General features: G+C 45.5%; 1 protein-coding gene across 1 annotated transcript; it reads left to right on the top strand.

Moving 5' to 3' along the window:
* Nucleotides 1-40553: 40553 nt before the first annotated feature.
* SUCLG1 (succinate-CoA ligase GDP/ADP-forming subunit alpha) lies at nucleotides 40554-93591 on the top strand. The gene is made up of 9 exons (XM_066572942.1): nucleotides 40554-40711; nucleotides 51526-51629; nucleotides 54951-55067; nucleotides 60033-60245; nucleotides 60583-60640; nucleotides 74893-74976; nucleotides 78648-78799; nucleotides 86660-86848; nucleotides 93341-93591. Exons 1-9 carry the CDS (start codon nucleotides 40678-40680, stop codon nucleotides 93365-93367), a joined length of 978 nt encoding a protein of 325 aa, XP_066429039.1. The 5' UTR covers nucleotides 40554-40677; the 3' UTR covers nucleotides 93368-93591.
* The last annotated feature ends 50588 nt before the right edge of the window (nucleotides 93592-144179 follow it).

Here is a 144179-nt window from a genome sequence, read left to right as displayed (position 1 = left end):
TTTTTTATGCGGCTAACATAAACAAGCGATTGTGCCTTTTTATACAGATACTAATTGGGCATCAGCGCTGAATCTTGTTAGTTAATGTTTCATGATAGCACTTGTCACTACAGTGGTCCATCAACGTAATATACCAATAGGATCTGGAATAATCATTGTATGTTGAAAATGTTGTATTATGAAACCATAACTCTTTGCAAAACTAGTAATAGGTTCCAGTGGACTGAAAATGCCCAAAATGCTAGCCAAAAGTAATACAAATTGAAAATGCTGGAGGGTGTAAATCCCTTTTTGTATGTGTGAGGAATGAGACTTCTTCATGGTCCTGTACAGCACAAAGTGCACGAGAAAAATAAATGGAGTCACCCTAACCTGGTGTCCAAAGCATCAGCTCATCTTGAAGTAAAGAACAGTACAGAACAAGTAGTACTATGCAGTACTGTAGAGAAGGGCTACTAGATGGCTAATCACTGCATGAGCTGCAGTAATACTGGTTTTTCATAAGTAATATACCCATGCTGACAGTCTGGACTTGCCAGTTAAAAAATGTTAACTAGGCTAGCTGGACCTTGGTATGTGAACATAATTTAAGCCTTCGACCTACAATAACAGAGCCAGTGGTGGCAATGTGTGTTTTCAGGCGTGATCTATACTCCATCTTGCAACATGTATAGAGTTAAGAACATTGAAGTAGGTTAACCACTTGTGGTCAAACTCACATCATGTGTATAGAAGGCCCAAATCATGACAAATTGGTGGCAGTGGTGGGATTTGCTGCCAGGCTCTTTGATAATTTATTGACAGTGGTGGGATCCGCTACACACACTAATTGTAAATAGAGATGAGCACACGTGCTAGAATAGGACAATTACTCGAACGAGCATCGCCTTTTTCAAGTAACTGCCTACTCGGGCAAAAAGATTCGGGGGCGACGGGAGTCGGGGAGTGGCAAGGTGGAGCCGGGGTTAGCAGGGGGGAACAGGGGGGAGCTCCCCCCCCCCCCACTCCCCGCGGCAACCCCACACTCACCCCCGGCGCCCCCCGAATCTTTTCGCCCGATTAGGCAGTTACTCGAAAAAAGTGATGCTCGATCGAGTAATTGCTCTAAACTAGCATGTTCGCTCATCTCTGATTGTAATCAAGAAATATATTTTTTTTATTATTCCCATCAGGTAAAAATGACATAATATGGCAGAAAGCAACAACCACAAAAACAAAAGGCGCTGACTTGGTTTCCCAATATGTTAACAATTAGAATATGAAAATGTCAACAGAAGCATGTATCTGAATAAATTAAAAGTTACACTAAATGATTAAAATCTTTTACGGCATATTGTCATCATACTGCTGTACCCTATTACAATACAAATCATATTGAATTTGCGGTGTTGCATAATTAAAATACTGATTCAAAGTATGGCCTGAATTTGGTGATACCAATTATGTGCAGCTTTTTATTTTTTATTTTTTTTATATCTAAAGCCTTGTAAATAAAAGAAAACGTTTTTAAAAATGTCTATAAAAATGTATAGATGCAGTAGCCTTCATCTATTCATTATTTTTCTGGAAAAAATAACCCATAAGTGACAATGAAAGAATAAATGTTTCCTGATTGATGAGGGGGGAAATAAGTATGGGGTGGAGAACATGAAGAGAAGCCCATATTGGGTAACAGGAAGGAAAATCTTAAATCTTTTATGCTGTCTGCTCATCCCCCAGCTGAAGATTTAGTAATATGACCCCCCAATGTATGTTTTGTACTTCTACTGACATGATTTAGCATTTTTTGTAACTTTTTTTTACATGTTAAGGCTACATTCATACGGGCGAGAATCTTGTGCGACTTTTGTGTGTTGAATGAAGATTTTTATGCATAGTTTGCTGCAGATTATGAGATACATTCACACCAAAATCTGCCAGAAATGCGGCACTTGCTTGTTTTTTGTCATTGAAACTTTTTAAAGGTATTTTCAATATCACATCTTTTGTTGAAACACTTCCCTTTTTTTGTAAAGGATACTACTGATGTTATTAAAAGAATACAGGATATTACCATTGAGGACCACTTCCTTTTGGTAAGCCTTGATGTGGAGGCATTATATTCATCTATTCCTCATGCTGTTGGTAAACGGGATGTGGAGCATATTCTAAATAGTGAGCCTCGTGTGGTGCAGTGAACACTATGTGCCACACGAGGCTCACTATCGCTCACGACCTGAAGGTTGCAAGTTCAATCCTCGCTTGGTTGAGGTAGCTGGCTCAAGGTCAACTCAGCCTTCCATCTTTCCAAGGTTGGTAAAATGAGTACCCAGCTCAGGTACCTTAAAGCACTGCGGAATAAGATGGCGCTATACAAATAACAAGATTTGTTTTTTTATTTTATTTTAAATACTAGAAGCATTGAACTTGCCAAACATAACTCCTTGATTAAACTAATTTTATCCTTGAACACAGAGTGTTCCATCAAATTAATGGTTTGGCGATGGTTACTTTCTGCGTGCCTGCATACACAAATCTAATTTTAAGTTGGTGGGAGGAGTCTGTTGTGTTTAGTGAATGCTATGAAAACTGGGCAGATGATAACCTACTATTAATTAGGTATTATGGGAAGGCTGTGCACAGAATGGCCTGCAGGGGACTGTGTACTGAAAGTGTGCAATCAGCGAGGACAGCAGTGCTGGTGTATTTGAAGGACCTAAAAACTCCAGACTTATTGAATTTCTTGCTGAAAGCTACATCAGAAAAACAAGCCAGAGAAGCAAGCCATAGCAGCGCTGCTGTTGAAAACCAGAGTCAGGCTCAGAGAGCTGGAGGTGCGCCCTCAGAGGAGAAGTAAAGCCTGCTGTCTGTAGGAGACCAGATTGTGGTACGGCCACGAGTCTCACAAGGAAGGACGGTGCCAGACTCCCAATAAATCTGTAAATATGGATGCCGCCATGTTTCTGAGCACGTCTAGCGCATAGGATTAGGGGAGTCTTTGATCCTAATGTTTTGTCTCCTATTTTCTTGATCTTCTATCAGGACCAACACTCTGTCAATTTGGTCTCTTTGTCTTATCATATGGTCTGATAAATGTTTTGTTTGAGTGACAATATCCGAATATGTATTCTCCAAATCCTCCACCCTTGCCAATATGCTGAATTTCCGTTTTTATCTCATTGAGCTCTGAAAGGACAGGCTGTATAACTTGTGTCAGAGCCTTTTTCAGGAATTATTTAGATATGTTTGCTCTCTGGGTATTGCTTTGCTTCACCTCGTTGACATTCTCTATGTCTGAGGAAAATAAATAAAGTCTTGGCAGCATCCATAGTGGTAAAATTAAGTCTTCTTTATTTCTCCATAAAAGTACAGTAACTAGCAACGTTTCGACCATTTACAGAAAGAAATACGGTCTTTGTCAAGCTCAATTAACTGTGATAAAACTCACATTTAAATATACAACAGAAAAACAAAGCACAGGTACAATACATCACCTAATTAATCAAGTGAATTAACCCCTTCATGTCTTCTTGATGCCAAGTCACCAATCTCAGTTGAATATCTACTAATTTATTATTCACCAGGTAGGTCATGGTTAACAGAAGTTAATAGAGGGCATGTCAGCCAATCAATCTTACCTACATCCCACACTGACTAATGGACTCAATGAGCCCTTGTGACCCCTGTTAGGGATATTCCAGGGACCCCTATGATATGTTGCCAGGCTCCCAATTAATAGTGAATGTATCAGTCCTGGAGAATTCAAATCGAAAACACAAACATTCAGGTTCTGTATTCCAAAAGAATTTTGCCATGTATTCTACAACCTTAGAGTTTTATGGAGAGAGAAAAAGAGTAGCTTTTTGCCAAAGCTTAGAAAATGTTTCTCACAGATAGCAAGTATAGTCATGAGAAATAGATATTCAATTGAAAAACAGAAAAACAATACATTTTCTCAGTAAACCTAAGACATAGCAATTAGATATGTTTCATTAGAATCGCTGCACTAGTGATGCTGGCTGCATGCTCAGAAAATTCATATCTCAATTTTTAAAAGAGAATTAGGCTAAAGATGCTGACAGGAGACAATATTTCAGTTTGCAAAGAGAATTAAGCTAAAGCTTATAAGAAGGCTGACTGGGGACAAGATGGACAGTTAAAACCAGGATCTTAACATTTCCTCCATTTTAAAACAGTTCATCTGAAGATTCTTGGTGACGTTGCATTAAAGATACATTCAAGGGTTCTACTCAACCCCTGCTGGGCTTGTCCTTTTACTTTTCTTCTGTTTTTCTGCCAGATTCCCACCATCACAGACTCTTCTGTGCCTGTTTTATGTACAGGTAGGCATCCTGAAGTCTCCTTGCTTTCCTCCGTACTTAGAAAAAGGTCCAGATGTTTATCAGACATAAGATGGAAGCAGAATAGACAAACAGTATTACTATCAAGCTTATTATTACTAACAGTATACAAGAAAACTAAATTACCACAGGGTAAAATAACAGATTGCATCATTTTTACTTCTATTTATCACATGGTTAGGCAAAGGGTTTCATCGAGACTATTCCTGGCATGCCCAAAATATGCCATACATAGAGATATTAGAGAAGGTATACATTGTATGCAGCAACACAACAATATACAAATGACCACCACCCCACATACTCTGCCGATCAACCGCCGAAGCCAAGAGAGGCTGAACTAGTATCCAAACAACCAATCAAACCAACCCTGATCCTTATCTTGTTTTATTGATTGCACTATGCTTTGTATCCCATGTATCTTTTTATGTATGGATTCTGCATTGTTAGTCAAATTAAAAAAGCTCATTCCCCCAAACTCCTCACACTGGTGATTTAAGGCCAGCAGCATTTAGTCAATTGTGGCCCTATTCTGTAGGGTAGCTTTACGCACCCCTTGTACATCCAAAAGCAACAAGTCGAGGGCTTGAGGGGTACTATTCAGAGCCTTGGCCATGTCACATGCTATGCAATTTATTTTTTATTATAAATTCTTTATTTTTATTTTCAAAACATTTTCAATTAAACATAGATGCGTTTCTGAAAACTGATGCCAATATTTGTTAGTAGCAAAACAGAATCTAATCCTAACGTTAATTCCGTTAAATAATAAGGATTCTTTGTTCTTCTGGATGGCTTCATTTGCTACTAGGTCTTATAAACATCTTGGCGATATAGGGCTGTCCGTTTTTTAGGTGATGTGCCGGTTTCTCAGGGCCTATGGCCTATCTCCAGCAGCTGCGTTCTCGGTTTCTTATTGTTAACAAGCTTAACATTTATAACCGCAAACATGTTCAACATTTATACTTTAACTACATGGAAAAGGAAGAACAATAGGTTTCAGACACGAGGGGGGGGGGGTGTTCTGTGACCTTTATCTGCTGGTGTTTAGAAGCATCCGATATTCCGCTGATCTTTGGAATTCCAGCCAGTGGTACCATGTCTTCATAAACTTTTCTTGGGTTCCTCTGAGTGTCGCCATAAGGTCCTCCATCTCCATCAACCCCTGTACTGTGTTGAGCCACTGCAGCACCGTAGGAGGGGAGGATTGCCGCCAGAGTCTCGGGATACAAGACCTCGCTGCCCCGACCAAGTGTCGTGTTACTGATTTCTTGTATACCAAGAGAGGGACCGTGTTGTGGTGTAGAAGGAAGAAGGCTGGAGATTTAGGAATTGGATATTGTGTGAATTTAGAAGTGATCCTACAAACCTCTGCCCAGAAGCCCGCCAGCATCGGACAGTCCCAAAAGACGTGTAGGAAAGTTCCCTGTTCAGATCCGCATCTCCAGTAGAGAGGCAAGACCGATGGGTATATCTTGTGTAAGTGGGAGGGCACCCTGTACCAGCGTGAGAGTAGTTTGTAACCGGATTCTTGTATCCAACTAGAGATCGATGTGGAGTGTGCCAGAGTGAAAATTTTCTCTCTTTCCGGAGGGGAGAGACTGATTCCCAGGTCCTCTTCCCATCTCTGCATGAAGTTTGGGGTTTGTGGCCTGGAGTTGTAGTTGAGGATATAGGCGTGACAGTGTGTGCCTGCAGGGTCCTTCTAAGCTGCAGATTGATTCAAATTGTGTTTTTGTATGGGAAAATGTGCTGGGGTGATGGAGAGACCTGAGAAAGTGCCTTAGTTGTACTGTCTCCCAGAATGGGATTGGGGCGGGCTCTGTTAGTCTAGCTAGGGTGTCCATCGATAACCACTGTCCTTCTATTAGGAAGTGATATGCTCTATACTTATCCCTCTGAAAGCATATGCGAAAGGCCCTACTCTCTGTGCCCGGTGGAAATGCTGGGTTCCCTAGGATCGGAAACATTGGGGAAGGCTTGGGAGCAATGTCTGATCTAGCGAGTACTTTGGATGCTATTGTCAGAGTGGGTCCAATGGTGGGGTGCTGCGCTAGGTCTGGCATGTTTTGTCTCTGAATCCAGGGGAGTACTTGTAGTGGTATGGAAGTGGCTGCCTGTTCTGTGGTTACCCATTGTTTGAGGGAGCTATGTCTGTGCCAGTCAACTATGCGTGTCAGGTGGACTGCTTGATGGTATCGTGGGAAGCTCAGGAGGCCCAATCCCCCTTCTGTTTCGGTCTCGTCAGGGTGTTACGTACTACGTGTTGGTTTGTCCGCCCATACGAATTTGGTCATCAGAGAGAGCAGATGTTGAAAGAATTGTCTAGGGACATGGATCGGGAGTGCTTGGAGCATGTAGAGAACTCTGGGTAGGATATTCATTTTGAATATCGCACATCTCCCGAACCACGAGAGGAGACCCTTTGTCCACGAGTTCAAGTCTGTCCTGATTTTACTCAGTAGTGAGGGGTAGTTGGCTGCATATAGGTCATTAGGGTCCGATGTGAGATTGGTGCCCAGGTATTGAATGTGGTGTCCCGCCCAAGCGAAGGGAATGAGTTTTTTAGTTCATCCACCAGAAGCGGGGGGAGGGATGTATTGAGGGCTGCCGTTTGATCTCGACTAGCAGATTAGATAGTGAGATTCTTGGGTTAGTAATAAAGAACAGCAGGTCATCTGCGTATGCTGCAATTTTGTGTTCTGAGTTGCCTAGATTAATCCCTGACACGTTCGGATTGTTTCGTATGTGATCGAGCAGGGGTTCTAAGCAGAGGATGAAGATTAGCAGAGATAGTGGACACCCTTGTCTTGTGCCGTTCGATATGTTAAAGGGAGATGAGATTTGCCCATCTACACTGACCGAGGCCGTGGGAAACGAGTAGAGGCTAGTGAGCCATTGCAGCATTTTAGGGCCTATTCCTAAGTGTGACATAGTGGCAAACAGGAAGTCCCATCCCACTCTGTCGATCGCTTTATCTGCGTCCGTAGAGAGCAGGCAGGAGGGAAGGGCTAGTTTCTTGGCCTAATAAATCAGGTTTATGGCTTTTGTGGTGTTATCCCTTGCCTCTCTGAGTGGAACAAATCCGACCTGGTCCCCGTGGATTGTATTCTGCAGCAGGGGGGAGACGCCGTTTGCCAGTATTTAAGCGAATAGCTTCAGATCTACGTTTAGCAAAGAAATAGGGCGATAGCTTTGGCATTGTGAGGGGTCCTTCCCTTCCTTCGGGATTACGGTTATGTGGGCATTGAGGGTGTCTCTTGGTATTTCTTTTCCCGTGCTAAGGGAGTTGAAGGCACTTAGGAAATGGACAGGGTCTCTGCATATTTTTTATAGTATGCAAGAGTAAACCCGCCTGGGCCCAGTGATTTTCCTGATTTAGAGTCCGCTATGGCAGCTGCCAGTTCGATCTGCATGATTGGGGCCTCTAATGCCTCTACTGCCTCTGGTGGGAACCTAGGGAGGTTGGATTGTTGTATGTATTCCTTTATTTTAGCTATGTGGTTTGGCTTATCTTGTTGTCTTGCTGTGGGGGGCAGGTTATAGAGAGCTTGGTAATATTCACGGAACGCCTCTGTAATCTGTTGAGGTAGGTGTCGGGTCTGACCGGGGGAGGAGGTAATGTGGGGGACATATGTTTTAGCTCTGGTTGTCCTGAGGGCTCGTGCTAGAGTACGGCTAGGTTTATTGCCGAACTCGTAAAAGTGGCGTTTGCATTTTGTTAGGGATCCCTTTGCCTGTGCCAAGCATATTGTGCGTACTTGGTTTCTTAACTGTGTCAGTTCAGCTCCTAGGGTGCTGTCTTGGTTGAATTTGTGTCGGATTTCTAATGTCTGGATTTGATTTAGTAGTCCGTGTAGCAGCGCACACCTTTCTTTTTTGATGCGGGACCCTAGCCCTATGCAGATTCCTTGTATAACACATTTGTGGGCTTCCCAGATTGCCGTGGGGTCGGCCTCTGGTGTGTGATTGTTCCTGAAGTATTCATCTAGGGCTCTTTGGATGTCCCTAGATGTCTCCGGGCTTTGGATAAGGGACTCGTTAAGGCGCCAATGCCAATGTCTGTCAAAAATAGTTGGAAGTGAGAGTGAGAGGGTGATGAGGGCATGGTCCGAAATTGTGATACTGTCTATATCCGTTGAGGTCAGTAGCGGAAGGGATGAATGATGTAAGAGGAAGTAGTCTATTCTAGAATAGGTGTCATGGGGTGGAGAATAATGTATATAGTCTTTGACCTCGGGATGAAAGACCCTCCAGGCATCTATTAGTTGATGTTTATGGAGTGTTTTCTTGACTCTGCGATGTGCTGCTGCTGTGATGTTACTTGTTCCTTTAGAAGTGTCTATGCGAGGGTCCAGTGACATGTTAAAGTCCCCTCCTAGTATCAGGGTGCCCTCTTTGAACTCCTCCAAGTCCTTCAGGGCTCTTTCGAGAAAGGTCCCCTGGTTGGAGTTGGGGAGGTACATGGTGGCTCAGGTGACTAGGGTGCTGGCGAGCTTACCTTTGACGAAAAGGCATCTTCCTTCTGAGTCGTATCTCGTAGCTGAGTGCTCCCAAGGTATTGAGCTGGCAATCAGGATCGATACCCCTTTAGTCTTGGCTTCCGGGTTCGTGCCATGGTAAGTGTGGGGGAACCTGGCATCCGAGAATCCGGGGGCCGCTCTTGTGCAGAAATGGGTTTCCTGTATAATGGCCACCCGGGCTCATTTCTTCCAGAGGAGACGGAGGATGGAGGCCCTTTTTCAGGGACATTAAGGCCCTGTGCATTAAGAGAAACAACGATGAGGTTTGACAGATCTGAGGGCATTTTAGGAGGGGGGGGGTTGGATTTGTTAACACCGAGCTTTTTCCAGTGGTGGAGTCGGATGAAGAATTGGGAAGGAAAAGAAGGGAGGGGGAGACTGAGAAACAAAGGATTATGTTCACAATGGGGTAGACAAAACTCTGGGTCCTAGAGCAGAGGGGTATAGGCAAGCCCTGGTTTCAAATCTGGGGCTTGGTTTCTCTGCGTTGAAGTTCCGGATTAATAACCGTCAGGTCCAAGTCCAGTATTGCCTCTGGTCCTCCTCGCCGTGACTTGCACGTCATGGTCTCGGGGGTTAAGTTGGTCTGGTGTGAGGAGAGGCAATGGGTTAACTTTGGGTCTCCAGGTGGGACAATGTGAGAGTCCGTCCTGTATGTGATGGGGCTCTGTTAGCGAAAGGGCCAGAACAATAATTCCTGTGTCAAGGTCTCGAAGGGAGAATAAGATTAGTCTCGGATGTGTCCTGGGGTTTGTAGAAAGCACTGATGCATTGGTCATATCTAGATTCTGTAGTGTTTCATGGTTTAGTCTGCTGTGTGGGATTGTCTTCCGGGGGCAGGGTTCAGTCTGGAACCAGGATCTGTGGTAGGCCCAGAAAGTTGAATGCCCCTTCTAGGTCCGACGAGGTCCGAACTGTGAATAGGCGGCCTCGTTTTTGGAGGATCAAGTGGAAGGGGTCACCTCATCTGTAGGTCGCTTCTGCTTTCCGTGCTGCGTCTAATAGAGAGCGGATCATTCTCCGGCTGTTGAGGGTCAGTCTTGACACATCTGGAAGTATGGTTATTTCTGCACTGTTATATTTGATCGGGCCATGTTCCCACGCCATTCGCTGAATTTCTTCTGTCTGTAGAAGTGTACTCGGCAGATCACGTCTAGTGGAAGGTTTGGGTTTCGGGTTCTTCCACCTTGCAGTCGGTGGACTGTCCATCTCAATGGCCTTATTGTCGGGGCGTTGCAGCAGTTTGCTGAAGATGGTGGTCACGTGATCTCTATGCAATTTATTACTCGTCCATTGTGTATTGCCAAGGACCATAGTCCTACTAAGGAGGCTCCTAGGGATATTACTTCAGAGTTACTGAGAAGGGTTGGGGATCCCTTGCAATTCTCATCCAACCCCTTTTATCTCCCTATTTCTTTGTAGTGGTTCTGGTATCTGATACATGAATATGATTAGACGGGATAGAGTACATGGTCTTCCTGTGATATTTGCAGGAATGTAAGTGTAAGTGATGTTCCCACAAGAAAAAACTCAGCCTGTTGGTAACTTAACATGTCTAATGTGACTAGGACTTTTTACAGTGTTGTTACAACTCATACTGTTATCATGGACTGGCATTTTGTCTGGTTACACAGAATATTTGAGTCATTTGTCGGTTTTGTCTGATTGAGAGTTATCTGGGCACATTTCCCTGTTTCAGATTTATTACAGGTAAAATGGTAGCAGGCTGCTGCTTCTGCCACCTGTCTGACTTGAAACTTGGTCATGTTTGCCCATCGGGTGTGTTCTACTTGTTGGCACCCTGGACAGTATTCGAAGATATTTACAAAATGATGTATGTCATTGTCCTCTACCTCGGTGTCATTATGAATTACTGAGAATACACTTTTTAGTACTAAAGTTGAGGTAGGTACTGTCAACAGGCAGGTACGCAGTATGTCATCACCGCTCTTAAGGTTGGCCATACACATATTAGTAATATTTAATACACCAGGTATTCCCACCTGTTGGCATGCCCTTCTGCCAATTGCACCAACCTCTTTACATGCCTTAGCTGCTCTATTTCCTTAGCTGGTGGGAAGCAAAAGAGGAAAAATGCAAAGACCATGACAGTTATATCGCAAGCCATGAGGGATACAAGCCTTATTGCCCATGGGGTTTGGTTGTCTTTTTGCAGTGTGAGGGGTGGATGCAATTTGGTTTTCCCTCCAACTTGACTGAAGTGCTTGTGATCAGTAGAACCTGGTAGGGACCAGCAAATCTGGATTCCAGCACTCTCCTCACATTTCTTCAGATGATAACCCAATCTCTGGGCTGCAGGTCATGTGTACCTTCAAAAGAATTAGGATATGGAATAGAAGAGAATACTTGGTTATGCATTACTTTCAGGCATTTGCTTAGACTGTACATACTAAGTCAGTTTCCCAAAGTGTGCCTGCAGTTGTTGAGGAAAATATAGGTCCAGTCTTGGCACATTGCCAAACAAAATTTCATAGGGAGACAATCCTGTCTTCCTAATAGGTATCTACCTAACTGAGAAAAGGGCTAATGGAAGGCACTCAGTCCAAGGTTTGCCCATTTACCTCATTGCCTTTTGTATTTTAATTTCAGGGTACAGTTAATCCTTTCTACTTTCCCACTACTCTGTGGATGGTAGGGTGTGTGAAAGGCCTGGGATATACCCAGAGCAGACATGATGTGCTGCATTATTTAACATCTGAAGTGTGTACCTCTGTCTGACTCAATCACTTCCGGTACCACGTACCTGCAGATTACCTCATTCAGGAGCTTTGCGGCTATTTGAAAGGATGCCTTGGTAATAGGGTAGGCCTCAACCCAACCTGAGAAGACATCAACAACAACAACAAGCACATATTCATACTTCCCAACAGGTAGGAGCTGAATGTAGTCAATTTGCAATCTCTGAGATGGGTAGAGTGGCCTAGGCAAGTGTTTTTGTGGCACCTTTACTTCTGTCCTGGGTTGCTTACGGCACAGATCATGCAAGATTGGACAAATGATGCAGCAGCTACAGATAATCCAGGGGCCACCCATCCTTTCTCAAGCGTCAACATTATTGTTGCTTTCAACTGGAGCATCTTTCTGTGCATCTGCTGGGCCATCATGGGGTACAGGGACCATGGTAGGCAAGTTCTGTTGACTGTTCGCCATATGCCATCCTGTTTTGCTGATCCCATTTTAGTCCATTTATCTTTTTTTTCCTTGCTGGCTTGTTACTGTAAAGTCCTTAGTATATCATTGTCCAAATTTTTATCAATGTCCAAATTTTTGTCTTGGACATGTGCTGTCAGTATCTTCTTTTCTTCTTTCTACCTTGAGGCTTGAGGGCCACTGTCTTTGCTGTACTGTCAGTGAGAGTGTTGCCTCTTGCTACTCTGGTGTCAGTTCTGGACTGTGCTTTTACCTAAAGGGCTGCTACTTTTTCAGGTTGGAGTAGGGCCTCCATAAGACTCTGCACTGCTGCACCATTTTTGTCCAACTCAGGTAAGAAACTTTCTGGCCTTCCATATTGGGCTGTAATCAGAAGCTATGCCAAATGCATACCAGGAATCAGTGTAAATGTTTGCCGTCTTACCTTCTGCCACTCTATACATTTCAGAGAGGGCCTTACGTTCTTGTGCTGAGACATGCGAAGGCAGAGCTTCTGCTTTTAGGACATCATGTTGTGTAACCACTGCATATCTGGTATGGAATCGTCCATCCTCACCCTGGTACCTGGAACCATATACAAAAAGCTCAAAATATGCATTGGCAAGAAGGGTTGCATCAATGCCAGACAATCATGCTGATGTTCTACTTTAAATAGATCATAATCTTGTTGCAAAGAATTTAAAAATAACTGATCTGCAATACCTAGATCTTCCCCTCCCACATTTGAAACAGGGTACTCGATTGGAAGAAAAGTAGCTGGGTTCAGAGTAGTGCACCGCTGAAAACAGATATTAGGAGGCATGAGAAGGGCACATTGTAGCTGGATTTGACATGCCAAGGACAAATACTTAGGTTAAACTTGTATGACTATGCTCAAGATGTTATGAGGGGTGAGGGCCACTAGGGGGTAGTCCAAAACCATCTCAAAGGATTTGTTAACCATTGCTAGTACTGCTGCCACTGCACAGACACATGAGGGAGTTCCTCGAGCCACTGGATCCAATCGCATAGAGTAGTATCCAAGTGGTCATGGTTGCCCTCCGTGTTTCTGTGTCAGCACTGCTGTTGTGTGACCAGAAAGTTCAGTGCGGTAGAGGGTGAAGGGTAAGGTGTAGTTAGGAATTGCCAAGGCTGGGGAGCTGTGGATAGAGAGTTTTAAAATCTAAAAGTTGTCAATTGCCTCAGAGGTCAGAGACAAAGTGGTAGAGAGGCAGTCGAAGAGTGGTTGCATGAGAGATGAAGCAGAGCAGATCCATGGATGACAGTATGAGGCAAGACCAAGAAGGTGCAGAGTTTGGACAACAGCCTTCCATCCCTCTGTTAAGTGCCTAGTTCGTTGAGTCAGGCAATGACTGAAGAAAACAACTTTTGCTTTGCAGAACTGAAGATTTTCCTTTGAAGCTTTGCAGTCATTTTCTGCAAGGAAAATCAACAGTGAAAGTGTGGCCTGTTGGTAGGCTTCCAAGTCAGGCGCACATACCAAAAGATCATCCCAGGTGGGAGGGGTCAACCTTGCAATACTGACTGGAGTGCCTGCGTGTACATTGTTGGTGAATTTTGAACTCACTGTGGGAGAACCGTCCATGCATACTGTTTACCTTTAAAGGTGAAGGCAAAAAGGTACTAGCAGTCTGGGTGGAGGGGCACACTGAAATAGGCATTTGTGAGATCCAACACTGTGAAGTATATGGCAGTAGGTGATACCTGTGTTAGAAGGTGTGGGGCTTGGGCACTAAAGGAGTGTCCAAAACCGTAACCTTGTTCACCTCTGGACCATGTGGTAGGTGTCTAGCTTACCTTTTTGTGTCTTTTTCTTGACCGGAAAAAGAGTTTTTATGCTGGAGAGCGTGTCTCACGCAAAGCCCTCATTTGAACCAAGTCTCCAACTTGTCCCCAAATTGCATCTTCTTATGGGAAACTAAGGGGATACGATTTGACCCAGGGGGTGTTTATCCTGGTTTCAGATATACCATCAAAAGGGGTACATTCAATTTCCCTATGTCTGTCTTGGAGCTGGCCCACAATTTGTCAGGAACCGCGGAAAGCTGAGTTTCTTCAGTGGCAAACACATGACTCAGATCCACCAAGAGAGCAGTTAGTTTGCAAAAGTTAGTTTGAGGTCCCAACTTGTATCAATCCATCTGGTGAGAATTTGATGGATGCGGATAGAGCTTGCAAGATGTCAGTGCCAATAACAGAAATGGGAATGTCATCGCTGACCAGCCGTTTAGCCATTACCGTTTGACCCCTAAATTTGGGTGGAAGGAGTTTGGTTTCTTGTAATGCAAGTCTTCCCTCCTAATCCCACTACTGATTGTATACTCTGCTGTCTATGAGGTGGATGTTATGATAGGTCTATGATATGTTTACGATATGTTTTAGGGCTCAAAATTAATAATGAATGTATCAAGCCTGAAGAATTCAAATTAAAAATACAGACATGCACGTTGCTGTACTCCAAAATAATTCTACTGTTTATTCTGCAAACATAGAGTTTTATGGAAAGAGAAAAAGAGTGGCTATTTGCCAAAGCTTAGAAAAGGTTATTTCTCACAGATAGCAAGTGGAGTCATAAGAAATAGATATTTAAATGAAAAACAGACAAACAATACATTTTCTCACTAAACCTAAGACATAACAATTAGATATGTTTCATGAGAATTGTTGCACTAGCAATGCTGGCTGCCCGCCCAGAAAATTCATATCTCTATTTGTAAAAGAGAATTAGGTCAATCTGACTGAATATTTCAGTTTGCAAAAAGAATTAAGCTGTAGCTTAAAAGATGACTGACTGGAGACAAGATGGACAGTTCAAACCAGGATCTTAACACCCCCTATGTTATTAAACTTCCTGGTGTCATACAATCGTGAAATTTGGCACAAGAATTCTATAGGTCCTAAATATGAAAAAGTAAAGGGGTCACAACTAAGGATGAGCGAGTATACTCGCTAAGGCACTACTCGTTCGAGTAATGTGCCTTAGACGAGTATCTCCCTGCTCGTCCATAAAGATTCGGGGACCGCTACGGCTGACAGGTGAGTCGCGGCGGGGAGCAGGGGAGAGCGGGCGGGAGAGAGGGAGAGAGAGATCTCCCCTCCGTTCCTCCCCGCTCTCCCCCGCAGCTCCCCGCCCCGCGGCGGCCCCTGAATCTTTAAGGACGAGCAGGGAGATACTCGTCTAAGGCACATTACTCGAACGAGTAGTGCCTTAGCGAGTATACTCGCTCATCCTTAGTCACAACTTGATTATGCAAAGTTAAGAGCAAAAATAGGTACAGTCCTATGTAATGTAACTAATAACAAACGTTAAATTTGGCAGGACTATTGTATAGGTCCTAAATTGGAAATTATAAGGGGGTCGCAAATTACCTAATCTAATTCACTTACTTCCCAGTGTCACACAAACTTGAAATTTGGCACAACCTTTGTTTAGGTCCTATTTAGGAAAAGTGAAGAGGTCTTTACTTGATTATTCAATTCTAAGTGCAAAAGTAAGTGACCCTCTATGCAATGTAACTAACAGCTCACATCTGTATTGCACAAACGTAAAATTTGGCACAACCATTCTTTAGGTCATATATAGGAAAAGTAAAGGGGTTGCAATTTGATTATTCAATTCTATTTTTTTAATCAAATCTTTATTTATGATTTTAATAATAGAACAGTACATAAAAGAATAAATACTGTATGTCCGGAAAAAATCCCCAATAAGATCAGAATACTTTTCTGATCAGAAAACTCAGAATATTAAACATCAGTATTTTCGAACAGTAGGTACAGCAAGTACATAGAATATGCTAAGTAGATAACAAAAAGCACCAATCTGGAGAGATACATGTGCAGCCAAGATTTGTCAGGTGGGACAAACCAAATATTTAAACAATCAACATTTAGTAAACATTTAGTACATGGATGAGCTGTTGAATACTCCGAAGAGGCATTAGGATGCATCCTTGCAATTCTGGAGGAAGGAAGGTACCCTCTAGAGACAATCTTAAAGGAGTTTTATTGTATTACGATGCTTCAAGATGTACCATGGGATCATCTCAGAATCTGTCTTGTGTCTTCTGGGGAGAATTTAATATGTAAGTCCCTTTCCCATTAACCCATAAAATATGGTTTGATATTTGCAGTGGGGACAATTAGTTTATTGGATAATATAGAAATTTGGCGATTTGGCTTAGTGAAGGAGGACATCAGTGTTTCATACCAAGAGGCCTGCCCGTCTGCCAAAGAAAACTGTAGCAATTGTTGGCAATGTATATGGAAATGTGAATAGATCATACTTGTGGAGATATCAATGTCAAATCTGTCTTTTAATTCTTGTCGGGTCGGTATAACTCCATTTGGGAAAATATGTTGGATTTGAAAACTGTTGAGTCTCCACTACAGATCGAAGGGGTCCCTAAAGTCATTATTAGTCAGGGTTAGGATTAAAGAGGCAGGAGTCGCAGGGTAGATCACAATTGCCAAAGAAGTTTCAACATTAACCCCAGCCATTTCTGGGACACACCATCTAGCGTACAAGTATAATAGACTGGGAGATGCAGTGTCTTCATTGGTTGGTGCCATAGAATGGCTCTTTCCATATTTTCTAAACAAGCTATGCCCACTTGCACTTGTTGCATGTCTGTTGTGGGAGCTAGAAGTTTTCCAATCAGGCATAATTGCATAGCTTTATAGTAGGTTTATAGGTCATACAAATCAATGCCCCCAAGTCGCTTTGGCAGTTTGAGGATATCGCAAAATAGCCTAGGTCTGTTCGACCTCCACACAAACCACATAAAGAGGCGACAGACAGTAGTAAAAATAAGATTGGGGAGTTTGATGAATAGGGCCTGTACAAGGTAAAGTAGTTTAGGCATTATGTAGTACTGAATAAGGTTCTTGCGTCTGAACCAAGAGATCAGTGGGATGCTTAGATTTGTTAACTGGGCCCTGATCTTATGTATCAAGCGTGTGTAGTTAAGACAGTACAGTTCTGCATCAGGTTCAGAAATTTGTATGCCTAAGTAAGTTAGGGAGGATTTTTGCCGCTTAAAGAAGAACCAGTGTGAACGATCCTAAAATCGAAACAAGGGGATACCCACACCCAGAGCCTCACATTTTAAAAAATTGATTTTAAAATTTGATAATTCATTAGAGATGAGCGACCACACTCGTCCAAGCTTGATGCTCGTTCGAGCATTAGGGTACTCGAGATGCTCGTTACTCGAAGCGAACACTACGAGTCAATTGCATTTCCTTCCCCGCATGTTTAGAGCCATTTTCTAGCCAATAGACATGTGGGAAGGCATTACTACTTCCTGCTGTGACGTGCCAGCCCTCTCTTCCCCCACAGTAGTGAGTGGCTGGCGAGATCAGGTGACCACCGAGTACATAAACTGGTCCCGCCCGCGGCTCGTCTCAGACGCATGCTGGCAGGGGTTAGGGAAAGTGCTGCTGCTGATATAGGGAAAGTGTTAGAGTAGGATCCTGTCTTCAAGAACCCCAACGCTCCTTCTTAGGGCGACGTCTGACCGTGTGTATTATAGTTGTGGCTGGCTGGGAGTAGTAGTGCATCAATTTTAGTATTACACATCTAGGCATATTCGCAGCCTTTCATTAATAGCGTTCTCAGCCTGCATTGCCATACAACCAGCTCTCACCATGAAATTGCTCTCTAATATTTCCTAGCCAACTGCAAACAACTTCATTTATACCGTTCTGTGTCTGCAGTGCAAAACACAGAGTGTAGGGACACAGCCACTTCTATAGGGAAAGTTATATACACTATACAGTCCTCCTGATTCTCTGTGCAAGAACCCCAACGCTCCTTCTTAGGGCTACATCTAGCCATGTGTATTATAGTTGTTGCTGGCTGGGAGAAGTAGTGCATCAATTTTAGTATTACGCATCAAGGCCTGTTCCCAGCCTTTCAGTAATAACGTTCTCAGCCTGCAGTGCCGTACAACTGGCTCTCACCATGAAATTGCTCTCGAAAATATTCTCTAGCCTACTGCAAACGACTTCAGTTATACCATTCTGTGTTTGCAGTGCATTAGACAGAGGTCTCACCGCTAAACAGTACTGTAATATTTCCTGAGACCGCTCACATCCTACCCACACCCAGAATAGCGGGTCCTACCTCGGTGCTGGTATCTGCGGCGTTTTATGCCACCTCCTCCAACCCTCCCCCTCCTCCTCCTCTGCCACCTCTACCTCTCAATTAAGAAGTGTGAGCATGTCGCCAGCAGTCGGTAATGCACGGCGCAGCGGCACAGCAGTCAGCAAGCGCCAGCAAGCCATGCTGAAACTAATCAGCTTAGATGACAAGAGGCACATGGCCCCCGAGCTGCTGCAGGGTCTGACGGAGCAGACCGACCTCTGGCTTTCGCTGCTGAGCCTCCAAACGGGCATGGTCGTGTGTGACAACGGCCGTACCCTGGTGGCTGCTCTGCAGCTTGGCAGCCTCACACATGTGCCATGCCTGGCCCATGTCTTCAATCTGGTGGTTCAGCGGTTTCTGAAAAACTACCACCACTTGTCTGACCTGCTCGACAAGGTGCGCCGCATCTGCACACATTTCTGCAAGTCCACCACGGATGCTGCTACCCTTAGGACACTGCAACATTGGTTTCATCTGCTAGAGCATTGACTGCTGTGCGACGTGCCCACGTGCTGGAATTCTATGCTGCACATGTTGGCTAGGCTTTATGAGCAGCGTAGAGCAATTGTGGAATACCAGCTGCAACATGGCCGGCAGGGTGGCAGTCAGCCCCCCACAGTTCTTCACAGAGGAGTGGGCATGGATGGCAGACCTCTGCCACGTCCCAGGAAACTTTGAGGAGTCTACCCAAACGGTGAGCGGTGATACGTCCATCGTTAGCATTACGATCCCGCTGCTTTGCCTGCTGAGACGTTTGCTGCTAAGTATAAAGGCTGACGCTTTGCGGTTAGAGCAGGAGACGGGGGATGACAGTATGTCGCTTGATAGCCAGACCACCCTCACGTCTATATCTCAGCGCGTATACATAGCCGATCGTACCACTATCCTCCACGATGCCTCTGCTCAATACAACTATTGGGTGTAGAAGCTGGACACATGGCATGAACTTGCGCTGTACGCCCTGGAGGTGCTGGCCTGCCCTGCCGCTAGCATCTTGTCAGAGAGGGTGTTTAGTGCAGCTGGGGGGATCATCACGGATAAGCATACCCGCCTGTCAACTGCCAACGCCGACATGCTTACACTCATCAAGATAAACAAAGGCTGGATTTCTCCAGACTTCTCTTCTCCACCAGTCAAAAGCAGCGGATCCTAAAGATTCTTTTAGGTGCAACAGGAGAAATATGCATCTTTTATCACCCCCAAAAAAGGAGAGAAGTAGCTTGGTCTATCCCTCTCGGATATTACTCCTCCTTCTCCTCAAACAGCATGTCATCCCGCTGAACTGCCAATTTTTCTGCAGCCCAAAAGGCTCTGTTAAAACCAATGTTTTCGGAGGGCTGCCTTCAGGCTCTGTTACAAATTAAGCAACAACGAGCTGTATCTTTAAAAAATGTTTACTGGTATCACCTGCCCTCTCGGTTAAGCAATGTTTCAGATGTACACTTGTACTCCTGGTACACCAATTTTTCAGGCCCTGGCCTATACTCTTAGCCAACTAATTTTTCCAGGCGTCGCCTATACTCTTGGTAAACAGATTTTTCAGGTGTTCTCCTATACTCTTGCTACAGAAATGTTTCAGGGGTCCACCTATACACTTGCTACTGAAAAGTTTGATGGGTTCGCCTACACTCTTGCTGCAGAAATGTTTCAGCGGTCCGCCTATACTCTTTGCTACAGAAATGTTTCAGGGGTCCGCCTATACACTTGCTATTGAAAGGTTTGAGGGGTTTGCCTATACTCTTGTTACAGGAAGATTTGAGGGGTCCGCCTATACACTTGCTACAGAAATGTTTCAGGGGTCTGTCTATACTCGTGCTACTGAAAGGTTTGAGGAGTTTGCCTACACTCTTGCTACAGAACTGTTTCAGGGGTTCGCCTACACTCTTGCCACAGAACTGTTTCAGGGGTCCACCTATACTCTTGCTACAGAAATGTTTCAGGGGTCCACCTATACTCTTGCTACAGAAATGTTTCAGGGGTCCACCTATACACTTGCTACTAAAAGGTTTGATGGGTTCGCCTACACTCTTGCTACAGAAATGTTTCAGGGGTCCGCCTATACTCTTTGCTACAGAAATTTTTCAGGGGTCCGCCTATACTCTTGCTACAGAAATGTTTCAGGGGTCCACCTATACACTTGCTATTGAAAGGTTTGAGGGGTTCACCTATACTCTTGCTACAGAAAGATTTGAGGGGTCCGCCTATACACTTGCTACAGAAATGTTTCAGGGGTCTGTCTATACTCGTGCTACAGAAATGCTTCAGGGGTCCTTCTATACACTTGCTACTGAAAGGTTTGAGGGGTTCACCTATACTGTGGGTGCACCGAGGTCCTGGGCGGGGTGAAACTCTGCCATGTTCGGGCACTCTCATTTCTTCCTGTGTAATACTGTCTTTGGGTTTCATGGGTTTGCCTATGCTGCGGGTCCACAAAGGTTTTCCATAGCGGTGTTCAGCTATCTGGCACAAATACACTAAATGACTTGGGCAGAAGTGTGGGCCAAGACCGAGGTCCTGGGTGGGGTGAAACTCTGCCATGTTTGGGCACTCTCATTTCTTCCTGTGTAATACTGTCTTTGGGTTTCATGGGCTCGCCTATGCTGTGGGTGCACAAAGGTTTCCAAGCGTGGTGTTTAGCTATCTGGCACAAATACACTGAATGAATTGTGTGGGGACACATGGATTTCCCATTGCTATGTAACTCACGGCACCTTGGGTCACACAAGGTGGAGGCTGGGACCGAGCCTGACCCTGGGCCTGCTCACGTGCTTCCCACACAGAGTATTGCGGGTCCTACCTTGGTCACAGTTTCTCTGGCTTATTATGCCACCTCCTCCTCCTCTTTGGGGTCTGGGGAACAGTGCTGGTCGCCATGTATTATCTCTCGTTTTACCACAGTTACCCGAGATACTGGATTGGAGCATTCACAGTAAGCGTAACTGATTGAATAAGACGTTCAGAGGGTCAATGTAGACCTGTAGTGGCTACTTTTGCGACACCTCTGGCTTCAAACCAATCTTTGGTGTTAGTATGTGCTGCTGCATTGTGGAGTCTGTAGAAGTGCTGGCACCTAAGTCTCCTTTATGCCCACTTTTGCGGCTCCTGACAATTTTGTGACGGAGGTGGCACGGGATTGGAATTATGATCGTACGTCAATTTATCATCAATTCTCTTCAGCATTGTGGGCTATCGGCCACACTTTCAAAAAGGGTCGCTGCCAGGCCCTGCCAACTCTGTGCAGTGTGTGTCTCCAGTTCCTCCTCATCCAGTACACACTTATAAATAGACATGAGGGTGGTGTGGCTATCAAGCGAGCGTGTGGCATGAGACCAGCTGAACGCTGCACAGGGAAACTTTTGTGTGCGCTGTGGATGCAGGGTCATGCGGGGGGGGGGGGGGGGGTTGGACAGCAATACCAGCATGTAATCCAGGAGAAGAGGCAGTGGTGTCACCCGCTGGCGGTGATTGTCCTTAGTTGCAGCTAGTGTAGTGCTTAGCTAAAATGTGCCAGCGCATGTGCCGTGCTGCTTATGGTCTGTTCCAAGTAAATTGTTAGTGGGGTGACCGGCAGGCTCTTGCCCCCAATTTGGCTTAATAGTGGGACCTGGGAGCCTCAGATGCACCCATGCATGCTGCCCCTGCCGTCCCCTATTCGTTTCTGTGGTGTTTCCATGACTTTCTGATGTTTTCAGGTGTTTCACACAACCTCCCCCATGCGGAGCATCTGTCAGCTTGAAAAATGCTTGAGTCCCCCATTGACTTCAATGGGGTTCGTTACTCGAAACGAGCTCTCGAGCATTACGAAAAGTTCGACTTGAGTAACGAGCACCCAAGCATTTTGGTGCTCGCTCGCTAGGTATCGATTGAAATAAAGAACACATGTTTTGTTTCTAAGCCAAAGTAAGCAGCTGGATGCAGCGGTATATTTAGACACACTAAAGTCATGTATTGGAGATCTCTATGGAGAATGGTTATTTTCTCCTGTACAAATCTAAGTTGTTAATTGACTTTTACAAAACTTTGCACACAAAATAAAAAGCTTCTCACATATCACACGTAAAGTGAAAAAATAGGAACCTATAATTACCGTCTGACTTTGTCTTTGAGTTTTCTAAAAGAGATGAAGGAGGGACAGGAGGTGTGAAGGAGGAGGGAATGTATAGGGAATTGTGGCATCTCTTGTGATTCATTACATCATGTCTCCAGGAACAGTCAGTCAGATATTGTAAAAGAAAAGTCTGCTGTGGTTTCTGCAGCAATTGTCAGAGTTCAGTTACACACACTTTGAACAAAGACTTTATACAGAGGATCAATCCGAATACTGAGAGAGAAGTAAAGGACAGGAGGGTAAACACTGTAAACGATCTATAATAAACTCAAAACCCGCCAAAATCTTCATGAGTATACAAAATAATAATAAAAACGATCATAAAAAATAATAAAAATAGTGATTATAAAAACAGTAATAAATCATTAGATCAAAAAAAATAATATAAAATAGTTATAATACTATTACAAATTGTCACCATCCTAAACAAACAAGCGCACAAAACTGAAAAAAAATAGCAAAAATACACAAAAAATAGTTATGAATTTATGAAAACAGTAACACAAATAATAAAACAATCATGCAAAATAAAAAAAAATCAATAACATAAAAACTGAAAATTTAAAAAAATATAAAACTGAACATTAAAAATAGGCAACCTTTTCATGAAAACAGAAATACAAAAATCTAATATAAATAATCCTACAAGCTTTTTCCTGCACCACACTTTGACCTCTTTGTCTGACCATTGGTGGATGATTTTGGTGTCATTAGATTAGTGACACCCTCATCACCACCACCGTAAAATCCTAAAATTGGAGTTTTGTACAGCGAGTGACCTGTGAGTGCAGCCCAAAGTTCCTATGTTGTGCATGGGCATGTGCCTGGGAACAGTGAAGCATTACTAAGCAAGCGTGAGGGAGCGGTAACGAAAAGAGCAGCCAGTACTGAAGGGCAGCAGGTGTTACTGAACAAGAGTGGGCAGTATTAAAAGGCAGCAGGCGATACTGAACAGGAGTGGCCGGTACTGAAGTAGAGTGGCCAGTACTGAATGACAGTGGCTGGTGCTGACAGGGAGTGCCCGCTACTGAAGGACAGCAGGTGGTGCTGAAGGACAGCATGGCCATGCTGAAGGACAGCATTGCGCTGCTGAAGAAGAGTGGGGTGGCTCTAAAGGAGAGCGGCACAGTGCTGAAGGACTGCAGCAGCGCTGAAGGAGAGGGATCGGTGCTGAAGGGCAGTGGGGCGGCGCTGAAAGAGAGCGGGCAGTGCTACATGGAAGCAAGCAGTGCTGAAGGGGAGTGTGGGGTGGCTGTGATTGGTTCATCCTTCCAATGCAGCGCTGGATAACCAATCACAGCAGTCGTGTCGTGGAAACGGCATTTATGAATTGGCTAAGCCGCACTCATAAATCCCGCTCACCCAGTGCTGCTCATTCGCGGCTCCTCAGAACAGAGGCAGCTCCCGGGACAAAAGCGTAGAAGGGGGTGTGGCGGCCCTGGCCATCATCGGCTGATACATGCCCTTTGGGCCATCAATCACAGCCAAAGGCAGAAGACAAAGAGAGAGCAAACAGAAATGACAAGCAGAGAAAAGGCATATGTAGACACAGTGAGACACACGGAGGCAAGCACAGCCAGAGATATAGGCACAGAAACAGAGAAGAGAGGCAGAGAAAGAGAGACACAGGCAGAGACAGAAAAATAGGCCATGAAACAAAAAAAAACATTCTTCCAACCTTTTATGTTCGCGTAGCGAATATCGGGTCAGTCTAGTAACATAAAAATCATGAACAACAAATGTCATCATGAAAAACAATAGAAAAAAAAAGATTAACAAAGTAATACCTGTTACAAACAATACTAAAAGGATTAATTACTAAAAAGGATAAAAGAAAAAATTAATCAATAAAACATAATGTTTATAAGAAAAAGATGATAAAAAAATAATATGATAATTCTGTCATATACGTAAGTTGAGCTTGCTGCGTAGTGACTATAAAACAGCTGCAAGAGCTGAGATTGGAAATAACTCTGATCCTGACTGTTAGCCCCACATATGCCATGGTCGGTAGCAGAAGGCGCCAAAGCATTGACATTAACCCCTTAACGCCACAGGACGTAAGTTTACGTCCTGGCTGCGAGGTTCTTAAACGCAATAGAATGTAAACGTATATCATGTTGATGGATCAGAAGCTGAGTCTGTGCCATCCTGCAGTGGAAGTCAGAAGTTACTAATAGCCGGCCTCCCACTGCAACAGTGGGGTGCATAAGAACAGCCATCTCTGCTGTTAACCTCTTACATGCCATGATTTCTGTAGATCGTGGCACGTAAAGGGTTCACAGAGGGAGCGGAGGGCCAAAGGTTTGCCTTTAGAACAGGACGTGAGATACTTAAATTTCTATTTTAAGTCATAAAGCATTGAAGTACAGAAGTCTTGCAATGCATAATCATAGCGATCATAGCTGTTATGGTTCAAGTTCCCCACAGGGATATAAAAAAATGTAATAAAATAAATAAAAATAGTGGAATAAAATCTAAAAATAAACAAAAATTTTTTTTTGCACACTTTTCTCTATTTAAATAAATAAAAAAAATCCTACATATTTGATATAATTGTATTCATAACGACCTGCACAATAAATTGAACATCCTATGTATCCTGCATGGCAATAACTGTAAAAAAAAAAAAAAAAAACGAGGCAAAATGCTTATTTTCTTTAGATTGCCTTCCAAAAAATGCAATAAAAGTAATCGAAAAAGCAGCATATTCCCCAAAAATGGTACCAATAAAAATTGCAGCTCGTCACACAAAAATCAAACCCTCATATAAAACTGTCCATTAAAAAAATAAAAATGTTATGGGACTTTAAATGCAGTGATGTAGAAAAAAATAATAAAAAAAGGGGGGGTTTATTGTGAAAAAGTCCTAAAAAACTATATTTTTGGTATTGTAATCATACCTTCATGCAGAAAAAATGTATCATGTCATTCAGGGCCTATTCAGATGATCGTATATCGGTCAGGTTTTCATGCCTGACTGATATACTCTGCTCATCTCTGCAAGGGGAGGAGGCGGGACGGGAGCCAGTGCACTGAGCTCTCAACCCCTCTCCACTGTTTGCAATAAGAGGGGCAGGACAGGGGCAGAGCTAAGTTCTGCCCCTCCCATTGCAAACAGTAGCAAGGGGCGGAGAGGTAGTGTGTAGAGATGAGCGAGCATATTCGCTAAGGTCAATTGCTCGATCGAGCATTGTCCTTAGCGAGTATCTCCCCACTCGGTAGAGAAGGTTCGGGTGCCGGCGCGGGTGACAGGTGAGTTGCGGCAGTGAGCAGGAGGGAGCGGGGGGGGGGGGGGGGAGGGAGAGGGAGAGATCTCCCTTCCGTTCCTCCCCGCTCTCCCACGCCTCTCCCCGCCCGCTTCCAGCGGCCGAATCTTTGCTCCCGAGTGGGCAGGTACTCGCTAAGGACAATGCTCGATCGAGCAATTGCCCTTAGCGAGTATGCTCGCTCCTCTCTAGTAGTGTGAGCTCCTTAATGATAGATACTTACAGGAACTCTACCCTACCTTCCAGAAGATCATACCTCTAGTGAAAGGTGTCGGACCATTAGTGTTAGTAGTCAGTTTGGGTCAAGGGTTACTACAAGTTTATTATCGTACTATGTAGGCGACGGCTAAAAAAAATAGGAGGTGGTTGGATATTTAGCATTGATCACAAGCCACTCCGAAATATTTTTCCTTCTAAAGTTACATCCAGACGGGTGAGCATGATATTACTTACCCCAGCTTCATTCATAGTACTCACATCCTCATATGGGGAAGAGAGATTTATGGGCCCCCTAAGGCTCCAGGGCCCGGGTACAACCACACCGTTTGCATAGTTACCACAAGTCCTGGTAATGCTGTCATGTCACCCACTGTACATGATGTAAATGATCTAGGGCAGGTGCAGCTCTGGTAATGTAGGGGTTAATGTTGCCATTGCTGATTGTGGATCCAGACAAACACCTAAGATGGGCTTCACATGGGCATAAGTGTATTTAATCGCGCATTTGTGCAATGAGCATTTCGTTTTTGTGTGCGTATTTTATTGTATTCTTGTGCACGTAAAAAAAAAAGCAAGCACGCCCCCATCGATTTCAATGGGCAATTAAGCTTAATTATTTTAATATGTGCTATTTTTTTCGCAATATGCATGGAAATAGAACGTGCTGCATTTTTTTTAATGAACTAAATGCGCGTGAAAAGTACACTCATGTTAATGAACCCATTAAAATCAATGGGTTCTATTCACTACAGATTGAGTGCGCAATTTCCGTACGCATAATACGCAGCACGAATGTGTGAATAAGCACTTCCACTGCCTAAGGTGTAATGTGGCTGGAGATGGAGGTGCTGTATGTTACATCACACAGCACTGAAGTGGGGAACAGGCAGCTGCTGCGCTACGGGCTCCTTCACACTGGGAATCGTGATTTTGCCGCTAGAAAATCGGAGCAAAATCGCATCTTTGTTCCGGAGGTTTTTACATGTCAGCGATGCTTTTTCTCACAAAAAACATTGCTGCCACATGCGATTTTGCCATGATTTTTTAGGGCAAAAATCAATAAGACTTTCTAATGTTAAAAACGCATCACACTAAATCCGCAAGTTCGTGCTTTGCGATGCGATAAAAAGGAGGCTCCATAGGGAAACATGGGAGATTTAAAAAATGCAAAACGCAGAAAGATAGGACATACCGAAATTTTTTTCGCACAACATCGCATAAGTGAAAACATTGTAAATGTGAAGGAAACCACTTAAAATCATTGGTTTCATAATTGAGCTTTTTCACTCACTCTTGAATTGCGCGATTTTATCGCAAGTGTGAAAACATCCTTATGTGAGCAAAGGTGGTTTTTAGAGATGAGCGAGCATACTCGCTAAGGACAATTGCTCGATCGAGTATTGTCCTTAGCGAGTATCTCCCTGCTCGGAAGAAAAGGTTCGGCTGCCGGCGCAGGTGACAGGTGAGCTGCGGCCATGAGCAGAGGGGAGTGGGGGGGGGAGAGAGATCTCCCCTTAGTTCCCCCCCCCCCCCCCCGCTTTCCCCAGCCGCTTCCCGCCCTCGCTCATCTCTAGTGGTTTTATAAATAGTGTGCAACACTGCCATCTGCGGGCCATTTCTAGATACTGCATTGCATTAAAAAACATAGGCAATCAATATGTGAATGAGTGTTCTGTGACACATAAGGCTGCTTTAACACAGGCGACAAAATTGTGCAATTTTGTTATAATGCGATAGTTCAAGAAAATGCACGTATGTGAAGCTTATACTTTCCAATGGGTTCCCAATCATTGATTTAAAGATTTCGTAAAAAGGCATACTTTGATTTGAAGGAATGCTGCCATCCAATAGGTGGCGCTGCTGAGGTATTGTTTCATCTTCCTTATGTGCAGGTATGGAGGAGACATAACAAACAGGCCTGTCACCTCCTATCAAGAATGCGGAGATCATAAACTGTCACATTCCTTGCCAGCGGACTGATTAAAGGGGTTCTGACATGAATAATGTTTTTATGCTTTAGCAGCCATTGTTCCCTGGTCTGCCTAATGGACCCAGGGAACCCATGGGTTAATGGCTGCTAAAGCATAAAAATCTTATGCTTACCTGTTCTCCTGTTGTTGTTGACATCGGGGGGTCATCTCCCGGCAGCATATTAGCACTTTCTGCTTAGGTTAAGCAGCCTGACTAGAGCCACCTGATTGGTGCACGCTGTGCAGTCACGTGGTGCCGAAGAGCCAATCAGGTGGCTCTAATCAGCAGCGCTGCTTAACCTAAGCAGAAAGTGCTAGTATGCCTCCCGGCAGGCAGTCTTCTTCCTCCAGCAGCCGCGCCGCTCCGGGATCGCGCGCATGCGCAGTGGAGAGGTGCCCTCTGACAGGAGTCAGGACGGGCTGCGTCTCCACTGCGCATGCGCAGCACTCCGGAGTTCAGCCGGACGGACGGGCCGCCCACAGCAAGCACTGCTTGTGACGTGCTTGCTGTGGCGGTCCGTCCGTTGACCTCGGAAGTGCCTGACGGACGGACCAGAACAGGAAGCGGTCTTTTTGACCGCTCCTGCTCTGCTTTAAAGGCACAGAAGAAGATGCCGGCTGGAGGGGACATGCCTGGCGATCGGGCCAGGCCAGGCAAGGTGAGTACAATTTTTTTTTTTTCATGTCAGAACCCCTTTAAGTATTTCCTTTTCTGCTCATCTTGTCTGGTATTGTTTAAAGTACAAATTAGTCTCCAATTTCTGTGCCTTTTCATGCGTGTACATTTGTATTTATATACGTCCCATCCAAATCTATTTCATTATGCCTGAGGAAGTATTCTGAGAGGTCTGAAAGCTTGCTGTAACATCATGTATTTTTGTTAGCCATTAAAAGCTATCATATCTACAAGATTACTTGGTTTTGCTTACTGAGAAAAATCACATTCTGAATAATTAAAGCGTACCTAACTTTTCAGAAAAAGCTGTCGCGGTAAGTAAAATAATATATTGTTGTGGCACGTCACCTGCAATCAAGAAGTGGAACCAGAGTGGTGTCTCTACCTCAGCCACATGATTGTGCCTTGTGTGCTGTTGAATGCCTCTTTCCTTCCCCTGCAGAAGATCCTATAGATGTCGTCTGTTGGAAACTCTTCTGAGTCTCCTGTCATTGCAGAGGTTACCTTAGGAGATGTTTGTTGGGAATCCCTAGGTGTATCCTGCAAAAGTTCCTCTTTTGTTTCCAACTTCAATATCTCCTGTGTTGTAAACTGATTGGTCCATAGGGAGGTAATGTAGTAACAAAGTATGTTAGGTAGAAAGTAGACAAATATCCATCCAGTTCAGCCTGTTTTCACCCCCTTTGTTGATCCAGAGGAAGGCAAAAAAAACCCTAACGCGGCAGAAGCCAATTTGGCCCATTTTTTGGGGGGGTCGGGGAATGGTGGTGGGGGGGGGGGATTCCTTCCTGATTCTATAATGACAGTCAGAATAATCCTTGGATCAATGTTTTGAAAGTTCCTACCTGCCTCTAAGACCTGGATCGACAACCCTGCTGGTCACCTTATGTGTAGATTCTGTAATATTATAGAGATTTAAAAAGACATCTAGACCCCTCTTAAAACCCTTTATTGATTTTGCCATCACCACGTCCTCAGGTAGAGAGTTCCACAGTCTCACTGCTCTTACAGTAAAGAACCCCTTTCTATATTGGTGATGAAACCTTCTTTCCTCTAACTGTAGCGGATGCCCTCTTGTTACCATCACAGCACTGGGTATAAACAGATCATGGGAGAGATCCTTGTATTCTCCCTTAAAGGGGTGGTCTCGCGAAACCAAGTGGGGGTATACACTTCCGTATGGCCATATTAATGCACTTTGTAATATACATCGTGCATTAAATATGAGCCATACAGAAGTTATTCCACTTACCTGCTCCGTTGCTAGCGTCCTCGTCTCCATGGTTCCGTCTAAATTCGCTGGCAGCTTGCTTTTTTAGACGCGCTTGCGCAGTCCGGTCTTCTCCTTTCAGCACGAGCCGCTTCAGTGTGCTCCCCGCTACAGCTCTTCTGCGCATGCGCAGACGAGCTGTCACTGCTCGGGAGCGCGCTGGAGCGGCCATTCTGTACCTTCCTCTGTTAGAGGAAGGTGCAGAAACTGGAGCTGCCGTCCGGAGAAGCCGCCCAGCTGTCCTGCCGTCCAGCTGTCCTGCCGTCCAGCTGTCCTGCCGTCCAGGTAAGTGATGGGCCGGGGGGGGGGCTGTCATCGCTGTCGCCGCTGTCGCTGTGATGCGCCGGGGGGGGGGCTGCCGCTGCGATGGGGGGGCTGTCGCTGCGATGGGGGGGCTGTCGCTAGGCCGGGGGGGGCTGTCGCTGCGATGGGGGGGCTGTCGCTAGGCCGGGGGGGGGCTGTCGCTGCGATGGGGGGGCTGTCGCTAGGCCGGGGGGGGGGCTGTCGCTGCGATGGGGGGGCTGTCGCTAGGCCGGGGGGAACTAGCGCTGGGCCAGGGGGGTAAGTGATGGGTCAGGGGTGATGTTCACTGACAGGTGAAGGCCCCGGAGCCCAGCGCTGGGCTCCGGGGCCTTCACCTGGGCTGAGGGTCTAGCGCTGGGGAGCCGGGAGCGTAGCGCTGGGGAGCCGGGGGCTAGCGCCGGTTACCTGCTGCCTGGCGGTGGGTGACTGGTCGGCGGCTGCTGGGCGTCTGGTCGGCGGCTGCAGGGCGTCCGGTTGCCATGGAGACACAGCTGGCAGCGTCTCGGGAGCGCGCACGTCGGGCTGCAGCGAGCGACGGGGAAAGAGCCGGCGGCCATCTTGGGGAAACTTTTATAAGTTGCTGAAACGCTGGAACGGTAAGTACAAACCAGCTAGAAAAGTCATTTACAGGGGTAATTAGTAATGTATGTTTAATTAGGGGGATTGGGCAAAAAAAAAAAAATCACTGCTTCCTCGAGACATCTCCTTTAATGTATTTATACATAGCTATTTGGTCGCTCCTTAACTGTCTTTTTTCCAGCATGAGTAATCCCAATTCTGATTCTCTCTGGGTATCCCAGTCCTCCTATTGTTTATTAGTTTAGTTGCCCGTCTTTGTACCCCCTCCAGCACTGTAACATCTTTCCTGAGCACCGGTATCCAGAACTGTACACAGTATTCCATGTGAGGCTGGCCCACACCTCTTTTAATGCACCCCAAAATTTTATTTGCTTTTGCAGCAGCTGACTGGCATTGACTGCTACAGTAAAGGCCTCTTCCACACAGAGCTATTTCCTTGCATTGCGAGACTGCGAGAAATTGCTTGTTTGTATAGCCCATTTTTTCTATGGGTTCTTCCAGACATGCGTTGTTTTGTAGCATACGAGATAACGAGGTTACAAAATCGTGGCATGCTCTATACTGCCGCAATTTTTTTTGCAGCCCATGTTCGCCTATGGAGTCTGCGATTTTCTAGCATTGTATAGCAGCCACTAGCGACACACATGCCATGCTATGTGAGAAAACTCTGCTTGCTATTGAGATCTATGCAAATTCTCCAGGGTGAGTTTCTTTGGGCCTCTCAGAAGGGAAGGGTGGTTTCCCAGCAGCGTGGGGGAAGGTTCTGGAGAACAAAGCAAGAACTGTGAGGAGTTACAGCAGCCATCTTGAGGAAATCTCAAGGAGCCAATGGGCCATTTTCATGGTTCTGAAAGACATTTCCCACACGAGTCAATGTGCCACATTGAAAGATGCTCCCACACTGCAAAAGATTCCATACCGACACACCCAAAGGTTAGTGACTTAAATGAGAATTGTAAGTGGTCCGGGTCAGACAGTTTACGTCACACCTTCCTAATAATTAATTGTCCTGCGCTATAAAATCGTTAGAGAAAATGGGGACCCCATGCCATGGAATATTGGAATTTTTGCAAGATTTTCTCACAACCAAATCGCTATCGTCCGTGTGGAAGAGGCCTTACTAGTACCTCCAGGTCTGTTTCCATATCACTTTTCCCTAGCAGTACCCCATTTAGTGTATATTGGTGACATCCGTTTCTCCTGCCCATGTGCATAACCTTACATTTATCCACATTGAACTTCATTTGCCATTTTTCTGCCCAAGCCCCCAGCTTATCTAGGTCCTTTTACAGCCATACATTATCAGTTGTATTAATTACCTTGTATAATTTTGTATCATCTGCAAATATCAATATTTTACTGTGCAGTCGTTTTAGCAGATCGTTGATAAATATAGTGAACAGAATGGGGCCTAATACTGAACCTTGTGGCACCCCACTAGTGACTGTGGTCCAATCAGAGTGTGAACCATTTATTACCACCCTCTGCTTTCTATCTCTGAGCCAGTTCTTTACCCAATTACACACGTTTTCACCCAATCCGAGCTGTCTCATTTTATATATCAGCCTATTATGCGGCACAGTGTCAAATGCTTTAGAGAAGTCCAGATATACGAGATCAATAGACTCTCCCAGGTCCAGCCTAGAACTTACTTCATCGTGGAAGCTGATCAGATTGGTCTGACATGATCGACCCTTCATGAACCCATGCTGATGAGGAGTTATTCTGTTGTTCTCCTTGAGGTATTCTTCGATGACATCTCTCAGAAACCCCTCAAATATTTTTCCAATTATTGAAGTGAGACTTACCGGCCTGTAGTTACCAGGCTCTCTTTTAGACCCTTTTTTTGTATATTAGAACAATATTGGCAATGTGCCAATCCAATGGTACAACCCCGGTCTCAATAGTATCCCTAAATATAAGAAATAGCAGTCTATCTAGCCAGGCAATCAGCTATAACTAGTATTTATTCTGGCCTCACCCCTGCACGGGTGCTGGTTATTCTGATGAGCAGTACTTTTTTCTGTTTGTCTGGTGGTATCTGTGTTTGGTCTAAGTCCTGTCCTCTTTGAGACAATGATGGTTGGATGTCTGAGTGTAGTTCTGTCCGTTTCCTCCATCTGGTGGTGGTCAGATGTCTGCTGTATACGTCCTATTTGTTGTGTATGGTGTACCTGTATCCTGTCCATCCTTTGAGGTGCAGAAGCCTGAATCCTTTCTGTCCGTTGGTGTGTGGATGTCTGAACCTTGTCCTGTTTGTTTTGTCTGTTATGTGCTTATTCCAAACTCTGTTGGCATTACCATCTGCTATTTATCCTTCCAAACGCTCAATCTAGGAACGGCTTGGGTTGCTTAGATACAATACGTGGGACCATCCTTTTGGGGGGATAATAGCCGTGCTTTTAGGCAGGGTCCTCCAAGCCAGAATAGTGTTCTCTTTCCTGTCTTTTGATGTTTCTCTTGGTCAGGTGATGTTATACATGCATTTATTGGTCTATTACAGATATTATCATGTCATGGTATGACATGTTAGTGACATTTGTGGAGGGCATCATAGTTGCACCTTGCACAAATGTAACATATATATTAATCAAAACTACCCACCTCCCCCGATTCTGAACAAACTAAGATGACTGTGCAGCTTCTCCGACTACCTACCTAATGCACACTGCACATTGGTAGTTTAATACCCTACACTCTACCCCAATTGACCAGCAGTGTTCACATGGGCTGCACTGGCCAATCAGAACAACATGTAGACTACCAGTCCACAAAATAAGTAAAATACATTTCCCATACTTGGTGTCACCACACTCATAACAATTAGACTTATTTAGGTATTTCAATATGAAAAAAAAATATATATAATACATATATTAAATGCTAGCCTCCCCAAAATGAGATGTACATCACTTGGTTCTTAAGGGGTTAAAGGACACCTGGCAGCTAATTTCTGCCTATTATCCTCCTTATACAGACACATGAGCAGCAGAATGATAGGTGCAACAGCATCATTACCTCCGTGCTCTCATCTCTAGATAAAGCTGCAGAAAGACTTTCAGTGATGTATGTTAATTAGCATCGGACCGTCCTATGGGCGGTTCACACCTGCCAACGGTTCGGGCGCTCCTCCTCCCTCTTTTCCTGAAAGCACCCCCTTTTATGTTGATGGACGTCTCCAGCTCCTGAAGACACAGTGCTCCACATACGGCCCGCCCGCGCTGCACCGAGGATGGAGAATGCATGTGACGTCATTTCTGCCGAGGAGTCACGGTGCATGCGCCTGAAGCCTCAGTGCTGCGCAGGCCCACCGTACATGGAATGCATGCCGTCTTAATAGCTGGAAACGTCTATCAACATAGAAGGGGGGGGTAACAGAAGAGGGAGGGAGAGTGACAAACCCCATCACTTGTACTCACCCACACTATCATAGACATGCCAGGATCCGGCAGGGGAAATGGTATCTCCACTTTAGGATATATATATATATATATATATATATATATATATATATACATACAGGTGAGGATTTCATTCAAATTGTGTGCGTTTGCGAGACGCACAAATATCAACTCCATTCTTTTGGATGGACTTATTCACATGAGCATTAAAAAAAAATCCCCTCCCCCCAGAACAATGCTTTGAGTTTAAAAGTTGCAGCATGTTCTGTCTTTGAGCGTTCCCCCAGAACCTCTCATCCATTGTTTCCAGGGGGACCTTAAAAGTCATCATATGGCACTCGCATGCCATGTGATGTGATGTTTCTCATTGAAATCAATAGGAAACACTTGCCGATCCTTTACAGCGTGTAGAACACGCGCCTGAGGACGGCAATTTCACTAAGTAGTGGGAGGTGTTTTAGAATGAAATATGCACGTTGGCAAGCAATATTGAGCCGGGTCCTTCTGGCCGATATCGCGCTCACCTGTGTGAATCCAGGACCTAGGCTAGTTTCACATGGGCGATTGCAATTTTGCCATGAGAAAATTGTGGCAAAATCACGTCTTTGTTCCTGTTTTCAGTGTCAGCGATGCTTTTTCTTGAGAATGATCTTGCATCGCATTGCTGCCGCCTGCGATAAAATTACCCATTTTTTTTATTGTGAAAGTCAATGGGACTTTCTAATGTTAAAAACACATAAATAAAAATAATAAAAACCGCAGGTTTGTGCAATGCGATGCGATAACAAGGACGCTCCATAGCTAAACAAGGGAGATTAAAAAAAAAATCGCAGTAAGATCGCATCAGTGAAAATATCACTAATGTGAAGGGAATAGAGATGAGCGAACGCGTTCGTCCGAGCTTGCTATTCGTGCGAATATTAGGGTGTTCGGGATGTTCGTTATTCGTAACGAACACCATGCGGTGTTCTGGTAAATTAAACTTTCTTCCCTGAGACGTTAGCGCTTTTTTTTGGCCAATATAAAGACAGGGAAGGCATTACAACTTCCCCCTGCAACGTTTAAGCCCTATACCACCCCCCTGCTGTGAGTGGCTGGGGAGATAAGGTGTCACCCGAGTATTGAAATCTGCCCCTCCCGCTGCTCGCTATGGATGCATTCTATATGCGCTCAATGGGGCCAGCGGCAGCAGCGCTGACCCCATTGAGAACATATAGAAGACAAATCCTTCTTCTCTGGCACAGCTGTAACAGCTGTAGCAGAGAAGAACGATGTTTGCCCATTGAATTCAATGGAACCGGCAATACAGCCGACTCCACTGAATGCAATGGGCTGCCGGCGATCGCAGGATGAATGGTCGGAAAGGGGTTAAATATATAACCCCTTTCCTGCAATTCATCCAGAAATGTGTTACACTAAAAATATATACCGGCGTATAAGGCGACGGGGCGTATAAGACGACCCCCCAACTGTCACCTTATACGCCGGTAATACAGTGGAGCAAAGAATAAAAAGCATTACTTACGTTTTTAGATGATCTGCGGCGCTCCTGCAGGCTGTCACTCCCTCCTGGTCCACGGCAGACAAGCTTTCTCCACGAAAGACTTTAAATCCCTGCCTCCAGAAGCACATGTGCCTTCAGCCAATCACAGCCAATGACAATGATGTCATTGAATGGCTGTGATTGGCTGTGTTTCTGGAGGCGGGGATTTCAAGGCTTGAAATCCCCGCCTCCAGAAACACAGCCAATCACAGCCATTCAATGACATCATTGTCATTGGCTGTGATTGGCTGAAGGCACATGTGCTTCTGGAGGCAGGGATTTAAAGTCTTTCGTGGAGAAAGCTTGTCTGCCGTGGACCAGGAGGGAGTGACAGCCTGCAGGAGCGGCGCAGATCATCTAAAAACGTAAGTAATGCTTTTTATTCTTTGCTCCACTGTATTACCGGCGTATAAGGTGACAGTTGGGGGGTCGTCTTATACGCCCTGTCGCCTTATACGCCGGTATATATTTTTAGTGTAACACATTTCTGGATGAATTGCAGGAAAGGGGTTATATATTTAACCCCTTTCCGACCATTCATCCTGCGATCGCCGGCAGCCCATTGCATTCAGTGGAGTCGGCTGTATTGCCGGTTCCATTGAATTCAATGGGCAAACATCGTTCTTCTCTGCTACAGCTGTTACAGCTGTGCCAGAGGAGGACGATCTTTATGCTGACAGTGGGGGGGGGGGGGGGGGGCACTCTTGCCGCTATTGTGGCTTAATAGTGGGACCTGTGAACTTGAGATGCAGCCCACCATGTAGCCCCTCGCCTGCCCTATCCGTCACTGTGTCATTCCCATCACTTTCCTGGATTGCCCAGATTTTCACACATGAAAACCTTAGCGAGCATCGGCGAAATACAAAAATGTTCCGGTCGCCCATTGACTTCAATGGGGTTCGTTGTTCGAAACGAACCCTCGAGCATCACGGGAAGTTCGTTACGAATAACGAACACCCGAACATTTTGGTGTTCGCTCATCTCTAGAAGGGAACCATTGGTTTCATAATTCTGCTTTTCTACTCACTCTCGCGTCGCATGAAAATCGCACATTTTTTTCACTTGTGTGAATCCAGCCTCAGGGTGTATTTACATGGGTGACGTTCTCACACAATTTCTGAGATATACAGAAATCACAGCTGAAAAGACCCCAATATTTTAAATGGCTGCATTTTCATGGGTGATTTTTCTTGCAGCATATTCTATTTTTGGGCGATATTGCCCATTTTTTTTCATGGAACCTAAAAAAGTGCACACCGCCCGCATGCCATACGATGTATATGTGACTGTGGTGTGATTTTTTTTTTTTTTTTTTTACCGTGGACGCAACAGGCAATTTTCATGCTTGTGAAAATCACATGTGCAGTGATGAATATTACAAAATGCATCGTATGCGCATGAAAAATAGCAGGTGTGCAAGTGCAATAACAGTCTGAATTTCTTGGACCAATTTCACGCTCAGCAGTGTAAATCCAGCCTACGTTTTATTGTCAATCTACAAAACGGCCACTAGATGGCAGCACAGTATCAGGTTAGAGAACACAACCCAGCAGAACAAAGTCCAGGTAAAGCAGTAGCATGTGCAGAATATCACAGTAGTGCAACCAGGACACGGAAACTGAACTAGTCACATCCTGCGACTGAACCAGCGCGTGAGCTGAAGTTATGAACGTCCTGCAAATAGTGATTTAGTAAATTCATTCTAAGTGACGCCACAACTGAAGCTCGCTATGGGGGATTGTACTGTGAGCAGTTGTCTAATCTCTGACCCCAATGACCTTTCTGCGTGGGCGACATTGCGGGTTGGGATGGCTACACTGGGGGGGTCACTGAAGTCACTGCAGGTAGACGCAGCCGTATCCCACGGATCGCAAAGATCAAACTTCGCTGGTTGTCTTGTGATCTGGGAGTCGCGGTCGTTCTCAGCACGCCGTGCTATTTCATCCGAGATTTCATGGCAGATCTGCGCTAAGAGGTTTTTTTCCTGCCGCTCGGTACAATTACGCCGATACCAATTTTTGTTTTAGGTTTTTCCACTTTTACACAATAGAAACCTTTTTTATGAACTTTTTATTGTTAGTTTTTTTTTTCTAAATTGCTTCAAAGTCCCATTATTTTTTATTTTTCCCATTGGCAGAAACCTGAGGGCTTGTTTTGGGCGTGACGAGCTGTAGTTTTCTTTGGTGCCATGTTGTGGTACATATATGTTTTTCTAACCCTAGACAACCCCTTTAACCCTTTAGTGACCGCCCTATAGCGTTTTTACGTCCTGCTGTTACAGGACGTGTATGGAGGGAGATCAGGCTGCCATATCCCTCCATACATTGCGGGCATCGGCTGTTTATTATAGCTGATACCCGCAGGTAAGAACTCCAAGCCGCGTGGCCGATCGGGGCTGTTAAGACTTTAAATGCTGCTACCAATTCTAACAGTGGCATTTAAATCTCCCGACTGATGTTTGGGGGTCCTATACGCCCCCCAGCGATGAGATATCAGAGAGCTGGGTAAGTGTCATGGCAGCTGGGAAGGCCCCAGGGCTGTCATGGTAGAATGCCTATCAAGCCGTCCCCGTGGGGTGGCCTGATTGACTGCGTGCCAGATTGCAGTATGATGTAATGCTATGGCATCACATCATACTGCAGGAGTGGATCAAAGCATCGAAAGTTATGGTCCCCCAGGGGGGCTTTAAAAAAAGTAAAAATAGGATCAATAGTTTAAATAATTATAAAAAAAATAATAAAAGTTTAAAAACACTTTTGCCATATTTATAAGTTTTTACGTTCTCTTTCTGCTTCTTGTTGTTCTTGCCCAGAGCAGGGCAGACAAGTGCGGTGCTCAGTTGTCTTGCACTGCTGGAGTTGTAGGCTCACATCTGACAACAACTGGGTGGAGTTTTTATGTTCTGTTTGTGTTTTTTCTTCCTGTTCTCCTCCACCTCTACAGCAGATGTGGTGCTCAGCTGTCAGCACTGCTGACCCGCTCCAATCTGGCTAAGGACAACAACCGGATGGTGTTCCATGTTCTCTTTGCGCTCCTTCTTGTTCTCGCCTGGAGCAGCGCAGCCTGTGGTGGAGGCTCAGTCGTCGGCAGCGCTGATGCTGCTTGTTCTGATCTGACCGCACGTCTCGCTCTCAAACAATTTTCTGTCGTTTTTTTTTTCTAAAGAGATCGGGTCGGGATTACCCCATTCGATTTTGCAAAAAAATCAGGTTGGTTTTATCGGCCAGCTGATCAGGGTGTGCGCCACTGTTCATGAGCGCCTCCCTCTCTCCGTGTACAGAGCACCGCCATCATATATACACCTCCCCGGTAATCTAACGAGACTGGCAGCTGCTGTGACTTATGGCTGGAAGCAGGAGCCCGCTCTGGGCGAGATCACTATAACTATGGGAGAAAAAAAATATATAAAAATCCATAGATAAATAGGAAAAGCTAATGGGTCCCACCTCGATTATTCAATTCTAGCGCAAAAGAATTAGCGTCCAAATTTTACGTACGGAATCTAATTTTCTCACTTTCCGGTGTCAGAAACGTGAAATTTGGCACGAGCATTTATTATGTCTAGAGATGAGCGAACGTACTCGTTAAGGGCGATTTCGCAATTGAGCATCGCTATTTTTGAGTACCTGACTACTCGAGTGAAAATATTCGGGGGACGCAGGGGGTGAGCAGGGGGGTTGCAGAGGGGAGTGGGGGGAAGAGAGCTCCCCCCTGTTCCCCACTGCTACCCCCCGCTCCACCACGCCGCCCCCCGAATCTTTTCACCCGAGTAGTCAGGTAATTGAAAATAGCGATGCTCGATTGCGAAATCGCCCTTAACGAGTACGTTCGCTCATCTCTAGACATAATGTCTCTCTAATTATGTCATAAATAGGAAACGCTAATGGGTCCCAATTCGATTATTCAATTCTATGCGCAAAAGAATTAGCGTCCAAATTTTACGTACATAATCTAAATCTCTCACTTCCCAATGTCATAGAAACGTGAAATTTGGCACGGGCATTGAATATGTCATAAATAGGAAAAGTTAATGGGTCCCAACTCAATTATTCAATTCTAAGCGCAAAAGAATGTGTCCAAATTTTACGTACGGAATCTAATTCTCTCACTTCCTGATGTCATTTTATATGAAGGAAACGTCGCATGGTTACCTCCACGTGGTGTTTTCTGGGTAACGCAGAGAACCTTGCAAAATGGTGAACATATGTTTTTCTGGTATCTCTAAAGTAACCACGACTTCATAAGATTTTCCGTGTGAACACCAGATAAACACCAATACCAAATTAACTCGGGCAAAGCTGGGTATATCAGCTAGTCTATATATATATATACCGGTCCAAGACCTCAGACAACAGCACACTCACCGTGTGAATACCGTCTCACACAGGAAAGGGGCAAAGTGCGCGACTAGCAGAGGGGCTCCATGCCGTCTGCTCTGATACACGACTCTCCCCAGCGCCCGCCTGCCTACTGGCTCCCACTAGCCAGCTACTAACTGCCCGCCTACTCCACCGGCCTTACTGCTTACACAGCCTAGAGAGCGGTTACACTGACCCCCTCCCTCACACCTCACGTCCCTTCCCACCGCACATTCATTCCAGCCCTGTGAATAATTCCTTTCGCTCAGGCATTTCCTTGGTCAGCTCCGGGGTCCTGATATCTTCCTCCACACTTATGCAACTATCACAACCTGATTGGCTGTTTGGGTTACCTTCCAGCAACGTGATTGGTTGTTTTCACAATTCCAGCAACCTGATTGGTCGTTGTTGCAGAAGTGCGGAGGAAGATGTTAATATGCTACCTCACATGAAATGACACTATTAATCAGGCAGTATATTGAACACCTCTTGGGTCCTGACCAGTTTAGGACTCTACGTAGTAAATGTACACAGGCAGTGATAAGGACAGCCCCGAGGACCTCACCGATAGGACCCTCATTTTCCTTGCAATCAGGCAGTATTTGGGCACCTCTCCTTCTACCGGCGAGTTATTATATGCGATGAGGACGGGCAGCCCGTACGGGTAATCCGCTGGGACCCCGCGAACTTGTCCGGCAGTAATCAGGACAGCCCGCTTCCGGCGCGCTAGGCCCCGCCTCTTCCTGCCTGCCTGCATTGCAACCCGGGCCCCGGCTGTCATTGGTGAAGGACCCGCACCATGTTGCAGGGAAGGCTCCTCGCCCGCTGGCTAGGTAGGGTCTCCGGGTGCGCGTTGTTAACCCCTTGTCCCCCGGGCTGCAGCGGGGATCCTCAGCTGTCGGGGGGGAGGGTCTTGTATCTGGGGTCTCCATGAGTCATGTCTGTACGGCGGTAGGAGAACTCTCCTGTTGTCATGGTAACTGCCAGCCCTGCATACTTCTAGTTGTTCTCTGACTGCCCCGTAACGCTTGTGTGATGCATTCTGTGTCAGTCTATACTGCTGCTTTCATTCTACTCCCATTGGCCTTTGATGCCTATATTGCGCAGTTTCTCCAAGGTCGCCGCTGGCTGACGCCTTCTTCTTGTCCGTCGGGGCGGCAGTTGCTCATTAGTCTATTTTCCAGTTGCTCCATAGTAAGCGCTGCACAGCGGATGTCAGTCCATTCATTTCTATTGGGGAGTTAAAGTTGCAGGACGGTGCAAAGGTTTAGTTCCGGTGAAGTATCTGTAGGCCGCTGAGCGCTCATTGAGCACAAACATTGGCGCAGTCAGCAGCAGTGTGCCGCCCAGATGGCGAGTGAAGTGTACTGTACTATGCCCACTGGGTAACGGGTAGTGTCACACGGCCCACGTCTGCATTGTACTTATAGGTCATCCCATGGAAGTAACCGTCCGACCGCTGGGCCCCCCGCTGATCACGTGAACGGGGGTCCCGGATAAATAGAGTACGTGTCATACATGCGCACTGTTATGCCAATCACCTTGTCCTCCGTCTCCAGCAGTACCATAGAAGTAAATGGCGCTGCAGTACCCATGTGTGACCACCGCTCCAACAGGGGGCACTCAGGACCCCCAGTCCCATGACTGTGGGGGGTGCCAGTCGCTGCACCCCCAGACATTTATGGGGAGGTGAAGAGTTGTAGGTTTTTCCTAAAACCCCCATTTGCAGTGAAATAACCCACATATAGTCGCCTCTACCCGCTGCGTCCTGCGCTGCCGGTCTCCCTTCTGATGTCACCGTTACAGGCTGCCCCCTCTGCGTCCTGCGCTGCCGGGTCTCCCTTCTGATGTCACGGTTACAGGCTGCCCCCACTGCGTCCTGCGCTGCCGGTCTGCCTTCTGATGTCACGGTTACAGGCTGGCCCCGCTGCGTCCTGCGCTGCCGGGTCTGCCTTCTGACGTCACGGTTACAGGCTGCCCCCTCTGCGTCCTGCGCTGCCGGTCTGCCTTCTGATGTCACGGTTACAGGCTGCCCCCACTGCGTCCTGCGCTGCCGGTCTGCCTTCTGATGTCACTTTTACAGGCTGCCCCCGCTGCATCCTGTGCTGCCGGCTCTGCCTTCTGATGTCAGTTACAGGCTGCCCCCGCTGTGTCCTGCGCTGCCGGGTCTGCCTTCTGATGTCACGGTTACAGGCTGCCCCCTCTGCGTCCTGCGCGGCCGGGTCTCCATTCTGATGTCACGGTTGCAGTCTGCCCCCTCTGCGTCCTGCGCTGCCGAGTCTCCCTTCTGATGTCACGGTTACAGGCTGCCCCCTCTGCGTCCTGCGCTGCCGGGTCTCCCTGCTGATGTCACGGTTACAGTCTGCCCCCTCTGCGTCCTGCGCTGCCGGTCTCCCTTCTGATGTCACGGTTACAGGCTGCCCCCTATGCGTTCTGCGCTGCCGGGTCTGCCTTCTGATGTCACGGTTACAGTCTGCCCCCTCTGCGTCCTGCGCTGCCGGGTCTGCCTTCTGATGTCACGGTTACAGGCTAGCCCCTCTGCGTTCTGCGCTGCCGGGTCTGCCTTCTGATGTCACGGTTACAGGCTGGCCCCTCTGCGTCCTGCGCTGCCGGGTCTGCCTTCTGATGTCACGGTTACAGGCTGGCCCCTCTGCGTCCTGCGCTGCCGGGTCTGCCTTCTGATGTCACGGTTACAGGCTGCCCCCTCTGCGTCCTGCGCTGCCGGGTCTCCCTTCTGACGTCACGGTTACAGTCTGCCTCCTCTGCGTCTTGCGCTGCCGGGTCTTCCTTCGGATGTCACGGTTACAGGCTGCCCCCGCTGCGTCCTGCACTGCGGGGTCTCCCTTCTGATGTCCCGGTTACAGGCTGCCCCCGCCGCGTCCTGCGCTGCCGGGTCTCCCTTCTGATGTCACAGTCACAGGCTGCCCCCGCTGCGCCTGCGCTGCCGGGTCTCCCTTCTGATGTCACGGTTACAGGCTGGCCCCTCTGCGTCCTGCGCTGCCGGGTCTCCCTTCTGATGTCACGGTTACAGGCTGCCCCCTCTGCGTCCTGCGCTGCCGGGTCTGCCTTCTGATGTCACGGTTACAGGCTGCCCCCTATGCGTTCTGCGCTGCTGGGTCTGCCTTCTGATGTCACGGTTACAGGCTGGCCCCTCTGCGTCCTGCGCTGCCGGGTCTGCCTTCTGATGTCACGGTTACAGGCTGGCCCCTCTGCGTCCTGCGCTGCCGGGTCTGCCTTCTGATGTCACGGTTACAGTCTGCCCCCTCTGCGTCCTGCGCTGCCAAGTCTGCCTTCTGATGTCACGGTTACAGGCTGGCCCCTCTGCGTTCTGCGCTGCCGGGTCTGCCTTCTGATGTCACGGTTACAGGCTGGCCCCTCTGCGTCCTGCGCTGCCGGGTCTGCCTTCTGATGTCACGGTTACAGTCTGCCCCCTCTGCGACCTGCGCTGCCGGGTCTGCCTTCTGATGTCACAGTCACAGGCTGCCCCCGCTGCGTCCTGCGCTGCCGGGTCTCCCTTCTGATGTCACGGTTACCGTCTGCCCCCTCTGCGTCCTGCGCTGCCGGGTCTCCCTGCTGATGTCACGGTTACCGTCTGCCCCCTCTGCGTCCTGCGCTGCCGGGTCTCCCTGCTGATGTCACGGTTACCGTCTGCCCCTGCTGCGTCCTGCGCTGCCGGGTCTGCCTTCTGATGTCACGGTTACAGGCTGCCCCCTCTGCGTCCTGCGCTGCCGGGTCTCCCTGCTGATGTCACGGTTACAGGCTGCCCCCTCTGCGTCCTGCGCTGCCGGGTCCCCCTGCTGATGTCACGGTTACAGGCTGCCCCCTCTGCGTCCTGCGCTGCCGGGTCTCCCTTCTGATGTCACGGTTACAGGCTGCCCCCGCTGCGTCCTGCGCTGCCGGGTCTCCCTGCTGAAGTCACGGTTACAGGCTGCCCCCGCTGCTTCCTGCGCTACCGGGTCTGTCTTCTGATGTCACGGTTACAGGCTGCCCCCGCTGCATCCTGCGCTGCCGGGTCTCCCTTCTGATGTCACGGTTACAGGCTGCCCCCGCTGCGTCCTGCGCTGCCGGGTCTGCCTTCTGATGTCACGGTTACAGGTTGCCCCCGCTGTGTCCTGCGCTGCCGGGTCTGCCTTCTGATGTCACGGTTACAGGTTGCCCCCGCTGTGTCCTGCGCTGCCGGGTCTCCCTGCTGATGTCACGGTTACAGGCTGCCCCCGCTGCGTCCTGCGCTGCCGGGTCTGTCTTCTGATGTCACGGTTACAGGCTGCCCCCGCTGCGTCCTGCGCTGCCGGGTCTCCCTGCTGATGTCACGGTTACAGGCTGCCCCCGCTGCGTCCTGCTCTGCCGGGTCTCCCTTCTGATGTCACGGTTACAGGCTGCCCCCGCTGCGTCCTGCGCTGCCGGGTCTGCCTTCTGATGTCACGGTTACAGGTTGCCCCCGCTGTGTCCTGCGCTGCCGGGTCTGCCTTCTGATGTCACGGTTACAGGTTGCCCCCGCTGTGTCCTGCGCTGCCGGGTCTCCCTGCTGATGTCACGGTTACAGGCTGCCCCCGCTGCGTCCTGCGCTGCCGGGTCTGTCTTCTGATGTCACGGTTACAGGCTGCCCCCACTGCGTCCTGCGCTGCCGGGTCTCCCTGCTGATGTCACGGTTACAGGCTGCCCCCTCTGCTGTGGCCAACGCTGTCTTGCATCCTAATTCTGGCCGTGTAAAAGGTCCCTAAGCGGGGTGGGACGGCAGCCTGTAACAGCCTGCAGACAGAGCAGCGGGGAGCGTCCTCTGGCCTATTTGCTGCAGGGGAACGAGGAGTCCTACTAGCCGGACGGCCCCTCCAAGGAGTCCTTGTGGAGCAGCTGCTTGTAAGACGGCTCTGATGCACTCTGGGATCCAATTCCTCCCAGTTCTTGAAGGGTTATTTTCATAGCCAGGATGGGACACCGCTGTTGTAGTCACTGACCGCTAACTAGGAGTACAGCACTAATTCCGTAGCTCTGACTGAAGTGATTGGGGGCCGCAGCGTGGGGTGCGCTACGCTGTTTCTGGGGGGCCGTTCCCTTCCACAAGAGCAATGATGAAGCACTTGGCTGTTACTGACGGCTGGCTGGAAACGGGGGGCCGGATTATCCTGTCTGACAAGCTGAGATGGAGATGCCCCTTTAAAGGGGTTGTCTACCCTTTATCTCACCGATAACCTATCCGCTGGATCTTCCACCACTTGGGACCCCCATCCATCAGCTGATGGTCCAGCCCGCTGCGCAGTGCAGCAGTCCGGCTGTTGTCATCAACGTAGTACGCACCGGCTTCACTCCCACTAAGATCATAGGAGAGGTGTGCTGCTGCGGCACCTCCTGCTCCTCTCCTGGGCAGGACTGGATGCAGCAGCGCCTCCTATGATCTCAGTGGAAGTGAAGCCTGCGGTGACCGCTGATAACAGCCGGCCTGCTGCACTGCGCAGCGGCCGGACCATCAGCTGATGTGAGATCAAAAGGATAGGTCATCAATGAAAAGATAAGGGCAGACGACCGCTGTAGGATTTCTGCTTGCTGTCACAGAATGGAAACGCGCCTCAGGCCTTGTTCACACAGTGCTTTAAGCGTCGGGCCCTGGCTGGGTATCTCCACATGGATCTGATTCTTTAGTATGCGGTAGACCGCTCAGCTGTAGAGCATTACTGCGGATTTAGCCCCAGTTAATGGGACAAATCCAAGTCTGGCCGCCCGATGCGGAAATTGTCAACAATCTCCTCCCCCCACACACAGAGACACAGTGTATTTCCAAATCTGCGCTGAACGATGATGCAGGTTTGTGTAGCGGTCAGTAAAACATTAGATGTTCTCTGGAGGGGCTCACAGACAGGTCACTTGAAACCATAAAACAAGGGTGCTTACCTCCTCGGTCCCGGAAGTCAGGTGACTCCCAGCTGCCAATCAGAAGTCGCACCATCACCAGTCTGAACTCCCAGGATATGAACGCTGATACCAGGAGAATTAGTAGTGACTCTGTGGCCTCTGATTGGCAGCTGGCGGTCACCTGACTTCCTTTGGGTGGTAATCGCCCTGTGTGAAGCTACGTTTAGTCCTTGTTAATGGGACCGCTTGCCTGCGGTGTTCCCTGTGTAGACTCATGTCACTTTTGGTCTTTGCACAGATTTGAAAGCGAACCTAAACTTTGAGTAAACTTAGCAGAAATGAATAGTCCGGTATATCCCCTCCAGGGCCGTGGCGTCGGGCGGAGGTGTGGTTTACCACATGTGACCACCACAAGTGTGTGCTGTAAGGCCATCAGGGGGTGTTACCTCGTTAGTCATTTCATGCCCCTTCCTACACCTTCACTAGAAAATGTGGAGTGTACGAGCTGCTCCAGAGATGGCTGCTAGATGAAGACGTCTTCGAGGCCGACTACAATCCTTGTAATACTTTTCAAGTTGTGTCGCTTTTCTAAGGGTTAGAGGCGGAATGTTCTGGTTTCATCCGGATTTTATTGGTGGCATTGAGAGTTTGTCGTTCTCGAGTTTGTGTGCCAAGAGTCTCTGGTTTATTAGCAATCCTCTGTATGCGGGTCCTGCCGACCTACCCTGCGGGAGGACGGCCCAGTCCTCTGTGTGCGGGTCCTGCCGACCTACCCTGCGGGAGGACGGCCCAGTCCTCTGTGTGCGGGTCCTGCCGACCTACCCTGCGGGAGGACGGCCCAGTCCTCTGTGTGCGGGTCCTGCCGACCTACCCTGCGGGAGGACGGCCCAGTCCTCTGTGTGCGGGTCCTGCCGACCTACCCTGCGGGAGGACGGCCCAGTCCTCTGTGTGCGGGTCCTGCCGACCTACCCTGCGGGAGGACGGCCCAGTCCTCTGTGTGCGGGTCCTGCCGACCTACCCTGCGGGAGGACGGCCCAGTCCTCTGTGTGCGGGTCCTGCCGACCTACCCTGCGGGAGGACGGCCCAGTCCTCTGTGTGCGGGTCCTGCCGACCTACCCTGCGGGAGGACGGCCCAGTCCTCTGTGTGCGGGTCCTGCCGACCTACCCTGCGGGAGGACGGCCCAGTCCTCTGTGTGCGGGTCCTGCCGACCTACCCTGCGGGAGGACGGCCCAGTCCTCTGTGTGCGGGTCCTGCCGACCTACCCTGCGGGAGGACGGCCCAGTCCTCTGTGTGCGGGTCCTGCCGACCTACCCTGCGGGAGGACGGCCCAGTCCTCTGTGTGCGGGTCCTGCCGACCTACCCTGCGGGAGGACGGCCCAGTCCTCTGTGTGCGGGTCCTGCCGACCTACCCTGCGGGAGGACGGCCCAGTCCTCTGTGTGCGGGTCCTGCCGACCTACCCTGCGGGAGGACGGCCCAGTCCTCTGTGTGCGGGTCCTGCCGACCTACCCTGCGGGAGGACGGCCCAGTCCTCTGTGTGCGGGTCCTGCCGACCTACCCTGCGGGAGGACGGCCCAGTCCTCTGTGTGCGGGTCCTGCCGACCTACCCTGCGGGAGGACGGCCCAGTCCTCTGTGTGCGGGTCCTGCCGACCTACCCTGCGGGAGGACGGCCCAGTCCTCTGTGTGCGGGTCCTGCCGACCTACCCTGCGGGAGGACGGCCCAGTCCTCTGTGTGCGGGTCCTGCCGACCTACCCTGCGGGAGGACGGCCCAGTCCTCTGTGTGCGGGTCCTGCCGACCTACCCTGCGGGAGGACGGCCCAGTCCTCTGTGTGCGGGTCCTGCCGACCTACCCTGCGGGAGGACGGCCCAGTCCTCTGTGTGCGGGTCCTGCCGACCTACCCTGCGGGAGGACGGCCCAGTCCTCTGTGTGCGGGTCCTGCCGACCTACCCTGCGGGAGGACGGCCCAGTCCTCTGTGTGCGGGTCCTGCCGACCTACCCTGCGGGAGGACGGCCCAGTCCTCTGTGTGCGGGTCCTGCCGACCTACCCTGCGGGAGGACGGCCCAGTCCTCTGTGTGCGGGTCCTGCCGACCTACCCTGGGGGAGGACGGCCCAGTCCTCTGTGTGCGGGTCCTGCCGACCTACCCTGGGGGATGACTGCCTATAGAAATCAATGGACTATTGGCATTGCATGTTGCAATGGCAACGTACAATGACTTTCCGCTCGTGTCAGAGAGGCCTTGGCTTATACACTGGCAAAACTGCTCTGACTCCTCCAGTTTAGTATGTTCCGTTGGTGTCCAGCCGGCCGGTTATGTCTCAGATTCTCCATTGGATTGAGGTCGTGGCTTAGCCAATCAGAGCCGGAGCTTGATGAACCAATCGCAGCCATTCATTGAATGGCTGCGATTGGCTCATCGAGGGCCTGCTGTGACTGGCTAAGCCACGGTGCTCGTGAACCAATCACAGCCAGCCCTTCCTGAAGGCGGAGATTTTGATCCTCCAGCCCAGGAAGAGCAGGCAGAAGACTTCAAGCAAGTGTCAGGGTGCTTCAGGAGAGAAGATCCACCGAAGATGACGGCTCCTCTTAGGTGATGTAGTAGTATCTTTCTTTTTCTGATGCAGCTAGGTCTTAGTTTAGAGCTTTGCAGTAGGATTTCCTACTATAAAAGCTGCATTTGCACCGTAGAAAACTGTGTTTTCATGCGATGCAACACATAGGAAGGCTCCATAGGGAAACATGGGCTACAGAAAAATCGCAAATCATGGTTGCGTAGAGCATGCCGTGATTTTGTAGTCTTGAGAGGTCGCAGGTTACAAAACCTCACTCGTGTGGAAGAACCCATAGGAAAGCACAGGCTGTACACGCGTGTGATTTGTAGCACTGTCGCATTGCGACATAATCACCCCAGTGGAAGCGGCCTAGCGGTGTTCCCCAGGACATTTACTATTAATGACGTATCCTTTGGATGCCCCCAATCAGCTGATTCCTGGCTCTGCTGTACTATGGACAGCGCCGGAAGCAGATCTCCACATTGCAGTGGCCAGGTTTGGTACTGCAGGCGTAGCTCCTATTGAATTTCAAATTTGAACACAATTGCAATGTCTCTGCATCCATTGCTGACCACACTGACAGTAGGCGCGAGGTGCCCGAGCGGTGGACCTTCACTGATCAGCGGTGGACCTTCACTGATCAGCGGTGGACCTTCACTGATCAGCGGTGGACCTTCACTGATCAGCGGTGGACCTTCACTGATCAGCGGTGGACCTTCACCGGCTGTAAGGCTGGGGAAGCCTGTAAATGTGACGTCAGAGAAAAGGGATGAGGCGGGTAGAAGCCCATTTGTTTTATGGCGGGCAGCTGGGTTTCACGTAAACGATATAACCTTTTAAGACCACGTTCACTCATGAATTTTTTAAATATGGTTTTGTGCTGTTTGTGGACCGCAGGAAAAAAGGCATTAAAAAAAAAAGGGAAAAAAAACAAACTCCTGCAACATCTAAAAGTTGTTGGATAAATAAGAGTAAAAACTTTTTTGAAAGTGCGGAGGAAAAACCGATGATGAACAAAAAAAAGGTGGTGTCCTCCGGGGGTTAAACGGGAGGCGTCCGGCCGCGCCTGTGATCTCCTTCTTCACTCTGGTGAATATATAACTCGTCCCCCTGTGAAGTCGCGGTAAGAATCCAGCAGGTTGTGGAGCAAAGTGCGAGGAGCCGTATAACCGCCATATAACCGCCGCTCTCTGAACTTTGCTCCAATCCTCGGCTCCGGGTTACAGCCGGATTCTTCTGACCCCTCACATATTACAGCAGATCCTATACCTTTAACCCCATAGTTCCCGGCTGGCAGAAGCTTGTAGGGTTCTCATGGTATTCTCCAAGTAGCTCTCGTCTGCCAGGCGTAGTTGGGGCTGGTCTTCTGATGCGGGCCCCCAAAATATGCTGCACAGGTCGGCACCAAAATGCATCTCAAAATTGGTGCGTAATGTAGATTTTGTTGCAGCGATGGCCGGGCGCAGATCTTCCACAGTAGCGGATCCGTCTTGTGTGAACAGACACGTAATGTTGTGTTTGTCCGCATTAAATCCACCGGATGTCAATTATTAGGTCGGGCGATCGCGATATCGCGGCATTATCGTAATTTTGCTCTCGCTATGTCTGAGCGTCGGTACTGCTGTTTCTCGCAAAAACATGGCTGCCGCTTGCAGGACTTCATAATGTTAAAATCGCATCGCATGAAAATCACGAGTTCATGCGATGCGATAAAACGAAGGTCCGTAGGGAAACATGGGCGATTTTAGGAAAAAAAAGAGCAAACCGCAGAAAGGACATGACGCAATTTTTTTTCCCAATGAAACATAGCCTGAGTGAAAACATTGTAAATGTGAAGGAAGTCGATGAAAAGCGTGGGCTTCATAATTCTGCGTTTTCGCGTGTTCTCACATCACGCGATTTTATCGCCTGCATAAAACCGGCCTTAAAGGGAACCCGTCCCCAGATGTAAATCTGCGTAACGCCCCAACACCGCCCCTCTCTCTGCAAGCATCGTGGAGACATAGCGCGGGCTAGGTCTCGCATCCGCTCCGATACCGGCGCATGCACAGTTGGGAGGGAGGGATGTGTCCACCACAGGGACAGATGTACTGCGCATGCGCTGGTCTCGGAGGTCATGGCGCACACAGAACTCAGATCTTGGTTTGTGAGAACCACATGTAGTTATTTTATTGCGTTTTTTTAATTGCGGTTGAGAACCATAGCAAAAAATGCCACGTGGGAACGTAGTCGATGGAGGCCACGCGGGCAGCAGGTGGTCCTATTATATCTGTATTTGTATAGTGATTAACCCCTTCACACAGTCCCATGCTGATTAACATCAGACATCCTTGCGTTAAAAGAGAGGGACACGAGCTGAGCCCACCCCATGCATGGCTGATGCCAGTGCTGAATAACAGCTGCCACCCACCCGCTAACCCTTTAAATGCCGAGGTCGATGCTGCCAGGAAAGGGGCTTCCTCTCTCCTCCTGGGGCCTGGTGGATATTACTTTGGTCACCTAATCTCCTAAACAAATATTGAATTAAAAAAGTATCAAAAAATCTTAGACTCCAATATGTCACCAATAGAAACTACAGGTATTAGTGTATCTTGACTCCACCAGCAATAGCAATAGCTGGTGGAGTCAAGATTAACAAGGGGGTGGCGCCCCCTGTAACTGGACCTTGCAGCCTTGACCCTATCAGGAGCTAGGGGTGTGAGCGGGGCGCTCCTCCTGTCAACCCACTAGCTTCCGATGGTATCACTAACACCGAAACTACAGTGCAGGTTTTTTTTCAAGCAGGGCAACATCTAACTATATAGATTTGTATCCCTGGTATCATACTGACCGTAGAATACATGAAAATTGCATTTTTTTATGCACTGTGAACGCTGTAAAATCAACCCTACCCAGAAATGACATGTTTTTATAGGACATCCCATTTAGAAATGATAGGAATTTGTTCTTTAAAAGCATATTTTATATTGTCTTAAAATAACATTCATCCCGCAAACAACAATAAGCCCCCCCCCCCCCCCCCCCCCCATGTGCGGATGACAAAAAAAACAAAAATGTAAACCTAAATATTTTCTAGTCTTGAAAGGGTTAAACTATGTATATGAATTGGGCCGACTCAGCAAATGCCTGCTGTTATCTATGGGGATTGTGAGGACAGATTGCTGCAGCAAGGTGACACTCGGTGCCATCTAGTGGTCATTATGTAGTATGACATGACTGAACTGTGATTTGTGCTTTGTTCTTGTAGTGCAGCAGCATGGAGTGAGGCATTGCTCCTACACCGCCTCCCGAAACAACCTGTGCATAAATAAGGACACCAAAGTCATTTGCCAGGGGTTCACCGGAAAGCAGGTACGTCCTGATCAAAACTCTGTTTATTTGTGTGTTCACACCTAGCGAAAAAAATCTGCAGCAAATCCGCACCAAAAATTTGCGACACAATCCACACGATTCAGATGTTGATTTTGGTACCGATTTCACCCCTTCAATTGAACGGGTAAAATCTGCAGCGGATCTGCGCAGAAATCCACGAAATGTGCGCCAAATGATGCCGAGTATTTTATTTAATCATTTTTACTGCGTGCAGCAGATCCGCTACATGTGACAATATTTGTGGTTTGTTTGCTGATGAGATGATGCGCAGACATGACGGCTGTGAGGGGTTTCCTGCAATAAGCGCGGCATCAGGGGCTTCTGCAGCGTCCATCTCCTGATCAGATGGCCTACTTGTCGGGGACTGCAGTGGATGCAGGGCTCCTCCTCCCCAGTGCCCCCCCCCCATGACCTCCCCCCCCCATCTTTGGTCATTTGGCTCCTGAACTAAAATTTAGAATCTAAATGAAATATTTAACTGCCAGATGTAAATATCCGTATAATTAGTGTAATAATAGGATTTGCTGTACGGCACCTCCAGCGAGCCGCCCACCCGGTGTACTCCGATCACCCACAGCTCTCCTCCAAGTAATCATGCATATAGGCGTACGTATTTTCATTATTACGCATGTATTTTTTTACACACGTAATATGAACAGAATAAATCCCGTTGAGTTGTACTGATGTGTTCAGACGAGCGCATGTCCTCTATTTGGCCGTAATTTCTACGGATCGCTTAAACTCGTAGCAAATACACAGTTGCATGCATATTCGCTGCAGTTTTACGTATGTCGGCAGGAGACTGTGTTCTGTTTTGTGTTTTGTTTTTTTTTTTCTTTTTTTTAAGACATTAATTGGACCTTGCAATTTTTAATTATTTTTTTTTTTGCACGCATGACAAAACGCAGTGAACACATGTGCAACCCCCTCCCCATGTACACCAAATACGCACACGTACATGCAGTAAGAGTACTGCATATGTTACAGACTGAAATACGCTTCTGCCGATTGTGAATGAGCCCTACTTATAGCCAGATGACCCACTAAGTAGTCCTCATTCTATTTCTGTAACCGGAGGACTGCTTACGGTAGCAGAACTGCTCAGTGTGTTGAGCGGTGGCTTTCAGCACTCACACCGAGGAACAATGGGGGAAGTAGAACACTTACAGCTGCGGACTGAGCAGGTTGCCTACTTTCATCCTGTAAGCTTATCTTATAGAGCTAAAAGCAGGTGAGTGTGTGTTAAAGTACAGGGTCCACGCACGTGGTACTCATCCTTCAGGGCAGCCCACATCACCAGTCACACAGTACAACGGAGGACCTTATTACAAATGGCATGCAGTTTGTGGGGTCGCCATCTGCTGCCTTGAAGCAAACTAGGGGTGCTAGGCTATTGAGATTGCTAAAAGGGCTATAGCCCCCGGTCACTGCTCACACTCAATACCAACCCTTCACTAGATACCACTGTAGCCCGACTGGACTTATGGCAGGTACCATAACCACATGGTAATGATGAGTGTGTATATAGAGCTCCTACCTACATCCCTCTCTATGGGATAGTTCCATGATGGGGAGGAAGATGATGTGCGGATGGGATTGCTGCCCTGTTCTCCCCATCATATAGCTGGTTCAGAAACCTCCACCCCTGTTAGGGTAATAGGAGGGGGTGTCCCGGCCAGCCACATCATGCATTGCAGGCACAAGCCATTGTTTTCAAGCCCCTTGCTAGATGTAGATGTGCATGTAGGGAGATACCATGTTTGCACTACAGAAACAATGTGGCCATGATCCCGTCTAGACAATGTAAACGTAGGGGCCATTTAGACATGATGATCATCGCTCAAAATTGGTTATAACGATCAAAAGTGAGCGATGGTTTTGCTTTTAAAGACGGGCGTTTTAACCTAATGAAAATCGTTGGAAAATGGACGAAACGGCATTTCAGTGGTCAGTTTATCGTTGTGTAGCGTTTGCTTTAAACGCTAATTGAGCGATAGTTTATTTGAAAGGCGCCTGCATTTAGTGAAGGGACAGAGCTGTTTTCTATCGGCTGTGAAGATCGGGGCTGCGCTTATCTGGTCTTTAATAAAAAACGAGCTGAAAGAAACGAGATGTCTTTAATGTAAAGTAAAGAAGCTGCCCACTACAGGCGATTTACACGAAGGAGTCATATATGAAACAAACTAGCTGGGACAAACAATGGGATTTATGTCATTGGAATGTAAGTAATCTCTCGGTCATCCGTGACAAAATACATGGAGTTTTGTGTATTGACCTATTAGTGACCTAAAATCCAGTAACGGAATCTGCACCAGCCTAGATAAAATAATCGGTGAATCCGAGACCTTCGCACGTGCGTTTACAAATGGTCTTGGTTGCTGCTTGCAGGGTACATCACAACGGCCAATGGGGGAGCTCTAGGTGGGCCTGTTAATATCGAAGCTTTGTCCTCCCCACACCCAATCGCTCTGCCCTTAGCCGGCTGACTGTATCCCGCCAAACGATTACACACTCAAATCGCTGAATGAATGTCCTTTAAACCAAACGAAAAGCGGTCTGCTGAACGATGGATTTTAAGCGGACTGAAAGACAATGAATAATGCAGACGGGCGCTCGTTTACACACACAGATTATCACTCAAGAGACGGCTTTGAGCAAATCTTGAGCGATATAGTTGTCTTCCCCGTGGCTCCTTCCTCCTCCCCAGGTAGCAGATCCACATCACGATCTGTCCAAGTCTTCCCAAGGACTATTAATCATGTGCTTTCCCAGAGGAGCGATCGTCGTGGAGCGCGCTGGGCGTCTCTCCCAGCCTCCCGTCACAGTGAACAGGCAGGGGCTGCCTCTTCACACAGAAGTCGCTGACTAGTCGTGTTTCACTGAGCTGAAACGGAGTGATCAGCAGTTAATGAGCGATTCCTCGTTCAGCACCTTAACGGGTCCTGCATTTATACAGGACAACTATGGCTTAAAAATTGCTCATTTTGAGGTGTTTTGTTTTTTTTCTTGTAACCAATACCTGGCCCATGTGTATAGACTGTGGCCATAAATTACTAACTGCTCTGACCTTCATGGCCTCATTTATCAAAGCTTTCTAACAGTAAGACGGTCCTCACTGCCCGGGACAACCAATCGCAGCTCAGCTTCTCAAAACGCTCTGGATAAATAAAAGCTGAGCTCTGATTGGCTGGTAAGGACCGTTTTGAGGCCCAATATGATTGTAGATTCAGGTCTTGATGGACTGTATGGAGTTGTCTCTTCAGGCCCCGTGTGACTTACGTACTTTGTCTTTTACTGCAGGGAACGTTTCATAGCCAACAGGCTTTGGAATACGGAACGCGGTTAGTGGGAGGAGTTTCACCTGGCAAGGGGGGCAGTTCACACCTTGGTCTACCAGTCTTCAACTCTGTGGCAGAGGTAAGTGCCATCATAAAAAGGAATGCCCCAGCATACTAAAACTGCCCATACCCCTTCACCAGGTGTCGGAAGAACGGACAGCGGTTTCGCAAGTGTAAATTGCAATCGCAGTCTGCTCATATGAACGGACATAGCGAATGTTCTATTTCCTGAATTCATGTGGATCGCCCATGCCGGCGACTATCGTGGAGTCTGCACTGCAAATCCGGTCATGTGACTGCCTGTCACTAGGATATGCCATCACTCACTGATCAGTGGGGTCCAGCTGACAACTGATTGAGATCAGCAGGCGGCTGGAGTGTCAGATACTTGACATTAGACTCATTTGTAAGAGGCTGTATACTGCAGGTTCCTTAACTGTGGATAACGGGTGACCAGTGATCAGTAGAAGTAGCGGTGGTCAGACGTCTACCGATCCTGACCTTTGAACTGTGCAAAAGTTTTAGGCAATTGTGAAAAAAATGCTGTAAAATGGGAATGCCTTCAAAAATAGAAGTGCTAATAGTTTTTTTGTCAATCAACAAAGTGGATGAACAAAAGAGAAATCTAAATCAAATCCGTATTTGGTGTGAGCGCTCTTTGCCTTCAAAACGGCATCAATTCTTCCAGGTACACTTGCACGCAGTTTTTGAAGGAACTCTGCAGAGAGGTTGCTCCAAACATCTTGGAGAACTGAACACAGATCTTCTGTATATTTAGTTTGCTCAAATCCTTCTGTCTCTTCATGCAATCCCAGACAGATGATACAGCTATATCAGCACTTCCAGGACTCCTTGTTCTTCTCTACTATGAAGATGGTTGTTAATTAGAGATGAGCGACCGTACTCGGTAAGGACAGATACTTGAGCGAGTATCGTCCTTACCGAGTACCTGCCTGCTCGCCCGCAAAGATTCCTGCTCACCCCCGCAACACAGCACTCACCCCCCGCCGGCACACGAATCTTTGCGGGCGAGCATGCAGGTACTCGGTAAGGACAATACTCGCTCAAGTATCTGTCCTTACCGAGTACGCTCGCTCATCTCTATTGTTAATGACATTGGCTTCATGTTTGGCGTTTTCTGTCCTGCCGCAGAATAAATTTGGAGCCAATCAGATGCCTCCTTAATGGTACTGCATGATGGGTAAGTATCTGCCTGTATTCCTTTCCTCAGCATTGGGGACACCATTAATCCTGCTCAAAACCCCAACTCAATTTGCTGAAATGCAGCTTCAAACTTGCAAGGAACCTCCATAATGCTTCACTGCTGCCTGTAGACACTCATTATTGTACCGTTCTTCACCATGCTGCACTGCTGCCTGCAGACACTCATTATTGTACTGTTCTCCATCATGCTTCACTGCTGCCTGCAGACACTCATTATTGTACTGTCCTCTACCATGCTGCCTGCAGACACTCATTATTGTACTCCTCGCCCCATGCTTCACTGCTGCCTGCAGACACTCATTATTGTACTGCTCTCCGCCATGCTTCACTGCTGCCTGCAGATACTCATTGTTGTACTGCTCTCCACCATGCTTCACTGCTCCCTGCAGACACTCATTATTGTACTGCTCTCCGCCATGCTTCACTGCTGCCTGCAGATACTCATTGTTGTACTGCTCTCCACCATGCTTCACTGCTCCCTGCAGACACTCATTGTACTGCTCTCCACCATGCTTCACTGCTGCCTGCAGACACTCGTTGTACTGCTCTCCACCATGCTTCACTGCTGTTTGCAGACACTCATTGTTTTACTGCTCTCCACCATGCTTCACTGCTGCCTGCAGACACTCATTGTTTTACTGCTCTCCACCATGCTTCACTGCTGCCTGCAGACACTCATTGTTGTACTGCTCTCCACCATGCTTCACTGCTGCCTGCAGACACTCATTGTTGTACTGCTCTCCACCATGCTTCACTGCTGCCTGCAGACACTCATTATTGTACTCCTCCCCCATGCTGCACTGCTGCCTGCAGGCACATTATTGTACCGCTCCTCACCATGCTTCACTGCTGCCTGCAGACACTCATTATTGTACCATACCCTACTATGCTGCACTGCTGCCTGCAGACACTCATTATTGTAATCCTCCCCCATGCTTCACTGCTGCCTGCAGACACTCATTATTGTACCGCTCTCCACCATGCTTCACTGTTGTCTGCAGAAACATTATTGTACCGCTCTCCACCATGCTTCACTGTTGCCTCCAGACACTCATTGTTGTACTGCTCTCCACCATGCTTCACTGCTGCCTGCAGACATTCATTATTGTAATCCTCCCCCCATGCTTCACTGCTTCATGCAGACATTCATTATTGTACCGCTCTCCACCATGCTTCACTGCTGCCTGCAGACATTCATTATTGTACCGCTCTCCACCATGCTTCACTGCTGCCTGCAGACACTCATTGTTGTACCGCTCTCCACCATGCTTCACCGCTGCCTGCAGACACTCATTGTTGTACCGCTCTCCACCATGCTTCACTGCTCCCTGCAGACACTCATTGTTGTACCGCTCTCCACCATGCTTCACTGCTGCCTGCAGACACTCATTGTTGTACTGCTCTCCACCATGCTTCACTGCTGCCTGCAGACACTCGTTGTTGTACTGCTCTTCACCATGCTTCACTGCTGCCTGCAGACACTCATTGTTGTACTGCTCTCCACCATGCTTCACTGCTGCCTGCAGACACTCATTGTTGTACCGTTCTCAAGCCCTGTGGCAAACAAACTGTCTTCTGATAAGCCCAAATATTTCACATTTTGACTCATCAGTCAAGAAAACTTGCTGACCTTTTTCTGGACCCAGTTACTGTGTTTTTGAGCATTTGGCCTTGTTTCTTGGCCGAGTCACTTGACCTAGTTTCTACTTCAAAGGAATGGCTTTTGGCTGTAATTCTTCCATGAAGACGACTTCTGGCCAGGCTTCTACAAACCCTAGATGGGTGTACTGGTCCCACTGGTTTCTGCCAGATCTGAGCTGATGGCACTTGGTTAATGATACACTTGGATATAATCCTACAAATCCTCTGGCTTTGTGAAGGATACCTAAAGGAACTGATGCCTGAGGGCCAAGGTCGGTCGCAGCAAAGATTGATGGAATTTACATTTGTCTTTCATTCATTCACTTTACATTTTGTTGATTGAGAAAAATAAACTATAAACATTTCTTCTATTTCTGAAAGTATTCTTATTTGGGAGCGTTTTTTGCACAGTACTGTATGTAACCTCGTTAGGCAGTAATACCCATTAATAAAGCCTTAGGGCAGCAGGATTAACCCTAAGGATCTGACATGGAATTCCCACCAACTGTGAATCAAACCCGCAGCAAAACCCGGTAGTGATGGCCAATACGCCTTTACTGACCTCACTAATGGGCTTCTAAACCTGCACATACATCTTCTTAAAGGAGCCAGGCTCCTGCTCTAACTACCGGGTGCAGAGAAACCTCAGATCCTGGCAATTTTACCCCTTACATGCCGCAATCAATAACATATGAGAGGTAGATGGGGCTCCATCTGTCACCCATCGGTATCCTGCAGTGTGATTGGAAGGTAACACTAGGCTCTCATGGTCGATGGAAGCCTGACAAAAGCGTCCATGTCTGCCATGTAACTCTGCCTATTAGGCCCTGCCTCCAGCAGAGTCTAATAGGCTGCTGTCATAGGCTTAGTAGAATGCACTACATGAGTAATTTAGTGTACTATCCTAGCGATCAAACTATCACAACTTCAAGTCTCCCCAAGGGACTAAAAAATGGTGTCAAAGTTCAATAAAGCTTTGATTAAAGGTTAAAAAAAATCCAGTTTAAAAGAAATATGCATCCCCCCCCCCTCCCCGCCCCCATTAAAAACCCTGGATAAATAAAATAAAGTTTTTAAAAATCAGCCTAAAATGGGTATTGCCGCATTTGTAACAACCCAGATAATGAAAATAGTTTAGTTTATTTATCGCACATGGTGAACGCCATGAAAATAATAAAAAAAAAAAAACGGCAGAATTGCTATTTTTTTTTCCTTCGTCTCTCAAATTACACAATGAAAAGCAATCCGAAAGTCACATGTACCCCAAAATGATACCAATAAAAACTACATCTCTTCCCGCAAAAAAAAAAAAAAAAAAGCCCCAAGAAAAAACAATGCTATCGATGCGGCAATGCAGATTTATTTTGTTTTTCTTTAAAAATGTGATTTTTGTGAAAAAGTAGTAAACAATAAAAAAAAAATCTCCATCAACTTGGTATTGCAGTAATCGTGCTGATCCAGATAGGAAAGTTTTCTCATGATATTTTTACTGAATCGTGAACGCAGTAAGAACAAAACCCGGAAACGAGGGAGGAATTTCTGTGGGGTTTTTTCATCTCTTTAAAAATGTAATAAGTTGTACAATATGCGTCCCCCACAGCGGTGCCAATAACAGGTCCCCCAAAAAACAAGCCCTCATACGGCTATGTCAACAAGTCACAACTCTTGCAATGCGACGATGACAATCACCTGGTCCTTAAAGCAAAAAATCTGTTCATCACTAAGGGGTAGACTACAGCGCAGCTTTTAGCCGTGCGCAAATTCCAAATTCGTGTGCGGGGCTTAAGTTATGCTTTGTGATGATGGCTCCGTTGAAAGGGGCTGATGTGAGGATTTCTCACAAGGCCATGTGCAAATCTGCCCATAGTATTCCCATTTACTGTCCATATTATGAGCTGGATTGGCTTTGGGTATTTCCAGCGTAGATCCCACCATCTGTACGTCGCCCCAGAGTACAGGAGGGCGCTCACAGTTTTGGGTTGGAGGCTTCCAGAAACTGGATATTTCCTTGTGAAGTTTCTTCTCCTCTTCCATTCACTCTTCATGCAGGTACTATATTTTTTGGTATTGTTAATTGATGAAAGCATCAGTATTTAGCATTTGTTCCAAGCACCCTTTTCTCATACAACGATACTACCTCACGTATGATACTATAATATACTGTTATTTTTTGCGTCAGGCCAAGGCAGCAACGGGCGCCTCCGCCTCTGTTATTTATGTGCCACCACCCTTTGCTGCTGCTGCAATCCATGAAGCTATCGATGCTGAGGTGCCACTGGTAGTATGTATCACTGAAGGAATCCCCCAGCAAGACATGGTACGGATCAAACACCGACTCCTCCGGCAGTCCACCACCAGGCTTATTGGACCCAACTGTCCTGGAGTCATCAATGTGAGTTATTCAAGGGTCTCCATTCTAAAGTCTGTCTCGATAAACTTATATTCACAATAACTGTATACGTCTTAGATGGCAAAGGTCATGTCTGTGTAGAAAGGGTTAACGGAGTAGTCTGTGCCCCTAGTTAATGATGAAGTGCTGGTGCCCCCGGGGGTTGTGGGTGATTTACACTCTGCATTAGATGAATGGTCAGTCGGTCCCTGCAGGGTAGTTGGAGATCCACTACATAGTAATGAACTAATCTCCTGGTTATACCTATATGTTGTCCTCTGGGACCTCGTCTTCTTGTTTGCTTTATATTATAAATCTTGCTTTTTATTTATGTTTCAAGCCTGGAGAATGTAAAATAGGTATCATGCCGGGACATATCCACAAGAAAGGAAGAATCGGTAAGTAAATGAGAAGTTCACTATAACTTTATCATAGCTGTCATTCTCTCATTTACAGGATGTCCTGCATGTAATAACTTGGTATATTGTATGGCCTGCACCAAGTGCTTGTGTTATGTTTATTCATAATTAACCTGATAGGTGAGCAACCCACTTTCATCATGCCCCCTGATTGCCATAGCAACAGATCAGCATCCTTCGACCATGTCAAGTAGTTGCCGATTAGGTGGCAGAAGGGGCCTACTGTTTCGATTCACTTACTGAAGTGCCAAAACTCCTGGGACAGTAGTACATTAATTGATGACGTAGTTGCGTTACCTTAGGTGACCAGTTGGGAGCGCCGCCATCTGTATAAGTTGTGAGTTGTTGTTTTATGAGTGAGGTTGTCCACTGGCCAGCATGCTCATGGCAAGGCGACATAAATGATTGTATTTCTAATCAGGCATGACAGTGGGTGCCAGACGGATGGAGTATTCTTTTTACGAAGTTGTGCAGGTATTTAACGTTCCCCAATCCACGGTGTTGCATGATTCCCGGGAAAACCCTCATAGAAGGCATTACCGCCCACAGTGGGCAGCGTAGTGACCCCCCACATGTGCTTAATGGTTGTAACCGATGGCATCTGGCTGGAATTGTCAGTGCGAACAGACAAGCGACTCCGGGCAGGAATTGCATCCACGCTGCATGCAGGAGCCACACGTATATCCCGCAGGTCAGTGCAGCATTCTTTAGCTTCCAAGGTGTTCCAACCATTAGTGAGCTAACCCCACCGCACAGAGCCAGCACTCAAGCCATTGCCGGTCAACCTCATTTAATACTACTTTAGATTCTTATTGCTTCACTGTTTTATGCTAGGACTATCTGCATTACATAATCATCCCTTCTTTCTCTGAAAGTCTGTTCTGCGGACTACTATCTTTGATCCTTGTCAGTGCTACTGCCACCCATAGCAACCTGTCCCCTCAGTGCGGACACTTGTCTTAAGGAGACCATACATATTCCTCTATGACTAAATATCCCATAGTATCATACTGACCATATCTTATAGCACACACCTTAAGATAGACATCATAGCAAGGCACAGAGGACACAGGATGGCGGGTTCTGAATATTCCTATGCAATTCCGAGAAGGCACTCATCATTGGCGTTGTGCACTAGTACCAGTACAAGCATTGGGATGCTAGGTAAAAGTTACATCTATGGGAGGTGTGAAACCAGACTGTCTGCTATGGAGCTAAGATGGCGCTTGGGCGGTGACCAAAGGTATTGTTACAGCAGATTCTAAAATCGCTGCAGGCCACGACTGGCACTTAAATGGCCACCAGGGTGGTGGTCTGACTAAGTGCACTATCAAGCCAGGGAAGCATCTCGCCATGCCTTATTTCTTTGTGTGCAATGGCAACAAGTCCATCCAGGGGGCTTGTATGGGGCTGAGGCCGGCACAATAGGAGCAAGCGCATCATGTGCTGCTTCTCATCAGAGGGGGCAGCGTTGCCATTTGACTTCCCATCATCCACAAGGAAGAAGCCACCTCCTTCTCCAAGACACAACTATACATGAATCCACCATTTTCATTTCAATGTCCTTTCTTTCTTTTTTTTCTCATCACATTCTTCAAGAAAGGCCCACTTAGCCTACCTGCTGAGTTACATTCTGCAATCAGCATTAACCTTTTTCGAGTTGCTCACATTCTGTTTCTCTTGTATATGTAGTACCATCTGCGGTGCTTTGTAACATTTTTCAACATCGATCCACTTGCTGCCTACCTTATTCATTTTTCATATGATCTATATATGCCACACAGCTATTACTGTATTAATGTATTACTGTAAAATTGCGCTACTCCTAGATCACCTGTCATTCAACAGGGGCGCGTACCTTTGCTTGGAATAACTATTTTATAAAAACCTTTGAGACTACGATCAGGATACCATCAGGGTCTCGTCAAATACTGGAAAACCCAGATAAACTGCAAACAAAGGCAGCACCCAGCCAGTACAATGAAACCCATCAGGGTTCTTTTTTGCTAAGGGAGATGAGCTATAAATTATACAAAGAACCTATATTCGGATTCAACTTACCCGACCAAAGCTCTTAAGACACAGAACAATATGTGGAGCAAAGTTTTATAGTACATATGAATCATATGACTCGCCTCACCACTACAGTTTCTCCGATTGTTCTATCGTCTGATCCTCGAACTTAAAGGGGTGGTCTCGCGAAACCAAGTGGGGTTATACACTTCCGTATGGCCATATTAATGCACTTTGTAATGTACATTGTGCATTAAATATGAGCCATACAGAAGTTATTCCACTTACCTGCTCCGTTGCTAGCGTCCTCGTCTCCATGGTTCCGTCTAAATTCGCTGGCAGCTTGCTTTTTTAGACGCGCTTGTGCAGTCCGTTCTTCTCCTTTCAGCACGAGCCGCTTCAGTGTGCTCCCCGCTACAGCTCTTCTGCGCATGCGCAGACGAGCTGTCACTGCTCGGGAGCGCGCTGGAGCGGCCATTCTGCACCATCCTCTGTTAGAGGAAGGTGCAGAAACTGGAGCTGCCCAGCGGAGAAGCCCAGCCGCCCCGAGAAGCCTCCCAGGTAAGTGATGGGTCGGGGGGGGCTGCCGCTGCGCCGGGGGGGCTGTCGCTGTGCCGGGGGGGGGCTGCTGCTGCGCCGGGGGGGGCTGCCGCTGCGATGGGGGGGCTGTCGCTAGGCCGGGGGGGCTGTCGCTGCGATGGGGGGGGCTGTCGCTAGGCCGGGGGGGGGCTGCCGCTGCAATGGGGGGGCTGTCGCTAGGCCGGGGGGGCTGTCGCTAGGCCGGGGGGGCTGTCGCTAGGCCGGGGGGGCTGTCGCTAGGCCGGGGGGGCTGTCGCTAGGCCGGGGGGGCTGTCGCTAGGCCGGGGGGGCTGTCGCTGCGCCGGGGGGGGCTGCCGCTGTGATGGGGGAACTAGCGCTAGGCCGGGGGGGCTGTCGCTGCGATGGGGGGGCTGTCGCTAGGCCGGGGGGGGGCTGTCGCTAGGCCGGGGGGGGCTGCCGCTAGGCCGGGGGAACTAGCGCTGGGCTCCGGAACCTAGCGCTGGGCTCCGGGGCCTTCACCTGGGCTGAGGGTCTAGCGCTGGGGAGCCGGGGGCTAGCGTCGGTTACCTGCTGCCTGGCGGTGGGCGTCTGGTCGGCGGCTGCGGGGCGTCCGGTTGCCATGGAGACACAGCTGGCGGCGTCTCGGGAGCGCGCACGTCGGGCTGCAGCGAGCGACGGGGAAAGAGCCGGCGGCCATCTTGAGGAAACTTTTATAAGTTGCTGAAACGCTGGAACGGTAAGTACGAACCAGCTAGAAATGTCATTTACAGGGGGGCTTAGTAATGTATGTTTAATGGGGGGGACTGGGCAAAAAAAAAAAATTAACTGCTTCCTCGAGACATCTCCTTTAAGCAGTTGGACAAATAAAGCCTTCTCTCTTGTCCCTGTGAGCGGGCGGCAGTGTGTTAGGGAAATCCTCAGAGATTCCTTAGTGTGTTTCATTGCCTGGCCCGAATTATATGAGAAGTTGTGTGCACAAATCTCTGGCGCATGACAGTCTGTATCATCTGGCAATGAAGCTCTTGAGGCTTTAATACAAAATAGATTGTGTGTGTGTGTGTGTGTGTGTGTGTGTGTGTGTGTGTGTGTGTGTGTGTGTGTGTGTGTATAATATAATTATATATATAATCTACAATCTACTTTGTATTAAAGCCTGAAGAGCTTCATTGCCAGATGATAGACTGTCATGTGCCAGCAATTTGTGCACACAACTTCTCATATAATTATTATATATATATTAGTTCCCTTATGTATGATCAGAAATACATGGCCCCCTGTAATCATAAGAACTCATGATTGACTAGGTGCTAATGGCTTAACATATGTTAACACCTTGAGGTGTGTTAGTACTAATTACGCAATTCCTAGAAACCTGAAACTTAAGGAAAATAGGCTCATTCTATATTCGTTCTAACTGCTCCTCCTCTATCTCTGCACATTCCTAAGCCAGGAAAGGATATGTGGAAGTATGAGCCTGCATCTAATACATACCAGTGTACAACATGAACGGAGTTAGCCATTTTAGATGCTGGTTATCCACTAGGAAGGAAGATATACATACATATATACAAAGTGATGTGGGAAAGATGGCCCACCCAAGTGCCCCTGTTGCCACCAGAAGAAAGGAAGCATGGAGTGGTTCTTGATAAGGATGTAGTCCGAGCAATGAAAGTAGTTTTTGTAGAATATTTAATGCTGCCAATTTAAATACTATTGTCCTAGCTAACTGGGTATCAATCCTGAACCCGCCAATTCTTTTTTTCTGGAGTACAGAAGAAGCTTATGTAGCAACATTCTTTAAAAAATCGGGTCAATCCCTTTGTCTGAATGTGCTTTATACCATAAGGGTTTTGCCTACGGTCTATTATTTTGTTTCCTTCACGGTTATTCTGCTATCACCAGGACACCGTACAAAGTGCTTTGTCTGGGCTCATGAGTTCACTAGCTGAACCCCAGGGGGCATGAGGTGTGGTCTAATCAGTAATGGTACCAATTGTTTCAGGCTGATGGTGAGGTTTATGGGTAGTATGGACCCCAGTTGTCAACATGGCACTGTGCAGGCTGGTGCCAGTTTCATACCGGTGTGGTTTGCCTAAACATGTCATTGACTAGCACCTGCTTGGTGACCATTTTCAGCCCTTCATGGACTTCAGGTAGCCCAGCAATGATGGAATATTCAAGTAGGATAATGCCCTGTGCCGTTGCGTCTAAGTTGACCAGAATCGTTGACCTCCATCAGTGTGTTTGCTTACAGTCTTTATTGACTATAACTTCTAAGGAGGTAGATGGCCAGGATCAGAGTACACCAAGGGGTTGAAAATAAATACTAAATAAATAAAAGAAAATATTTACAAACTTATTCAACATTCAAGTGCCTTCAATGTGGAAAATTGTAATTTTGCGAGGCTGGTAGATTCCCCTTTAAATGTAATATGGAAATGTCCGTCCTGCTTTAGAAGAGCCTGGGTAATATTTATAGCCTTCAGAGAAGGTTTCTTAATGCACTGAAGCTCTTCATCTGGAGGGAAGGAACTTTTTATGGGAATATTGTGTCCACTCGCAGGAGCCATCTCTTCTCCTCGCTCCGTTTTTTAATTTCACTATACAATGGGGATAAACAAGAGGGATAGCGGTCATTTATAGAGGACGGTATTTACTGTGCGGCCGGGCTCGCCTCTTCAGACATCCATTATCGCCTTAATATATATTCTGTATTCCGTACAAGTCCACGCAGTAAAAAGATGAATTAGACAAGACTCATGGGCCTCTCACAGCAATATTACAGCACAGATACATTTTCTAGATGCTCAAACAGGGGGATACATATGCTCGGAGATGCTGCAAAGCATGCTGGGTACCTGCTGTCTGCTTTCTTCTAGGAAGATAAAAATGAAGAACTAGGGATTTGTTTGTCTTGTTCAATAAAATCCAACTTCTGGCGACCCGCACTTTCTTTGAAAGGGTGTAGGCATCTAGTACATTTATGGTATGCTCACAGGAAGGAGGGCATCCCCTAACTCCCATTACTACAGGAGAGGTGCCAACATGAGAATAGATGGCACTCTTGTCTGTCTACAGAAGATGCAGTTACCTCAGCTTATAGAGTAGGAGTCAGGGGACTCCTGTGCTCCAAAACGTTGTGCACCCTCTTAGGGAAGTCTGAGTTGTTAGGTTAGCCCTCCATACAACATCCTCCTCTCTTGACCATAGCCAGGATCAGCTATAAAACACATCTCTTGCTCTGGAGGACTTGTCTTGTCCTGCCATTACATAGATAACCCTGTGATTTTGAATGTGTGTGTTGTAATACCTTATTTCCCCTGTGGAGGTGCTGCAGGAATATTTCACACATAGGATCCTTTTCCATGGCCAGATAAATTAGAATGAGCGTAAGACTAGCGGTGATGTAGCTATTACATATTGTTCACTTGGCATGCATTTACACTGGGGCATCCGCATCTGAATTAAACCCTGTGCATTTGACCTTTTAGGTGCTTGGCGGATGCCCCGCGCAGATCTAAAATTGTAGCGTGCTCTATTTTATCATGGATGTGGGTCAATTCATCTCTATGTGAGATGAAAACACACAATACACGATCACCCACGAGCCATTAAAAAAAATCATATTTAAGATGATCCGCAGTGCATCTGCTGCGGATATCCGCAATGAAAATCCGCACTTGCCGTGGACATTGGGCCTCACTGCTAGATTTCTGCACAGATCTCGGGAGGTCCCATGAAAGGGCAATTTGTAATCTGCCTATTGTCAAGTGACCATTCTAACAAATGGTATGTCCTACTGGATAACACCTTTTAAAGGGGTATTCCGGTCCTTTTTTAACTGATGACCCATACCCTGAATAGGGCATCAGTAGTTGACGCATTGGGGTCCGCCAGTCAGGATTCCTGTCCATCAGCTTATCCTCCGGCATACCGTCGGTGGAGTGGGTTGGACGTCGTCACCAATGGTTAGAGGAAGCAGGAGGAGCACTGGCTTCACTGCTATTAAAATCATTGGGTTCGCCATGCTGTCCCTATACTTCCTTCTCAGGAGAGGATGTCGCCTCCTGACCGTAAGAGGAGCAGGAAGCAGCGTGGGGCTCTTAATGATTTCAATGGGAGTGAAGCTGGCGCTCTCCTGGCTTCCTCTGAACCTGGGTGACTATGTCTGGCCCGCTGCAGTGACAGTGTGTTGGGCGATCAACTGATGGATGGGGATCCTCAGTCCAGAGGATAGGTCATCAGTTAAGGACTGTAATACCCGGTCATACGTTTACTGCGTTGGAACCAAGCGGTTAGCGCCCATCTCTGTAAATGCACCACCAAGTGATGACACAAGCACACTGACCTCTCCCCTTCTGTGGCAACTGAATTTTATTTAACCCTTTATAGTTGAGGGTCAAAAGAAACTTTGTATCTAAAGAGAACTGACTTCCATTACTGTGGAGGGCAAAGGGGAGTGGGCTAGGATATGTATGGCAGTTGTGAGTCTGTTAGGCACCTGGCACTATTATATGTAGATGCCTATTAGCCCGCTCCTTGGCGTGTTCATTTATTGCATATTAAATGAACATTATTTATGTTTCATATGACATTATTGTTTGTTTGTATGTCATCCCTGTAATATACTACATGTATGGTAATCTTAACTCACTCTGCTATAATGAACTGCAGATTGCCATTGGTTCCCCAAAATACGCCTGCAGCCATCCGCTGCTCACAGCCCCAGCCAGCTTAATTTTAGAAAAGAGTTGTCTTTGAAGACTGCTGGAACCCCCATCAATTTCCGAAACTGGAACTCCTGGAAGCCCCATGTTAATGGAGCAGTGATTCACATGCTTGCCCACCGCTCCATTCACATCTATGGGACAGGAGGAGATTGATGAGCTTGGCGGTCTCAGTCTGTCCCATATAAGTGAACTCGTTATTAGTATTTATAGTGCCGGTGTTTATGGTGGTGCAGTGCAATCTAGAGAATGACATCATCATCATATGTAACTCACTGAAGGACCTGTGATGACTGTTGGAGTTGGTCAAAATATTGAAGGACCTGTAATGACGTTGCTGTCGTGTGACTAGGGGCGTAGCTCGGGTGATTGAGCTGCTCACTGAGGTGAAATCATGGCTGGGATGAAGGACCCATCATGTGATAAGGGGCGGAGCATGTAACTCAGTTACGGACAAGTGGTCGTTGGTACTTTGACTAGTAATTATTAGGAAAATATAGTACCAGTGTTTCTGGCGGTACAAGACGCTACACAGCTCTGCTGCATACACGTCACACACACAGCATTGCAACATACACTGTTCATCCCATACATCTGAGATCAGAAGCAGTACAGCGCTGGGGGTGAAGGACCTGTGATGATGTCACTGTCATGCTCCGCCCCTGATCACTTGGCGGTGATGTCATCAAAGTCCTGCATCCTTGTGCAGATTATGTGTAGACTACAAACCCACTGTGGCCTCAGTTGCTATGGAATACTGACAAGCCCCTAGCTGGACAACAGCCGTGTGCTTACAGGATTTGTGATTTCACCGTCATGTAATCTGGAACGGTGCATGTAAGTTACTCACCCACTCACGGACGGACAGGCCGTCATTTGTAGTTTGACTAGTAATTATTAAGAAATTATAGTACGCCGCTCTGCTACATACATTTCTCATCCTATGCAACAGGGATCACAACCAGCACAGCAGAGTCCTACACACACTGATCAGCCCCTGGTCATGTGACCCTCGGACGACTCCCACACAGGTGACTGATCACATGACAGTGACAACACAGGTGCTGTAAGCACACGGCTGCTGTTGGGCTCTGCAGGTTTTTAATAAAGTGAAGGACCTGTGATGATGTCACCATCATGTGATTTGGGGAGGAGCTCAGATTCCCAGTGGCTGATCCCATGACAGTGGCATCTTCACATGTAACTCACACAGTCAATCACTTACAGACAGGTGGTCGTTAGTATTGCATAGCAACTGAGGCCGCGAGGGGGTTTGTAGGGGATGTAGTCAACCTGTAATCTGCACAGGGATGAATGAACAAAACCTTTAGAATCTTTAAAAAGAGGCATTTGCTGTAAGGCTGGGTTCACAGAGTGGAATTTCCTTAGAATTTCTGTGCGAACCCTCTGGACAGAAATTTTGCGGCATTTACAGTAACTGTAAAGTGGACGAGATTTTGAAAACCTCATCCACAAGCTGCAAAAAGAAACCCATGCAGAAGTTGACTTGCAGCGCGGAATTCAGTTCCACAGCATGTCAATGTTGTTGCCATCTCTGCTGCGGAATTCACCTCCTCTCAATGAGTTACTATTCTTTTAGGGTGTGTGTGTTTTTGTTTTTGTTTTTCACTTCCCTAATGGGACTTGATCGTGTGATTGCCTGATTGCTCAGAGTACTTCTCTATTCATCTCGATCACAGGCCATGGCAGACCCAGAAGCCACTGACAAGTGTATGGTTGTCATGACAACCCATCTCCATGATGACATGGAGGGCTGATGACCTCACAGAGGAAGCACCCTCCCTATGGTAACCATGTACATGCCACAATTAACATTGATGGCAGCATGTAAAGTGTTAACAGCGGGGATCCGTATTCTCAGCAATTCTCGCTGTTGCAGCCGGTGGCTGGCTGTCGGTTAAAGCCAGCTTCTGTTACAGATGGCATGGACTCTGCTTCTGACCGAGCATCATCCATATACTGTAAACATGTAGAATTAGGCTTCCCCATATGTCATGGGGTGCCAAGGGGTTAATGGGAATGCCCAGTTGTGTCCTCTACCTTCCCAGCCATCACAGCAGGGCCACAATTGCACCGCTTTCCCTTCCGTTACGTCCTCCCTTCCCGCATGTTCTGGCTTTTTGCCCTATGCGGGCACGGAGCTGCGTTCCTTACTCCTGCATTATGCACATCGCTATTATCATATGGTTATAATGCATGAAGGGCAAGGGAGCAAAACACGGGTGATTTATTTCGCCCCCGTGGCGTCCAGCTCTGATGTAATCGCACTCCCCAAATCAAGCTCAGAAATAATTTTGTGCGTTCAACAAACAAATGAGGAGAATGTTGCTGTGGAGTCGAGTCGTGTCCTATTAACATTCATAGGTCCGCTCCTGGTATAAATAACGGCTTTACACGTGCGAGCAGACTGATGCTACCGTGTTAATAACCCGCCGCCTGTCTCTCGTGTGTTCTTTCACTGCAATCACCGGTATCGGGGAAATAAAACGAACGGCCAGGAAAAGCCCTTGACAAAATCCGTTTTGTTCTTCAAGTCAGTAATTAGATTTTGGGACGACATTTTTATTTTTTAATTCTCCCCTTTTTATTTCCTCATGCCTTATGTGAGAGTTAAGCGCAGACATGCGGGAAAGATGGATATTAGTATTCTGCACATCCCTGCGCCCAGGATAGTACCCATAAACTGAAAATTGAAAAATCAAATAGGAATGCAATTACATTTTGCAGATATATATATTTTTTGTGCGCTCATAAAGCGCAGGTTTAATGGCGGAGTCACACTGCTTCCCTCAATTTGGAGCTGAATAAAAAGGGTATTGTAAGACGTGCCGGCAGAACGTGTTTAGGGCTGAGAAATAGGGAAGGGGGGCAGTCACTCTTCCACCAATAATCGAGCGGTGCCGTACGGAGAATGGCTGTTGGCACACCTCCCACATGCCCTGACAGCCTCTAACTGTTATTCCAGTGTTACCCCGTTAAGGACGCTGCTTCGTTTAGTACTTAAAGGGGTGTTGCACAACTTAGACTAGCTTCACAACCTCTCTATCCCTACTGGTGGTTGCTGCAGCCAATCATTAGCTACAGAATCTCCATGGTATGGTCAGTGATTGGATGAACCTTACAATAACACAAAAAGCTATCTATCTAATATTTATTTTTAGGTTTTTATACTTTTGCACAATTAAAACCTTTTTTTGGGTGGGGGGTGTTGGGCGGGTGGGGGGTGTTGGGCGGGGGGGGGGGGGGGTTTATACAATTTCTTTTTACGTGGGTTTTTTTTTTTAACTTGCCTTTTTTTATGTCCTTTTTTTTTTTTAAGGGACTTGAACCTGTGATCTTAAGATTGCCACTACTTGCTATCATTAGCTAAGCAATCTTAATACACTATGGCAAACCTAGAAGACACAGTTGGGCATCTGGTTGCCATGGCAAACCATTGGCCCTCAGCAATTAGATGGCAGAGGGCTGATGACCACATACACAGAGCTCCCTCTCTCTGTTAACTCTGTATGCACCACAAGGAGCATTGCCTTTGGCATGTAAGGGGTTAACAGTGAGGGTAGATGTTCCCTTCAATCTTTGCTGTTACAATAGGTCGCAAAATAGAAAAAAAAAGAGGTCCGGCTCATCCAAATTGAGTCACAGCCGTCTCTTACTGCAGATGGTGGAATCGGCTTCAGTGCTTGTGCCATCTATATACTGTCAATATGACCCTTCACAATTAACTCTTTGTACCCATGATGTACAGGTATGGCATGGGACAGATGGCGGTTTTCGCGGCTGCGACCAAATTGCAATCAAGTTCTACTTTGTGTAATAAAAATACACCCTTTACCCCCCGTTCAGTGTTAGATCGCCTTCCGTGCTGGTTAGATAAGCCCCACCACTTGGCTTCATGTTGGCGCTAGAGCCAGTGATGGAGCGTGCATGCCCAGCTGATACTTGGATGTGCTTGCACATGCTCAGGATAAGCTAGCATTTCCAGTTCTGTCGGCCCACCGAATGTGCTTTCAGTTAGATGCCAGAAGACCTGCACGGCGCCTGAAGACCGCAGAGAGAGAGTATGGCCATAACGTCCGTGAATGTGGCAAAGCTGCCTTGTTACCTGGGTCATGGTATTGGAGGAAAAATATGTACAGAAGTCCTGTTATGGTCAGATATAGATGTAATGGTGCATAGAAGCAGAAGTCCTGGAATACCCCCCCCCCCCCCCCCCACACACACACGGATCTCCTTCGTTAGTCAGATGAAGTCGCTGTGTACAAGCTTTCTGGTGGGCTCGAGGAGTCATTGTACTAAAAGTACAGTCATGCATCTGAATGGCTGCCATGTAATACTACTTTCGTAAATACTTGGCTGGCCTCTGCTTTCCCCAGCAAAGTCTACTGGTTGCCGTGTCCCAGCGGAGGCAAGCCAGATGTGGGGGAGACCATGGGCAAAAACAAGATGGTGGTCCCGGGTGGCTCTGCGATCTCTCCCAACAACGGCTGCAAAGGTCTTGCTGGGTCGCGTGCAGTGGAAAACAGGATTTGAACTTAAAGTGACTAAAGTTTAGTAGTTTTGTCACAGGTGACGCCAGTACCTTTTAGGGTTCATAGAATCATAGAATGGTAGAGTTGGAAGGGACCTCCAGGGTCATCGGGTCCAACCCCCTGCTCAGTGCAGGATTCACCAAGTCATCCCAGACAGATAATACCTACGGATGGATTTCTGCCGCGTTCCCCGTGGCGGAAATCTGAGGCGGAATAACGCAGGTATTAGGTTCTATTGAACATGCGTGATTCTGCTGCAGGAAGCCAAACGCGGCATGTTCTATTTCACCTCGTTTTTCCGCAGCAGAGGTCTCAAATCAGAGCAGTACACAGTTTGCATTGGGCAGTTAAATTGCTACAGCCATCTTGGATGACCGAAAGCAGGGACCTGCGGATTGAAAAGAGAACCGAGAAGAACCTCCGATAATAACATACCACCTGTCCCTATATCAGGACAGCGTTTTGTCTTGAAACTGGACGGTCATTTTAACGCCTCTCTGCAGTTCTTTTTATTAGCCTATCCGGAGACTTCCATCCCATACTGACAGTATGCCTTAAATATCTCATATCACTTTTTTACATAAGAACACTAGACAGAAAGATGAATGATAAATGTAACCTGGAGATAAACCTGTCCCTCTGTTTTAGTCTGCAGGATGATTTTTTTTTTCTTTGTTTCAAGAAGATTTAAAAAAAATAAATAAAAAGTTGTAGAGCTCCTGCAGATGCCATGGGTTGATTTGTGCTCATCTTTTATTTTCATGTGAGGGGAGAAAGGGGGGACATGGCTGATATACTAGGACACGGAAAACTTCCTCCTATGTATCTTTCTGTTTTAAAACTAGGCTGAAACTGCGCTAGAAAATCCGATTGTGTTTCCGTTTTAACAGAGCGGGAAAGCGGAATCTTTGTTCAAGGAAATCCATCCTATAACTGAACTGAATGGAACCAAATGGACTGTATCTGGTCATTTTTACTTCCTTTGTTGTTCCTTTTCCACTGAGCTATTCCAGAGGGCTGGATGACAGTGCTGGGGAATGATGGAGGACACAGAGAGCAGAGAAAGCTGCTACTACTACAGAGGGCTGTAATTCACTCCATATGAATATTTTGCTCTTATCAGCAGTGAGCGGGAATGAATCAGCAGCTACTCGGGATGGGATGGCTGTGCAGCATTGAGTGGGTGTGGTTATACTACACAACCACGGAAGGAGGAGCTCAAACTTTGCACTTTCATGAAAGTCCAGCTGGTCAGTGTTGGGAACATTGTTGAGCCATAAACGTGAATATAGGAGAGTCTGAAAACAAAGTATGAGGCTTTCTAAGTGCATAAGAAGGAAAACTCAATGCAGGGGGAAAAAGTGCATATTTTTTTTCTGCAGGGACTATTGTGCTTGAAAATCAATACATACATATCTTACAAAGTATTCCATAGCCTTTAAGAGACAATTGTTCCATCCATTTTTCCATCTCAAGGCCATTTCTCTGCATCTGAAACAAACAAGACTGAGCGTAGGACGAAGAGGAAAACTGTATGTGAAAGTAGTCTAAGGAGCCATGACACCACTTCATGAAAGCTTTTATGCCTTCATGTATTCATAATCTAAGGAAAGCAATTTTGTAGTGTCCCCTTATATATCGGCATCACCGGGTCAGGAAAGGGAAATATTGGGGAAAGTTATAAACTGCATGTCCTATCAGTTCTATAATTGCAGCCAGCAGTATAAACAGTGGGGTGTTTCTATCCTGATTGCCATAACGTTCTCCATCTCAAAATCTCTAAATATTCGAGAGAGACTTGTCTGTAAATCACTGGTAACACTGTTGCAGTTTCTATGTACTGCCACTAGGTGGTGGTAAAGATCCTCCTTTCAAGCATTGCATGAAATATCATTCTAATGTGTTTTTTTAATCTCCTAACTACTGTATGACCATAAGTATATTTCTACAAATAGAACCTAACTGTAGTTAAGTGAGAATCTGTTATTGAACTGTAGATTTTTTTTCTTTCTCCCTTCAGTTCTTTAATTAGCTGTAATGCTTTTTGTACAAAGTAAAACTTGTGCTGCAAATTATACAGCTAATTATGTAATAGGATGGAGGGGAGAAACTGCATTCTACACAGCTGAAGACTCAGCCTAGCCGGCTACTGTAAGTCAATGTAGTGTACAGGAATGACTGAGCCGGCATGGGGTGTAGATTACTTCTAGTCACAGCCAGACACCGGTAGCAAGAGCACATCAATAGCTGCATCGGTGAGGAACCATCCCTGGAAGCATTTGCCTCGTTGATTCTCTAAAACATTAATGTAGTAACGCACTTCATGGCTCCTTGAAATAAACATGAAAACCTTCTCAAATGATGTTCATCGAGGTTCCCTACTTTCCTTTCCCTGCAGGTATTGTGTCAAGATCCGGAACTCTGACATATGAAGCCGTGCATCAGACGACGCAGGTTGGATTGGGACAGTCTCTCTGTATCGGTAAGTCTTTATCATTCTTTTTGGCAAGTTTTCTGCCATTAGGCACCGGTACTTTTCAGCGACTCCAACTAACCATGCTGGAAGGGAATTGCATAATTGGTGATCTGTAAATATGGTAAGTAGATAAGTGTATTGCCTTTTATCAGGCATCTGTTAGTTCATACTGGTATTTAATTAAAATACATCTATATACTGATATACTGCAACTTACACTTGTGTTTTGGCCATAAGAATCCATACATCTGTAGTTTTACTGATCAGAACATCAATAATCATAGAATTCTATCCCAATCGTGCTCCCTGAGCCACATTATCATCATTTTCTTAAAGCATACCTCCAATCACCAACATAAAGCCTGTTAGGATATGCATTCCCCCTATCTAGCTTCAAGTTCCCAATCTAGAATTTAAAAATGCATCCTCTGCTGTTTCTTGGCATGATTTACTTATAAGTTGCACAGTCTACACATTTTAAACTGTGGGGCCAGAGTAAGAGGAGTCTAAAATTACTACTGCCCTTTACTTCCTCCCTGCTGATATCCTCCACAGGAGCAGATACAAAGAGAACCAGAAGAGCTTGAATATCTTTTTTGAACTAGGAATGTCAAGCTGTTTAGAGGTCTGTAGAGGGAACTTGCTACTTAAAAATGAGTCTGCTATGCTGTTTGTTGGCTTCATTTACTTGCAGACTACAAACTAATTATTTCAGTAGGCTTCACCTGCTCTGACACACATTAAAATGAATGACATGTGTAGTCTGCAAGTAAATGATGCTAACACACCAAATAGAGAACTCCTTTTTAGCTAGCAAGTTAATTTTACATATATCGAAATGGCTTAACGCTCCGTGTTTGAATAAGATATTCAAGTTCTTTTAGCGCTCTTTGTATCCACTCCTGTAGAGAATATCTGGGAGGAAGTACAGGATGGCAGTGATTTTAGGCTTCACCTACTGACACACAAAATCACTGCAGCCCTCTACTTTTCTCCTTGCTGAGCAGATGTACAGAGACAGCTAGAAGAACTGTCAAGTTGTTTAGATGTCTGTAAAGTGAACTTGCTACCTAAAAACGAGTTTTATATGCTTTTAGCTGCATTTACTTAACGGCTACACACTGCATTCATTTCAGTATGTGTCAGAGTAGGTAGAGCCTAAAATTACTGCAGCCCTTTACTTCCTCCCTGCTGATTTCACCTGCAGGAGCAGATACAAAGACAGAGAGATACAATTATTGAATAAATTACCCACACAGGGTTACGACAAGCTTGATGGATTTCTACAGAGAGAACCTGCTAGTTATTGATGTCCTGTGATTACAGCAGCCTTGGACTGTAGTTTTGCAATAACAATTGAACGCATTATTGTGCCCTCAAATTTTACCTATGCAGACTGCAGCTAAACCTTCATTTGTGAGATGTCAGGGCACAACCTCCATCAGTTGGCACCCCCTTCCCCCAGACCTCTAGCCTTTCGTCAGCTCTATACTGGCTGCTTACAGTATGTAGTATCCCTTTCAATTTAGTGGCTGATTCGTCCATATATTTCCCTCCACTTTTGTCTTGTGGTTGAGTTATGACAGCCGCTTTGATTCCATCAGTCTTTCATCTTGTTTACAGTGCTTTAGCCAATTTACCTGCTGCTCTGTTCCCAATTAAAAGGAAATGAGCAGCACAGTTAATAAGCTGGCTTCTTGTCACTGGTGTCTGTACGGCGCAGATCACATTGCCAGCGATGTTCGGGGGGAGCTACTATTGATTTTCTTTCAAAACTCAGATAATTGGTTCTTTTCAGGGTTTTTGAGTTGAAATGTCTCACTTATCACAATACGATGTGTGTAATGAATTGCTTAAAAGTTTATATAGGAGATTACCCCCCTAACACACACACTTAACATTGTAAGCATAAAGAAGCCACTGAAGAGAGATAGGAGCATCTTGAAGCAGTAAGATGTACATTTTTCCTTATAGTATCTCAGCTTCTGCAAAACCTCAATTTGTTAGAAGGAAGCAACCTTTTAGGTTAATTACTGGTTACATAAAGCTGCATTTAGACAAGATGGCTTATCTTAAAATGACTTTGTGCAAAATATTCAGTATTGACCTGGAATGAAGGTGCCTACTTGAGCTCCAAAGATATGCTTAGCTAGTCCATCTTGTAGACCACTATCACAGCCTGGTAGCGTACTCTTGTCCTGTCCTGAATGACCTTGGAGCTTGAACCCATGAGGCCATGTACAGACATGACAGTGCGGACTAGTACAAGTGAATGGCGTTTTGGAAGTCCCATCGACATGTATCGGTAAGGATAGGTTTCACGTGACCGGATTTATACTGCAAAATCCGCAGTCTGCGTCCACACGGAGGATCCGCTGCAAATCAGATGCATTGAAAGGTAAAAGAAAAATCACTTTCCTTCAAAATTGCATGTTCTGCGTGCAGAGGAACGATCGCAGTATGCTCTTTTTTTGCTGCAGACTCTGCGTGGTCAGGCTCCATTGAAGTCAATGTAGGCCATCCGACCCGCAGCCCATCCGCAATTGACATTACAGATAGGTCGCGGGTACCTATGTCATCGCCTAGCGATGGTGCAGGAAATACAAATATTTAGGGGGGGGGGGGGATCTATACTGTGCAGAGCCGACGACGAGTGGCCGAGGTCATGCGCAGTACAGAAATAGTAGGTAGCGGGTTCGATGGACAGGATTGCTACCGGAACCCGGCAGGATCGTTTGAGCCCGGCCTAAGTCTTGGCATACTGCAGATTTTCATGCTTGTGCCATGAACCATGAACTTCACCTTTTGTGGTGTATAGGGTGAAATTCACAGTAAACCCGCAACTCAATCCACTGCAAAATCCTCACATACTGTTCTGTGCTTCGGTAACCAGTCATTGGACAGCCACATTTGCAATTCCAAGTACAGCAGCTACAATTTTTTGATAGTTGTCATTAAAGGGGTTTTCCTGGACCTCATGATAGGCCATCAATAGTTGATCAGTGGGGGTCTACCACTCAGTACACTCACCAATCAGATTGAAGGGACAATGGCACTCCATGAGTGCCGCTGTCGCTTCAGTCCATATTGGGCATAGCACCGTACATTGTATAGTGGCTGTGCCTGGTATTACACCTCAGCCCCATTCACTTGAGTAGGATAGAGCTGCTGTTATGTCATGTGACTAATAAATGGGACATCACAGGCCTGAGAAAAGGCTGTGGTGCCACCACCTCTTCATTCAGCAGATCGGCGGGGTCCCGAGCAGCAGACCCTCATGGATCCACTACTAATTACCTATCCTGTGTATAGGTCATCAATCGTTTAGTCCTGGACAACCCCTTTTAATATAACCATTCACTTTCTGATTAGTCCACACACACAAATTAGCGGCCATGTTTAGAAATGTATCGACTGGAGGAAACTGTCTAAATAAGAAGGTGGGTCATTGCAGATATAGACGGTGTCTCTGAGCTGCTGGTAATATTAGTAGGTGGCCCATAAGACTGTTTCTTGCACATTTGTGAAGATAAATTGGTCAACCCCTGTAAGGTGCGGTAATAGTGTGACCCTCTGAAGCATTGCCCTATGTGGATGTACTCTTACACTCCTAGTTGCAGGACGTTTACAGTATTCGAACTTATTCCATTAACGCTCTTTCCCCTTTGTTCTTAAAGGTATCGGCGGAGACCCATTTAACGGAACAAACTTTATTGACTGCCTTGAGGTCTTCTTAAAAGACCCGAAGACAGAAGGTATCATTCTGATCGGTGAAATTGGTGGAAGTGCTGAGGAAAATGCTGCTGAGTATCTGAAGGAACACAATACTGTAAGTATCAAAGCTCCTATCTGGGGACAACTGGGCCATTGTCATGTGTTCTGCATTGGGTAATTTTGCCCACCTATGTACACCTTGCAACCATTTTTTTTAAGTGCTACAGTGCATGTAGCAAAAAATAAAACTTTTGCAAATAGTCCATTAAAAATCTTCTATTTTGCGTCTGCTGCTCCTATGCAGCTTTTTGTGTCTCCATGGTAACAGACTGCAAACACACACTTTGTAGTCTGGTACTGCAGCTTTTCCTCTGTGTTGTGATTCTTACTAAAGCTACATTTACACGCATGCATGCCCGACAGCTCTGCCACTGACTATCGCTACTGTGCTTTCACACAGGAGTTATAGTTCAGAGAATGGAAGCAGAGCGGCGGGAGATCTCTTCTGGGCACCTGCCTCTATTCACTGCAAACAGGCAGTTCATAGATTAACGGCTTGCTTACACAAGCCATTAGTCGTTCAGTTTTCAGGTGAAAAATCAAGCGACTCCAACAAGTGAGCGTTTTTTTTTTTTTTTGTTTGTTTTTTTCTCCTGGTCCAGCTATCATCTGAAACTGCTCATTCCAGCGATTATTCAGGTGATAATTCCCCATGTAAAGGTATCTTAACTTACATTCAGTATGTTAGCAGGAAGTAGGACAGATGTGTGGCAATATAAGTGTTGGATTAGACAACACAGGGTTTGTTTGTAGTCTGTTACCATGGAGACCCAAAGAGCTGCATAGGAGCTGTAGACACAAAATAGGTTTTTTTAAATAGTTGCCTCATTTGTTTTATTTTCGGTGGTATTTCCCTTTAAATACCTGGGTTTGTCGTATCCCTTCTATAGATCAAAACAGCTGGTGCAGAGCTTACCTCTTTGACCCATGACACAGGTCCCTTGATGAGGTGGCACAGCATCCAGACAGAGGGTTAATGGAGAGGAGGCCACACGTATACAGCTGTCTCCATTCACTTCTGTGGAAATGGCCGAGTACACTTGTATGACCACCTCTCAATTCTCCATCTAGATGTGGCACAACCTCCAATCTGGCGGGTGGGACCCTCATTTATCAGACATTTATGGTGCATCCTGTGGGTAGATCAGGTGGGCATACCCTTTTAATTACTATAGTGTTTGGATAGATTAACCCCTGTGTGATAAAGGCTTAAAGGGGTTGTCCCGCGAAAGCAAGTGGGGTTATACACTTCTGTATGGCCATATTAATGCACTTTGTAATGTACATTGTGCATTAATTATGAGCCATACAGAAGTTATTCACTTACCTGCTCCGTTGCTAGCGTCCTCGTCTCCATGGTGCCGTCTAATTTTCAGCGTCTAATCGCCCGATTAGACGCGCTTGCGCAGTCCGGTCTTCTTTTCTGAATGGGGCCGCTCGTGCCTGAGAGCGGCTCCTCGTAACTCCGCCCCGTCACGTGCCGATTCCAGCCAATCAGGAGGCTGGAATCGGCAATGGACCGCACAGAAGCCCTGCGGTCCGCCGAGGGTGAAGATCCCGGCGGCCATCTTCACCAGGTAAGTAAGAAGTCACCGGAGCGCGGGGATTCAGGTAAGCACTGTCCGTTTTTTTTTTTTAAGTCCCTGCATCGGGTTTGTCTCACGCCGAACGGGGGGGCTATTGAAAAAAAAAAAACGTTTCGGCGCGGGACAACCCCTTTAAATATCCACATCAACATTTTTCATCATATTTTCAAAACTATTTCATTCTAACAGATAATTATTTTTTCCGCATAAATTTGGCTTTCTTATCGTACCGTGACAGGGCCAGTACCCTCTAATTTTATGGTTTTTATAAAGAACAATGGGCAGGAATAGTATGAAAATTCTAATTTTCCTAATTTTTTACATTTCCAATTCAGTGTAATCTAAATACAAAAAAGGGGTTTATTTAGGGTTAAACTAAAGTGCCGGCGGATCTCTTTACTAGCCGAGTGCTATATACTGAGTTGGCACATGTACAGACGGTGGACACAAAGACGGTAAACAGATCTGTGAAAAAATGCACCTAAATACAATGGTGTTTTTTGTAGTATACTATGGGTCTCTAAAACTGTGCCCAAAGAGCCATTGACTCCTGCCTAGACTTTAACCCTTCCCAATCCAATTTTGGATTCAGGGTTTCCTAAAAGGCGTTCGCTTTTTGCTGTTATACAACGGTGCCATCTGCTGGCTAAAGCTAGTGTGTGTGCACCAGAGAGGCTCTGACAGCAGAGTGGCTGGCAACAGACGGTAAGAATACCCTGTCTTCTGACATTGGAGCTGTACAAGCTTCAGTCAGAATGTAGGAAGACGTCAGACAACGGATTGGAAAGGGTTAATCTCTTATCCAGTGTTTTACCTATCAGACTTTAATAGGATCTTAATCTGACATACCATTAACCCCTTAAGGACATGGCCCTTTTTTTGCCCATTTTCGTTTTTTCCTCCCGCTTTAAAAAAAAACATTACCAGGGGTGGCTGGCACTGGTAATTGCAGGCTCAGCTCCCATTGATAACAATGAGAATTATGCCTCCAACTACCAGCGCTGACCACTACAAGAGGTCAGCGCTGTCTGCTTCTGCTCCTTACTCTGTGTCTTGCCGGTAACAGCTGATTGGTTGAGGTCATGAGCGGCAGACCTGTTCTAAGGATAGAGCTTAACTGCTGAGACCCCAACCGAACCTTACAAGTGTTTCTGGTTCCAACCACCTTCTTCTGAAGGAAGCTGCAACGTGACTGCTCTGGTGAGTGAAGCCGTGCTGTAGATTCTTGGACAGCAAGTGGGAAATGCAACTGTGCAGAGTAAACTTTGAAAAGAAACCTGTCAGCATGTCTGGCATCCTTTCACCTGTGCAGCACTTATTTACTTGTGGGGTGTATAACATGGTGATTAGATTCTTTTAAAGCCCCTTTGTTCTAAGGATCATTTGGGGTTGCGGCATGTGCACCCCCAATGGGTTCCCATGGCTACTAGAAGCCTGACAAAGGCCTTCATGTCTGCCATGTAACGCTGCCTCCCACAGAGTCTGATAGGCTGCTGGTGAAGGCTTAATAGAATGCAATACATAAGTAATGCAGTATACTATCCTAGCAATCAAATGATCACATCTTCAAGTTCCCTTCAGGGACTAAAAAATAAAATCAAAAAAGTCTCAAAGTTTAACCTCTTCCGTCCCCATAACGTAAGGGTACGTCATGAGTGGGGTACTTTCAGCAATATGACGTACCCTTACGTCATAGGTATAGCGCAAGATCACATATGATCTCACGCTATCCTGCAGCGGGAGCTGGCTGTCAGTCACAGCCGGCCTCCCGCTGCAACAGCGGGGGGGGGGGGGCGCATCGGAGATGCAGCCCCCTCTGTTAACCCCTTCCCTGCCGCGATCTATGTAGATTGCGGCATGGGAAGGGTTCACAGAGGGAGCGTGCTCCCTCTGTGAAATTGCTGGGCTCTCGCGATATAATCGCAAAGAGCCCGGCCTGTTGCCATGGTGATCGTTGCTTATGAGATCGCTGTATAAGCAATAAGGCATGGCAGGGCAGTAGCCCCGCCATGCCTTATCACAGCGATCATCAGGCCAGTGTTGTAAGTCCCTCAGAGGGACACGAGTTGTGTTTTTTTTTTTTGTTTTTTTTTTTAAAGTAAAACCCCTTTATGCTTTTTCTCATATTAGCATAAAAAAAATTAAAACCCCACATATTTGTATTGTCGCGTCTGTAACGACACGTACAATAAGCTGCACATGCTTTTGACTGTGCACGGAAAAAAGCGTTAAAAAAAACCCGCTAAAAAACAGAGAAAATGCAAGTTTTTAGCATTTTGCCTCCCTAAAAACGCAATAAAAGTGATCAAAAAAGCCGTATGTACCCCAAAATGGTACCAATAAAAACTACAGCTCGTCTCGCAAAAAATAAGCCCTTGTACAGCTCTGTACATAAAAAAATTAAAAAGTTACAGGACTTTAAATGCAGCGGTTTAGAAAAAAAAATTACCTAAAAAAGGGTCTTTATTGCAGAAAAGTGGAAAAATCTAAAAAAAAAGTAAGAATTTTGGTATCGTTGTAATCGTACCGACCCACAGAAAAAATGGATTGTTTGATTTATGCTGCATGATTAACGCTGTAAAAAAAAATTTAAAAATCTATGGCAGAATTAATGCGTTTTCTCTCCCTGCTATCATAAAAAGAAAATAAAAGTTTTACAATCTAGTCAATGTACCGTATATACCGGCGTATAAGGCGACGGGGCGTATAAGACGACCCCCCAACTTTCACCTTATACGCCGGTATTACAGTGGAGAAAAAAAAAATCTGTACTCCCCTCCCCCGTTGTTCTGTCGCGCTCCGGCAGGATGTCGCTCGCTCCTCGTCCCCGGTGCAGCATTGCTTTCTGAATGCGGGGCTTGAAATCCCCGCCTCCAGAAAGCTAATACACACGCCGTCAGCCAGTTACAGCCATTCAATGACAGCATTGAATGGCTGTGATTGGCTGAAGGCGCACGTGGCTTCAGCCAATCACACTATTCAATGACATCATTGAATGGGTGTGATTGGCTGAAGCCACGTGCGCCTTCAGCCAATCACAGCCATTCAATGCTGTCATTGAATAGCTGTACCGGCTGACGGCATGTGTATTAGCTTTCTGGAAGCGGGGATTTCAAGCCCCGCATTCAGAAAGCAATGCTGTGCCGGGGACGAGGAGCGAGCGACATCCTGCCGGAGCGCGACGGAACGCCGGGGGAGGTGAGTAATGATTTTTTTTTTTACACTTTTTTTTTTTTTGTATTACCGGCGCATAAGACGACCCCCGACTGCAGAGCAGATTTTTCGGGGTTCAAAAGTCGTCTTATACGCCGGTATATACGGTACCCAAAAGCGGTACCAATAAAAACTACGATTCGCCACGCAAAAAACAAGCCCTTATACGGCCGCGTCGATGGAAAAATAAAAGTGTTATGACTTTTGAAAAATGGAGATGAAAATCCGCCAAGAATCGTTGCGTCCTTAAGCCCAAAATAGGCCGTGTCATTAAGTGGTTAAAGGGGTTGTCCCGCGGCAGCAAGTGGGTCTATACACTTCTGTATGGCCATATTAATGCACTTTGTAATGTACATTGTGCATTAATTATGAGCCATACAGAAGTTATAAAAAGTTTTTTACTTACCTGCTCCGTTGCTGGCGTCCTCGTCTCCATGGTGCCGACTAATTTTCGCCCTCCGATGGCCAAATTAGCCGCGCTTGCGCAGTCCTGGTCTTCTGCTCTCTTCAATGGAGCCGCTCGTGCAGAATGCAGGCTCCGTGTAGCTCCGCCCCGTCACGTGCCGATTCCAGCCAATCAGGAGGCTGGAATCGGCAATGGACCGCACAGAAGAGCTGCGGTCCACGGAGGAAGAGGATTCCGGCGGCCATCTTCACAGGTAAGTATAGAAGTCACCGGAGCGCGGGGATTAAGGTAAGCGCTCCGGTAAGCTTTCTGTACGTCCCTGCATCGGGGTTGTCTCGCACCGAACGGGGGGGGGGGGGTTGAAAAAAAAAAAAACCCGTTTCGGCGCGGGACAACCCCTTTAAAGAAGGGGGAAAAAAGTTTGAAAATGCACATTTTTTTTTTTCCCCACAAAAGAAAAAAAAAACATTTTCAATGGATGAAATATCAAAAAAAAAGGCAAGTAGACAGCAGTCCATGCCTGGTTTAGTCCCCGGATGGGGATGAGAGTAGTCCCCACGGCTGCAGTGGGTAGAAGATACCTGCAGACCACCATGCGGCTGAACGACAGTGTCACATGGGACAGGAGGGAGTGTCCCTCTCCACCATGGCCAAGCCACTGACCAGACCAGGGTGTAACATGGAAACGGGCTGCTGGATTCCAGAAGGGGTTAGTGCCACGGAGTCAGTGCTGCGGCCTGTGCTCTTCAATCTTCGGTGCTTATATTGAGATGAATGAGAATTGTTTCCAAAATACCCCTTTAAATGCGCTTGTAGAAAAAAGACAAAAGTATTTATTGTCTAACCAGAAAAATTATATTTGCAAGCTTTCAGGGCTACTTGGGCCTCTTCATCAGTCTGGTGGTCCTACGAACCTGAGGAAGAGGCATAAGTAGCATCAAAGTCTAATTTTCTGGTTGGCCAATAAAGCTGTCGCCTCGTCACTATTTGTCGTCTTTGTACAAGCGCGTGTAGCATCGCATTGACTTGTAAAGTACAGGATTTATCTGCTGACGCCTCTGTACCGCCCGTTGCCCGGAACGCCATAATGCAATACACCCAAGTCCCCTTCCATCGATCGCTCGGCATTGGTGGGCTGCGAGGGCCCAGAAGCCCCCGTTGTGTAACTGCTAATGAATAACCAATTCTGAATGTTTCCTTTGTTTTTCGACTCCTGGATGAATGTTTCTGCCTCCTCGTATCGACCGCGGAGCCGTTTTCTTATTTAATGCAATCTGTTTTGCCGCTCTTGTTTACAGCAAATTTTACTCTAAAGACTGAAAGTGCAAAAAAAATTAACCCCGTAACTTTTTTGTAACGATTCTTGAATTAAACCAGGAGCTTGCTGGAAGTTGACACGTCAAGTCATGTTCTCCAGCTTACCGAGGGGAAGGAGCCTCGTCTCTGAGGTTTTGGGGGAATTAAAGATACAACATTTTCCTTGATTAGGAATGTTGCCGCAGCTCATTCATCAGTTCACAGACTGTGTTCGCTCTCACACGGGCCTGACATCTGCTCGTCTCTGTCCTGAGGTAGTTTCTTCCTTCTATGAGGCCGCGTCGTGTGAGAACAAACACTGCAGCGCGCCCTAGGCACTCGCTGTACTGCAATTACGCCGCCTTATTCTTCATTGATCGCCGACTTTGTTGGGAGACTTTTTGTGTTCAGTTTATTTGCGTTTTTTCTTCTAGCAGTGTCAACTTTTAAAGGGAAAGTAGGCCTAAAATAAAGCGGGATCTGGCTGTTGCTGATTTATTGGGATCTTCCTTCCATGATTTCAGTGGGTACATCCAAGTCATTTCGGTTGCATTAAGAGAAATTCCTACAACGGCTCCTTCTTCTTTATAAGATCGAAATTGCTGTAAAATGTGCAACTAAACTGGTTGTCCGGACAGCAGAAAGTTTTTGAAAGGAGTCGAGATTGGGGCCAAAACCATAAAAGAAGTCCGACTTGTTTTACTCGATTCCCCTACTGAACTTCACATCCTGATATGTGACTACTTCAGTTAATCACCATCCCAAATGTAGCCCTGGTGTTGATGACATCAGTCACTGGTTTTGTAGCAGGATCTAAAGACTAGCGGAAGACCAGATAGTGGTAGAACATTAAAATCAATGACGCCGCAACTGCAAACACCAGACACTCCACAGGGGTCAGTGCTTCTGTTTCTACGCCGACCCCTGTCTATTTTGGCGTTGATCGGCCAGGTTCCCTAGCAGCGGACTCCAACCGATCAACTATTGATGACCTATCCGATAGATGGATAGATTGAAGACTGGATCCTCTAATCATAAGAGGTGATGGTCACAGCACACCTCCTCCCCTACCTGCATAGAGCATCTTCACAATATAGTTCAATTGTCCATTGTTTATATGTCCCATAAGGCTATTAACTGCAGTTCGGCAAAGATGGGCGCTATGAATATTCTTCTACAGACAATACAATAAAACCAGATTACTAAAATTAATTGGTGAAAAACAATGTTGGTGATGCGTAAGATTATCACAGTTGCGCATCTTCCCGTTACCCAGCAAAGTTGTACAATTATAACCTTTACCGCCCCCTTCTGTTGGGGTTGTGGGGGACAGTTGCACAGCCAATTCTTGCCGAACAGCTTTGACTCATCGCCGATCCTTTTTGGTATTAACTCTTTCCTTTGTACCCAACAGGGTTCGAACACTAAGCCTGTGGTGTCTTTCATTGCTGGTCTGACCGCCCCTCCAGGCAGGAGGATGGGCCACGCTGGAGCCATCATTGCCGGTGGGAAAGGTGGAGCAAAAGAGAAGATTGCAGCTTTGCAGAGAGCCGGCGTGGTTGTCAGTATGTCTCCTGCCCAACTCGGTAGCACCATGCACAAGGTAACGAGCCCGAGATCCCCCTCCCTCCCCTCAGCGCTGACTCACTCAGCCATTCACCGTAATTCAGCATTGATTGTTAGATTGGCGTATGCCTTGTTCTCTTCAGTACTTAATTGTCGCCAGCTCTTCTGGCTGCTATTCAGGAACTCGGGTTTTATCTTATTTTCACTTTCCCCCCTTCACCCACAGGCTCTTTTAAGAGCCGTCGGCCTACTCAGCCGTGCCGCGTGTCCCCTCTTCTAAGCTCTTATCGGAGAAAAACGCCGTTCATTGTGAGCCAAACGTAATTGTTTAGAATTAAAATTGCATTTGGCACAGTAACGAGCAAAAAAGAGAGAAAAAAAAATGTTTCTATATTACAGCACAGCTGTCAGGAAATGGCGCGCTAGTCACACTACTTGGGATACATTCATCCTGCAATGTTGGAGGTATTTCAAAGCTGCAAACGGCCTCGGTTTTTCTTTTTAATAACCTGTAATTGTCATATTCATCCGGAATGTGTTCTCTAGGTGATCGTCTCGCTTGTTATCTGTTTGCTGCACAATATTTTTGTACATTTTTTTTTTTTTGTTTTGTTTGTTTCCCTCTTAAAATAGCAGCTTAGCAAGAGCTCCACGTACAAGCAGCGGTGTACAAACCCTGTACGTGTAGAAATACGGAAATGGTGTCTTAAAGGGGCGCCATAAGGCTGCATTCACACGAACGTATATCGCCTCTGTTTTCACACCGAGCCGATATACATTGTCCTCGTGCAGGGGGGGGGGGGGGGGGGGGGAGGATGGAAGAGCCAGGAGCAGGAACTGAGCTCCCGCCCCCTCTCTGCTTCCTCTCCGCCCCTCTGCACTATTTGCAATGGGGGTAGGCGTGGGGTGGGGCTAAGTTCCCCGAATTAGCCCCGCCCCACCTCTCCCCAATGCAAATAGTGCAGAAGGGCGGAGAGGGGGCGGGAGCTCAGTTTCTGCTCCTTGCTCTTCCATCCTACCCCCCCCCCCCCCTGCACATGAGGACAACGTATGTTTGCTCAGCGAGAAAATTTCATTATACGAGAGCAAGAAAAAAAGCATTTCAGCGCTGCGTTTGGAACTTTCACACGTGTGAAAAACCTGTTATTTCAATGGTAAAAACAGAAAGCTACATCGCACTCACATGACTCCCACGTACATGCGAATACAATGCAGTTTTTTTTTCTACCATAAGGAAGAAAGGGTGATTTGTGATCGCAGCAGGTCCGATTTATGGCCAATCCTATTCTTTTTCTCGCGCAGCGATGCTGTGAAACAAGTCGTTCATGTAAATAGACCCGTTAAAAACAATAGGTTCTATTTCCATGCAAGTTTTGTGCATTTGCAATGCAGAAAACTCGCATGGGACAGTCGCCTTTGTAAATGCAGCCTAATGAGCAAATGATTGCAAAGGGGGTTCTAATCCACTCCTGGCACCAGGCCAGCCGGTTATGTGTCTGCCGAAAATGCTCTATAGGAGCCATGAGTAAGGATGGGGGATGGATACTCAGATTGGTGGATATTATTATCTTACTGGTATGCCATAAAAGTGATGAGAAGATTGCTTAGAACATAATAGCCATTAAGGAACTTCAACCTGTTCACACCTTCTAAAGTACATGTGCAGCAACTGTGCCCGCTCAGCACACGCAAGATTGAGGCGATGATTGACAGACGCACTCCCAAATGAGTGGCAGGCATAGGACTGAGTTCTGGTGAGTGAACTTTTAGGGGACCCCTTTTGAGAACAGAAAGGCAAGTAATTCCCAGAAGGTCACCATGAGATTACATGACCCAACCGAAGGGCATTTTTCAGGAATACTCAACAAGGTAATACTAGTGACCTATGTATGCTGAGGGAGAGTTGGCGGTAGCTACATAATGAATTAACAGGTCACTCCAGTGATTTTTATTTTTTTAACACCTTAACCCCACATGACATAAGGTTACGTCCTGGCAGCGGGGTGCATAACGCAACATGACGTAACCTTATGTCATGTGGATAGTGTGAGATCAGAAGAGATTTCACGCCATCCAGCAGCCGGAGCCGAATGTGACTAATTGCTGGCCTCCCCCCTGCAACAGTGGGGGTGCGTAAGGACAGCGGTGCCTTGCTGTTAACCCCTTATTGCTGCGATCTATGTAGATTGCGGTATGTAAAGGGTGAGCGCGCTCCCTCTGTGGCATCATTGGACCCCTGCGATGTAATCGCGGAGGGCTGACAGGTCGCCACCTACAGGCATCCTGCCTTGCTATTGCCTATGATCGCTAACGCAAGCAATAAGTCCTGCAATGCTTTATCATAGTGATCATGGCAGCTATGGTTCAGGTCCCCTACAGGGATAAGAAAAGTTAAGAATAGTGTTAAAAAAATAAAAACTTTTTTTTTGTGCTTTTTCGCCTACTAGTATAAAAAAAAAATCAAATTCCCACATATTTGGTATCGCTGTATCCATAATGACTCTTACAACAAATTGAACACACCTTTTTTTTTATTTTTTTTTTTTCTCCATCCAGCACGGCAAAAAGCTTAAAAAAAAAAAAAGCCTATTCCAGCACGGAGAATCGCTATGATTCTCCTCTCGTGGACGTCGGTGCTGCACTTTCCATAGCAATGCTATAGAAAGCTTCACACAGCATGATCCACCGGCGATTTATCACCCGTGGACAGGCAGCCTTAGAAAAGAAAAATAATGTTAAAAAAAAGGTTTTTTATTGCAGAAAAGTGGAAAAACCTAAAATAAAATGAATAGTATCGTTGTAATCATACCGACCCACAGAAAAAATTAATTGTCATTTATGCTGCATGATTAGCGCTGTAAAAAAAAAAAGGCAGAATTTGTGTGCTTCTCTCCCTGCTATCTTAAAACAAGTTTATAGAAAGTTTTACAACATGGTCTATGTACCCGAAAGTGGCCCCAATAAAGACTACAGTTCACACACACAAAACAAGCCCTCATACGGCCATGTCCATGGAAAAATAAAAAAGTTATGGCTTTTCAAAAGTGGAGATGAAAATACCCCAAAAATCGCTGCATCCTTATGCCCAAAATACACTTTGCAAATACACTGACTTTTTGAGAATGCACCACTCCTGGCTTCTCACCCTCCTACAGATTCCAACCCCGCTCTTCATTTACCTTTTTGTTGCTCCTGGACCCGTCCTTATGTACTTCTCCACTCTGGTCGAGCATGCTCAGTTCTGCAATCTCTTCTGTGTAACTGCTCTTTTCCTGCTTTAACACACAGGGTGAGCAGGTGCAGAGCAGACACCGTGTCTCCGCTGTCTCTCCCCTGCATTTAGTAAGCTCAGCTTCCCATAACCTTTTGTCAGATACAGTTCAGTTGGTCTTATCAGGGCTGTAGCTGATAAGTTTTGGCAAAGCCCTCTCCATACCCTATTAATATTTGCCCCGGCTCTTTACAATGGGATGGATAGAGGGTTGATCTGCCCCAGTTTGCCCTTTCTAGTGCACAGGCACAGTAGTGTTACTGGTAAAGGTGGGAGTTGCAGGGTGTTTCTGAGAACTGTAGTTTTCCAGTTTTGGTCACTGTGGCTGATCAGTAGGACTGCCTTGTTTGCTAAGTGATGAAAACTTCACCAGTAGAGTATCAGAATGTAAATATGTAGAAAAGAGGCATTAAGTACTTTCTTTTAAGCCTTTTTTATGAAATTGGAAAGGTACTAGGCTTTTGAGTGGGATAACCCCTTTAAAGGAGTTGTTTCTTAGGGACCGCTTATATTCAAACGAGAAAAAAAGATAGATTGCTGGGAAATGATTTTTATGAGACAACACCTCTTAAAAAGGTTGTTCCCCCTCATTAAATATTTTAGAAATGCTATATAGCAGTAATATGGCAATACTTTACCGCTCCCTTTGCTGCAGGGGTGGAAACCCTTCCCCCATCCCTCGCTGGTTTCTGTTTGTAGTGGTCCAGCGATGACATGTCGCGAAATGTGACTGCTCTGACCACTCCAATAACCATAGCAGTTCCTTCAGTCATGGCACATTATTACTGCAATGCAGATAATGGAAACCAGCAAGGGATCGGGTAAATATCGGAACCAGAGCAGCGGGGGAAGGGAAAGGTGAGTATTGCTAAGTAGTTTTACACCATAGTATTGCTAGCTGTCGGGTTGTGCACCTGGGGCTTGTGGTTCTGTGGCTCTCCGGAGGAACATTTCCACAGGTGTGGAATGGTTGGGTTGGCTAGCTGTGGATTTCTCCGGCCAGTCGCCGCTGGTCTGCGCATGGGGGAGAGCCCTTCTGGCTAGAGACTGCTGGTTTCCTCATTTTCCTCCTGTTCCCCTTGCGTTTGCGTCCGTGCAGGTTTCTGTGGGTGTGGACAGCGACGTGTTTGGTGTGTCTGTGCAGGTGGCCAAAAATGTGGTGTGGGCAGTCCTGTGCTATGTGGTGTGCATTCCCTTGTGTGTTAGTGTGAACTGTTCGACTTGGATTGTTTACCATCTGGGGCGAGCCGGGCCCTTAGATTCCACCGTGGGGCCTTCCCTATTGGGATGATCGCCCCACTTGCAGACCAGCCTCACAGGGTTGTTGTCTTGTTGAAGTACGGACCCACGAGACAACCAGTACCCTTGTTGCGGGCTTGTGGGTTTAGGGTATATTGGCCAAAATACGAACCAATACCTCGTACCATAGCAATTCCTTCTGTTTATGCGTGCAGGTAGGTTGGGTGAATGTTTTGGGTGTGTGTCAGTCATTGTTATGTCTGCTCGTGAGTTCTGTTCACAGTTCATTTTCTTTTGGGGTTTAACGCGTATGCAGTTGCATAGTATTTCAGGTTTACGTATCCGGCGCGTCTGGTCTGGATGTGACACCAGCTTTTTTTCACCAATTTGCGACCAATTTGCTTGTTCCCCTCTGCAGTATTCCAGGATGGTCGTGGCATTCCTCACACAATGGGTATGGAGTAGTATCTGTAGTCACACTGCATGCTACTTTCAGACTGGCCAGCGCTGCTCACATGAGCAATGATCACCATTTAGAGCGGCATGTAATGTCTTAGAGCCCCTTTTATACTGAACAGCTATTGTAGAATCGTGCGGCAATGAACAATAATTGTTCGGCAAATACCTTGCAAGATCATGGTTTATCTGCCAATTATTTCTCATAAAAGACGATCATTCAGTAATTCACCGACCATTTCCAGACTCCCCTGACAGACTGATGTACTGGGCAAGCTATGGCGAAAAACTTTTAACCATTATCTGCGAGTATAAATGGACATTGTTTGAAAGCAAATGACTGTCATCGTTCCCTCATTCCAACGATTACAGGTCCTTTTACATGGAGCAATTAAACTACTGGTGCAACACCAGCGCCCAGTGTACATTGCGTGGTTTAAGAATCTCCGTGGCCTTCGTTGAAGAATGAAGAGGACTCCAGATACAAATGGACTGGTGGTAGAACAGGGAGAAATGAGAGCTCCTGGTAATCTCTTCCCACCCCTCAACCCCAAACACCACCCCAACTTCCTGCCAGGACAAACGACTGGAAATTGTGCGACCATAGAGAGCGTTCTTCATGAATGTGGCAGTTCAGGAATGAAGGCACCCTCTTGCAATCCTCCCATCTCAAGATTGCCTGACACATTGCGCCACACACCTTGGCAAACGTTTGTCACACCTACCTAAGGAAGCTTTTCACATTCTGAGGTCTTCAAACACGATGGTGTGCACAGGTTCCATGGAAATGCTGACTTTGCAGACAATCTTCTCCACAGTCCATCACCCATCGGTCCTCCATAACCTCTTGCTCTACTCACGCCGTCTTGTTGGGCTGGTTTGGTGCATGGCACAGGCTCTTTTTGGTTCGTTCTCACATGACGTTTGCCCTTCTTTGAACTGTGACACCCACAACTACACATTTTTCACATCCATAACGCCTTCACCGCATGTCTCCCTCAACTGACACTTCTAACTTCAGCCGCGGTCACTTGGGTTCTGTGCGCCGGACGAGGCTGTCACCTACCTCACTCGTCACCGAAGAATGTCACGTCTTCTAAAATGTGTCCCATGTTTCTATTACAGCTGAATGCACCTGATATAATGACTCGGGTCCTGAGTGATTTGTGAGCAGCGCTGTAAGGGCTTTTCACTTACACTTGATGGCAGCAGAGTCTAGCTCTTCCACGAGACGTTCTGGTGACAGGCAGATTGAGAGCCAATTTGTAAGGTTTTTGTTATGGAGCGCTGTGGATGTCTTGTGTGCTAATTTAAGCGAGGTGTGATTTACTGAGGTTATAGGTGGCAGATCAGCAACTACATGCAAATACCCAAGTGCTACGACTGAGCGCTGCAAGCGTCCTTCACCTCTCATATATTAGAAACGTTCCAGAAAGCTCCCATGCGTTTTTGTTTCATGCCTGTGCCCACACTACATAAAAAATTACCAGGTGTTAATCTGAAGGCGGCGTTTGCCTGCAGCTTGTTTCGTGTCACTAACATCCATTATTTATCACCCCGCAGGAATTCGAAAAGAGGAAAATGCTGTAAGTGTGGAAGGAGAGACGGCAACATCTGCACATCATCGCGTCCACAGTCATCCTTTTTCGTCCAGATCTTCTTTCGACACCGGTGTCTTTGCACAGCCACATGTTGAAGCCATAATCTTTTTATTTTAGCCTTTCCCTGACATCTTGCGGATCTCTGTGTAGATCTGTTCTTCAGACTGTACAGCCTTCCTGAATAAAGATTTCCATTTATTTTGGATCCTAAAACGGCTCGTGTATTCATTGAAGCCGTGCGCTCTGGGCAAAGTTTTTACAATTGGTAAAATGGGGCTACTGTAGTCATGTATTTTGTTACTTTGGTCCTCCAAATGCAGGTTGTGCTGCTCCTTATGGATCATCAGTTACTTGGCTCTATAGCAGAAGTTACAAGGACACCACCAACTTCTCTGACTTCACTTTCTGCTCTGAAGGTGCACCACGTAAACTTCCTACTCGCCCCAACACTCACTCTGCCTAAGGGCACTCAGGAGCGTATTGCCTAGTATTACGTGGGCACTGTACGCCTGTATTATACGCGGTAACTCGCAGGCAAACAATCACATTGCCTTGCGCAATTCTGATTACAAAAAACGCAGCATTTTCTATTTTGCATATACATGGGATAGAGCCCACTGTTCTCAAGGGGGGCATCTATACGCGTGCCCATAAGCAATTACATTGCGTATCGGTGGCGTATTTGTGTCATCACTTTGCAACGGTGCGGGAAATATGATCCGAAATAAAAACAGGTGTACAGCGCATGACGGCGTGCGTGACATAATCTGTCATGTGTAGTACAGGTTTGCCACTCTACACCACAGTATGCCAGGTCACCGCCAGCTCCAGAGCTGTAAAACGCTCAATGACCTCTGTAGCGGTTTATGGCCGTGTAAGCCCTGCCTAATCCTGCAATACTATTCAGGACTTGTGCGTACACATGGCAATTGACACGCTCTGCAGCCCTGTTGTGTGTATGAGCTTTTATACATGGCAGAAACGGAGAAAAAAAAAACACTGTCGTTCTGCATATGGAGCTGCAATCAAGGAATATTGCCTGAAAGGAATCGGGAGCCCTTGGCATTGCCTATACTATGCCTATACTATGTGCATGTGGTGGGCAGAATATATGAAGTCTGTGTAGTGCCGCATCAGCTGAAGCTTAGAGCGCGTAACAAATGAATAACCCGCATCGTGTCACGTAGGCTCAAAATGGACAGGGTAGTAATCCGTTTCTAAAAGGGGCGACTGCACTTACCAGACCACTGCTTTACAAGGATGCAGTGGGGACTTTTCTCTGGAGTGGTTTGTCTACAAATGATAAAACTCCCACTTCAAATTTTGGCATGAAAGTGTAGGGAATAAAAACCATGTTAGGCCTTCTACCACTGGATGGGGTCACACATGTGGCACCCCTTTGGAATTGCTGTCTATTTGCACACTGGAAATCAGCATCAAATGGTAAACTAAGTCCATCATGAATGTTAATCACATGCAGAAGGCAAAAGTCTACAGCATGTCCTATCCAATAAGACATGCACCACAACTAGCCTGTTGTATTTAATTCTCTCCTGTAGCTCACATGTCCTTGCAGGAAGGCATTACAGTAGCCAAGGACATATCTCATATGTTTTTTTTTAAACTAATGGCTCTTATCTCGGGCTGTATGCCATCTAAACCTTCGACTCTGGCTATATTTCATTTCTAGGAATCTTGGCTTTAAAATAAGAGCAAGTTCACTGAACTAGCCACGCTACAGCTTAAGAAAAAGCCTGCAGGATCATGGGCTGCAATGAAAGTTGTAATTATATGCAGTTTCTACTTCAACTTGCTTGAAGTGGAAGTTGAATATAACCTATACCCATGTTTCAACAGGATGTACTTCATGCTAGATCACAGCTCTAGCTGTGATCTAGCCTGAGCTAGCAAAAACAGGTGTTTCATCTGATACTTATGCTATTTTATTCAGATATTAAATGTGTATTATATTTATGATATAAAATGCAAAGTTCTTTGTGCAGATGTTGATTAAAACGTGAACACACCAGCCCACTCCCACTAAAGGTTGAAATGTTTTCTTCACCCTCAACGCACCAAATGCAACATTTCAGAACTTTCTACAAATGGCTGATGAATAGAGGAGATGCATTAACCACTTTGAGTGAGAAGTATAACATGACATTTTTTGATTGGGTATATTAAAAATCTGAGCACTACCATTCCACTGGTGTTTTAAGAAAAAGAAACCCAGCAGCCTTAAAGGATTTTTTTTGAGATCTGTGGTGTCATTAAAATCCAGCTTCCCCTGCCATAAAAAAAATAACAAAAGGGCTTATACTCCTCGCAGGTCTCACCTCTGATGTCATGTTCACAGGCTTCCCCAGTCTTATGGGACATCACAGGCACTGCAGTCAATGACCAGAGTTGAGCTCTGTTATTGGCTGCAGTGCCTGTAATGTTCTGCAAACCGAGCGGCTGGGGAGGTAAGTATAAGCCTATCTTTTTTATAGCAGAGGAAGCTGGGCAAACAATGAGCTCAGCCGCTGTCCCTTTTTACGTTAAGCCATTCAGCAGTTTTTAAAAGCTTACATTTAAGCGTCCAGTGCATGGCCAGCACTGCTAGAAAGGCGTCTAATATTCATGTATGCATGAACCCTCCGCCCTCCAGCCTCTGCTTGACAAGTCTTCCTATATATTACTGTGCATATTCGGAGACCTGTCAAGCAGTGGTTTGAATGTGGATACGTGACTATCATCAGACTCTTCTCTGTTAGCTCTAACTGCAGGTTACACTACGGCAAATGTAAATTTTAAATAAATGACTGCTGAACAGATTATCATAAGAGATGGACAAGTGCCCTATAAAGAGTGACACTTTTTCCCCCCCCCTCCTATAAATGATAAAAATTAAGACATTATAGAATGTTATGACCCTAAAATGCAGCCTTCTCCACTTATCAGCCACTTCTGCATCACTCCCTCTGAATGTACTGATATAATTGTAGACAAAGAGGTCAGAGTTCAGCTGAAGACTATGAAGAGTAGGAGGAGGGAGCCGCTGGAGGAAGAAAGAGATATGTTGCTGCAGCTTCTAGTAAGTGTTTTATCTCACCTGCAGTGCTTGTTCTAGAGCAGTACTGGTCAGTACTTCTATATGATGTCCTCCATACTGCAGCTTTAGAGGGTATACTACAGAGAGATCCTGCTCTCTTCTCTGTGCAGTATATGGAAATGGTATAGCTATTACTATACACCCCCTTCAAGTTCAAAGGAAATTGACCTAGTGAATTGTGCCTAGAGAAAGAGGAAACTGCTTTTAAAAAAATAATAATGCATGGCTTTATGAAAAAGGGGGGGGGGGGGAGACCTAAATGCTACATTATGCATCAAACATTCTGTGTATGTGTATACTAGCCAAATAGTAAGTGATATAAGTTTTAACTAGACTGTTTAACGTTTGGACAGGTTCATCAGTCGTAGGAGCCACTGTAATAAATCTGGCGCATCTAAGGGACTTTTTGCATGGGATGATTGGTACCCCTTAAAGGGGTATTATGACAATGGGACAATACTTCAGTTTGTACCCAACCACCTGATGGGTAAAAACTGATAGATCAGTGGGGGTCAGACTGCTGGGACCCCCACCAATCCGACAATGGTCACACTGTCCCATTTCTGTAGTGCAGGGGGAAATGGAGCCGCAGGTCCCACATGTGCAACGGCGGCTCCATTCCTCCCAACAGAACTGGTAGATAGATTTTAGACACTTTGTGCACATCACTAGACAAGGGGGTGTGCTTTAGCAAAAAGAGACATTACTTAAAATGAGCCAACATTGTTTGTCCTTCATAGGCTTTTACATGCCTTGAATCTCAACCGAACTTGGTGCACACACTCATAAAGACCAACTAAAAATACTGGAGGGGTTGGGAGTGTTAAAAGGTTTGTTGCACATAAGAACCAATCACAGCATAGTTTTTATTTTACTAGAACAGCTCTAAAGGATTTCCAGTTCCAACAAGTTATCCACTACCTACAGGACATGAGATAACTAGCGGATAGGGGGGGGGGGGGTTTACCACTGGGACTCCCAATGTTCACGAGAACGGGGGCCCAGTTAAGTGCTTCAGTCCGGAATCTTCTATGCTCTCATCAAAATGAATGAAGCGCCGTGCGCCTGCCCGACTTGTGCTTCCCACACTGCCTGACCAGTGCTTCCTTGATTCGGGGACCAACTGGACCCCTGTTCTCGTAATCAATGGGGTTCCCAACAGTCAGACCCCCACTAATTAGCTAGTTATCACTTATCCCGTGGATAGGGAATATGTTGTTGGAACCAGAATACCCCTTTAAGGATTGAAGTCCAGCTGAAAACAATGAAAGTAAAAATTACTGCCAATGAGTGAGACAAGTGAACAACATGACCAACAACTTAAAGCGACTCTCTGGGCCTGGAGAAAGAAAGATGGCCACACCACTTCTCTGACCACCTGATGCGTATACATCATTAGTCTAAATACTACACCTGCTTTGATTACCCAGTACTGTCCACATGAGCAGCACTGGCCAGTCAGAGCAGCATGTAGTGGCTTTTGCCTACCGATGTGTCTGTTGTGTGGATCTGTGCAGTAGTTTTGGAGAAACTTGCATTTTATCAGTAGCAGTACATAAATAAAGGACTACTTGAAGTATTCCTGGAATTCATGAGTTGCAGGCTAGCTGCACTCTACCTGTCCTCCAGCTAACGAATGACTGTTGTCTGCCTATTAATTGTGAGATTGCTGTCAATCATTGCTTGTATGGTAGGTTGGGTTTGGCTAGCCTGCATCTCATGAATATGTAGACCTAGTTCTGTGTCTGGCTGCTACTAATAAAATGCAAGTTTCTCCAAAACTATTGCCCAGATACACACAGCAGACATATCACTGTGATCAGTGTAGCAGGCAATGAGGGCTACAAAAATATGCTGACAGATCTTCTTTAACAATGAGTGGTAAAGAGCCATGACATCAAGGGCTGCAGAGACCTCGGAACACCACAAGGCTTGAATTCAAAAAGAGAAAGACAGAGTCAGTGCATCAAGGGCGCAGGAAACCTCGGGAACAGCATGAGGCTAAACCTCAAGTATAATGAGAAAGAGTCACTACATCAAGGGCTACAGTACTCCTAAAACAGCAAGAGGCCAGAAGTGAGAAAAAGAGGGGAAGACCCAAGACATAAAAGGCGTCAGAAACTTGGGCAATGCCAGTATATATGCTAATAGTAAACATATCAGTATCACAAAGTACATTTGCGTAAGTTTTAGCGCTCTCATTTTTTGTGCATTTTTTGTGTTTGCTTTAAAAAAAAAAGTCTACTGGAATATAATCCAACATACGATAGTCTGGCAAATGTTTCTAACACAATCTTTCAAAACAATCTGGTACAGGTCCTAGTGTTGCCATAAAGCCTGATCCGTCTGTCTAGGAGGATAATACAGCAGGACATCTAAAAGCAAGAGAGCATCGGGTTTTATTACCAGAATTTTTCCGTTTTCATGGCCAGCACTTTGCGGAAGGATTTACAACACACCATCATGAGAGATTAGACGGATGTATAATATAAGACATACATCACCTGTATGAGTTATAGGACCAGATCAGATCCCGCTGTCAGCTAAGTAGATATGCTAATGTGTTTGCAGCAACGTATCTCATTCAAGTCAGCACAATCTGCAGCTGCCAAGCCTGTGGGGACTGTCTGCCACTTGGAATATCTTGAACTTATTAGCAGATCTTACAAAGCTGCAGCTGCATGTAATATTCTTATTAAGTGGCTAGAACCTAGTTACTTAATATGAGGAATTGTACGGGAAAAAAAAAATCGTAAAATGTCAAGAAGCGTCTAATCGTTAAGCCGCTTTAATGATTCCAAATGTTTTTCGACAATAAAACAGCAGACGTAAGGATATTCGCAAACCCCTGAAGACACAATTTAAATATGAGGCAATGCAGAAGACACATCCAGGTAACTGCAGCTAATCCCTTTGTCATGTCCGCTTAGTAATATTCCTCCACATGAAAGCGGCTGTGATAGAGGTGAAATTCTGTATCGGCATCTTATTCACGGCACGTTCTTGTTTATAAATACACGACAGGATGGAAGATCTGCAGAATATCAGCAGCCGCTGCTCTCAGTTCATCTTGGACTCTAATGTCATTTTTTCCAACATAGTCCTTTTCTGGCATATAAAATCTGTTGGAAAACAGTCTTATTTGCAGCAAGGAAAGCTATAAAAAACGTGGATTTACTATTTTTGGACCGGCTTTCCCTTGGGGTGAAAAGATGAAAGAGCCGTAACGATACCAGATAGCATCATGGCTGCCAACCAATGTTGCCAGCTGGGTAAAGGGGTATTCCTGGCGCAGACTAACATTTTAAAATCTAATGTACATCATTACAATAAGGCATTCTGTAATGGGTTCATTGTGCCTGGTCTAGCTACTTTCTTCATTTTCTATGTCACATAAATATCCCCCGTCTGAAAAATATCTCCACTTCCTCTGATGTCCACATTTGCTACTTACTCCCCTGTCCATAGCCTCCCACATCCTGTGAGCAGTGCATGATGGGAGGACAAGAGTAAAAGTACTGCATTGTATTGATCATGTGCAGGAAGGTCAGCAGGCTTTCTCGGGCACTTTGAGAGGGAGGTTGGTAAGTTGTAGGACCTGTGAGCTGTGGGCGGAGCTACAGCACTGGTCGGGAGATAAGCTCTATGCATACTGAAAGTTGTAGGCAACCGTGTGCTGCTGTGTTTACTGCTGAAGTGATGCATGTAAACACAGAGGTGGATCAGCGGCTGCACAAGATGAAGAAGAGGGTCCAGGAAGGCAGATAAATGGTACAGGTTGCTGCTGCTTAGCTCTACCTCCTAAATTTAAGCATTTTCAGAATTTCTATTTTTTATCCAGAAATCTCCTTTAAGTGTTAAAGGGGTTGTCCAGTAAACAGACAACATCACTTCAATAAGGCTGACTGTAGTAAATAAGCAGAGCAATACTTACTCCTTTGCCGCGAGTATCTAGTGCTGCAACCCTGTTTGCTCCCGGCATTTGTTGTAACAGCTAACATCACAGAAGTCAGAGGCTGCATTATCTTCTCCAACTCCTGGTATTGTGGCGCTCATATAGTGAGTGTCGATCCCAGGAGAGCAAGCAGTGACGCCAGCAGTCACAACAAATGCCAAGACTACAGCAGGGCTGCCGTGCTGAATCCCAATGGCAGTGAAGGGCAAGTAGTGCTCTGTTTGTTATTTTACTACAGTCATCCCTATTGATAGGATGTTGTCCAGCAACTGGACAACTCCTTTAAGGCTTGATAAATTGTAGGACTTGCACCCAACCGGTGTGAGAAGATGAGATTATGGATGAGCCATAACAATGTCAGAAAGCATCATGGCCGGCCACCAATATTTCCAGTTAGTTGAGTATTAAGGCTTGACACTGGACTTACCTCCCAACCTGGGATGAAAAGAGCAGGTTATGGATGAGCCATAATGACACCATAAAGCATCATGGTTGGTTACCAATGTTGCCAGCTGATTAAGTGTTAAAGGCATGACAGAGTACCTGAGACCCAACATAGGGCGAGAAGGTGAGATATGGATGAGCCATAATGAAGTCAGAAGGCATTATGGCCGGACACCAATTTTCCCAGGTGGTTAAATGTTAAGGCTGACTTAGGACTTGTCACCCAACATGGGGTGAAAATATCAAAGATTATAAATAAGCCATAACAAGGCCAGATAGCATCATGGCCATCCCCAAATGCTGGCAGTTGTTTAAGTGTTAAAGGGAACCTACCGCATCCTATAAGCACCATAAAAGAAATTATGGTGTTTATAGAGCAGGGAACGTAAAGTCTGCGGGTGCGCTTTTTATATTTACCCGGCTCCCTGTTCCTTTGCTGTCACCTCTGAAGTTTGGCACTTGATCTGTGAGCTTGACTCTTTTCTACATAAATCCTCCTCTAAGCTCTGTCTGTTCTTCTCTGATGTTACAAGGCACCGCTGTCAGCACCCTTACAACACAATCACTGAGTTCTACTACTGTATTCATGTTATTGGCCTGTTACTACATCTGTATTCATTTTTTGAGCTTGGTTGTATTGCTTTATTCATGTACTGAGGCTGGTTCTGGTGCTGTATTTATGCTATGAGCTTGGTTCATGTGCTGTATTTATGTACTTAGGTTGGTTCTGGTGCTGTATTTATGCTATGAGCTTGTTTCTGGTGCTGTATTTATGTACTGAGCTTGGTTTTGGAGCTTTATTTGTGCTGTGAGTTTGGTTCTCGTATGCTGTTCTGGTATGGATACGCTGCTGTCTTGCTACTTTCTGCACAAGCAGACTGCCTATGAGTGCAATATATTGTATATCATCTTTCTCATATGATTGGATTTCAAAAGAAAACTTCTGCATAGGGTGCCATCTAATCTCAGTCCAGCACAAGCTTGGCTTATTTTTATGGGACATCCGAGTCTGATCTTTTCATTTGGCCGTATCTTTGTCTTGCTCTCATATGTGGAATCCTTTGGGGTCATTAGAAAAAGGGCAAATATTTTTTGTAAAACACTAAACATTCATTTTGAGTTTTTTTTTTCTTTACACTACAGTTCAAAAATAAGTAGAATTTTCCGTGTAACCAAACTCAGCGTTTTAAATAACTGTCTAGTAGTACAGTAGATTCCCAGGACCACAATTGTATTTTGTTGCTGTTGCAGCTCAAGGTTACGTAAGTCTCGCCGGGTGTTCGGGTGTTTTGTCTTGTTTTATCCTGGCAAAATAATTTCATGGATGGCTAAGAAAGAAAGGGCAAGCAAGAAAAAGAAAAAGTATTTATACTGACGGCTCCAGGAGACACCACTGCGATACAGCGTGCGAGTCCCTTCTTGGTGTAAGAGCCTGAACCGTGTTCCTTGTAAAGGGCAGTGACTTGAAATACAGCCCTATAAAAACATTTAACAAAGTGGAAAAGTAAAAGGAATAAAAAAAAAATATTGTAATAAGCATCTGGAACTCGGTCAGCTCCTCGTGCTTACGCAGCAGTTTCTGAAATTATTTACTGTATTAATAGTTATCTTCACCTTAGTTTGTTGGACGAGTTCCTGAAGGATACATCATATGACTCAAAGCAGTTTCTATACTTCACTCTATAACTTGGTCTGTGCTGAAAAATAACAATATGAAAAAAGGTCATCGCTTCTACACAGACCAGAGGAACACAATTTCTAGAGTGGAAATATTCCCATTCTGTTCCCAATGATCATTTTTGATGACATCATGAGGGTGGGCCTCTATTTGCTGGAAAGGAGAGACATTCATAAAGAGCAGACCTTGACCGTCTATGGCTACTTTATTAAACACCCGTCTAATAGCACGCTGGACCACCTTTGACTGACAGAGATGTTGCAAATCAGTGTGGTTTCCATCCACAACTATTAGAGGACCCAAGGTGTGCCAAGAAAAAAATCACCAACACCATGCTGCACACCATTACTCCACCTCTACCAGCACGAACTGTTCACACCAGACAGGAGGCATTCTTCGATTCATTCCCATCAGGATGGTGGAGCAGAAATCTGGACTAGGTCATGTTCTTCCACTGCTCTGTGATCCAATTTCTACTCTCTTCCGTCCTTTGGAGTCTTTTCTTCTCTTAGACAGTAATGGCGTTGGAAGTGGTCGCCTGCTATGATAGCCCATGTGTACTTGGAAGTTGCTCAGATCGCTGGATTTTCCTATTCCAATTTCCACACAAGGAAGCTCCAACTGTTAAAGGGCCAATGTCTCTAGTAAAGTGGCCATACAGTGTATTGTATGAGTGATTATTTAGTTGAATGACTTTATTTAAAATACATTTACCCCGAAATGACTGTGGCAGGACAAATTTATGGTTAACAGCTGATCACTGGAGATTTCTAAAGTTGACCCGTTACTGTCAACTGATCTTCAGACCGGCACATATAAATGATGCACCATCAGAGCTTCCACTTATGAAAAGATGGACACAAATGGTTTATAAAGAAGGTAAGTAATATAGATATTGGATATACATAAAATATGCTCATTGGTCATGGAACATCATAATTTTCCAATATCTTAACCTCTATTACATAGCTGAATACACCTATTTTCCTGAAAGAGAAATGTTACGGTGTCAAGGTCATCAGGGAGTCAAGGCTCTTCACCATTAACACCCCCAACATGGCCCATCATGCTCGGTATGAAGTTGAAATACTTTAATAACTTATTAGGTGTTGGCCAGATTGCACTTTCCTCCAATTTATTTCAGACCTGACTATCATAAGATGTGCTGTCAACTTGAAAGAGAGACTCCATGTATATTTGATTACGAGGTTCGTAAGATCTCCTATAATTGTCAAATCAATTCTCCCCTAGTCAGTTTTAAACTATTAAGCATTTATAATATTCAGACATAAAGACAATTACTTTTTCTTTACGTTTTACCTTAAGAAAAAACTAATTTAAGTAAAATGTATCTTTTTCCATATTCTCAAAGACTTACACTATACTTTCTCTCTTATGGACTTGGTCATTTATCATAGATGGACCATCAATGCACAATTCATCCATTTCTATGTTGAGTAATATTATAAATACATTGTATTATTTATTTTTCTTGGTCTAGTCCAGAGCTGTATTCAAAGTTCTGCTGGTGGTTAGTGGAATCAGACAACATTATGTCAATGGCTACACCTTTCTCCTCTTAGTGACCGCCCTATGTGCCTTAAGGATCAAGGCATTTACATTGTTGCATTGTAAGAACTATAACTCGTTGACATAGCCATATGAGGACTTACTTTTGGGGGGTAAAAGTTGTATATTACATATAATGTGTTGTGTATAGTTAATTACAATTTTTCGAGATAGAGATGAACCATAGAATCATAGAATTGTAGAGTTGGAAGGGACCTCCAGGGTCATCGGGTCCAACCCCCTGCTCAGCGCAGGTTCACTAAATCATCCCAGACAGATATTTGTCCAGCTTTTGTTTGAACACTTCCATTGAAGGAGAACTCCCCACCACCCGTGGTAACGTGTTCCACTCATTGATCACCCTTACTGTCAGAAAGTTTTTTCTAATATCTACTCCGTGTCTCCTCCCTTTCAGTTTCATCCTATTGCTTCTAGTCTTTCCTTGTGCAAATGAGAATAGGGCTGATCCCTCTGCACTGTGACAGCCCTTCAGATATTTGTAGACAGCTATTAAGTCTTCTCTCAGCCTTCTTTTTTGCAAGCTAAACATTCCCAGATCCTTTAACCGTTCCTCATAGCACATGATTTGCAGACCGCTCACCATCTTGGTAACTCTTCTCTGAACTTGCTCCAGTTTGTTGATGTCTTTTTTAAAGTGGAGTGCCCAGAACTGGACACAATATTCCAGATGAGGTCTGACTAAAGAAGAGCAGAGGGAGATAATTACCTCACGTGATCTAGACTCTGTGCTTCTCTTTATACATCCCAGAATTGTGTTTGTCTTTTTGGCTGCTGAATCACATTGTTGACTCATGTTCAGTATATGATCTATTAGTATACCCAAGTCTTTTTCACATGTGTTGCTGCTTAGCCCAATTCCTCCCATTCTGTATATGCTTTTTACATTTTTCTTGCCCAGATGTAGGACTTTGCATTTCTCCTTGTTAAATACCATTCTGTTAGTCACCGCCCACTGTTCAAGCTTCTTTAGATCTTTTTGAATACTCTCTCTTCCCTAGTGTTAGCTAATCCTCCTAGATTTTGTCGTCGGCAAATTTGATCAGTTTCCCATCAATTCCCTCCTCCAGATCATTTATAAAAATGTTGAACAACACTGGGCCTAGGACAGGGCCTTGTGGTACCCCACTTGATACATTCTTTTTTTTTCAACAGCAGAGCTGCGTGGGGTCGTGTTTTTTGCATGAAGAGGCTCACACAGAAATAAAACATGCCGCAACTTGTTTACCACGCGAGTTTTCACGCGTTCAAATCGCGGCTGTCCGCATAGGAGTGCATTATCTAATGCAATCCTATGGCAGCAGGCATGGGCGGAAATTGTGTGCGAAATCCCGCCGTGGAATTTCTGCCCGTATGCAGGAGGCTTTAAATGGATATTGAAGGAGAAAACACTAGGATAGTACACTGCATTACTTATGTAGTCCATTCTTCTGAGGCTACACTCACACAGGCAAGAATCTTGCATGAGTTGTGTGCGTTGTGGAATGCACAAAACTCGCATGAGTCTGAACTCCATTTTTTTGAATGAACTTATTTACATGACTTATTCACTTGCTCACAGCAATGCTGCGAGGATAAAAATCGCAGCAAGTTCTAACTTTTGGTGTTCCCTCGGAACGCCTTGCCCATTGTTTCCAATGGGACTTTAACCCTTTGCAATCCAATTTTGGATTTAGGGTTTCCTAGGGGGCTTTCTCTTTCTGCCATTATACAATGGCGCCATCTGCTGGCTAGAGCCAGTACTGTGGTATGCGACATGCTGGAGAAGCCCCCGACAACAGAGCGGCCAGTAATTTACAGTAAGAAGACCCTGCCAGACATCTTCCGACGTCAGAGCTGTACAGCCTTCAATCAGAATGTCTTTAGACATCAGACAGTGGATTGGAAAGGGTTAAAAGACATTGCATGGCACTCACATGCCATGTGATGTGCATGTGAGCACGATGTGATGTTTCCCATTGAAATCAATGGAATCACTTGCGGTCCTCTGACGCACATGAAACAAGAGCCTGAAGATCGCAATTTCACAGAAGCGATGCAGACGTTTTTGAGCCTATGGAAGCAGCCTATAAGATTCTGCAAGAAGCGGGGCCTAATAGGCTAAGTTACATGGCAGACACGGAGGCCTTTCTCAGACCATCGGCTGTCATAGGAACCCATTGGTAATTTGCGATCGCATTGCAGGGTGCTGATGGGTGACAGAAAGAGCCCCCTGCCCGTCATCTGTTTACATGCTGCAGTTTCTACTGATTGCGGCACATAAGGTGTTAAACTGCCAGGATCTGGGATTTCTCTCTTCCTAGCTGTTAGAGCAGGAGACAGTTATCCAAGGGGTTAAACAATTCAGCAGAGCTCCTATAATGTAATGTTCTCTGCTGCACTGCATGCTGGGAGAGAACGTTTTCCCTACTTCAGATGACTGGTATAAAGACTGCAGTTGTTAGCATGCAAGAAGAGCAGGATCTGTTCCGCCATGAAGTCAGTTAGGAGCTTTGAGTTCAGTTGGATAAGTAAAGCAAAGTACTTCCAAAAGTAGTCCTCAGCAGTCACACCCAGGATCTTGTACTTGAGGGACCCATCTGTCTTAGGCCTATTTACATGGGCAAGTATGAAACTCAGACCGGTTCTCGTACTTGTAAACCCATCATTTTTTTCACTGCGTTTTGCAAGAAAAATGCATCGCATCACTGCATTTACTATTTCATACATGTGAAAAATGCATGTTGTTTTAATAGTAAAAGAAGAAAATCGTATCGCATTCGCATGAAATTTGCATTTACATGCAAGTGCGATGCAATTTTTTTTCCTCCCATAGGGAATAATGGTTGATCCTAGAACAGAATTGCAAAAGTAGAGTGTGATTGTTCTCAGCAAGAGAAACCAAGCAACCTTGTGGATATGATACCTTTTAATGGCTGACAAAAATGCATGATGCAAAGAATAGGACGTGCTGCATTGCTGCAAGAGAAAAATTGCCCATGTAAATACACCCACTTAAACTAATGGGTTTGTTTCATGTGTGAATAGCACATGAAAATCAGCGTGTAAGCCTGATAAGAAGAACCTTTTATTGTGAATATTACAGGGTAGGAGGGGGCCCTGTTACATATTTTCCGTTAGGGCCCAGGAGCTTAGGTTATGCTTCTGTAGCAGGGTATCATATTCCCTCTGGTCTGTTGATATATGAGAGGCTGCAATTCCAGGTTTGGACACAAGAGGGAGCTCCAACATAAGGAAAGAGACTTTACTTAATAGATGTGAATGAGCAATATTAATCTAAGGAAACTGCTGGAAGGTTCTGGTAAACCGTCTGAGAGGGTATAAAAAGGGTCTAGTTGTGATTCTGGAGCTTCTTTTCTGTTACTGGACATACCGAGGGGCTGATGTTTTGGGAATTCTGGGTCCTGCTATAAAATACTACCTGCTCAAGAACCATGGCTAAAAACTGTTGGCACTGTTGCTATATAGGGAAGGCATCTGCTCTGAATCTGGGAGGTCCAGTTGCCAAGCACAGAGGGTAACGAATGGGTCAAGCTCTCGAAACACCTTGGGCTCAGAGGATTTGCACAAATTTCCCTCTTCTAACAATGCCAATCTCTGGAACTGAAAGAGACCGGTCTCTGGTGATTGTTGAGTGCACATATAATACAAGAGGAGCAGTGGAATCATGGACTGTGCTGTATCATCTGTATCATAAGGTTTGATCTATCTATGTGTGGACTATCCAAAAGTGTCAGAAGGGTACTAGGACATTTTAAAAACTTGTGAAATTTTGTGTTTACCGTGTGACATATAATACCGAAAATCTGATATTTACTGTTAATAAAGAGTGCATTTAAAAAAAAAAGCTGTTTAGAGTTAGCATGGAGTGCTAAAGAGGATTACAGTCAGTAGAGAGTTGCAACAGCTTATAGTCAGTAGCTGGTTATTATTAAGAATATTATATTGCGGAGTCTTTTTCCTACCACTAGCCCAACTCTATAATGAAATAAGATTGCATTCTTGCAAACACGTCTCCCTAATCGGCATCGTATCCCGCTTCCCTGGGCACTTTGCTGCATCCTCCTATACTTCTACATCTTCTTATCCAGATTATATCTCATTCATTCAGGATCTTAATCTATGAGCTACAGCGGAGAGCAGCTACAAAGAGAGTCTCTCACTCTGAAGGACGCGGCACATCCCGCGCATTACACAGACAGAATTCAATAAAACTTATATGATACTGCATTTCTCCTGTGGTGACGATGCAGGGAAATTAAACATTTGCTATCAGGTCCCTCCAGAGACATCCTAAGGATCTCAGCTGTAATATCAGTCCCGAGAACTACGTACACCAGACAGGTTCTTGTTCGCTGACAATACACATACTCTACTCACTCCTTGGAGGCACCAAAATACCTTGTAGTCTGGCTATACTCTAACCAATTTAGCGCCATGCTACTGTGTCCGCAACATGACCAAAGACCTCACCAGCCCAACATGTCTACATGTGCATAGTGTAAATATCACATCAAACCTTTACCCCTTCTCGCCCCAGGACACAAATATACGTCCTGGCTAGGAAAGGGTTCCCACGAATGAATGTAAACTTACATTCTATGGATAGAATGAGCTGAGAAGCTGCCCTGTGCCATCTACAGTGGCAGACAGCCTCCCACTGCAACAGCAAAGATCGGTGAAAACACTGATCCTCGCTGTTACCCTCTTACATGCTTCCTTTGTGACGTCATCGGCCTTCTGCTGTGTAATCACGGAAAGCCGATGGTTTGCCATGGCAACCGGACCCCAGACAATGGTGTCTGGGTCTCCTATTGCCTGGTATTTGCTAATATTCGTGATAATATATTGTAGTTCTTCTGCAATGTATTATCAGTGAAGTCCCCTTCAGGGGCATAAAAGCTGTAAAAAGAAAATAATAAAATAAAAAAAACAAAAACACATTAACAATAAAAAATAAAGAAACAATTGTGTACACTTTTCCCTCTTTATTTAAAAAAAAATGTAGAAAAACACATTTGGTTGCATTGCATTTGCAATGATCTATACAATAAATTGAGCACACTTTTTATCCTGCATGGCAAACATTAAAAAAAAAAAGAAACAAAAAAACTGACCCAAAATGCTTTTTTTTGATCATTTTGCCTCCCAGAAAATGCAATAAAGTGATCAAAAAAGCCATATGTACCCTAAAATGGTACCAATGAAAACTCAGCTCACCATATAAAAATTGCTAAAATGCAGATGTGGCAGAGCTCACCGTTGCTTCTGTGCACACTGTGTATTATGCGTTAGAGACCAGAATTTTGGTGTCCAAAAGTTGCAATTGTGTTGCATGCACCAAAACTGTGACATTTTGTGCATTGACATCCCGCCTTCCACTTTTTAAAAGAGTGGATGAGGATCGGCTTTAGGGGTGGAGCAGCACATGGTCCGTCAAATTTACTATAATCCATGCCGGCAACTGGGGTAGATTATGACAAAAATCTGCTTCATCTTGCAGCTTGTGTAGGTTTTCATTTGGTGCATGGAAGTGAGACAAATGTACTAAGAGGCCTGTGTCATAACATCCTCTTTCACCTGCCTGAACTGCTGACATGTGATGGAAAGTGTTCATCGATTCATGCTGCGTGCTTCAAATTCTATTCCACCCATTAGCACGGTGCAGCATAAATATGGATTCAGCCAATTTTAGCACTCTTTTGCCCGCTGGAGCATATATATTAATTAGGGTTATGCCACCCCCCATTATAAATTGTCACGTAATTGTGTAGTGGCCCAGAACTAGTGGCGCCTCACCACAATGTTATATGTTTGTCTCATGCCATTGTCTTGTCAGTGTCTTACTTGTAGTGTACATTTAGTATGTGTATTGCACCTCTGCAGCACTGAATGGGTTAATGTCTGGGTTATGTCTGGAAAATGTATCTTGTTGTGTGTGATGTGACTATGTTTTATATATGTGTTTGCAAGGTGAATGCCTGTCAGTCTGTGGAATTCTGTCTGAGAGTTAGAGTTTGCAAGCCAGTGAACCCCACAGACATTGATTGGTCTGTGTGTGGAGAATGGAAGCAGCTGAGCGATTCCATTCTGCTTGGCCTGGGCCTACTCTACCCAGTATGTGCTGGTGTTACCACTAAGCACTGAGTGAAAGAGAAAGAAGGACTGCTGCTTGAGAGAGAGAAAAACACTAGAAGCATAAGTGTTAGAGGGAGAAAGAGAGTCACCGGGAGCGGGATCACACAGATAACTGGGACTGTGGATTGTCTGGATTACCTCGAGAAGTCCTCCCTGTCATACCAGCTTCTATAAGTGTAATTTGTGCCAAGCTACTGTTATACGTTGAAACTTGCTGAAGTTACAGTAAACGGACATTACCGACCATTCCCAGTTTGTCCAGAAGGTATCCCTGTTTGTGAACTAAGTTATTTACTTCACTAAGATTCACTGCAGAGGACAGAACGTTAGCGTCACGAGTGACAAGAAAATTTAAGGTAACCTCCGGTTATATTTTCCCTGTGAGCTGCCCAGCAGTAACTTGGACAGGTCGCGAGCTACCCCCAAGGGAGGAGATGGTAGCGCCACCGTGACAAGGTCCTCATCTACCCCCAAATCTCCTTGGCCGCTCCCTAAATGCTGCAGTTGTATGCTGCACTCCGGGGTCACGGTCTAATTCAAGGAAACTCAAATGCTCAGTCGGACAAAGTCTCTAATAAAAGGGGCCATTCAGTATATGTTAGGGACTCGGTAGTCTGAGGAGCGCTGGTTTCTAGTTTCACCTCTGACTTCTTTTTTGTACCTATGGCTGCTGATTCGATAGATTTGTCACCCAGATGAGCTGCAACAAACATTAACGATATGCATACATTTATTGTAATGGAGTTCAGCTTTAATCATAGACGGTCAATACCTGCCATACTAATAAACCAAATCCTCTGACGAGTGTCAGCATGATATATCCGATTAGAGAAATGATGATTGCATCCCAAGGCAGAATCCTATATACGTAAGTGGTGATAAATGTCCGGGTAGAAAAAGTATGTGTGATCTATCCAAATTATTTACAAGCGCTCTATTTAAAGGATTATCCTGAGCGTCTCCATGACTTCTTTAGCTTTATGACTTGTGTTTCATCGTATTACTCTTTATTTGTTAGAAATTTACTTCGACCTATTCCTTTTTGCCGGACGGTGATTAATTTTTAATCATCTGTGAAATAGCTTCCAGGGATTGCAAGAAAGTTAATCTGTGAGTTATGTGCGATCGCGTCTCCATAAGCGTTTATTAGCGGTGACTTGTAAATGTTATTTATAGAATACGTCCCTATTCCTGTATTACATATAATTCAGGGGAGCGTTTCCTCGTCTCCTTTGCTTTGACGATAAATCAAATTTAGTTTTTTCCATGTCTGGTTTGTTCTAATCCGTCCTTCGGCTTAAATCAAGAATCAACGACAAAAGTCTGAGACTGTAAGAGGTGGAGGCCTCGGGTATAGCGAGGGATTATTACTAGATATTGCTTTACTATGTATTTTACAGCAAGCAGTTTTCTAAATTGAAGTTGCTTACAAAGTTGAAGGAAGGTAATCGCCGTGAAACACACAGAAGGCGAGGAGATGGAGGCTTTATCTTAAAGGGGTGACTCATATAGATAAGCCCTGTCCATGTATAGTTGGTCGTATAGACGTCATAGAGGGGTACCCCATTTGGCAACCCCTTCTATAAGCCAAAACAGACAGCCGCTCTCTGTCTATTATATTGTTGTCAACTGATTTGAATGGCTGTATGCAATACTATATACTGAACTATCCAAGGAACATCTACTCAATAACGGGTTGGTCCACCTTTTTCGGATGTCAGGGAACATATTCCACAAGGTGGTGAACATCCTCCGTACTCAACCGATGCTTCAGCTCCGTCAGTTGGTGCACATTTTGTGGGTAAATGAGACAGATCTCACAGCCCTTTCCAGCATATCTGAAACATGTTCAATAGGGTTACAGTCCGATGAGTTTGGGGCAAGACAGTGTGGAGAAATCATTGTTGAGTTCCTCCAACCACTCCCTAGTCATCCTAGCTTGATGACATGGAGTGTTGTCCTGTTGAAAGATGGCACTGTGGTCGAGGAGGTCTTCCCGAAGATATGGGTGCGTATGGCCAGCTAACACGTCACTGCAGTGTTCACCATTCAATGATTGTGGTAGGATGACCAACAGTCCTATGACATGCAAGTAAAAGCTCCCCAGACTAGAACACCGCTGCCACCAACTTCTAGAACCAACGATGCACACATGGGATATGGCTTGATGCTGCTTATGCTACATGTGGAGCTGGACATCTGTATGTTTCAGCAGAAAATGGAACTCATCACTGCAGACGACCTTTTGCCATATGTTCAAGGTCCATTGACATCTTTCTTAAGAATGGTGTGATTGAGCAAAAACAACCAATGAAAGGGGATCCTGTGGACATAACTCATCAACTAAAAGGGTCAGAGGAGGATGTCAGAAATTATCTGATGAACAGTCATTGCACATTCAAGCAAATTATAGCCAAATACAACACTGGTGCTCCAATAACATTTTTGAATGCACAACTCATTGTTCCGCAGCACAGATGGGCTATAACAGCAGACAGTTCCAGCGTCTAGGAGAAACAGAAACTCCTTTGGGCAACAGAGCGCAAAGATTGTATCACTGGGAAGTGGAAAAACATCACCTGGTCTGATAAATCCAGATTTCTGTTGCATCGTGCTGATAGGAGGGTCAGAATTTGGCACAAGTGGCATGAATTGATGACCCCATCTTGTCAGGTATGAACAGTTCAGGGGCCAATATTTCTGCAAAACAATTTCAGCTCCTAGTAGAGTCTATGCCAGAATGAATTGCTGCAGTTCCAAAGGCCAATGGAGGTCCAACACACTACTAGACAGGTGCCCTAATAAAGTAGTCATTTAGTGTATAATGCCAACCTAGTTCCTAGCACTGTAAACACTCAACTAAGCCAAATAGTAGCATGCTGTACTATGGATATATTCTTCCCAAGACGCAAGTTTTTGCATGGGATTATATGGCCGATCATGGAGACAGCATACCGTTACTCATTGAGATCCTATGGATCTGTAATCTGCACCACACAGGGTTGGTTAAAGTATCCTTCAGTCTGTTCTGCAGAGCCGAAGTAACCAATAGTTATAATGCTGTCATGTAAATAACAAAATATCAGCAGATAAGTAGCCATTTCTGGGGGAGAGGAGGCTGAACGCCATTTACTATTTTTGTACATGTTGTTTTTATCATTGAGATCTATCGTGCTATGTCTACAATGTTATGACGCTTTTGGAATTGGGCTCACGCTGAGCGATAAAATATTCACTTTACTGTTTTTACCAGAGATGATGATAATGGTGATGTGTAATTCAAGTTATTTTCAAATTCGCTGACTAGCCGGAGCTGCTTTTCTAAACATTTTCCTCAGTAACAAAACTACAAAGATGGTGAAGATGCCGGGAGAGGAAAGCGGCGCAAATATGTGTTTATATATAACTACTGTTAACATTGGGCAGACAATTTTTTATGCATAAAACCCGTCTTAAAGCGAACACTCGTTGTCAGATAACCTCAGAAATAGCTGCCATGTGTGTGACCATGAAGAATAACATTATTTTTGGCTATTAGAGATGTAGCAAAGTTTAACTTGACACATGAAAGGGGTCGTCAAGTTGTAAAACTATTGATTGACTATCCACACATACTATAGTAGACCAACAATGGTCCGCGCTGAGGAACCCCGACGATTAGCTGTTTACCAGACCAGTGTGCTTGTGCACTGAGCTGATTTCTGTAGGATGTAGATAGCTCCGTTCCCACTGCAGTGGTCACACTTGGTAGTGCAGGCAAAGTTCCCATTGAATAGCCTGCAGTACCAATCCTGACCACTGTAGTGGAAACAGCCCAGCAAACAGCTAACCAGCAGTAATCCTGAGTTATGAAAGTCCACCTATTTACTATTGATTTTTTTTATCCTAAGGATAAAAAAGGAGAAGCGCTTTTTCCTGCACACAAGCGGAAACCCATTGCGATTTTCCGCTCGCGGAGGAAAAGTTACAGCATGCTCTATTTATGTGCGGTGTCCGCACAGACGACTTCCATTGAAGTCAATGGAAGCTGTCCGACCCGCGGCCCTTCCGCAATTAACATTGCGTAAATGTCGCGGGACCTGCTTCATCACCTAGCGACTGCGTAGGGAAATCTGTACAGCACTTATCCGATGGCTTGCCGACCGGACCATCTGCAGTACAGAAGAAAGAAGAAAATAAAAAGTAGGCAGGGTCACCAGATGGGCACAGGGTCGGACTCCGGTGCGGGATCCCGAATCCCTAATCCAACCTGGCCGTGTGCAGCCAGACTATTAGTTCTCTCTGAACTGGTGGAAGGAGACTGTTGCTATAAAGTAAACAGTAAAGCAAAGACTGTTGCTATGAAATCTTCCATATACTGTTCATGGACATAACAATAGATTTGGCTCCTTAACTCTCTGTAACTCACACACAGAAATAACATTAGCATGGAGGGCATTATGCCGCAGTACTGAGCAGCGTTGATGTGATTTCAGTAGCTATAACACAGTAAATAACTTACCAGCTAGCTACTGCAGCCATTTCTTTGTGAGCCTCGTAAAGCAAGGTCGGGTGATAGGCCGCTCAAAAAAATGTGATACTAGGTATACCTTGGAGAGTGGGACTTTGTATCAACATGAGAGTGCACTAGTGGGTGCCTTCTAGCTGGACTGTCCATGCATAAAACCCTTTTGGTATCATGTCTATTAAACTTATAACCTGGTTACCACCCTGCAGTTTGTGCTACTATCTATTATCCCCAGCCCTCTCTCAACGATTAAGAAAGGCCTCCTCCATCAATTTCCAACTGCTGCAACAGCAGTCATCCCGAGGCTTGGAAAACTGCACATCCACTATCCATTCTAGAGTGAGTACAGGAAGTTAACCACATCATGCGAATGGGGTCAGCTGAGGATTCAGCTGACCCCAGCAAAAGCCTGCTACAATGACTCACCTGGACAATGCTGCAGGACTGAGTGGCCTTGCAGAACCTGATTGACTAGACCCCTTATATCTTGAGCCAGAGGTGTAAGTAAAAGCTCTTGGGACCCGATGCAAAATCTGTAACAGGGTCCCTTACCTACCTTGTGCTATTTAAGATACTTATGTGATAGATGGGCCTGTGGGCCCCATAAAGCTTCAGGACCCGATAGTGACTTCACCCCTTTATTGCTACTACCCTGTCATAAACAGTTGCTAAGTATCCAACGGAGCTCAGTTCTCTGGTAGAGGGACATTGCTTGCTCCATACAACCACCACTCCCCGTCTCTCGTTTCTTGCTTAATCCTGCTATCTTCCCTTGATACTCTCCTGTTTTTTTTCTCTTTTCCTTTCACTCTGTTTGCACATTATAATGGAGCCAACATATCTGCCCCCCTGGTCCATGCATCCTGACATTGGTGAACTTTTTTATTGCACCCTCTTCCCTCCCTGGTTTTTCATATCCTAAGATGGGTCTGGCACAAAATTTCTGTTCCATTGCTCTGTAATATGATGCACTTTGCGTAACCACATTTCTCTGTTGTTTGGTAATACTAAAACCTAATAAACAGATTGAACATAAAAAAAGACAAAACAAAAAATGTAAAAACCAATGGCAGAATTGAGGCGTTTTTTTTCTCCTTGCCCTCCAAGAAAATGTAATAAAGGTTATACAATGTATCATATGGTGTGTTCCCCCAATAATTGTGCCAATAAAAACTATAGCTCACCACGCAAAAAATAAGCCCTCATACGGCCATGTAGTCAGGGAAATAAAAACGTTATGGCTTTTAAAAAGTGGTGGTGAAAATCCCCCCAAAATCGTCTTGTCTTTAAAGGGGTTTTATCACGAGTATAAACATTTTTCCAGTAGCTGCGCCCCTTATAAAATAAATAAATAGATCACACTCACCTATCTTTAGGCTCCCAAAGCGGAGCTGAGTGGCTCACATTGCTCCCGTGATGGTTTCTAGGTAGACGGCCAAGCAGAAGCATGTGACCGCTACGGGTACTCAGAGGTCACTGCATCACTGTTGGCGCTCCTGGCATCAGCGCTCATATCCTTGGCACCAGGAGCTTGGGGATCTGGCACTGAGGCCTCTGATTGGCCACAGCTGTCAAATGCTTCCATCCAGCCATCTACCCAGAAGCCAGCGCCAAGGCAATTTGAGACACTCAGCTCCACTTCAAGGGCCCGAGGAGAGGTGAGTATGATCTATTTTTTTATTTTTTAATGGGCCTAGCTGCTGAAAACATTTTTATACTTATGATAAAATCCCTTTGAGCCCAAAATAGGCCATATCCTTAAGGGGTTACATGACTGTGCCAGAAAAATGATCCTGAATGCCCACATAAACAGTGCCACCTAACATTCCTTAAGGCTTCCCTCACACAGATGTTTTTTTACAGCGTTTAACGCTCCCTTTTCAGTGCAGCGCTAATTGCTGTAAGAGGCTCCCATTCATTTCAATGGGGTTGTTCACATGAGTGTCAAAATGCTTTGACAGCGATGCATGTCCCGTCTTTGGCAGTTTTCAGCCCAGCATCGCCCATTGAAATGAATGGGCAGTGTAAGAAGCGCTGCTGAAGGCGCAGGCCAACTTGGTGCAGCATTTTGGACAGCGCTAGCTGCACTACCCAAAAAAAAGTTATTCTCACCTAGCTGCCACCGTCAGGGTCCCTGGTGCTGCCTTCTGGGGCTCTGGGCACTTGTCAGAGGAGCTTTTGCTAGTGACGGGGTTTGAAGACCCGCCTCCAGCAAAAGATTGCTCTGATTGGCTAATCCAGCGCCAATCACAGCCAGCACTGGATGTACTAATCACAGCCATTCAATGAATGAATGGCCTGCGGCTTAGCCAACCAGAGCAATCTCTTACTGGAGGCGTGGTCTTGAAACCCCGTTACTAGCAAGAGATGCTCTGCTGGCACAGACAAGTGCAGCGACGACAGGTGGCACCTACTAGGTAAGTATTTTTAATTTATTTTTTTCAGCTTTCTTGGCTGCGTTATCAGCTGTGCTGAAAAAGCAGCCAAACGCTGGCATAACGCATGCCAGCGCTGCTGAAAGCGCTGCGTTTACTGCAACCGCCTGTGTGAGGGAGGCCTTAGAAGATAGCTTTCTCACATACGATGTAGAAAAACGAAATAGACCAAGCAGCACAAATATTTCCGCTATTTACAACTAGGGTCCATTAATTGTTTTACACTCTGCACACACATTTGATTGTGTAGGTAGAGTAAAATTGCCAACAGTAAAAAGAATTGATGACAATACAGGGGAGATAAAAGTTAACCATTTTCTTAAAGCTGCCAGCAAATCAATGATAAGGAGTATTAAAGAAATTAAGTGAATATAAAAATTGATGACAAACTGCAAAATGTTTTAGGAGTCTTCCTAAAATTGCTCTATAAAAGATGTGAGGCAGCTAAAAATCTCTCCTATAGTTGAAGTCTTCCAGAATATCCCGGATCTCTGCAGGGAAGCGACAGCAGGACCAGCGTCGGCACCCGGCAATCTCTGGCAGATGCCAGTGCCAACTGAGCTGGGGCAGGCCCACTCCACCTGGTGATGAGAGATGGGTCACAGGGGGGCAGTGCTGCTAGGTCAGGCACAGCAGTCAGGACCCTGGATTTTAATTGCAAATGTGTTAAATTAAAAACAATTAAGATAAAAAAACATTACATACTCACCCCCTCTGTCCCCCCCTGGCAGCTGTAATGGGCGCACTGCCGTTCGCCGGCTTCTGCGTTGTGCGGTCATCTAATAATCAGATGATTGCTGTAGTCAATTCCTGGCCTCAGCATTTGCCAAACGTCCGGATTTCAATTGCGGTTTCCGCAAATGATACACAGTAGTACGCGGTCATTGAAAGGCATGGGCTTTTGCCGCTTTAGGCTGGCTATCCACAGGCAAGGTGTCATTGCGAGATCAGCGGCGATAAATCACACGTGGAACTCGCATGACATGCTTTCCTACTGCACATCAATGGAAAATCATAGCAATTTTCCACTCGCGCGATTTGCCACGATTCTCCACGGTGAGCCTATTATTAATGTAGGCTCATCGTGGAAACCTTTTAGTGCTCCACGCTCCTCCCCTGCAGCAGAATATCGCTAGTGATATTCTGTCGTGGCCGTGGACTGGCGGCATTACTCAGACGTGCGAGTAGGAATTGCGATTTCCACAAGTGGAAGAGAAATCGCAGCATGCTCTGCATTAGTGCGGATTCCATGCACATGGGCTCCATTGATCTCTATGAATGCGAGCGATCTGCAGTAATTAACATTGCATATGGGCGCGGATCCCTCGCAACCTGCTAGGACACCAGGTACAAAAGCAGGAGTTTTGGGGGGCTTCTGTCTCTGGAGAGGAGAGAGAGACTGTGCAATGTTCTGATGTCACTCCCTGCTTGTGAGCTTACTTCTGCGTGAACAATACGCTGTCCATAAACGTACATCAGAAAACCACACGCATACGTAACCAATCGCAATTCGTTTCCATGATCACTCGCAGGTATTCCGCTGGGGATATCTGCAAGCCTAATCTGACCTGTTTGTGTGATCCTGGCCTTAGTGAGGTCTGCGAATCTCCGCAGCAATCATGTCACTGTCACATGATCACACAGCGCAGAAGTCAGCGAGGGACAGCGCCGCAATTACAGCTGCCAGGGAGCAACAACGGAGGGGAGTATGGAATATCTTTTCTTTAATTAAATACAAGGGGACTTTGGGACCCTTTCTGAAAGGGGGCAATTGGGGGCATTATTACTAATAGAGGGCACTATTTTACGAAAAGGGGACAATATTGCTGGGAAGGGGTCAATATTAATAAAAGGGGGCAAATAGGGACATTATGACTGAAAAGGGGGCATTATTTCTGAAAGTGGGCAAACAGTGGCATTATTTCTGAAAGGGGCAAACGGGGGCGTTATTTCTAATCGGGTGCATTATTTATGAAAGTGGGCATTAATAGTGAATATGACTAGAGATGAGCGAGCATACTCGTCCGAGCTTGATACTCGTTCGAGTATTAGGGTGTTCGAGATGCTCGTTACTCGTAACGAGTACCACGCGATGTTCGGGTTACTTTCATTTTCTTCCCTGAGAAATTTGCACGCTTTTCTGGCCAATAGAAAGACAGGGAAGGCATTACAACTTCCCCCTGCAACGTTCAAGCCCTATACCACCCCCCTGCAGTGAGTGGCTGGCGAGATCAGGTGTCACCCGAGTATAAAAATCGGCCCCTCCCGCGGCTCGCCACAGATGCATTCTGACATAGTTCAGGGAAAGTGCTGCTGATGCCGGAGCTGCTATAGGGAGAGTGTTAGGAGTATTTTAGGTTTCAAGAACCCCAACGGTCCTTCTTAAGGCCATAGAAATCGCAGATCGCACCTATGTGCGATCTGCGATTTCTGTTCTCTTCTCTATATGCGCTCAATGGGGCCGGCGGCAGCAGCGCCGACCCCATTGAGAACATATAGAAGACAAATCATTCTTCTCTGCCACAGCTGTAACAGCTGTGGCAGAGAAGAACGATGTTTGCCCATTGAATTCAATGGAGCCGGCAATACAGCAGGTTCCACTGAAAGCAATGGGCTGCTGGCGTGCGCGGGGTGAATTGTCGGGAAGGGCTTAAATATATAAGCCTTTCCCTGCAATTCATCCAGAAATGTGTTACAATAAAAATATATACCGGCATATAAGGCGACGGGGCGTATAAGACGACCCACCAACTGTCACCTTATATGCCGGCAATACAGTGGAGCAAAGAATAAAAATCATTACTCACTTCTCCTGGTGTTCTGCGGCGCTCCTGCAGGCTGTTGCTCCCTCCTGGTTCCCGGCAGAGCATTGATTTCTCTACGAAGGGCTTTAAATCCCCGCCTCCAGAAACACACGTGCCTTCAGCCAATCACAGCCAATGACAATGATGTCATTGAATGGCTGTGATTGGCTGTGTTTCTGGAGGCGGGGATTTCAAGCCCTGCGTCCAGAAAGCAATGCTCTGCCATGGACCAGGAGGGAGCGACAGCCTGCAGGAGCGGCGCAGAACGTCAGAAGAAGTGAGTAATGATTTTTATTCTTTGCTCCGCTGTATTCCCGGCGTATAAGGTGACAGTTGGGGGGTCGTCTTATACGCCCCGTCGCCTTATACGCCGGTATATATTTTTATTGTAACACATTTCTGGATGAAATGCAGGGAAGGGCTTATATATTTAACCCCTTCCCGACAATTCATCCTGCGATCGCCGGCTGCCCATTGCTTTCAGTGGAACCTGCTGTATTGCTGGCTCCATTGAATTCAATGGGCAAACATCGTTCTTCTCTGCCATAGCTGTTACAGCTATGGCAGAGGAGAACGATCTTTATGCTGACAATGCGGGGGGGGGGGGGGGGCACTCTTGCCGCTATTGTGGCTTAATAGTGGGACCTGGGAACTTGAGATGCAGCCCAACATGTAGCCCCTCACCTGCCCTATCCGTTTCTGTGTCGTTCCCATCACTTTCTTGAATTGCCCAGATTTTCACAAACGAAAACCTTAGCGAGCATCGGCGATATACAAAAATGCTCGGGTCGCCCATTGACTTCAATGGGGTTCGTTACTCGAAACGAACCCTCGCGCATTGCGAAAATTTCGTCCCAAGTAACGAGCACCCGAGCATTTTGGTGCTCGCTCATCTCTAAATATGACCAGAAGGGGCAATATTACTGAGCAGAAGGACAAGGAGGTATTTCTGAATGGGGACATAAGGCCTTATTGCTAATTGGTGGAACTTTTACTGTGTAAGGCATTTTTTTCTGCTTTTAATACTGCGTTTTCAGCGCTAAATGCTGTTAATCACTGCCATTGATTTCAATGAGGCTTTTCAGACAAGCGTTAAAACGCAGCGTTTTACAAGCGCTGTCTGTTCCATTTTCATGCGTTTCGGCATTTTAACACCCAATGTGTCGCCCATTGAAATGAATAGGGTGCGTTTTCAGCCCTGCTGAAAATGCGGTAGCATGTGGTTACTGTATTTTTGACTATGTTTTCAGCAGTGTTTTTTCAGTTCTGGCGTTATCAGCTTGCTTGGCTGCGCTTATAACTGTGCTGAAAACGCAGTCATAAAATCATGTCAACTCTGCTGAAAATGCAGTAATCGCAGCGCTTTCACAAGTGCGTGTGTGAGAGTGGCCTAAGGGTGATTATAAGGAGCACTTAGGCCTCCCTCACACAGGCATTTGCAAAAACACAGCATTTTTCAACATTGCGTTTACGGCAATTCCAGCAGCTTTGGCATGCATTTTGCCAGCGTTTTGGCTGCATTTTCAGCACAGTTATAAAAGCAGCCAAGCAAGCTACCATTGGTTCATCGAGTGCTGACTTTGATTGGCTGAGCTGCAATGCTCCAGAACCAATCAGAGCAATCTCTTGCTGAAGGCGGGGTTTTCAATCCCCGTTGCCAGCAAGAGATGCTCTGTCGGCGCTGACAACTGCACTGGATGCCTGCAGCAGCGCCGGAGATCAGCGGGAGGGGCACGGATGGCACCTTCTAGGTGAGTATTGCCTTTTTTTGTCACGTACTGTAGCTAGGGCATTTAACGCTGTCAAAAACGTGGCACCAAACGTTTTCTCAAGCACTGAGAACTCTCCACATTTATTTTAATGGGCGCTGCACAGCATTTAAAAATGCTGAAACGCTTAAAAAGAGAGCATGCACCGCTCGAATATCGCAGCACTGAAAAGTGCCATGATCGAGTGGTTTTCTGCAACTGCGCGAGTGGTCCCATTGAAAACAATAGAAGCACTTACCACGATTAGCGCGGCGCTGAAAGCTAATCGTGGTAAAAAGCACCTGTGTGAGGCGGGCCTTACTGTGTGGGGCCTACAAGGGGTATACAGTGTCATCCAAAGACGATCATATATACAATGTAAGCCATTGTAAAGTAAAGTTTACCAAGCCCTGACCATTCCCAAGGACTGAGGAACTTAATTACTATACAGTGTGTGGACTCTCTTTATTACTGCTGAGGTTTCATTCCAGTGAGTAAAGGAACGGTGGCGTCACGTGACAACCTGTATTCCTGTTATATGTATATTGGCCATCCCTCTCCTAGGGTTGTCCGGAAGAGGCCCAGCGATGGTTTGGCTGAGGCTGCGTGTGTCCCTCTGGGGAGGAGCCTGGTAAGTGTCACCATGACAAGTGACAGCTTTACCCTGCCAGCTCCTTAGCATATGTCCCGTGTCCGGAGTTACCCTACGGGATGCTGCACAGTGTCAACCAGAGACTGTCATTATACGCAGTGTCAGAAAGAGACTGCTCCCATGCACGTGTCATCCAGTGACTGTCATCATACATAGTCAAACGATCGCCCATTTTTCTCTGGGACAAGCTGTAGTTACTTTTGATACCATCTAGAGGTACAAATGACTTTTCAAAAACTTTTTCTAAAAAGTTTTTTGGGGGAGACAGGGTGACTACAAACACAATTCTGGCATTGTGCATTTTATTATTGATGGCGTTCACCATGCGGGATAAATAATGCAATAACTTAATACCTCGGACTTGTCAGGATGTCATAATTCCAATTATGTTTATTTTTTGCTGTCTTGATTTCTATGCAAAAAATAGGGAATGGTTTTTTGGTAACTTTAGAAATTTTTTTCCAAAAATTAATTTTATTTTTTTTTGTAAGTTGTCCTACTATGGGACTTGAACTTATGATCACCTGATCACTTGGACAATATGCTGCAATAATTCTGTGTTGCAGCATTCTGGAGCCTATTTACGAAGCTCTGGATTCCAGAATTCTAGCATACAAAAGTTCCAACTTGCCAAGACTACAACGTTTTGGGCATTTACATCATATCCTACCACTTTTTTTAATAAAGTGCGTGGGTTGTACCTTTAGGGGGTGGGGTTTCACAAGAAACGTCATTTCATCAGAAATTGGTGCTCAGAGCTGGTATAGATTTTCATGTGGCACACAGAAATGCACGTTTTAACCCTTTGCGATCCAATTTTGGATTCAGGGTTTCCTAGGGGGTTTTCTCTTTCTGCCATTATAGAATGGCGCCACCTGCTGGCTACAGCCAGTACTGCGGTATTGGACATGCTGGAGAGGCACCCAGCAACAGAGCGGCCAGTAATATTAAGTAAGAATACCCTGCTGGACGTCTTCCGCCATTGGAAGCTATACAGCATTCAATCAGAATGTCTTTAGACGTCAGGCAGTGGATTGGAAAGGGTTAATACATTTGTCGCGTAGTGGCCCGGGACAACGGTGCCCCTGCATAATGAATGAATGCATTTGTCTCGTGCTTTGTATTGGTAGCATCTTTCATGTTGCATGAATATGATGTGTATTGCACTTCTGCAGCACTGAATTAGTTAACTGTCTGGTATGTCAGAATGTCTGGGAAATGTATCTTGTTGTTTGTCACATGATTGTGCTTTATGTATGTAAATGCAAGGTGCTTGCAAGGCTGGGTCTTCTGTTCTGGACTCGGCAGCTGGTGGAGTAAGTGGAACTGCCAAAGACCCAAACGGACACCTTCAGTCCGTGGTGGCCGGAATGGGAGAAAGAGAGAGGTAACCTCCGCTTTCTCTGGGCCCGTTACATGCAGGAGATATCAGTGGGTTGCTACCACTGAGATTCTGGAGGAAAGAAGGAAGAGAGTGGCCCACCATTGCAGAGTGGAGTGTGTGTTTGCTGACCAATAGGGAGCTAGAGAAGAGACGTTGTGCCGGGCCCAGAGCCATACAGATAACTGAGATTATAGTCTACCTGGTGTACCCGTGATTTTCCTCCCTGTCGCACCACTTTGTGGAGGTTGTACTGAGTATCCTGCTGGCATGGATTATTTCTTATTGGACTGTGAATACGTTTATTCGAGTAAAGTGGCACTGCCGACTGTTTGCCAATTCAAAATACTCCGTGAGTGTGGACCAATTCTTTCATTGCCCGGATTCACTGTGCAGGAAGGAATGGTGGCATCACCCGTGACAACCTAAAGGCCAGGTAAATCGCACTGTGGATTCCCTGTTTGTGGGCCATCCTTCAGCTATTTGGATAGGTCCCGAGCTACCCTCAGGGTGGGAGACAGAAGATCCCCGTGACAAGGCCCAAACTCTACTTCGCTGTCTTCTAGGCAGAGGGTCCGCTCCTCGGACGCTGCAGTCTCTTATAGCGGGACACAGTGCTTTCTTAGACTGAGATGTCAAATGCCTGCCTGAGTAAATAGGCTCCATTGTACTTTCAGTGTCAGCCTAGTAAAGGCTGCCACAGTCAGGGTTTAATGGGCTGCAGGTATGGGAGCCTTTAACAGGGGTCCCCAACTCCAGTCCTCAGGGACCACCAACAGGTCATGTTTTCAGGATATCCTATGGTAAGAACACCTGTGGCAATGTCTGAGGCACCAACAATAATTACATCACCTGTGCAACACTGAGGAAATCCTGAAAACATGACCTGTTGGTGGTCCCTGAGGACTGGAGTTGGGCAACACTGCTTTACTAGACTTCAATCTGTTATGGCAACCCATTGGTACCCCATGACCACATCTTGGGGGAGCTGATGAGGCAGTGGATTGGCTTTCGCCGGCTAACATCTTTGATGCTGCGGTTGGCATCTAAGTAGATAAACAGCTGCAATCATGGCTGGCACTGATAGGGACTGTTGTGAGCTGGTGTCGGCTGTTTCAAACAGCCAGTATCTGCTGAGCACAGAGGCTGTTCTATGCTTCACCCCAGTAACTAAAGATATAGGCACATACACAGACAGTCTAAGGGGTAATTTTGTTTGCATGTTTTGATGTGTTTTTTGAAATTTCTGTTCATCTGCAACATTCCCCCCAAAAGATTCTAAAACAAAAGAAGAAAAAATATTCATGTTACCAAATCCTTATGTACAGTTGTAAACTATTGTTGGCTGATCTGCAGGAAGGGCCATCAATAGTAGATCAGCGATAGCCTTCTGCCTGAGACCCCTGCCAATCAGCAGTTTGCAAGGCAAAAGGGCTTGTGCACTGTGCTAATTTCTGCAGGAAGAGGACAGCTCTATTCCCACTGCAGTGGCCAGGCTTGGTATTACAGGCAAAATTCCCATTAACGCAAATGGAAACTTTCCCTGTAATACCAACCCTGATCACTGCAGTGAGAACGGAGCAGTCTACTTCCTGCTGATATCAGCTTAGTGGGTGAGCTAATCAAAGGGAGATTCAGGCAGCAAACACTCACTCACCTACTATTGATGGCCTGCCCTAATAGTTTACAGATGGACAACCCCTTTAAGTACTTATTATAAAAGCAGTCCTTGTGACTGCTAAGGGGTAGTAGTGGGGCCAGCACTCAGTTGTTTTACCAGTTTCAAATAACAGATTCAGAGAATTTACTTACATTCTCCTCTAGGGGGAGCTCAATGCATACAGATTTGTACAGCTTCCAGTGAGTTGAAATGGGTATTCTCAGCTTAGCAAGTGATGACACACCTGCAGGAGATGCAGTTTTGTGCACTACACTTGGTTGAAAACACTTTTATGTTAAGAGTTAGTACCTTCACTGAATCTCGACTTCTATGGTGATATTCAGTTAAACATGTAGATAGAGACACAGACTGCCGGGGCCCCTTCATTTAGCAAGTGCTGGGGTCTCAGTGGTCAGACCCCTACCAGTCAACCAGTAATAGCATATCCAAGCTACACAGATATGCTTTCTCCCGGCACAGCTGCAATTCTCCTTTGTAGTATTGGGTGTATTGTTTTGCGTCGAGCTTGCTAAAAGTTTGGTTCTGTGCAAACCAGAATCTTGCGCAGTTTTTCTTGGCTGAACCCACTAAAATTTCTTTACGACCTTCTTCCTTTTCCTTTTCTTCTCTTTTCTTCTTCCTTTTCTTCTCTTTAGTCTTCCTTTTCCTTTTCTTCTACTTTTGTTTCTTCCTTTTCTTTTCCTTTCATTCTTCCTCTTTTTTTCTTCTTTGTTTGCCCTAAAATAGGGCACAAGTACTTAGATACCCTCCCACGTGTATCCAAGAGTGTTATATAGGGCTTTATAGCCCTTAGACAGTGTTCAACACTAGTTTTAGGGGGATTGTTGAAGTTCCAGTTTTATTCAAAGTAATTTGGACCGTATTTTTTGCCAAAATTTGGCAAATAGGCTGAAATAAACTTTTGAAATGTTTGTTCATCACTACTTCTTTGATACTAACTGTATAACACTACATGCACTTAGATCTTCCTACTTGTGGCTACAGACAACCATAAAGATATCATTCAAAAAAGCCAGAAAATCAGATCTCTGATATACACATATATAAAGTCTGAATGGTGGACATGAATTTGAACCACTTCCTGACATGCACCGTACAAATACACATTGGGCAGCATTCTATGAGGCGGGCTCAGAAGATGAGCCCCTCCATACACGATTGGTGTCAGCCATCTTTGACAGCTGACAGCCTCCCACAACAGCTGCAATAGGAGATAACCCCGATCGTGGCTGTAGGCATTTAAATACTGCTGTCAATTCTGTCAGCTGCATTTAAATGTCCCCATCAGAATTTGGAGGTCCCAAATGCCTCCCTATGGCAAGTTTACAAGGTGCCGTTTGGGTGTCCATGCCAGCGCCATAATTGTGCTTTTTCGGTCTCCCCATCTCCAAGAAAAAAAACTGGATAAAAAGTGATTAAAAAATTGCATAAGCCCTTTAGTGGTACCAATAAAAACAACACGTCACCTCACAAAAACCTAGCCCCTGCACAGCCCAATTAACAAAAAGTAAATAAGTTATGGTGGTCAGAAGAAGGTGACAGAAAGCAGTTTTTTTAAGTGGTACATAAAAATATATAAATTTGGTATCACTGTAATCATACTGACCCACAGAGTAAGGGCTCATGCCCACAACCATGTTTCCACTGCATGTTAAAGATTCGGGGGCCGGCGGGGGAGAGCGGGGAGGAACGGTGGGGAGATCTCTCTCCCCCCCGCTCCTCACCTGTCACCTGCGCCGGCCTCCGAATCTTTAGAGACGAGCGGGGAGATACTCGGCTAAGGCACTACTCGCTCGAGTAATGTGCCTTAGCGAGTATACTCACTCATCTCTAGTACTTACTTGTCCTTAGCCCCAGTGATGCAGCTCTGCAGCCCTTTCTCCCGGTCTGTATTGGCAGCGGAAGTCAGGTGACCGCTGCGTGCCAATCAGAGGTCGTTGTGTCACCGCCTGTTCTCCTGGCATCAGCGCTCACATCCTGGGTGCCATGATGCTAGGAGTTCAGAATCCTGGGGCTGCAGTGGGGAATGTGAACTCCTCAGAATTCTGCAAAGGAGTCTTATAATTTCTGTATACACCCCCGGCGCCTGCTTATACTTTTCTTCCTAAACTTTTCTAATACTTATCTAGCAAGTTGCAGACGTAACTTTCTTACTAATGTGCGCTGCTCAGTACATTGTAAAGTCAAAGCCTTTATGAGCTCATCTGCTCTATACCATGGAATCGAATCAGTTTCCATATCACTTAACCCTATTTTAGTGGTTTAATATTCCGCTGTCTTCCTAGCTGAATATTCGCTTGACTACAGATTGAAATCCCTTGTTTCTGGAATTATAAATCACCTTGTCAGTCTCAATCCCTGACTCTTTTAATCTGATAATCATTTTTGTTGCAGAGTCTTATTCAATTTTGATAGGTCTCCTTTGATTACACTTTAATGCATCAGTCTTAAATATCCGGCTTATGTCTTCCATCCTCTTTCTTCAAGTGCTTTGATTTGTCTAAAGAAACATTTTACCAAAATTCCATTATGATATCATTACGTTGGCGGAAAGTCATCCATTTTGATTCAGGAATAGAAAACGCACATTCAGGTTTATGATTCAATATTTTAAGAAAGAGTATTACATTTTCTTTAGGATTTTAGGAGCGTTAGTGTGATATACAAGAAACTATTACTTCTACTAATGATTATTATTATTAAAGTGACCCTTTGGTTTCACGACAAAATTCCTGCTCTGGGACTCAAAGGGGTTGTGCGAATCCCTGTCACCGTGTCCACCAATAAGAAATCAGAGGTTACTCACCTCTCCCCTGCTTGTCCCTGTCAGTGGCTCTTCTCTCCTTGTGATGTCACTTTGTCAGCCTGATGTCATCTACAAACAAGTCGCAGCGGCCAATGACAGTGCTCAGTGATCATGGCTGAGTGCTGTCATTGGCTGCTAAAGAAGGTTTACAGGACGCAGCCTGTAATCAAAGACAGCAAAGATAGAGCCACAGGTGAGGCATGAGCGGGGAGTGGAAGGAACTGAGTAATTGCTGATTTGTTTTAATATGTGGGTGACCCAGTAAAAGGGGCTTCCTTAACTTGGACAACCCCTTAAAGGGGGGAGAGTTTATTACCTGCTGTGGTTCTTTTCTGCCATTTTCCTTCTGAGGCACAAAAGTGGGCCGCCAGTAGGGTTGACATGTTTGTCATGCAAAAATACCGTCCATGGTTGAAAGAGGGCGTGGCTTGGGCGTGGCTTATCGCAGGGCAAAACATTTTGTTCTGCGCATGCGCGATGGCCATGGACAGGGGGCCATAAAGGATGACACATTGCCAAGTGCGATTAAAGGACTAACTGAGGAACAGAATGACTAAAGGACTGACTGAGGGACAGACGGACTAAAGGACTGACTAACTAAGAGACAGACGGACTATTAGATTGACTGAGAGATGGACAGACTATAGGACTGACTGACTAACTGAGGGACGGACAGACTAAAGGACTGACTAACAGGCAGACGGACTACAGGACTGACTGACTAACTGAGGGACAGACGGACAGACTATGAAACGGACAGACTATGGAACTGACTGACTAACTGAGGGACGCAGGGACTATAGGACTGACTGACTCTCTCTTATACCTGACAAAGTTACTGAAGCAGGACTTCCCACCAGCTGCCCCCCACAGAGCAACCCCTCCCCCACTGTCACCTGTCCCTGTCGGTCTCTGCAGTAGTAGTTCAAATACTGTACTAAGATTCCCCCCCTGAACCCCCTTTCATCCCACTTGACCCATTTGCTAACGGCAGTTACACAGGGATGATGGCAGCAGAGACTGTCAGCAACTTACCCAGGAGTCCTCAGCCGTGGAAACATGGAGAGAAGGATTCCTAGTGCACAGTGCAGGGCTGGAATCACACGCTGTAAGTTACATCACTTCGCACAGATGATTGGCTACCCAGCACCGCTGAAAGCTGGCACTGGGTTAACCTATCTGTTACATGTGCTCCTGAGACATGTTGTACTACTGTGCTTTCAGCATCACAGCACTCTCAGGGTTAATGATTGAGCTGGCTGGGTGTGGTTCTTCCTGCTAGCAATCTCCTGGGTCTGTGCTCACATATAAACCCAGCTCCTGGTCAGTGTCTGTCTGGTGTTGAGGGTGAGCAATCATGAATCCTTGTCAGTTACAAGCTTGCTGTGTGATCTGTGTCTTGCTGGTTCATGTCCGTTTGTTCATTTATATTCTGTCGGTTTTGTATTAGCTTGCTGTGTGACCTGTGATCTTTGTCCTGTCCTGTTGCAGCTTGCTTTGTGAACTGTGTCAGGTTCTGCTGGACTCCTGGTTAGTGTAGGGACTAGCTTCCATGTTTTGTACAAAATGTCAACTAATACCTTGTATTTATATTCAGCTTATCTGTTACTAGTGGTTGCATTTTGGCTGCTGTATGCTGTGTATTCTGGCTCTCTGTGTCCGTTTGTTCAGTCCCTGTCATGTGGCATGTGAATGCATCCTGTTCTGGTGCGTGGCTCCTAGGATCAGCTAGGGCCCAGATCCGAAGACCGCCGGGCTGCCCTTATTGGGGCAATGTCCCCACTTAGGTAGGGCCTGGTCAACCCCCTATAGCTAGGGCCAGCTACTTGAAACCTGTGTGACCCATGTGCGTACCCAGTCCTCTCTTTGGTCGCAATCGTGTTGGCCCTGTGCTTAGTTTGCCCACACAGTCGTAACACAATCACAGCCATTCAATGACATCATTGAATGGCTGTGATTGGTTAACTCAGCGCCGGCTTCTAATTGGCTGAAGCCAGCGCTGGCTAGCCAATCACAGCATTATCTTTGCTGGAAGTGGGGAATTCAATCCCCGCTTCCAGAAAGCATTTAAAAATGCCGGCCTTTAATAGGGCCGGTAAAAAAGAAAATACCGGCACTGGCCTGGCCGAAAAAGTACCGTCCAGGCCGGTGAGTTACCGGCCGGGTGGCAACCCTAGCCACCAGTGCCCGGAGTCAGATGGTCCTGCCTTTGTTCATGCACCTTCCTTAGCTCAGGTGCCTCCTCAAGTTGCTAATGTTGGCTTAAGCAGTAATGAAATCCCACTCTTGCACTGTGCAGCTCTTCCGAAAGACCCGGCGCATTCTGAAGCATGTGCAATGCTTCACTGAAGTTGAGGCGTAGCCACCTTGACCTCAGTGTGCATGACCGCTTCCAACAGCCGGACTTTTATGTAACTTTTTTATATCAACTTCTCATGGTGTGGCATTCGACCCCATTCATAAGTGAATATGTGCACTGAGGTTGAGGTGTCTTTGCTTGGACCGCAGGTTCTCCGGGAAAGAGTGTTCGGAAAAGCCGCATGTGCAAGCATAGGATTTCACCACTGCTAGCGTTGAAGTCAGTGCCTAGAGAAGTAGAGGCAGATAAGTGAAGGAGGGGTGCGAACCAAGGCAGGATTATGTGATTTGGGGCACTAGTGGCTCACCTCCATGACTTGAGACGAGTCTCTTTGCATACAGGGCACCAATGCTTAAGTATTTATTCATGTAAGAATGTGCATTTTCACACCCGGCAGAAAAAACGCGACTATCTGAGGCATTGGATTCCAATGCATTTGTTCACATGGGCAAACTTGCGGTGTGTAAAAGCAATACATTGTAAAAAATAGGACATTCACGGCCAAAATCGACAGGTGCTTTTACACACGACCGGAAAAGATAGTTCTGGATCTATCTTTCAACCAATATACGCCTGCGGCTCCCACAGACTCGTATGGAAGCTGGAAAAAAAGGGAGGGGAGGCAGTTTAGCAGCATCCAGCGCTGCAGAAAGCTAACAGGTGCCTCTATTTAGGCATTTGAAGTAATTCCGAGGATTTATGCCGAGCGAGGGATTTCCGGTCTGCGGCATATTTTTTCTCTAATAAACGCTAATTAACCCCTTCCCGCTCCAGGACGCAGGGCGACCCCTCTTCATACAGCACAGGTGTCAGGGGAAATCGGGGGAGCCGTGCACGTGTCATGGCAGTCGGGGGCCTTCTAAAAGGCCCCAGGGCTGCCTTAGGAGATTGTCTATCAAGCCATCCCCATGGGGTGGCTTGATAGACTGCCTGTCAAATCGCAGTACGGCATACTGCAGAAGCGATTAAAGCATCACATGTTGTAGTCCCCAAGTGGGGCTTAAAAGAAAAGTGAAGAAAAAGAGCAATAAAGTTTTTAATTGTAAAAAAAAAGTAATAAAATCAAAATCATAAAAGAAATATACATATTTGGTATCGTTGCGTCCGTAAAAGTCCGATCTATCAAAGCAGCACATTATTTACCTCGCATGGTGAATGTCGTCCGAAAGTAAAATAAAGAACGCCAAAAATGCACTTTTTCAGTTACCCTGTCTCCCAGAAAAAAATACAATGAAAAGCGATCAAAAAGTCATATGTATTCCGAATTGGTACTATCTGAAACTACATGACATCCCGCGAAAAATAAGCCCTCGCTCAACTACGTCGATGGAAAAGAAAAAAGTTATTGCGCGCAATAGATGGCGGCAGAAAATAATTTAAAAAAATTAAATGTCTTTGAAAAAAAGAGTAGTACAGTAAAAAAATCTATACAAGTTTGGTATCGTAGCAATCGTACCGACCCATAGAGTAAATTTGTCAATTTTGTTGCACTTTGTGCGCCGTAGGTACAAGATGCACTGAAAGATGGCGGAATGTCGTTTTTTTTAAATTTTACTCCACTTCGAATTTTTAAAAACTTTTTCAGTACATTATACAGTACTTTAAATAGCACCATTGAAAAATACAACGCGTCCTGCAAAAAACAAGCCTTCATACAGCGACGTCGATGGATAAATAAAGGAGTTACGTTTTTTTTTTTTAAAGGGGTAAAGGAAAAAACAAAAATAGAAAAAAAGGGGCCGCGTCATTAACCCCTTGAGTGGCGGGTTTCCTACCACCCTGTCCACCAGGGCAGGTTTTTTAAAATGGTCTAATCATTGAATTTCAACTAATTTTGCAGTTGCGTCTCAAGAGCCATAACTTTTTCATTTTTCCATTGACATGGCCATATAAGGGCTTGTTTTTTGCGGGACAAGTTGTGATTTTTTAAACAGGGGGGAGGAAAAAAAGAAATGGGGAAAAAAGAAAAAAAGGGGCCATGTCATTAAGGGGTTAAATAATGTATTAACGTCCTTCTCTGGGTCATTACGACGCATGGATACCACATGTGTGATTGTATTTATGATTTTTTTACAATGTAAAGGGAGACAAGTGTTTTTATTATTTTTTTAATAATTTTTTTACTTTTTTTTTGTTTTAAATTTTTTATTTTTATTTTTTGTCCTTTTAGGGGACTTCCACAGGGACCCATCAGGACCCCCTGATCACATTCCGGGGGTCCGATGGTGACAGCCCTTTACATGCTGCAGTGACAGCCCTTTACATGCTGCAGTCACATAGACTGCTGCATGTAAAGGGTTAACACAGCAGAGATCGGAGGTTTTCTCTGATCTCTGCTGTAAGAGCTGGTACCTAGCTGTTCTCTGACAGCCAAGCACCAGCTCTGCCTGCCACAGAGACCATCGGCTTGCTTCTGACAAGCCGATGGTCTCTATGGCAACCTGTAAACAAAGCAGGAGACTTAGAAGCAGGAGATTGCCGGCATATCAGCAATATCTTCTGCTGGTTTTTCAAAGCCCTTGCTTTGTTCTCTGTGGGTCTGTGCAGGCAGAGCACACTGTCACAGCTTGTGGCATTGTGCTCTGCAGCTCCCATAGTGATACATAGCCCGGAAATCTTCCGGGCTATGTCGCTATGAGCAGTGGAGCTCGTCCCGGAAAATTTCCGGGCGTGCCACTCAAGGGGTTAAGGGGTTAGGCTTGGGACTCAGTCGCGGAAAATCGTCTATTCATGCGAACTAACATCGCGTACGAGCGAACGTAATAATGCATACGCTCGTGTGAAGGAGCCCTAAAAGTGAGGTTTTAAAGTCATTATCCAGCTGTTCCTTTCTACACAGATACATTTATGTGTTCTGCCACGTGACACATAGCGCTATGCTGCCTGCTAATTATAATTATCCATATTCCGGTGACAGAATCCCTTTAACAGTCTCCAAAGAAGAAACGTTATTCCCCCAGACTATTCAGATATGGAAGAAAAAAAAAAAACAGTAAGAACCCAAACATAAAAACAAAAGTTTTAAACTTGCTCACATTCATTGGTCCTATCAACAGTGACACTTGTTTTCCCCTCTCCGTGCACATTATTTATCATTGCTTTGCTCTGGATGAACACTCTGATTAGTTCCTTTATAATGTCAGTCTTAATAGAAAACATTTCTCAAGGAAGAAAAACTGTTCGGGGAATAAGTTCCATTTAAAATTTATAAATTCTTTCCAGCTAACTTCTTTCAAGTTTTATTACTATGATATAGCGGTTTATATGTCTGCAGAATGCACCGTAATAGTTTAAACAGCTTCAAGGTACACTGTCAGGAAATACTGTATACTTCTTTAATTAAGCAATAAGACAAAACAGGCTGTGCATTTATATCCGATTATTGCATACCTTCAAGCTAAGGCCAACAGATGCAATAATCTTTAGAAATGTACCAAGAATATCTTATTACAGTAATGAAATTGCCAAGGAGAAAATGACAGATATTCTTCAACATTTACATTACAGTTGATAGAATTCTTGAACCTGACAAGCATACAAAGAAGAAAACCCATAAACACGGCACGAATGCCAATACTAACAAAGACTACACTGCTTTGGCCTTCAAAACCGCAGAAGTTTGTTGTGGTGTAGATTCCAATAGGAGTTGAAATCATTCTGCAGAAATATTGCTCCATGCTTCTTGCAGTTCCCCAAAATGACCCTACCCCCAAAAGTAATTGGACACCTAAGTAATAATCAAAAGTAGTATTTATTTCCATATATTAATACTTAGTGGGGCTCCTTTGGCCCTAATAAAAATTGGATACTCTCTGTGGCATACCTTCTGCTAATGCCTGGTACATTTCAGCTGGTATTTCCCTCGATTCATCCTGCAAACATCTAGTGAGTTCTCTGAAAGAAGATGGACGCTGTTCATAGTTTCTGATCTAACATTTCAGTCTACAATTAAGGGCATCATGCTTGCCTGAAACATGTAAGACTGCACATGTCTTTTGTTTCTTTATGTCTGCCTGTCTGGATCATCTAATAAAGACTGAAAGCTTTTAACCCAACACTGGACTTTCTCCATTTTCCTGTTCAACGTTACAGTTTGTCCCAAAGATGTTCAGTAGTGTTCAGGTGGGGACTCTGTGCAGCCGGTCCAATTGTGGAACATCCAGATCCTCAAACCAACATAATACAGCATTGGATGTGTTACGAGGCACGTTGTCTTGATGGTGGTATTGTTGACCATTCCCAGAGTATTACCACTTTGTCAGGACATTATTTTCTAGGATGGTATACCTCCATGTTCATGGTCCTTGTGACTACAACGAATAGGCCAAGACCATGCCATGTAACACACTCTAAGACCATAATGGAACCTCCGCCATATTTAACTTGGCAAAACACACTTAGGTAAAAGGTGTTCCCCAGGAGTCCTCCACACTCAGGTACCTCCATAGAATGTTCATCACTCCATAGAATGTTCTTCCATTGCTCAGCTATCCAATAATGATGCTCCTTGCACCATTATAGGTGGGCCAATGCATCTTCTTTAAGAAAACTCACCAGATGTTTGCAGGATGAATGGAGGGAAATACCAGCTGACGTGTATCAGATGTTAGTAGAAAGTATAACACAGACAGTATCATCAGGTGTCCAATTATTTTTGCTAGGATAGTGTTGACAGGAGTGCTGGCATGCTCTGAACAGCTGACAGGAAGGGTTCATCGATTCACGCTGCTTACGCCAAATTCTAACCCTCTCACAATGCGTTGTGCATTCAAACATGTCAGTTGGAGCACCAACATTATATGTTGCTATATATTTCTTGACTGTACACGACCTATACATAAACATGATTTTCGACATCCTTCTCTGACCCTTTTCAGAAACAAGTTGCTTCATCCATAGGATCCCATTTTGCTGTATGTTTTTCCTTGATCACACCATTCTCAGTCTACTCTCCACACAGATACACAAAAAAATTCCACAATGTTGGCAGTTTATTGGATCTAATTTTCAATCGTGAAAGGGCTAGTGTCTCTAATAAAGTGGCCATTCTTTGAATTAATTTTACATAATTGCCGCAAAAATATTTGCACCATACTTATGTGGTAAATGTCCAATTCCTCCATGAAAGCTAAATTGTTCCTGTCTTCAGCTTTCGGATTTGAGCAAGAGTGCATCTGCTACAACTTCAGTTTATTGTGCCCATAAAATTTGCAAGTGCTTTCTGTTCAGACCATGTCTGTTTCTGCCACCAGGTAGAGGGTGCAACTGCCTGGGGCACAAGGAAACATGAGTGGGGGGGGGGGGGGGGGGGGCAGAGGGAGGCAACCAGTGATGTACTGGGGAGTTGCAGTTGAAAACTCCCACATTTGTACTCACCCCTCTCTCTGCTCCCAGGCCCCAGCCTCTGCAATCTGCGCCACTCTGTGTTCACTTTCTTGTAGAGCGATCACATGAAAAGCACACATGACGGCTGTGGCCAGTCTTTAGTCTGAGTGTTGTTGAGTAAGGCTGAGACTGGCACCCAGTCATAGCAATGTGATCACTCAACCTAGAAGTCAGCATGGGACCAGTGCAGAAACAGGAAGATAAGGAGGTGAGCATATGTGCATTTTTATTTTAATGTTCATACAAAGGAGCCATGGGTGCATGGTTATTACTAAAAAGGGGCCATGCGGGGAATTAGTAAAACAAAGCTATGAGGAGGCTGTTATTAATAAATGGAGGCCATGGGAGGCATTTTTGCTATGTGGCTAAGTTTGGTGGCTCAGTTGTTAGTGTAGTGTCCCAGAGTTAGGATCCCTCTAGCTCTTGCTTATCTACCTCATGTGGATTGTCTTTGTGTGTTTGTTATTAGTTTTTTGTAAGGTTGTGACAACCTTTTTTTGTGTTGTCCTCTAGTCTATGTCTTGTGTTGGTGTCACCACACTTTGGTGGTGTCTGTCTACCCGTCACCCTATACTGCTCTGTGTGATGTGATTAGTCAGGGTATAGGAGAGGGCGTGGGGTCAGTCAGTAGGAGAGAGAAGAGATATAGTCAGTAGAGGAGGACATGTGCGAATGAGGCTGAGACTCTGAGGCTTCTGTCTGGGCTTAGCCCGGTCTCATCTCATTTAGCCATGGGATGCAACCCCTTTGGGAATCTGAAGTCAGAGAAGGATTCGGCCATCAACATTGCGCACCCCCCTGCTTAACTATGAAGTTGAGGGACAGGACCGACTCTGCTGCTTCAAGTCGTTGGACAAGTCTGGCATGCGTTTCTGCCTGCCAATGTCACTAGGTCAGCGAGGAAAGTGCTTAATAAGTAGTGAAAAGACCATCCATGTTGTCCCTCTCCATATCAGGAACACTCTCCCAAGAATTCCTCATCAGATAACTGAGACTGATGGTGATTGTGTTTCGGGGAAGGAGTGTCTGCCTAACACAAGTGAGTCAGGGATAGTATCGGGAAGACATGTGCCAGAAGTATTGTACCTAAGACTGTTGCAGTTTGTTCTTGGACAATCAAAGTTGGGAATGTGGAATAAAAACTGTGCTCCTCTGGTTTAAACTACACTTTGATTTAGGACTCTTTTAGTTGATCCTGATGGTTCATTTCTCTAAGAGACACTGGCGTCACGTGAACAGTTAGAATTATGATATCCATCCACACAGCTGCAAACCTTTACTTCTGCGAGTGGTCAGACCAGGCTCCATCTGGAGGAGGCGAGAGGAGACAGTAGAGCTACCGTGAATGACCGTTAAATTGCCCACTGTCTACCCAACTAAAGGTCTGAGCCCTAGCCATTGCATTAGTATTGCTGTTTTGCAATCTTGGAGTTGTAGGTTCAAATCTGACCGACGGAAGCACTCAGATGAAGTTTTTCAAAGTCCATGCTGATGCTATCTTTCATGGGATTTGAACGTAGGTTCCTGACAGTGAAAGGCAAGAGTGCTAGCAACTGAGCCATATTTATAGAAAAACAAATGCACATATTATTGAATCCGATTTTTACTCCCATTGATTTCAATGGGTGTTGGAATTGGCCATCCTGATACACAATAATTTTTAGAAAATCAGGATGAGTATTCTAGACCTGAATATTTCATTAATCGTTTCATACTAGTGTTGAGTCATCAATGTGAACTGCAGTAAATAGCTTTGTATATTGAAGATAAGGGGTTAGGCACCACTTACAGAGGATATGACTATCATGCTATCATGGTGCTGGATAGTGCAGGCGGATCCCTTGGTATTGTTTGGAGGGAGGAGGGGCTTTTTTCATGTTCATTCTATTGGCCAAATTCCATAGATACAGCCCTGGTTCAGATTTGTTCTTTTGCTGGCCGCTGTGGTGACACAAGAGAATTTGCATTATCGCATCGAATCAGTATGAGCATTCCATTATCAGACTGTAATCCCAGTTTTATTTATTTTTTTATAAAACTTAACTTTTAATTAACTATTATAGTCTAAAATCCTAAATGGAAGGGAAGGCTTTCATAAAAGAACTTTTTATTGCGTATGCAGATGATGCATCTCATTAGTCTCTATATATCTCATAAGGCACCTGAAAGATAATCTGCTCTGAAGTGTTTGCAGACTCTTTATTGGGTCTCTGGATAAATTCACACCAGCTTTTGTAGCAAAGGCGCACTAGATGATGTTTATGCGTCTTTTATTATGCTGGTTTGTGGATATACAGGGATATGATATATTACTCTCTGTATATCTCATGAGGCACCTTGCGGACCATCTGCTATGAGGTATTTGCAGATTTTTTTATTAGATCTCTGGGTAATTTCACACCAGCTTTTATAAAAAAAGGCGCACTAAGTGATGTTTTGTGAATATGCAGAGATGTCATCTCAATACCTATGGTCCTTTGAGAAAATATTAAATTTTTAAAAGAAAAACGTGTAATCTCCTTTTTTGGTTCTGTTCTCTGTATATACCATGCTCAACGCGTTTCCTCGCTCACGCGATTCATCAGGAGCAATGTTACCAAACGCATAGAACCAGATGATACAACCAAGATCCGCAACTCTATATTTATAAGTACTTTAATCCCCTAGGGTCTTTGACGACTAGTGGGATTGATTGTACAGAGTGCATCAGATCAGAAAAATAATGGCTAGCGTCTGCATACTCAAAAATGAATTATGAGTTCGTAACGCTATGTAACCAAATGACCTTCTGTAAATATCATATTACTTGGTTACAGCTGTGCTGCACAAACACTTGTGTCTGTTTGTAGACAAACACGTGTGCTGCCAGAGACCAAATCTAGGGCTTTTTTCAGAATTCTGACACCAATCTGTCATGATGCCAGATAGTTTCTAACCCGGCTCACTCAGTACTGCCCCTAGATTTCAAAGTTGCAAAACCCCCCCTATTTATCAGGTTACCGGCATGTAACCTAGAGTCCCTTCATAAGCTCAGGCACTAGTGCTAATAACCAGTGGCCCGGCTTTTTAGAGAGGTCAGCAACACACAAAATAACAAACAAGGAGAATCTGGCAGCAACTCCAGCCTTAGTGCTAGGGGCAGTAGTGAGTGAACTCATAATTCATTTTTGAGTATGCAGACGCTAGCCATTATTTTTTTGATCTGATGCACTCTGTACAATCAATCCCACTAGTCGTCAAAGACCCTAGGGGATTAAAGTACTTATAAATAGAGAGTTGCGGATCTTGGTTGTATCATCTGGTTCTATGCGTTTGGTAACATTGCTCCTGATGAATCGCGTGAGCGAGGAAACGTGTTGAGCATGGTATATAGAGAGAACAGAACCAAAAAAGGAGATTACACGTTTTTCTTTTAAAAATTTAATATTTTCTCAAAGGACCATAGGTATTGAGATTACATCTCTGCATATTCACAAACCAGCGCGAAAGAGACGCATAAACACCACTTAGTGCGCCTTTTTTATAAAAGCTGGTGTGAAATTACCCAGAGATCTAATAAAAAATCTGCAAATACCTCATAGCAGATGGTCCGCAAGGTGCCTCATGAGATATACAGAGAGTAATATATCATATCCCTGTATATCCACAAACCAGCATAATAAAAGACGCATAAACATCATCTAGTGCACCTTTGCTACAAAAGCTGGTGTGAATTTATCCAGAGACCCAATAAAGAGTCTGCAAACACTTCAGAGCAGATTATCTTTAAGGTGCCTTATGAGATATATAGAGACTAATGAGATGCATCATCTGCATACGCAATAAAAAGTTCTTTTATGAAAGCCTTCCCTTCCATTTAGGATTTTAGACTATAATAGTTAATTAAAAGTTAAAGGGGTTGTCCCGCGCTGAAACGGGTTTTTTTTTTTTTTGATACCCCCCCCCCGTTCGGCGCGAGACAAACCCGATGCATGTGTTGAAAAAAAAAAATGGATAGTACTTACCCGAATCCCCGCGCTCCGGTGACTTCTTACTTACCTTGCGAAGATGGCCGCCGGGATCTTCACCCTCGGTGGACCGCAGGTCTTCTGTGCGGTCCATTGCCGATTCCAGCCTCCTGATTGGCTGGAATCGGCACACGTGACGGGGTGGAGCTACGAGGAGCAGCTCTCCAGCACGAGCAGCCCCATTCAACACGGAGAAGACCGGACTGCGCAAGCGCGTCTAATCGGGCGATTAGACGCTGAAAATTAGACGGCACCATGGAGACGGGGACGCCAGCAACGGAACAGGTAAGGGAATAACTTCTGTATGGCTCATAATTAATGCACGATGTACATTACAAAGTGCATTAATATGGCCATACAGAAGTGTATAACCCCACTTTTTTTCGCGGGACAACGCCTTTAAGTTTTATAAAAAAATAAATACAACTGGGATTACAGTCTGATAATAGTTAAAGCATATACTGGTCCTCTGCAGCGGTGATTCTTTAGTATGAGCATTCCAATTGCCAGACTATTTTTTCCTGATAATTGGCGCTCATATGTTTTCTGGTTTCTGCGCTGTTCTTTATCCTTTTTTCTTTTGCGAAGATCAGTAGCGTTTTAGACACAATTGGCTCTAACAAGAATTTTTGTGTCAAAGTAAGGGCCCATTTGCATCAGTGTTTTGTTTTCTGTTCTATGCCAGAGGAGCTGAAAATTGAAAGAAAAAAAACTGCTTCGCTATAAATCCAATATTAGTTCAGAGGGATTTTCTGAGCGGCAGCGATGCTCACTTCAGTTCCTTTCTGTTTGATTTCCGTTTTCTAAAACTGAATTAATTGTTTCAACGAAGAGATGTAAATCAAACTGGAGGGAGACTTTCTTTTTTTTTTTTTTACATTACAGTCAATGTGTAATGGAACTGAACAGAAAGATTTCCATTTGTTGTCCGTTTAACGGATCCGTTTGTAAATGAGCATGCACAGAATGAAAGAAAGAGGAAAAAACACAAAATGTTCTTGTTATTGTTAGCCGTTTAGTCGTTCACGGCCCTCAGCAACCATAAGGTGCGCTCCCTCCATGTTCTTCAGTTTTGAACTGCTTCTTTCAGTTGTGTAATATACATGCCATTATACGCTTTGACAGTATCAGCCATTGTGTCCTTTGGCGGCCGGGTCTTCTTTTACCACTGACCTGTCCAAGCATTATAGATTTTTCTATTGACTCTGCTCACATTATATGGCCAAAATACGTGAGTCTAAGCCTGGTCATCTTGCCCTCCAGTGATATATCAGGTCTTATACGGTTCAGGACTTCTCTGTTACTTTCACCGTCCAGGGTATACACAGCAGCTTTCGCCAGCACCACAGCTCAAACGCATCAATCCACCTATCAGCTTTTTTCGCAGTTCAGCTTTCACATCCATACATGGCTATGGGGAAAACAGTGGTTTGTGCTATCCTGCGTTCAGTTGCTATATCGATATCTCTACTTTTCTAGATTTTGTCCATGTTAGCATCGTGCTTCGCCACAATGCTATCCTACGTTTTATCTCTGGCATAGATTCTGTGACCACAAAATGCGGATGTGAATGAGGCCTTAATCATCACATTGGCAGGGAAGTTGTATAAATCTATATGCAGTGAGCTCCCCATAGTGGCTGCTTTAAACAGCCAGAATTTCATTATTTAACCCAATGGTAGATAAATGAGGAAAATGAAGCTGCTAAAAATTGACGGCAATGGAGAATCTGGTAGGTCAGTCCTTTCTCTGTGGAACAACCCTGGCCTGTCATCCTTATAATCGATTCCTGACCCTCAATACTGGATTAATTTGGGAGTTGTAACGTTAGGAGACAGATACACAGATAATATACTTTCTTCGTTTGCCCATCCGCGTGAGACCTTACAGATGCCGCCGCTTCAATTATTTAGATATTTTCAATTGCGCCATGCGTTAAACACCCAATTTTCCGCTGCAGATTCTCAAATCCCAGGGGCCTAAAGGCTTAATTTCAACACTTTATACACATCTACTTTTGGCAAAAATTGGCCATAGCCCTCTTCCCGTTTATGACAAATGGAAATTCTCCATCCCATCCTTATCACCCCAAGATTGGTCATTGAATCCCACCTTACAGTGTCCCCTGCTGCTAATAATAAATTAATATAGCTTTATATCATACACCAAGCATATCTCAATCCTAGTCGTTTATTTAAGATGGGTACTACACCTATGACTTCACAAATGTCGCCTGACAGGAGCAAACTTCTGGCATTTAATATGGGAATGTTCTTTTGTCAGTGACTTTTGGTCTAATATCATTAGTTTTATAGACCCACTTTTACCACCTCCTCCCCCCCCCCCCCACCTTAGTATAAACTTAGACCCCAAAATTATTTTGTTTGGTTTACTAGCAGAAGAAGACTGGCCAAAATACGCAGGTATTTCTCTTAAAGAGGTGTTCTTTTTTTGCATGTAAAACGGTGGCAATGCAATGGATGGCTGTTGAGCCGCCCTCGGTATCACGGTGGATCCAGATGGTTAACACTGTAATTCCTTATGAAAAAAGTTATTTATCAGAATAGAGGCTGTCCGGGTAAATTCTGGGGAAATTTAGGGCTCCTGGCTCATTGCAAACTCTACATTGACCCTAGAATAATTCCCCTTCCTTTTTTATATCCCCTTTTCTCTGATTTTGAATATTTGAATAATACAATCAGCTCAAGTTGTTTTATGTTATAAGATGTTTATTATAGTTACAATTTCGAAGAACTGTAGTAAGGAGGAAAATGGAAAATTTGTATCAATGCTGAGTTAATGTACAATAGAAAATTGCTTAATCGATATGCTATGTACTTTAACGATTCTTTGAACTGTATATGATTTCTGATAAATAAAACAAAGTTAAAAAAAAGAACTCAAAGAATTGCATTTGGCTGCAGCTTAATGTAAGGACGAATCACTGTGACAACCAAGGCTCTTAGAGCAATTAGACTATTTGTCACTGAAAAGGCCTGAAACTAAAATATAACCCTTATTAATTTTAAAGGATAAAAAAAAACCTGAATTCACAGAATGGTTAAGACCCCAAAACAGACACAAAGTAACAAACAAACAAAAAATGCCTATGGGAATTGAGCAATTGTTTGAGTACTCAGAATCTCACCGACCTCCTTGGCCAATGAAGGTAAGTATTTACTTTGAGGGCCAGAGAATGGATCAATAACCCTACTGGCCGTTTTTAATGTATACCAGGCCAGAAGTATTGGCCACTAAATAAGTAGCCTATTGTCGTTATCCATTGATGGAAACGTGCACGTGATGAAAGGGCACCATTCCAAACAATGATCAAGAGCCACTCAAACGTACTAGATGATGGATTAGTGATGATTTAGTAATCCACGATACTTAAAACGGTATTGTACTCGTGTACCCACTTATGAGGACACTACAATGTGTCCCTTATGATTCAATATTGCTACAATTTGCTTCCCAATAGGAACATCAATCTGTCAGGACCTAGTTTATATTATAAGGGTCCAATTTTGTGTTTAATCTGACAACAAACTGGGGAGCTGGACTATAACGTTAGGACTTCCTTATGCAAGTTTTGTCAGAAGGAGTCAAAACTGTTTGTGAGATATGCCAGCTCACGAGAGATAAATGTGTGCGTAATTAGCTAAAGTCTGATGTCGACTAAAGCAAATAAAGTCGTCCGTAATCGTCAACGCGTTTCCACAGCGCAAAACAAATTATTTTAACACTGCTTCATCAGGACGGAAATAAGACTAATACTGAGTTGTACTCAATTTGTTGTAAAGATAAATTCGTGTAGTGAACATCAGTTGCGCAACGACAATTGTATATACTAGCGCCTGATAGCTGATGTGCAATACATTAAAGGAGGTGCCTGAGAGGCTGGTTGCATGTTGTATAACAGCAAACAGACTAATTTACAATGCAGTCCAGAGTGGTACCTGCTAACTTATGTTGACAACACCTGGCAAACACCCCAATGTTGGGTGGATACGTTATTTGATAACTAGATAACGAACAAAAGTGCCAGTTACTTAGATGTCTGAATGTCTAATACTTGGCGTTCAATGCCCCAGACAAAGGGGGATGCCAGGACGGCCAGTTTAAGGTTATATTGATAGA

This window comes from Eleutherodactylus coqui, chromosome 7, assembly GCF_035609145.1.
Source record: "Eleutherodactylus coqui strain aEleCoq1 chromosome 7, aEleCoq1.hap1, whole genome shotgun sequence".
NCBI lineage: Eukaryota > Metazoa > Chordata > Amphibia > Anura > Eleutherodactylidae > Eleutherodactylus > Eleutherodactylus coqui.
Note: the sequence above shows the minus strand (reverse complement) of the source record. Positions and strands in the feature narration are given on the sequence as shown.

What these genes read in the sequence shown, in the direction of transcription:
- SUCLG1 (XM_066572942.1), top strand. Translation starts at nt 40,678, where the DNA reads ATGTTGCAGGGAAGGCTCCTCGCCCGCTGGCTAG. An exon ending in TCTTCAACTCTGTGGCAGAG is followed by an intron (nt 55,068 to 60,032) that starts GTAAGTGCCATC and finishes TTTTTGCGTCAG; the next exon opens with GCCAAGGCAGCAACGGGCGC. An exon ending in ATCTGAAGGAACACAATACT is followed by an intron (nt 78,800 to 86,659) that starts GTAAGTATCAAA and finishes TGTACCCAACAG; the next exon opens with GGTTCGAACACTAAGCCTGT.